General features: G+C 42.2%; 1 protein-coding gene across 1 annotated transcript; it reads left to right on the top strand.

Moving 5' to 3' along the window:
- Positions 1-27,618: 27,618 nt before the first annotated feature.
- LOC126481943 (facilitated trehalose transporter Tret1-like) lies at positions 27,619-93,656 on the top strand. The gene is made up of 5 exons (XM_050105902.1): positions 27,619-27,664; positions 52,571-52,950; positions 64,534-64,752; positions 74,032-74,307; positions 93,318-93,656. The coding sequence occupies exons 1-5, from the start codon at positions 27,619-27,621 to the stop codon at positions 93,654-93,656; spliced, it is 1,260 nt and encodes a 419-aa protein (XP_049961859.1).
- The last annotated feature ends 50,523 nt before the right edge of the window (positions 93,657-144,179 follow it).

Below are 144,179 nucleotides of genomic sequence, written 5' to 3'. Positions count from 1 at the left end.
GATTTGCAGATGTTAGTTATACAGGTAGCCGGATGTTTTCTCCTCGCGAATACGATTTGTGAGTACGACTACAGTATTCTTTCCCCTGTGCAGATACTACTCCGTGACTGTCTTGGGTTCCGCTGGTCTACTGATATACCTTCAGAGTCGTCGACGGCGTGCAGTGTGAAACCACGATTTCTTCGGCGAAGAGGTCGCTTCTTATCGGTAAATAACCTGCAATGGAACTACTGACGTCTATGGAACTGGAACGGCCAGTTAAGCCACGAAGCGCTATTTGTATGCTGATTTGCACAATGATATGAAATGCGCTCTATTTGCTCGATGTCAATGTTGAAGTACAACATACAGTAGTTGCCATTAAGCTGGCGGCCTGTGTAGTAGGCCGCTCGCATTGCTATCGGTCACCCTCCGCCTGGCGATTAGGCTGCCCCGTGTAACCTGCATTGCTAGAGGGAAGGCTATCCCGCAGTGGAGTTGCGACTCGCTGTCACAGTACTATTGTGTTCGAAAAATATGATGGAAAAAAAAAAAAAAAAAAAAAAAGAAATCGAAAGAAAATAGGTCTCTGCATGTTACATTACTTTCTGAAGGTACTGCATGTGTGCCAGACACTCGTTGATAGCTGAACTCTTTTACTTTCAATTTCGCTTTTTTAAGTAAACAATCATGTTAATCTTTGAAGAGAGACGCAAAATTATCATGAGGACCGTTAGGAATTGGTTTGCGGCAGTACACACTCCATTGTGCACCGTTTATCAACCCTTTACCCCCACACCGCACTTGTTGTCAGTCAATTGGAATGAAATTAAATAAAACGAAGCAGCAGCTATTGTAATAGACATTTTATGATAAAACCACATGCCGTCAATGGAAAGAAATTACTCCTGATGACCTCAGAAAGTATCTACGCACATTATTCCATAACTTAATAGTTTGTGCGTTAGGTAGTGTATCCTGCAAGTGATTTCTTTCAGGATTTGCTGGCCAGCAATTTCCTGTGTAAAGCTGTAAGGTTATGCAACACAGAGGCCACTTTTACTGTTTTATAGCATATTCCTCGTTACGTGCAATCTGTTCGTCAGACACTCATAATTTGTATCTTCATAAGTTCAGCATATATTAGATAAAAACTGAAAAGTCTTTTCGCAGCCGTCCGGAGTGGCCGAGCGGTTCTAAGCGCTACAGTCTGGAACCGCGCGACCGCTACGGTCGCAGGTTCGAATCCTGCCTCGGGCATGGATGTGTGTGATGTCCTTAGGTTAGTTATGTTTAAGTAGTTCTAAGTTCTAGGGGACTGATGACCTCAGAAGTTAAGTCCCATAGTGCTCAGAGCCATTTGAACCTTTTTTTTTTCGCATCACTCGTCATTCTTTACGGAAACTGACGCATTAGGTTCGAAAGTAATAAGAAAATATTGTCACTAATAAAGATGTAGCAAAACAGCTCCTCATTCGAATCTCGTAACAGGTAAGTGGGCTTCGAGCGTTCAGTTTACCTTCTTCCAACAGTCTTCCTAATGAAGAGTGATGAAATACTTCTTCATCGGTAATATTTCCAAGAACCCAGACTTCGATCAGCGTGACCATGTCATTTGCATCGGCAACAGCCAGCACTATCAACGAGATGTACCCTTGATAATTTATGCTTCGAGGTGTTGCTTTCTTACAACACGTCTCACTCGACCAGGTACGTTTGTCGTCAATAGATACGATACAGTTGGGCAGATTACACAATCCAGGCAGCCATCTGCTATTACATTCTAGGCAGTTAAAAAGAATACCACGGAAAACACATAGCTGGACGGTCCGACAGGAAATGTATACCACTACCTTCAAAAATGCGAGTCCAATGTGTTACCCGCTGAGTAACCTCACTTGGTAAGTGCGGTATCGTAGCCCATGAATACCACAAAGGGCGCAGTCATTCGAGACTCCGAGGTTAGCAGTAGAGCTTACCCTGTTGTCCGGACTGGTCTCTAACTAATGTTTATTGTGAACAGCTGAAGTGTAACTTGTATCAGCATTTCCCAAAGTCTTCTATTTGAACGTCAACGAGGAGTCAGTGTATAAAAGTTGAGTATAGTAATAATTCTGTTCTCAGTGACTGTGTTCTCTCGATTCTTTGGCTTTCTGCCTCAGAACCCACGCACTAACTTGAGGGAACATTGTACCTTTGCAAACCACCTACACCGATAGTTAACGTATTTTTGTGACAAGCAGGTAGTGTTAGCAATTATGTATACCGCCTGGCCACAAAGGTAAAGCATCTAGCAGGAGAAGAGGAAACCAAATTAAACTTCAGGGTTTGACAAAGTATGTACTATAATTTCACAATCTACAAAATCGAGTCATATTTTGCGAAAAGCTTCGCAGTATGACGTTGCACCCTCTCTGGCCTGGGTTCATGAGCTGATTTGGTTTGGAGGGGTGTCATACAGTTGTTGTATATACTCCTGAGGCAAGCTCACCCACTTGTAACTCGTAGTAGTAGGGTAACAGGGAACCACCACAGTCGACATTGTTGCCAGATTTATTCAAGATGGTGGATCCAAGCTATTGGCAATATCGCACTGATGTCATGGTGCGTAGTTCAAATTTTGGCGGGAAAATAGACTAATTGGGTTGCCTCCACTAACATATCCCCTCTCCCCTACCTCTCCCCCACATCTGCCAACCTCGACATTGGCAGGAAAAGTACTCAGTCTATGTGGACTGCGGGATATGGTGGAGAGTCTTTATTTTCAATTCGTTGTGTCATATTGTTCATTTAAACAATTTGAGTTGTCATTGATTGAGCACTAGACAGTAGCTCCACAAGTGTTTTCACCTCGATATCTGTAATCCAACTGACCTAGTTCACAACACCACCAGCAGATGGCGTTGTTGGCCCTGCCCCTCTCCTCCCTTCATCTCACTTTCCCTCCCCTCCCAAAACGTTATCTAAGATGGCAGTCTAGGGAAAAATGGCGGGAAACTGGCTGCCTGCACTGAGTTTCTCAAGGGGACTGACGTAATTATTTACTGTGTACTGTGTGTGGAATGGATGAGATGTCTGTGCTGGAGAAGGAGTTTAATGGGTAAATTAGCTGTAATCATGCAGCTGAGGACTGTGTCCATATCCACCTGTACGATGCTTCAGAAGCAATGACATTTGGTGCTTGTATGAAGAACACGAATACACTTTATCAAATAATGCAGATACAGCAGGATGGGATAAGTTACAGTTCGCATGTCATATTGATAAATGTGTGTGCTGTAACTGTGTATCATTCGATAACAGTCCAGTCAATATCCCGAAGCACACGCAAAACGTTCACACACTCTGATGTAAGTGCTCACGGCAGCGACACACGGCGGCCATGCTCTAAGCGCTTCCTGTCGCTCTAGAAATACCCAAAGCGTTCCTCCTTTTTATCCCTGCCGTGTCGTTGAACATGAACTGTTTCAGGAGTTATTAAATCAAATGTGTAAGCAATGTGCAGAATATTATCACATACATATCTTGAAGGTGTCACAGGAACTAAATGTACCACTGCAAAAAAAAAAAAAAAAAAAAAAAAAAAAAAAAAAAAAAAAAGAGAGAGAGAGAGAGAGAGAGAGAGAGAGAGAGAGAGAGGTCCGCGGATGACGGCAGAATATTTAAACAATTTGCGATATAATTACACGTTTTCTTCTGAGGAATACCACCTCCACACTTGAACATTAACTCTAAAAAAAATGATCATGACACACTTGTGAAACCTCCTTGAGACACTTGATGAGCTTTTGTATGAAGTACCATATTCTTCCATTGTCTTTCATCACGAGCTGCTTCAGGAGTTATTAAATCCAATTGAATATGTCTCTAAATATACTTTCAAAAAGATCATTGCACCATGGTTTGCTTTACTTTTGCTGTGCGGGGTCCCACGCCCCACAGAAAGGATGTGTTATGACTCTCTGACGTCGTGGAACTTCCTGTGAATGAAACATTCTGATTGGCTGGTAAATTCAGTGAGAACGAAACTGCTGCTGCCTGTGTGGGAGCACTGTCCATTTTCTGCAGATTGAAAGATTACGATACTTTCAGTGACAAACTATTTTCTACAGATCGAAAAACATACAGCAGTCATATCGCACTGACAGTTAAACCCTGCAAAAGTGGTCTACACATTATGAAGTACGGAAACTACCGCCAAAGACACTTCCTCAGTTACACTGCTCCGCTACTGTCGAGGCAAACTTGAATTTTTTCGGCGTGAAACCGATCTACAGCCAGGCTGTAGCACCACAAACAATTGTGCCATAATACCACACCGATTTAGTTAACACACTTCGTATCCTGCACGATACAAAATCATCACTTTTTCGCCCCGCATATAGCTATCGACCACCACCGTCTCATACATATACTGCGAAGACAGACAGATCGCCAAAAACGTAAGCATATGCACAGTATAGTGTATAGTTGCAGCACTACATATTTCCCACGAGGTTGGTCCGTCATCCATCAAAGCCAACGGTCATGAGGCATACGCTGACGTAATGGGCGATAAGAGCACCCTCCACGGACAGGGGCCACTCTTCCAGTTCCCGTAACTGCTCGTACTGTCTTTTCTACTACCTCGTGCTGCAGGAAAAAGCTTCGCTTGGCGCCGGCCTTACACATTGTACACAGTTGGCGGAGCTATTTGTTCCATTTCCACTTAGTGGTCAGAACACGATCCTGTCGCATTAACCCAGCTCACCTTGTTTCTCCACTGGTTGCAGAAGGTGATAGATATAGCGCTCTGCGACTTCTACTCTGTTCCAACTTAAACTGGGACGATCACACTGACAAAGCTACAAGGAGGATGGGGCAGAGACTGAGGAACAGTTACAAAATGCATCGGGACAGTGTAAACCCACGTTGGAGTTCTGCTGTGTCGGGTCCTTAGCGGACAGGTTCGAAGAAGGTGACTCATCTCGAGGTATGAGAGTGTTACAAATGTGCTTTACTAGTGTCTGTAACCATTGAAAGACATCCACAGGACGCAACGCAGGTATGTGGTTGAATGGAGAGACTTGATTCCAAATCATAGACAGCATATCTACTGGAAAACCTAACACTATAGATCTGAAAAACCATTGTATTGGTCATAGTATGTTGTACATTTCTTACGACCTCAATCTAGCGTTGCATTTTTTAAGGTAATTCGTCAGATAGCACACGATCTACTGTGTGCGATCATTCTCAGTCAGCCATATCCTCCCTCACCTATAACCCAGTGGATAAATTGCAGAACCTCTGACATGGCATCGACATATATTGCATCACAAATACTGTTTGTTAGCGTGAGAAATATCTAGCGGAGTTGCTAATATCGGCTTATACCACGTTCCTGAGCCGAATCACTTTCTAAAATTCGATGGGAATGGTGATTTTATTGTGAGCTTACACTGCCAACAACGGGCACCCACGCGTTTGTTAATACACACCCCAGCGATCATTGTCTATATTCACTGTCACGGTATTTGTGTGGGAACTCCCTTCAATCGAAAGAAATACCATAACTCGAGTTATAAAGGCTGTATAGTTTTTACCGTGGATATCGTTAGCAATACTTGTGTGTGCCTGTAGAACCAAGACCGCTTTTTATGCACGGTGGCAGTAACATAGGCGTTGCGATCGTATTTTTTAATAGCTCGTCGCTTATAAGAGGATTACATCTCTCTCCCTAAGACAAACTGGTACCACTCGCAAGGAAAACAAATGAACCATGTCCATCCATCACGGAAAAAATGGTTCAAATGGCTCTGAGCACTATGGGACGTAACTGCTGTGGTCATCAGTCCCCTACAACTTAGAACTACTTAAACCTAACTAACCTAAGGACATCACACACATCCATGCCCGAGGCAGGATTCGAACCTGCGACCGTAGCGGTCACGTGGTTCCGGACTGTAGCGCCTTTAACCGCACGGCCACTCGGGCCGGCAAAGCATTCCATCACGGATTTTCACTCAATATCGTTTTGTTTCACCAGTATTCAGTTATTGGCGAAGTATTAAACTTAGTAGGGGATGTGTGATAGATTCGCTGTGATCAACAGACTTATAAAATATGTGTTGGTATGTAAAATCACTATGGCCATTGTTCTGACATGTGCAAAGAAAGTGGCTTTGTCTTGTCACACGGAAGATATGAATTTGACGAGGAAAACTGATTTCATTGCATCGATAGTTGTAAGGGAGATGAAAGACTTTTTTTACATGTAAAAGTATGTCCAGTCATATGAATGGTACAATTTTGATATTTCCATAGCAACAGTCGTCAGAAGAGGTTATTTCCGATACTTCGCTCATTGTCGAATGTCATCAGATTGAAGCTGCAATCGTAATATTTAATCGTAAGTACAGTGATAAATATGTGGCTAGTTTCCTAGGATGATTCTGCCTGGCGTGCGGGAGCGCGTGGCGGAGGTAGCCTGTGGCCGGAACGATTGACATTCGACACTTATTGCAGGAGCCCCCCGAACTGGAGAGAATGCATCATGAGCTAACCATGTCACTCTCTAGGCGGGTGAATAGCGAATTAATATTCAGTATGTGCTGGGCAGCCTTCGTGATCGCGTGTGGTGCTAGTTTTGTCTTTGGAAATTTGAGAAGATTGAATATGGGCGAGTGTTTGCGCTGGGCAATTATGCTCTCGCATGTAAACTGACTGGTTGATTACTTGTGATGCCATCCTACGCATTTCCCTATTTTTTTCTTTTTTTGCTGAGAGATCGTCGGTTGTCATGTGTGTGTTGTCCGCATCTAGAATGTGAAAAACACTGGAAGAAACAATACTGACTGGGTATGCCAGCTGCTATCACAGCCGACCAACAGGCTACGGCAGGCAAGCAGACAAGCTCGTACACTAACGCAAAAACAAACAGCTAACACTATCCTACACTGTGAATCCGATATACGAGCTATCGGGCACTAACTGCTGAGGCCTTCTGTTACAGGTATGCTGATGCTGGTCAGGAAGCCATGCCGGTATCCTGCTGCAGCCGGAGAGTAACAATCCTTCACAACGTCAAAGATATCTGCCTGCATGATACTCACTACTAACAAAAGTTACGCTTGCATGACCTGCCGCAGGCAGCAAGAAATCCGCTACTGCTCTTACAGCCCGACTCAACTATTGCAAAGGCTTTTTCCTCTTGGCTCTTGCCTTCGCACTTTTTTTATTCTGCCTTTCAAACAACTACCCATCTTTCAATTTTCTACCCAATCTAACTCCAGGCGAGCGCGTATTAATGGTTAATCATTTTCACACGTTCGCAAACATCGCAGTACCCACATCCTGCCAGACCTCACTTAGTGGAATCTAGCCAATATGCAGAGATGGCAGTAGCCCTTTGTGTTGGGCATCATGCTGGTGTGAGCTTGGAGGCGCTCCAAATTATATAAAAAAATTGAGAGCGTTTGGAGCATTGCGGTCGGAGCCCTCCAACCAGCTCGTTATTTTGATGGTCTAACACAACAGTTGGACATAATTTGGTATGATATCCCACAGGAGGACATCCAACAATTCTATCATTCAGTACCAAGACAAATAATTGCTTGCGTAAGAGGCAAAGGCAGACCAACGTGTTATTGACTTGCTCAATTTCTGAAGCTCAGCTCTTTAATAAATCATTCAATTTTTCAGAAACTGTAACCATCTATTTGTCTGTACATGTACGTCGCATCTATCGTTTTCTGTGCCATCCAGACCATTTATTTGTGGCTCGTAGTCATCTCTCTATCTTCTTGTCTTTGAGAGTGTATATAGATATACGGACTGATTTGAATACAGTGTCTTCTTGGGTGAAGAAACACCCTGAAGAACGTCGCTTGCAACAGGGACCGAAACGTCGGTAGTTTTATATACACTATTTGATCAAAAGTATTCGGAGACCCCCAAAACATACGTTTTTCATATTACGTCCATTGTGCTGCCACCTACTACCAGGTACTGCATATCAATGACCTCAGCAGTCATTATAAATCGTGAGAGAACAGAATGGGGTGCTCCACGGAACTCACGGACTTCGAATGTGATCAGGTGATTGGAAGATTTCCACACCCATAGACATCCCTACGTCCACTATTTCCGATGTGATAGTGAAATAGAAACGTGAAGGGACACGTACAGCATAAAAGCGTACATTCAGACCTCTTCTGTTGACTGACACCGCCGACAGTTGAAAAGGGTCGTAATGTGCAAGGGCCAGACATCTATCCAAACTGTCACACAGGAATTCCAAACTGTATCAGGAGCCACTGCAAGTACTATGACAGACGGGAAGTGAGAAAACTTGGATTTCAGAGTCGAGCGGCTGCTCATAAGCCACACATCACACCGGTAAATGCCAAACGACGCCTCGTTTGTGTAAGGAGTGTAAACATTGGACGATTGAACAGTGAAAAACGTTGTGAGGAGTGATGAATCACGGTACACAATGTCGCGATCCGATGGCAGGGTGTGGCTACGGCGAATGCCCAGCGAACGTCATCTGACAGCGTGTATAGTGCCAACAGCACTCCTTGTTGTTTTGCGTAGCCTACGTAGATGTTTTAAGCACCTTCTTGCTTCCCACTGTTGGAGAGCAACTCGGGGATGGCGATTGCATATTTCAACACGATCGAGCACCTGTTCATAATGCACGGCCTATGGTCGAGTGGTTACACGACAATAACGTCCCTGTAATGGACTGGCCTGCACAGAGTCCTGACCCGAATCCATGGAACACCTGTGGGATGTTTTGGAGCGCCGACGTCGTGCCTGGCCTCAACGACCTACTTCGATACCCCTCCTCAGTGCAGCACCCCGTGAAGAATGGGCTGCCATTCCCCAAGAGACCTTCAGCACCTGGCTGAACGTATGCCTGCGAGAGTGGAAGCTGTCATCAAGGGTGGACCAACACAATATTGAATTCCAACATTACCGATGGTGGGCGCCACGAACTTACAAGTCATTTTCAGCTAGGTATCCGGATGCTTTTGATCACATAGCGTATACTGAAAATGCGGTCACAAACTCAGAAAAATTTTGCTGAATGTGACAATGGCCGAGGAACACTACTTTTTTACTTATATCGTTATGTTTCAAACCAATATGTCCAGCGCTTCTTCCACCACATCATCCGTATACAGACCAAGGAAACTTTAACAGACGCCCTCTTCCTGATCCAGAAACCTGTGATGGTATCAAGTCATCGTATCTACTACAGTCCTCGCCCCCAAATCAATTCTTGGCTCAAGCCACAAATAACTCTCTCAGCCCCCTGACACTTTCTCATTCCCTTCTCTTGCAGTCTGCACTTATCCATCACATATACTCCATTCCCCACCATCTCTCACCGACCTAGAGATTAAATCCATGTCTGTTGTCCTATTGCCCTTCAACGCTCTGTGCTCCGTCCTATCATAATATCACCACAGCACTAATTGAGGCCTGCGAGAAGCAGCATCGACTCCTTCGTCAAAGCACCTGCCTCACCATTGACAACTCTTTTTTTATAGTAAATCATCGAATTTAATTTTTCATTGCGTTTTAATGATTTTATTTTAACCTCTGTAAGTCTTCGTATTAACGTAATTTCGTCGGAGAGCAGCAATGTGGATGCAGCCCCCCCGTGCTAGTGTACGTTTTCTTTTGCCAATAACAGAGCAGTTGCACCCAGTATTCTACTTTGCGCTGTTTCTGACGTGCTGTTCTAATGTATACAAAATTTTGTAACGTCGAACTAAGAGCTGATTTCTATTTTGTGATTTTGATGCATTTCAAAATCGTAGGTCGTGTAAAACTAGGTAATCATCTGAATAATGTTGTGCGTCGTATTATTATTGCCCACACCCTCACTTATTTAGCTGCTGTTTCAAAGTCGTGTCGCTGAACACCATGCTATCAAATGGATGGTTGCGATTACGAAATGTTACTCATTACAGATGATGATATCAGGAAGGCAGCACTTTGTGAATACACGGCGTTTGATAAGCTTCTGAAGGTCACGCCTTGTATGATGAATGGTTTAAACTGCTATCAAGTCTCTCCAGAAGATTGTCCGTTACAAGTAACGTGACGTGAGCTATATCAATAAAGGCTGACGCATGTGTGGATCCAAAGTGCAATGAGAGCATTTCCGGCCAAAGGTCCTCCTGGGGATTTGTTGTTTGGTAAGATATTTTCCGTATGACTTGACGTTTACGGCGCTGCATGAGACATCAGACAAAGATTGCTACCATGATTCTGTTGATGCGACGATTGTCACCGGAGCTAAATAGTCTATCGAGAAGGCAAGAAGGGCATTTCTGTTTAGCAAAAGAAAAAGACGATAACACCTTACTTGAAGCACGAAACGAGTTCACTTAATCTGAAACTCGACAGATGTGGTCAGATTCGACACAAACCATAAATCGCGATCCACATAAATGCGTATTAAGCAAGACAATAAAAGACAGCACACCCTCAAATTGGTTTAATGGTAGCATTCAAAAACAGATCTTGTTACGAACTCGTTTGAAACGGTATGTCCATGAAATCCAGAAGGTAATAGATACCGACGTGCACCTGGAGGCGTTCGATACAGTTACCCACTGTCGACTAAGGAACAAAATAACAAGCGTACCGATTATCAAACCAGCTTTATGAATGGATTGAAGAGTTCCTAGCAAATGGAACACGAGATGTTTTTCTTAACGGAGAGATATCCTCAGGCGTAAAACTCAATCAGGTCGTACCCCGAGCGAGATTTATAGGATCATTAATTTTCACAATCTATACTCGAAGAAGGAAAAAAACGACGCTTCACGACTGAATTATCCGAATGGAACGTAAATCAGTAGTTGTGAAGCACATGTGCTCTCAAATAACTGATTACACTTTCAGAAAAATTCAAGAGAAAGAGCACCACAAATTGAGAAAGTCAATAATGCGTTTGTCCACTTCTGGCCCTTGCGCAAGCACTTATTCGGTTTCACATTGGTTGATGGAGTTTATGGATGTCTCCCTGAGAGATATCGTCCCAAATTCTTTCCAACTGGGGTATTAGATCGTCAAAATCTCGAGCTGATTGGAATGCCCTGCCCACAATGCTCCCTGATCCATAAACCTTACTGGCCAAGGTAGGATTTAGCAGAATGTCTCTCCGCATTCGGGCTGGCGTTATCTTGCTGAAATGCAATCCCAGAATGGCTTGCCACGAACGACAACAAAACGGGACGAAGAATATCGTTGAAGTACCGCTGTGCTGTTAATGGTGCCCCGGATGACAATAAAAGGGGTCCTGCTATATAAAGAAATGGAGGCCATCACTATTGGTTATCAAGCCATATACGGAGCGACAGCCAGATTGATATCCTACTGCTGCCTGGGTGGTTTACAGCTTTTCATCGGGGGCCAGTTCGAACCGAGACTCATCACTGAAAGTTCTACTCCAGTAAGTGAGATTCCAGTCCGAAGACGTGTCTGATCAGACAATGGCGGGATTCCAACTAGATTGTCGTCAGTCACACGGCAGATATGATCTCCTGAGAGATATCGTGCCATTTCTATCGCCAAAATGCTGAGATGGTTGAAGGTCCCTACCCTTAATTCTCCAAACGTTCTCAATTGGCGAGAGATCAGGAGACCTTGCTGGTCAAGGTTGGGAAGCACGAAGACAAGCAGTGTAGAAACTCTCGCTATGTGCGGGTGGGCAATATCTTGCTAAAATGTAAGCCCAGTATGGCATGTCATGAAGGGCACCAAACAGGGTGTAGAATGTCGTCGACATACCGCTGAGCTCCAAGGGTGGTTCAAATGGCTCTGAGCACTATGGGACTTAACATCTGAGGTCATCAGTCGCATAGACTTAGAACTACTTAAACCTAACTAACCTAAGGACATCACACACATCCATACCCGAGGCAGAATTCGAACCTGCGAGCGTAGCAGCAGCGCGGTTCCGGACTGAAGCACCGAGAACTGCTCGGCCACAGTTCTAAGGGTGCCGGGGATGACAACTAAAGGGGTCCTGCTATGAGAAGAAATGGCTGGACGGTAGTGGGATACCTACCTGACTGTTGCCAGCCATACGGCCCGACAACCAGGAGTGATGGTCCGAGATGCCATTTCTTTGCGTAGCAGGATCCCTTTGTTTGTTCACGCGGCACCTCTACAGGAGAGCGGTACGTCTACGACGTCCTACGCCTCTTTTTGCAGGCCTTTATGGCAGCTATCCCGGTCTTACATTTCCGCAAGATAATGTCCGCCCGTGCACGGGGAGAGTTTCTACTGCTTGTCTTCGTGCTTAACACTCTTACCTTGGTCAGCAAGGTCAACGGATAGGTCCCCTATTGAGAACGTTTGGCGCATCATTGGCAGGGCCCTCCAACCACCTTTTGACGATCTATCTCGCTGATTAGCAGGATTTGGCATCCCAGGAGGACATCCAACGACTCTATCAATCAAGCCAAGCCGAATAACTGCTTGCACAAGGGCCAGAGGTTAACCAACTCGTTACTGACTTGCTGAATTTGTGAAGCTCTTTTTTTTTAATAAATTATACAGCTCTTCTGAAACTGTAATCGTTTGTTTGTATATCTACATTACATCGAAACCCATTCGGGTAATTTCTTGGTTGTGCTTCTTCTTTTTATCTTACAGTGTATATCTCACGAAGCTACCACGACGGAAAAGTTAGCGAAATTCGAGCGAGTACAAAGGAGTAAAATCACCTTTTTTGTCGTGCATCATCTGAGAATTAAACAGAAAAAGAGGTGAAGGCGGAATGATTTGGTACACTTTATACCCTCCGTCTAAAGCATACAGTGGGTGCTAGAGCACAGATCAATAGGTAGGTGTAGCGCAACCCACTGGCTCACTAGATACACGGCTGAGCCAGAGGCGAAAGCAATCAGGGTGCCGTATCGAAAGCTGTCACAACTACAAGCCGACACCTCTCCTCTCCGTAAAGACCCAGTTCCACTAATGAAGAATTATTTTTATAAAAATGTTGTTTTTCAAGAACAATCACTTACACTACTGGCCATTACAGTTGCTACACCAAGAAGAAATGCAGATGATAAACGGGTACTCATTGGACAAATATATTATACTAGAACTCACATGTGATTACATTTTCACGCAATTTGTGTGCATAGATCATGAGAAATCAGTACCCAGAACAACCACCTCTGGCCGTAATAACGGTCTTGATACGCCTGGGCATTGAGTCAAACAGAGCTTGGATGACGTGTACAGGTACAGCTGCCCATGCAGCTTCAACAAGATACCATCAAGAGTAGTGACTGGCGTATTGTGACGAGCCAGTTGCTCGGCCACCATTGACCAGACGTTTTCAATTGGTGAGATATCTGGAGAATGTGCTGCCCAGGGCAGCAGTCGAACATTTTCTGTATCCAGAATGGCCCGTACAGGACCTGCAACATGCGGTCGTGCATTATACTACTGAAATGTAGGGCTTCGCAGGCATCGAATGAAGGGTAGAGCCACGGGTCGTAACACATCTGAAACGTAACGTCCACTGTTCAAAGTGCCGCCAATGCGAACAACAGGTGACCGAGACGTGTAACCAATGGCACCCCATACCATCACGCCGGGTGACGCGCCTGTATGGCGATGACGAATACACGCTTCCAATGTGCGTTCACCGCGATGTCGCCAGACACGGATGCGACCATCATTATGCTGTAAACAAAACCTGGATTCATCCGAAAAAATGACGTTTTTCCATTCGTGCACCCAGGTTCGTCTTTGAGTAAACCATCACAGGCGCTCCTGTCTGTGATGCAGCGTCAAGGGTAACCGCAGCCATGGGCTTCGAGCTGATAGTCCATGCTGCTGCAAACGTCGTTGAACTGTTCGTCCAGATAGTTGTTGTCTTGCAAACTTCCCCATCTGTTGACTCAGAGATCGAGACGTGGCTGCACGATCCGTTACAGCCATGCGGATAAGATGCCTGTCATCTCGACTGCTAGTGATACGTGGCTTTTGGGATCCAGCACGGTGTTTCGTATTACCCTCCTGAAGCGACCAATTCCATATCCTGCTAACAGTCATTGGATCTCGACCAACGCGAGCAGCAATGCCGCGATACGATAAACCACAATCGCGATAGGCTACAATCCGACCTTTATCAAAGTCGGAAACGTGATGGTACGCATTTGTCCTCCTTACACGAGACATCACAACAACGTTTCACCAGGCAACGCCGGTAAACTGCTGTTTGTGTATGAGAAATCGGTTGGAAACTGTCCCCATGTCAGCACGTTGTAGGTGTCGCCACTGGCGCCAACCTTGTGTGAGTGCTCTGAAAAGCTAATCATTTCCATATCACAGCATCTTCTTCCTGTAGGTTAAATTTCGCGTCTGTAGCACGTCATCTTCGTGATGTAGCGATTTTAATGGCCAGTAGTGTACATATTGTCCAAGGAGCCAATTATAACTATTTTTGTTTTGGAATAGGATATAAATTATAACCTGGATGAAGTACGGCAACGATGTGCTCAGAGGGTCTATTTACGGTGACCAGCTTTCTTCCTCTCCACTTCAGCATCCGATTTTTTTCCGACTGTTGAGAATATGTTCTAGAATTTCCACCTGTTGTGACTCCTGTCAATATGGATGAGCCATAGATTTATTTACAGATCCTGTCTCCTGTAAGGACCTTCTGGTTTACCACATCGTACCAAAGAGAATATGCATTCGATCTTAAAATACGGCTACTGATATTTTGCCGTATATTTGTCCAGTTTTGATCTTTATATTTCATCTTAATTGTATTCCTTGAGTGACCTTTCGTAAGCGAACGATCTGTCCGACATTTATTGGAGCACCTCCGTCATTATGGTTAGGCAGTAAACAGGTTTCGTGATACGCTAATCTAATTAATGTTCAATAATTTGAGATCACTATTGTGAAACATCGCCGTATATTGCGATTGGGTTTCTTTTTAACACCCAGTCCTTCATTCAATGGAGGTAACGTTGCAGTTTGAATCGAAACATTGTACTAATTGCCACTCCAAACATACCAGCACGGAAGCGACAATTTTTCTCACTCGATAGCATTGGGGATTAGTAGCACCGCAGCGAATACAGCCTACAGTTGAGCCGTGGTAAAAATTGCTGTTTTGAAGAGCACGCCGCAGTGCGTAGTGTGAAGCAGTCGCCCTCCGTTTCTGACGGTGGCGCCGCTGTGGCAATCGCACCTTTGGTGTCTTCCTCTCTTGGGAAAGGAGAAAGGTTGCCTGTTCACGTGCATTTAAGGGTCGCTATGAGCTCGCCAGTTGGTCAGTCTGAGGAGTCTAGGCCAGTCAGCATTGGCGGTTGGATCGATCGGCTGGTCGGTCGCGCACTGAGACAAGTAGTAGCTCTGAGCACAATGGGACTTAACATCTGAGGTCATCAGTCACCTAGACTTAGAACTACTTAAACCCAAGGACATCACACACATCCATGCGTGAGGCAGGATTCGAACCTGCGACCGTAGCAGTCGCGCGGTTCCGGACTGAATCGCCTAGAACAGCTCGGCCACCGCGATCAGCGCACTGAGACACAAGATGACTTGTCCGTCTTGAGCGTCGGCGCATGTGAGGTCGGCAGTAGCTGCCTTTAGGAACCTACGTCGAGTATATGGAAATTCCTGGCGTGATTCGCCACCTGAGTATGAAGGTCACACTCAACTCACGGGTAACGTGTCAATTAAATTGGAATCCTAAACTCAATATTATACTAGTTATGTTCAAAGACTATATTCGTCAACTGTTTTGCAGTCAGTAAGAGGCACGTGAATCCAGTGGGCCGCGGCGTATAGCGAGGGGTAGTGACTTCGCGGTCGACACGGGAGCTTCTGGGCCCCTTCAGTTACCATCTTGTGGAGCTTGGCTCGGTCCTTACTGGTGCAGGGATGTCGTTTTGCCAGTGCCCGTGTTTCCTCAGCATGGTTGGGTCCGAGCCAGTATTTCCGCCGTCATGTGTCTGGAAGTGAATGGGAGACGCGCCAGCAGGGCAGTCGCGACGGAGCAGCAGTCGCGGACCGGCCTGAGGGCAGTCGGTCGGTTGGTGCGGACCAGGAAAGACGGGAGACCGGCGCGCCTTCCTGCGTCCGTTGAAGCGGCTGGCAGCGGGCGGTTCGGGAGAGCGATTTGGGGGTGCTGCGCCAGGTCTTCTCGAGAAATCGCAGTTTATTAGAAGTTAAGTGATTGGTTATAGGTTGTGTGATTACTCTTGTTAAATTCTACTTGTTTTCTTGGTCAGTCTCTCGTCCTCAGTTTGCTCGTCTGTCTCTCGTCCGCCTTTGTTAGGCAGTTAGTGTCTGTCTGTCGTTCGGAGCTGTCTCTGTCATGTTTGTCGGATCTGGTGTGTTGACGAATTTATTGCTTGGAGTGGAACGGCCTAATTGCTGAAATATGTTGTGATCTTGAGAGGCGGTGTCTGTGTACTGAAGAGCATCTTTACTTGCTTGGCCAACCTTGTAGAATTTTATATAAGATTGCATTTTATGGGATTTTATTTAAATGATCATTTTAGTATATAAAGTTGCCACCTTTCCACCGTAAGACTTTTCTTAGAAGTTAAAATCAAGTTGCACCTTCGGTGGCAAAGTTAATTTTTTAATTTTAGTGTTTTATACCATTTCCATCCCTCCTACGGGATGCATAGTTTGTGTGCTTATGTGAATTGTTAAAACTTTTAGTTTAAAGTAATCTGGTGTGTTGCAGATTTGCACCAGTGTAGTCTTTCAGAGGTTGTTGTGAGCGGTCGTGACTACGGCCGTGTCAAAAGGGAGCGGCAAGGTTCTCAGCCCGAAAGCTCATACAGTCAAAAATTTGTTTCTTTCTGCCTCTGGATAAATTGTAACTTGATATGTAGAGGGTGCTTTATAATTTTAAATCTGTTTCGTTTCAAAAAGCTTTTAGGCACTATTAAAGTGAATAAAATGCCCATTTTTTAAAGGAATTTGCTTATGATTTCATCAGTTACTCCCTGGCAACTACTTTCACGCTCACATGGTGTGATTAAATGTGTTAATGTTCTTTATGAATAGCTAGTAAATAAATTAAATTTTTAAGAATATTCCTTGAAAATATAAATCACGGTTCATTACTGATCCTGGACTTTCTCTGGCCGCCATGACAACCTAACACTAACAGATGTTTACTGCATGCATCCATGCACAGTATCCATGGACAATAACAGAGGAAATTGTGCTTATTTGTTGTCTGCATTCTGTGCGTTATTCGTAATAGCAGAGAGCTTCGCCTAATCCACCTGGCTACCGTCGACTTGTGAAGACCCATAGTTCTTGCTATATAGCCATTTGAAAATCCCTCTTCATGGAGTGCTATTATAGCGCCCTTGTCTGCCTCAGCCAGATGGGCCATTTAGCGTTGACTGAATGATTCGTCGCGGTTAATATCTGCTGCGGAAACAGCGCTAGCAGGAAATAGACTGCCTCCTCCACGATGGCAGCCACAACGCAGTGGCCAAGTATGTGTAACACGGAAATCGATGGCAGAAACGAGAGATCGCAAGCCCGTACCCGTGTCATTACATAGTGGAGCAACTTAGAATCTGTAGTTTTTCTCAGAAGGCACTGGTCCGCTCTTGTCATGCCTTATCCTGATAAATATTACATGAAATGAAATGTTTACGTTTTGCATATACGGCAGGCCTAACGCAAGAAACATTTCTGAAATATCTGAGGCAACCTGAAGAACACTCCGTGAATTTTAGCTGTAGAAGATTACCTTATGAGAAGGAAAAGGTGTTTATCCTCACTCGCCGTGTTTCCAAGTGGTGCAGTTTACTCTGAGGCATATATAATTCTCGCGTGGCGTAAGAAGCGACTCGACTAACGAGGGGAACTCGCCAGGTGCCATACGCTGATTGTCCGGAAACTTTGCTCAGTGAAGGAGAGGACAAAATAAGCGAATATGCGTTTCGGCTTATCCGCAGACACTCGACCGTTTCCGAGAAAACGACGTTCAAAGTGATCAGCGTGCTGTTGCTATAGTGTAGATACCTTTTGCGCCCGAGAACGGGCTACCGTCGTTCCTTCTTAACCTTCATTCCCTAGTTCGTGACCATATTGGTTTTTTTATTATTATTTTTTCCTCTCTCTCTATCAGAATTATCTACGAATGTTTTTTCCAATTTATGTTGAAATAATGTTGTCGTTATTCATCAACTAACTTTCTGTGTAATTAATGAATTAAAAAAATAATAAACGAATGAGAAAATAATGTGAAATATTTTTGAACCTGCTTACAACCTGTTAGGTTGCAAGGACTTTCACAAATATTTCACATCATTTTCTCATTCGGTTTTTTTAACGTCTTTCATTACACAGTAAATTAATTGACGAATAACGACAACATTGTTTCAACATAAATTGGAATAAACATTCTTAGATAATTTAGAGAGTGAGGCGAGAAAGAAAAGGAACAGCCGGGTTTCGATTTCGCAGCGCAACGTTCTGAATTCGCTACGGTAGCCGCCAAGCCACCGCTTCAATTGAATCCTTACACGCTAAAAGGTATCTACACTACAGCAACAGCGCATTGAAAACTTTGACCGTCCTTTTCTCAGAAGAGGTCTAGTGTATCCAAATAAGCCGAGACACGTGTTCGCTTATTTTGTCCCCTCTTTCAATGAGCGAAGTTTCAGCAAGATCGGTCAATGACACTTGGCGGGTCTCCTCGTAAGCGGCGTGCGTTGCAATTCAGTAGACAGAACGCGTCCACTTTCCTCGACTACTCATTGACATGCTTGGAAACTTTCATTCTTGTAGTGGCAGTTTGCAGTAGGCTGGTTTTCCTGATAAAATCTACTAATGGACTTTGCTCCTAATTTACGTTACTGTGTAGTAGACCTACTGCAACGACTTGAACCGGAAATGTTTGCTTATTTGGATAGTCTGCTTCTTAGTTGCCATATTTCGCTATAATATTTTCCTTTGTTTCAAAACGGCAAGTTTAGTTGACCACTGCAACTTGGTAAGTTCAGTATCAATTTAATACTTTGGAACAGTTACGAGTGGTGTACGAGGAGTGTACTCTGTTGAATGAGGAATACATTAAACACGAAAGCTGCGTCCAGTAACAATAATTAACTTTCGGTTAAATGACAAAACACAAGTCGAAATACTGTCGATTCATCTCAGTACCAAGTAAAACTTAAACTGGAACGATCGCAAACATACTTTTGTGGGGAAGGCAAACGAAAGACTGCGTTTTGTTGGCCGCACACTAAGAATGCGCAACAGGTCTACTGAAAACACTGCCTACACCACGTTTGTCCGTCCACTGCTTTAGTATTCCTGCGCAGTATGGGATCCTTGACAGACGTGATTGATGGTGCATGCCAAAAACGTCCAAGGAACGGTAGCACGATTTGTAATGTCACGAAATGGGGGAGAGAGAGTCCCAGATTTGATAAGCGAGTTGGGGTGACATTCATGAAAACAAAAGAGTTTTTCGTCGCCGCGAGATCTAATCACGAAATTTCAATCACCAACATCGGTTCTGAATACCAAAACATTATTTCCTCGGGAACTTACACAGGAAGAAATGACCATAGTAATAATGTAATTCAGGGCTCGTAAGAAAAGATTTAAGTCGTTCTTATACCCGCAGCCTGTTAAAGAGTGGGACGGTAGAGAAATAGTCCGAAGGTGGTTCGATGAACCCTCTCCCAGGCACGTAAGTCTGGATTGCAAAGAAATCCAGTAGATCTAGTCGTGTAGATGCAACAACGAAATTAGGTTGTAATTGCGACATGTGAGTTGCATTTGATTTGAAAATCGAAATTGTTTGCTGTTTATTTATTTTTTATTCATAGCCGAGCGGTCCTAGGCGCTTCAGTCCGAAACCGCGGGACCGCATCGGTCGCAGGTTCGAATCCTGCCTCGGGCATGGATGTGTGGGCTGTCCTTAGTTAGGTCTACGTAGTTATAAGTTCTAGGGGACTGATGACCCCAGATGTTAAGTCCCATAGTGCTCAGAGTCATTTGAATCGTTTTAATTTTTTGTTCATTATTTTCAGCAATAGACAAACACCTAGGTGCGTTAAATTGATACTGGAATAAAGTGTCATGCATGGACCAATAACAATAAATTCTTAACTACTTGTTACGGTACTGCAATATCTGCCAGCGTCTTCAGAAGTGGATATCACATACTACGTTACTAGGGTGTTTATAAGCGGATATTGCAGACGACTTAAATTTGAATGTAGCTTCGTAAAAGTTCCCTGATCAAAAGATCTGTATTTCTGACGAATACAGTTTATCCTCACTAGACAGTATATATTATCATTTTACATGAGGTGAAAAGGGTTTCGCCGGGTGAGGTGTCCAAGCGGTTCTAGGCGCTTCAGTTACGAACCGCGCGGCTGCTTCAGTCGCAGGGTGGAATCCTACCTCGGGCATGGATGTGTGTGATGTCCTTACATTAGGTAGGTTTAAGTAGTTCTAGGTCTAGGTGACTGATGACCTAAGCAGTTTGGTCGCATAGTTCTCAGAGCCATTTTTTGACCTTTGGCGTACATTGTCTTTACTTAAAAGGCCGTATCTTTAGACTGAATTGACATAGAATCCACTTTTTTACACCACCAAGGGACCGTATACCGCAGGAAGTGCGATACATTACCGCTTATTATGTCCATCCGTACTCAAGGTAAGCGGGTTTTAAGGGTTGGGTAGACAGATGGACGGTCAAGAAAGTGAGACTTGTAGGGTTCCATTTTTACCGATTTACGTGACGAAATCCTAACAACGAAAATAGCTACGACAGTTACTGAAGATGAGGGCCGCATGCTGTGGACTGTGGCCGAGCGGTTCTAGGCGCTTCAGTCTGGAACCGCGCGACCGCTACTGTCGCAGGTTCGAATCCTGCCTCCGGCATGGATGTGTGTGATGTCCTTAGGTTAGTTAGGTTTAAGTAGTTCTAAGTTCTAGGGGACTGATGACCTCAGATGTTAAGTCCCATAGTGCTCAGAGCCATTTGAACCATTTGAGGTCCGCATAAATAATTCCCCCTACTCTTTATGCGAAATGTTCTAGTTGCAGTCGATACAGCAGCATATTAATCGTAGCTGCACTTTCGATCCAAATCACGTTTACAGGAATGCAAATAAACTCCAGTTGCCTATACACGTGGTGATTTAGATCCCAGTGTTAATGCCAACGTGTTTTAGAAGTGCGAGCATTCCAATTGCTAGCTAGCTTAAGAAATACTTCGGCTAATGAACGTTCTCTGGCTGCTGCGAGTCTAATGGAGAATTTGAAACGTTGTAGAATACGTATGGCGGTTATGTAGCTGTTTATGTCCTGGGGTGGTGCAGAATTATCCTACTAAATTTACTCGCTAATAACAGTATTTTGTTATTTCGATAAACGTCCTGAATTATTGTCACATAAGCGGTGGCATAAAGGTAGGAAGTTCATGTTTATGAGTCAAGAAAGCTCTATGGAATAGAAACTGCAGATCATTTTTGCCATTTTCATTGAGAAATTGCCGGCTTATTCATGTCTGGGGTAATAATAGAGGGTTGTCCGCCCTCGGTAGCTGAGTGGTCAGCGCGACGGAATGTCAGTCCTAAGTCCCTGGGTTCGATTCCCGGCTGAGTCGGAGATTATCTCCGCTTAGTGACTGGTTGTTGTGAAGTCCTAGCCATTATCATTTCATCCCCATCGACGCACTGGCGTCAAATCGAAAGACTTGTACACGGCGAACGGTCTACCCCAGGGGAGGCCCTAGCCACACGACATTTTTATAGAGGGCCGTTTGCCTAGGTTGTCTGCTAGCGTAGTGAAAGGTGTTTGCTACTGCAAGGGAGGTCTGGTTTGTTTTCGGTTCTAATCTCGAAGGAGGCAGATATACTATCAGTGAAGCAACTTTAAGAAATTCTCGCGCCCCCAATACGTTTTATTGCTACCTTTATTCTGTGCCGGCGGCCTGTGAATATCAATATGAAACTCTTGTCGAATTTCATACTTGTTAGTGCATACTTTTTCCGCTTCTGTCAATAATTAAATTGACTTAAGTGTGGCACTGAATGATTTTTAACTGAATTTCGTTATGAATTTTCACGCATTGCTAAATTTGCACACTTTCACGTTAGGTCAGCAACGGTAATCCGGTATGACTGGTCTGAACGTTGACACAGACTGTTTCGCAGCCGAATGCGCGTAATATTTTGCTAATTCGTAACGATCTGGTTTACTTGGTCTTACTAAAACAATTATGTTATCTCGATAAGCTAAAATTAACTTTTCTTCTATCATTTATATCTTATGTTTACGTGTTGTGTTTAACACACTAATCAGCATTAATATAGTCTTACTCACGATTGAAAACTGACAAAACACCTGCGCATAGTATGTTGGTAGCACTTCGTCAACGCGCCTGTTATGCTGTGTAGCAGACTTTAAAGCTGTGCGGATCAGCGTAAAGAAAAGGCGAGGGGTTTCACTCGTTTTGTCCACGACTGTACATGTGAACAGTTTCTAAGGATACTGCTAGGTTTGAAAAACGGATTACCTATGAAAATAAGTCCGAATATGCTCTGAATTAATTAAAATGCCCTCCCTTATACCATGAAACAAACTAATAACGGAATCTATTTGTATAAATTTTACAGCATAGTGCCTGGACAGAGAAAGCTTAATTCGCGCTACAATTTTCAATGGTCATAGCAAAAGGAAATTGAATTTACATGAATCTGAGTAATCGAAGCCAATATCTCACCAAGCAGGAAAGTGTGTAATGTAATTTGGCTTATATTATCGTCGACATGTGAACCCTGTACGTTACAATAGATCACAAATACAACGCTTCAAATATACACACTTTCTGCCGAATAAACAGCTTCGCATCTGCCTGTTGCGTCAACACCGACACTTACTTTTCACGCTGAAAAATCATGCACAGATCGACAAGTATACTACTCACAATAGTTGACGCAAGTTTTCATGTTAGCAGTAGTAAGACGTCGACTATGTTCGTGGTAGTATTGCAAAATACATAAAGACGAATAAAAGTGTCTGACGATGTAGCTGTTTCCACTTACTGAATCCATGCTGTTTTTCTTGGTAAGATAATTACTAATCTGTTAAATCCAGTTTACATTATTTTATGAGTTTGGAAAGTATTTCATTCTCCCGCTATTGTGTTTGTAAACATCATTATTGGAAAATAACTGAAATGAACCTGAAGAACAGTGGCTTCACTCTCGTGGAAGGAGAAAGTACGATAGATCATGCTTTAGCGAAGTAATTCTTTCATGAACTCCCATGTCATTTAAGCACTAGTTGCTCACAAAGCAGGAAAAATATTTGTGCAACGGAAGCGTCATTGTAGCGTCACAGGCCTTTTTTCTAATTTATTTACAGCACTTAGTTTGAAATTTATTGAATTACAGTATAACTGCGTCTTCGCGTTTTCAGAAACAGTGAGAGTGTTCATCTGGAACAGTAATTTCATTTACACCTGCAATCAAAGCTAAAACCGTGTGTTATCTGTTATGCTCCCACGTTACATGTTTCTTCAGACTGCAGTGGTCTCATAAAACGGAACACCGGAAGGAAATGATGACTGCATGAAGGAACACTCTCGAGAGCAGGACATTGATACCACTCGTGGATGTTGACGACATGTATACAAAAAACTAGTCATTCAGAATCTCGGTAAAATAGCGATCTAACTGACTCATATATCGCATATATTTTTTTTGTCTGCAGGTTTCTAATGGTACACTACCGAAAAAATTAGTACACCGTTTCTGAGGTTTCCAAATCAGTCAAGATACATTGTTGCAACAGTGCATATGGAGAACATGGAAAATTACATTTACAGATCAGTAGCACAAGGGGTTCTGATGTAGCAGGTATCGGTCCATGGTGAAACCCCCACAGTAGTATGCGGTGTAGCCTCCATGGGCGGGAATGCAGGCGCTGATTCTGATACCCAGTCGATCGTACAGATAGCAAATACTATCATGGGATACGCCATGCCACGCTTACTCGACCCTTTCCTCTAGCTCTGCAGGAATAGTTGGTTGACGAGTTGCACGAGTCACTTCTCATCCCATCACATCCCACACGTGCTCGACTGGAGACAAGTCCAGCGACTGTGCTGGCCAGAGAGTTGCTGCACGTCTTGAAGAGCATGTTGAGTTTCACGACAGTGTGTGGGCGAACATTATCCTGTTGGAAAAACACACCACCGTTCTGTTACAAGATCGGCAAAAGAGCCGGCCGTTGTGGCCGAGTGGTTCTAGGGGCTTCAGTCCGGAACCGCGCTGCTGCTACGGTCGCAGGTTCGAATCCTGCCTCGGACATGGATGTGTGTGATGTCCTTAGGTTAGTCAGGTTTAAGTAGATCTAAGTTCTAGGGGACTGAGACCTCAGATGTTAAGTACCATAGTGCTCAGAGCTATTTGATTGGCAAAAGAACGGATCTAACAACATTATGCACGTACTGAGCTCTGGTTAGCGTTCCTTCCAGAAACACCAAAGGTGAACGAGAGTCGTAGCTTATCGCACCCCATACCAGAAGTCCTGGGGTGAAGCCAGTGTGTCTTGGACGAAAGCACTCTACAAGAGAGCAGCTACCTTTCTACGTCGTACGCACAAACGACTATCACTTGCAAGCAGACAGAATCTGCTTTCATCGCTGAACATCACGGCCAACTGTTCTTTCTTCCAAGTGATCCTCTAACGACACCGGTCGAGCAGTGCATGTCGATGCTGTGACGAGTGGAAGACGGGGTAGAAGTGTGCGTGTCCGTAGTCCCACTACTAATATCCGGTTGACAACAGAACGTGTTGATATATCGTGGATCACAAGGTCTCTTACCTGCGCAGTTGCAACTGTACAGTCTCTCACTGCTGCCCTTACAATACGACGATCCTGGCACGCGTCTGTGCTGCGTGCACGTCCAGAAACTCGTCTACAGGTGAGAGAACGTTCACGTGACCAGCGTCGTTCCACAACTGAGGTAGCACGTCCAACCTGGGTGGCAATTCTTGTGAGGTAACGGGCGAGCTGTGGCCTCCCTGAAAATATTCCAAGTTCAGAGTTGGCGGCCACCGCTCGCGCCGCTCGGCAAGGCGCGGCTCCTTAGCAAGCGCGTGATGCCGCACAGCGGCCAGCGCGTGTTCCATCGAGCACGTGGCTGGGAATTCCTTCGTGACGCCGTGCGGCGGGAGGGCCAAAGATGGCGGACTTTGTGAAACCTTACTGGCAGACATTTCACAGTTCGTATAGAAATCTATAGTAGCCAGATGACTCATGATACCTCAAAAAGAAACGTTATTTTCACGACGATTCTGATGGTGTAATCAGATTTTCAGTATCTTTATTAGTTTAAAGTATCTGACGGTAAATTATACAAGTAACACCCAGCAACAAATTTCCAAAATATAAACGCTTCATCCGATTTTGTCGATCGACGTGTCTTTAGAAAGGTATTAGTGTAAACCTAATTGGCATGAATTACAGGTATGTAACTTGAATAGTACATGAGTTATTGCAGGTAAAAGTGGAAGATTACTATCGATCGCGTCGGGCCATAAGTACTCCACAATTACACGAAAAAACGGTAGCAGCATGCTTATAAATATATTTATTCATCTATGTCTTTGTTTATATCCGATAGATAGGGTGTTACAAAAAGGTACGGCCAAACTTTCAGAAAACATTCCTCACACACAAAGAAAGAAAATATGCTATGTGGACATGTGTCCGGAAACGCTTACTTTCCATGTTAGAGCTCATTTTATTACTTCTCTTCAAATCACGTTAATCATGGAATGGAAACACGCAGCAACAGAACGTACCAGCGTGACTTCAAACACTTTGTTACAGGAAATGTTCAAAATGTCCTCCGTTAGCGAGGATACATGCATCCACCCTCCGTCGCATGGAATCCCTGATGCGCTGATGCAGCCCTGGAGAATGGCGTATTGTATCACAGACGTCCACAATACGAGCACGAAGAGTCTCTACATTTGGTACCGGGGTTGCGTAGACAAGAGCTTTCAAATGTCCCCATAAATGAAAGTCAAGGGGGTTGAGGTCAGGAGAGCGTGGAGGCCATGGAATTGGTCCTCCTCTACCAATCCATCGGTCACCGAATCTGTTGTTGAGAATCGTACGAACACTTCGACTGAAATGTGCAGGAGCTCCATCGTGCGTGAGCCACATGTTGTGTCGTACTTGTAAAGGCACATGTTCTAGCAGCACAGGTAGAGTATTCCGTATGAAATCATGGCGGTGAATCGAGGAAGTACAGTACATACTGACGAAACTAAAATGAGCTCTAACATGGAAATTAAGCGTTTCCGGATACATGTCCACATAACATCTTTTCTTTATTTGTGTGTGAGGAATGTTTCCTGAAAGTTTGGCCGTACCTTTTTGTAACACCCTGTATACTGTTCTTGAAGAAATTAGTTATTTAAAGTCATTAAGATAGTACCTGCAGATTTTGTTTAATTGAAATTTTTAGTTTATAAATTTATGTTACTTTCATAATCCGCAATTTCCGAATGATAGAAACCTTCGAGCATCCGATTCATGTGCGTATTCTTCTCGTATACTGTCGACTCAGCAGTGTTTGACCTGTGATGCGGCAACTACGTACCCTAGCCCCTAGACAACGAAACCAGCCAAAACTTTTAATATTTCAACGTTGAGTCGGAGGGTACGTAGTTGAGGGCCACCTCATTTCATGAATTTTCTATTTGAAAGCCCGCATTCTCCTAAAGTACCATTCTGCCACTCGGGAGGCCACAATTTGACACCTTTTAAACTCGCTCAGATGGCTATAGAAAGCACGAGCGCGTCTCCATGGCGTGGCTACCTGATAGCTTCACAAGTTTACACCACACTGAGCCTTTTGGCTGTGAGCATTCCCTATTAAAGGATAAAAACAGTTGGCACTCTGTAAGCTATGCGACTACGCCATCTCTTGTCGAACCACGTTGAAACCATTATCAATACATCTACTATCCCCAGGTGGCATACGCCGTCGTCGGATCGAAAGCGACATTGTCTTTCCAGGTTCACTATTCTTTTCCGCTAGTGTGTTTTTCTTCATACTGGATTTTGTGGAGTTTTCATATATTTTATTTTCTGAGTGGAAATTATTGTGGCTGTGGACAGTAGATAATAACTAGTAGCAATTGTACAAAATGAATGTAAATTTGTGCCTCAGTATCTGAACCGCAATCGGTGTATCGTCTGAAGGTCGTTACTGAACGTCAAGTTGCGGACGCTACGCCAAATTCTTCTTGATGACGGTAACAGAGGCATCTGTTCTGCTCGCAGTTCTTTCCGCACTCTGTAGGAATTATACTAATTTGGATTGGTAGTTACCATCGCAACAATAAAAGCGTCGAGGTCACATACCTGAATCTGATAGTCACCAGCTGCCATTGGAAACGATAGCAGTAGCAATCACCTTATCACGCAATCAGTACATTCGGGGGCCACTACAGATTACTGCTGATCGGCCGAGTAGGGTCCGTGCCACAAGTGGGAATCGAGAGAGCAGACCTCAGCTGTTAGCGTAGCGTTCCGCAGCCTTCGACAAGTGAGGCTACACCGCAGCCATGAAGAAGGGCAGCAGGCGGATGCAGTACCTGGCCACCTTGTCGGGTAAGTAGCCTGCCGGCTACTTTTTCACTTGGCAGAAGCCCAAACTTGTTGCCTCTAATTTGGAGAGTGTTATGGAGCCGAGTTGATATTCGTGGAAATCCGCTCCCACTTCACTTACAGCACTCACGTAATGTTCGTGCACCATGAGAAATTCACATTTTGTATCCACTTCAGCCTTTCTGGGAGAGAAACAGGATGTCAAAAATGCTTTGCTATCATTCTCCATTGACTCAGCTCATAGAGTTATCGTTTAGCCGTGGGTTCCATAAATCACTGCAGGCGATGGTCTGTACGTGATGTCTCATGCCTGAAGTTTCAGCTTCGCACTGATTGCTGTGGAGCCAGTATTTACAGTACATTGTTGACATCTGATAAACTTTCTGAATTAAAACTAGGTAGTTTATCCGTCAACGAATCAGTCACAAAAGAATGTTGACATACCATTTTAATGCAAAGAGATAAACAATTAAAAATTTTATTAATTTACACACATAATAGTATTACCAGGCATGAAACTCCTTGGCAGATTAAAACTGTATGCCCGACCGAGACTCTAACTCGGGAGCTTTGCCTTTCGCGGGAAAGTGCTTTACCACTTTTTTCCTTGAACAGATCTGTTACAGTCTTTGATGATTATGAACTCCTCTAAGTTGTACAACCCACAGTACAACCATAGAGTAGAAAGATCTCTGGAGCGAGGGACGAATGTAAAATGGAACCTTTTGAAAGAAGGTAGAACCTAAAAAAGCCTAGAACTGCACAACTTGTAGCGAATTAAGTTTTAAAATATTACCTAAATTAAAAAATGACAATTCACTCCAGCTAGATTCGAACGCCTGTTCTTTATCTTCGTAAACCGTGAGCCTATCCACTTTTTTTTAATCACTTTTTTTTGCACACAGGAAACACACCGAAATATACACTCAAATGGCAGTGCATTCCTTCAAAAAACGAAAATATTCTTTTTTCCAAAGCATATACTGAAGGCAATCAATTAAAATAAAACAAAAGAAGTCATCTCGAAAAAACAAAAGGGTGTAATCAGAATAACGTATATGAAGGAATGGGGCGTTAATTTTAACATGCCCACACATTTTTCCTCCGTCACTTATACATCGTGGAACATCTAAATCCATAGAAGTGCCCACAAAAATAAAAAGGGGGGAATGACAACTAGTTCAACGCCTTGTCGATGAAAAACAAGATGAACATTTTAGAAAAAAAATCACTATAACGGTGCATCCTCAGCCACGTCCTATGGGCGGTGGCCACGTATTGGGAAAAGGCACGCGGATCTGCGTCTCATCCACTCATCATCACGTAGTGGACGTAATGTTCAACAAGCCATATGATGGTATTGTTCTTCGATCGGGAGAAGAAGGTTAAATCGGGATGCACGAGAATCTCCCCCGAGATAACCGCCTCCGACGTCCTGAGGAGAAAAACCAATTGTCGGCAAAGCCACCTCCAATGGACCTGAGTGCAGGAAATCAACCGATGAGATAATGTATCAGTTTCATGGCAACGATTGCAGCGATCCGTTACACTGAGGCCACACGAAAAAGTCGCTCGTTGGTAGGTACAATATCATGAACAACTTGGTACCACGAGGACGCCACTTTCATCAGGAAAATCGGGGGGCTGATGTTAGACCAATCTTCCAATTCGTTTCTGGCGACGGGGCTTCCACAGAGGGAATACTGTGTGGAATTGTCCAGCGGCTTAACAGCACTTTTAGGGAGAGATTCGCTTGGGACAGGATATTTACTCCTAAATAACTGACCTCCAAAAAAAATTCCTTAACGTGCCGTAGTTTATAACAAATCCTATCAATATCTATTAGAGGTGTTAAACTCGCCGGTCGGATACAGTCATAAAGGCGAGCTATAAGTGATTGAGGAGCGCGTTGACATGTTAAAACGGTGCGACGGATGAATAAGGCAGAAGCCTTAACGAGAATGTCAGGGAGGCCCAAACCTCCCAGCAGATGAGAGCGCGCCATGACCCCATAATGCACGCGAAATACAGAGTAGCGCCAGGTAAACCTGCCACTTAAACTTTGCAACTTGCGGTACATCATCGCAGGAAGTGGAAAGATTTGTGCAATAAAACAAGCCTTACTTAACACATACGTTTCCATGGCCCGAACCAGGGAGCGACTCTCGTGTTCAATGATTGCACCCTGAATCTTGTCTGTAACAGGCTTTTCAGTTTATTGTAGCCATCTTTAGCGGACAACTGTCAATTATAATACCCAATGATCGATATCGGGTGACCTTCAAACCCCATGGAATTTCAACAGCGTCAAATCCTCGCAAACAGAGTAAACGACATTTGTGGTCATTGACCCGCGCTCCCGTAAGACGGAAAAAGGCATCCAAAACTTCCTTCAAGAGTGGTATATCATCATGGGTACGGAGAAGAACCATAACGTCATCAGCATATGCACGAACGGTAAATCTTTCTCCCAGCAGCAACCAGCCACCCAAACGAGCAGCTATTGTTCGCAATAAGGCTTCCAGAAACAGCACGTAGAACGATAAGGATAATGGACTCCCCTGAAGGACGCCCTGACACGCCGCGATGGGCCATTTACGTCAATGGGCGCCCGAATACCAGTGATTAGAGAGCTAAACAGTCGTCGTGCAGCATCGTTAAAACCAAGTCGTCAGTACTCGCATAAGGAATCCATGATTAACGCGGTCACACGCTCGGTGAAAATCAATGAAAAGCAAAGCGCTTGGCACCGGAATGGTGGAAGCAACCGAAATTAAGTCACGACATTCAGCAACGGGTGTCAGAAGAGTACGACCCGGAAGACAACTTTGATGGCTCGCGATGATGGTAGTCAACAATACCTATAGTCGGCTATTGACCGCTGGCGCTACTATTTTATGATCATAGTTGAAGAGGGTTATCGGACGGACCTGATCCACACGCAAACGACCCTCCTTTTTGGGGACCAGGACAATTTTAGCAACCTTAAAGCTGGGCGGGAGAAGGCCTCCGTGGAACACTTCATTCACCATGGAAGTTATCGTATCTCCTAGTAGGGGCCAAAATCGAATATAAAATTCTTTGGGAAGGCCATTGGGGCCAGGCGATTTGTGGGAGAACGTGCACAATATAAAGTATATCACTGCGATGGAATACAGAGAAAAACTCTTCCTGGAAAGCTGGTGTAACAACACGATCAAGGAGGGAGGTGAAATCAACAGACGGTGGACCTTCTGAATCCACTTCAGCATAAAGCTCGGAATAGTACTGGTAAAGTTCACGCATGATATCAGATTGTGAGGACCACTCACGCCCATCTGGAGTACGAATGGTAGAAAGACACGTCCTTTGCGATCGCTTGTGAAGCCGGAGAAGATGACAGAGAGAGGTCAACTCATCCTGTAAGATTGAACGAGGCTGGGAACGCAGTCGGACACCATCCACTTGCCTACGTTTGAGTCGGAGGTTTTGCCTTCACACAGTGGACGTCGACGACCCTCAAGGGGGCATCACGAGCATTATCGTAAAGATCGCGAAGGACTGCATAATACACTCCTGGAAATTGAAATAAGAACACCGTGAATTCATTGTCCCAGGAAGGGGAAACTTTATTGACACATTCCTGGGGTCAGATACATCACATGATCACACTGACAGAACCACAGGCACATAGTTACAGGCAACAGAGCATGCACAATGTCGGCACTAGTACAGTGTATATCCACCTTTCGCAGCAATGCAGGCTGCTATTCTCCCATGGAGACGATAGTAGAGATGCTGGATGTAGTCCTGTGGAATGGCGTGCCATGCCATTTCCACCTGGCGCCTCAGTTGGACCAGTGTTCGTGCTGGACGTGCAGACCGCGTGAGACGACGCTTCATCCAGTCCCAAACATGCTCAATGGGGGACAGATCCGGAGATCTTGCTGGCCAGGGTAGTTGACTTACACCTTCTAGAGCACGTTGGGTGGCACGGGATACATGCGGACGTGCATTGTCCTGTTGGAACAGCAAGTTCCCTTGCCGGTCTAGGAATGGTAGAACGATGGGTTCGATGACGGTTTGGATGTACCGTGCACTATTCAGTGTCCCCTCGACGATCACCAGTGGTGTACGGCCAGTGTAGGAGATCGCTCCCCACACCATGATGCCGGGTGTTGGCCCTGTGTGCCTCGGTCGTATGCAGTCCTGATTGTGGCGCTCACCTGCACGGCGCCAAACACGCATACGACCATCATTGGCACCAAGGCAGAAGCGACTTTCATCGCTGAAGACGACACGTCTCCATTCGTCCCTCCATTCACGCCTGTCGCGACACCACTGGAGGCGGGCTGCACGATGTTGGGGCGTGAGCGGAAGACGGCCTAACGGTGTGCGGGACCGAAGCCCAGCTTCATAGAGACGGTTGCGAATGGTCCTCGCCGATACCCCAGGAGCAACAGTGTCCCTAATTTGCTGGGAAGTGGCGGTGCGGTCCCCTACGGCACTGCGTGGGATCCTACGGTCTTGGCGTGCATCCGTGCGTCGCTGCGGTCCGGTCCCAGGTCGACGGGCACGTGCACCTTCCGCCGACCACTGGCGACAACATCGATGTACTGTGGAGACCTCACGCCCCACGTGTTGAGCAATTCGGCGGTACGTCCACCCGGCCTTCCGCATGCCCACTATACGCCCTCGCTCAAAGTCCGTCAACTGCACATACGGTTCACGTCCACGCTGTCGCGGCATGCTACCAGTGTTAAAGACTGCGATGGAGCTCCGTATGCCACGGCAAACTGGCTGACACTGACGGCGGCGGTGCACAAATGCTGCGCAGCTAGTGCCATTCGACGGCCAACACCGCGGTTCCTGGTGTGTCCGCTGTGCCGTGCGTGTGATCATTGCTTGTACAGCCCTCTCGCAATGTCCGGAGCAAGTATGGTGGGTCTGACACACCGGTGTCAATGTGTTCTTTTTTCCATTTCCAGGAGTGTAAAATTCCCTAGTGCGCCTTATTTCAGCCGCTCTTTCAGCGCTAAAATGCTTGAGTGTATTTCGAATCCGTGGTATAGCAAAGGTAACCCACCATTATAGAAGTGAGGAATAACGCTCCTGGGATTGGGTTGTCCACCGCCATACGTCTACGATGATACCTTCCAGAGAGGGGTCTGTGAGATGTAGAGTGTTTAGCTTCCATAAAGGGATCGAAAGATGGACCCGCTGCGGGACGTGGTTAAAAGTCATTCAAATAGCACAGTAATCAGTGAAACTGGCAGGAATTACATCAATCGATAAAAGCTGACTACATATGCGGGCAGATAAATAAAAGCGATGCAATCGGCTACTTCAAGTAGCTGTAAAAAACATACACGGCACCAATGTAGGATATTTGCAAACCCAAGCATCCTGGAGATGCAAGGACGTCACCATATTATTAATTTCACGATAAAATGTATAATTGGGGGTCTGAGCTACACGGCGTAAGACTCAGTTAAAATCGTCCACTAACGAAACCTTGCGCGGGTTCCTTCGGAGTAAATAAACAACTTCTTCCCTATAAAACCGCGCACGATCGGATGAACGACCGGATCCAGACGAAGCGTAAAGAAAAATTAAGGTGAGGTCATAAAAACCACAGCCTACACCGCGACCATCATCTAGCGTTTCGAAGTCCGTCAGCGGGATTCCATCTCGATAAAGCAAAGCCATACCGGCAGAATTTTCAGGCGCGTCATTGAAAAACATAGAATATCCAGGAAGACAAAGCACATCAAATAATACCTCTTGTAAACACACGATATCAGCTTGGGAATCGTAAATAAACTGGCGTAACGCAGCAAGCCGTAATTGGGAACGTATCCTATAAACATTGAGGGTTAGAAATGTATACTCCTGCATCCGTTAACACATGTAAGGTCAATAAAACAACACTAAGGAAAAAGCACTATCACGTCTGTCTCAACGTCCGGAGGCGGGGCAAAGAAGGTATAATTCTAATCCTCCCCACGGGACGCCGAGGAATACTCGTTTTTCTTTTTACGATGCGCCGTGGCACGTACAGGTTGAAAACGCTGTTTCACACCACTCCGTGAAAACATACACTCTTGATGTGGATGGGTTGGGGGCACTTCAAGTTCGGATTTTATAGAGGAGCCATCGCCACTGCACTTATCGGAAATCCGGGAGCACAACTCAGAACGACCAACAGCAACACCACATACAGGTAATGCAGTGCCGGTGTCGGGTGGCATCTCCTGAACATCTACATCTACATCTACATCTACATGATTACTCTGCAATTCACATTTAAGTGCTTGGCAGAGGGTTCATCGAACCACAATCATACTATCTCTCTACCATTCCACTCCCGAACAGCGAGCGGGAAGAACGAACACGTGAACCTTTCTGTTTGAGCTCTGATTTCTCTTCTTTTATTTTGATGATCATTCCTACCTATGTAGGTTGGGCTCAACAAAATATTTTCGCATTCGGAAGACTGAAATTTCGTAAATAGATCTAGCCGCGACGAAAACCGTCTTTGCTTTAATGACTTCCATCCCAACTCGTGTATCATATCTGCCACACTCTCTCCCCTATTGCGTGATAATACAAAACGAGCTGCCCCTCTTTTGCATCCTTTCGATGTCCTCCGCCAATCCCACCTGGTAAGGATCCCACACCTTGCAGCAATATTCTAACAGAGGACGAACGAGTGTAGTTTAAGCTGTCTCTTTAGCGGACTTGTTGCATCTTCTAAGTGTCCTGCCAATGAAACGCAAACTTTGGCTCACCTTCCCCACAATATTATCTATCTACATCTACATCTACATCCATACTCCGTAAGCCACCTGATGGTGTGTGGCGGAGGGTACCCTGAGTACCTCTATCGGTTCTCCCTTCTATTCCAGTCTCGTATTGTTCTTGGAAAGAAGGATTGTCGGTATGCTTCTGTAAGGGCTCTAATCTCTCTGGTTTTATCCTCATGGTCTCTTCGCGAGATATACGTAGGAGGGAGCAATATACTGCTTGACTCTTCGGTGAAGGTATGTTCTCGAAACTTTAACAAAAGCCAGTACCGAGCTACTGAGCGTCTCTCCTGCAGAGTCTTCCACTGGAGTTTATCTATCATTTCCGTAACGCTTTCGTGATTACTAAATTATCCTGTAACGAAGCGCGCTGCTCTCCGTTGGATCTTCTCTATATCTTCTATCAACCCTATCTGGTACGGATCCCACACAGCTGAGCAGTATTCAAGCAGTGGGCGAACAAGCGTACTGTAACCTACTTCCTTTGTTTTCGGATTGCATTTCCTTAGTATTCTTCCAATGAATCTCAGTCTGGCATCTGCTTTACAACGATCAACTTTATATGATCAGTCCATTTTAAATCACTCCTAATGCGTACTCCCAGATAATTTATGGAATTAACTGCTTCCAGTTGCTGACCTGCTATTTTGTAGCTAAATGATAAGGGATCTATCTTTCTATGTATTCGCAGCACATTACACTTGTCTACATCGAGATTGAATTGCCATTCCCTGCACCACGCGTCAATTCGCTGCAGATCCTCCTGCATTTCAGTACAATTTTCCATTGTTACAACCTCTCGATACACCACAGCATCATCCGCAAAAAGCCTGTGAACTTCCGATGTCATCCACAAGGTCATTTATGTATATTGTGAATAGCAACGGTCCTATGACACTCCCCTGCGGCAAACCTGAAATCACTCTTACTTCGGAAGACTTCTCTCCATTGAGAATGACATGCTGCGTTCTGTTATCTAGGAACTCTTCAATCCAATCACACAATTGATCTGATAGTCAAGAAACACGGCATCTACCTGTGAACCCGTGTCTATGGCCCTCTGAATCTCGTGGGCGAATAGCGCGAGCTGGGTTTCACACGACCGTCTTTTTCGAAACCCATGCTGATTCCTACAGAGTAGATTTCTAGTCTCCAGAAAAGTCATTATACTCGAACGTAATACGTGTTCCAAAATTTTACAACTGATCGACGTTAGAGATATAGGTCTATAGTTATGCACATCTATTCGACGTCCCTTCTTGAAAACGGGGATGACCTGTACCCTTTTCCAATCCTTTGGAACGCTACGCTCTTCTAGAGACCTACGGTACACCGCTGCAAGAAGGGGGGCAAGTTCCTTCACGTACTCTGTGTAAAATCGAACTGGTATCCCATCAGGTCCAGCGGCCTTTCCTCTTTTGAGCGATTTTAATTATTTCTCTATCCCTCTGTCGTCTATTTCGATATCTACCATTTTGTCATCTGTGCGACAATCTAGAGAAGGAACCACAGTGCAGTCTTCCTCTGTGAAACAGCTTTGGAAAAAGGCATTTAGTATTTCGGCCTTTAGTCTGTCATCCTCTGTTTCAGTACCATTTTAGTCTCAGAATGTCTGGACATTTTGTTTTGATCCACCTACCGCTTTGACATAAGACCCAAATTTCTTAGGATTTTCTGCCAAGTCAGTACATAGAACTTTACTTTCGAATTCATTGAACGCCTCTCGCATAGCCCTCCTCACACTACATTTTGCTTCGCGTAATTTTTGTTTGTCTGCAAGGCTTTGGCTATGTTTATGTTTGCTGTGAGGTTCCCTTTGCTTCCGTAGCAGTTTTCTAACTTGGTTGTTGTACCACGGTGGATCTTTTCCATCTCTTACGATCTTGCTTGGCACATACTCATTTAACGCATATTGTACGATGGTTTTGAACTTTTCCCACTGATCCTCAACACTATCTGCACGTGAGACAAAATTTTTGTGTTGAGCCGTCAGGTCTTTCCAACTGAAGTTGTTCGTAATTTTAACACTCGGGTACTTAGTTGAATTGACAGCCTTCAGAATTGTACTATTTATCGAGTAATCGAATTCCAACGGATTTCTTTTGGAACTCATGTGGATCACCTCACACTTTTCGTTATTTAGCGTCAACTGCCACCTGCCATACCATACAGCAATCTTTTCTAAATCGCTTTGCAACTGATACTGGTCTTCGGATGACCTTACTAGACGGTAAATTACAGCATCATCTGCGAACGACATAAGAGAACTGCTCGGATTGTCACTCAAGTCATTTATATAGATCAGGAACAGCAGAGGTCCCAGGACGCTTCCTTGGGGAACACCTGATATCACTTCAATTTTACTCGATGATTTGCCGTCTATTACTACGAACTGCGACCTTCCTGACAGGAAATCACGAATCCAGTCGCACAACTGAGACGATACCCCATATGCCCGATTAGAAGTCGCTTGTGAGGAATGGTGTCAAAAGCTTTCCGGAAATCTAGAAATACGGAATCAACTTGAGATCCCCTATCGATAGCGGCCATTACTTCTTGCGAATAAAGAGCTAGCTGCGTTGCACAAGAACGATGTTTTCTGATACCATGCTGATTACGTATCAATAGATCGTTCCCTTCGAGGTGATTCATAATGTTTGAATACAATATATGCTCCAAAACCCTACTGCAAACCGACGTCAATGATATAGGTCTGTAGTTCAATGGATTACTCCTACTACCCTTCTTAAACACTGGTGCGACCTGCGCAATTTTCCAATCTTTAGGTACAGACCTACCGGTGAGCGAGCAGTTGTATATGATTGCTAAGTAGGGAGCTATTGTATCAGCGTAATCTGAAAGGAACCTAATCGGTATACAATCTGGACCTGAAGACTTGCCCGTATCAAGCGATTTGAGTTGCTTCGCAGCCCCTAAGGTATCTACTTCTAAGAAACTCATGCTAGCAGCTGTTCGTGTTTCAAATTATGGAATATTCCATTCGTCTTCCCTGGTGAAGGAATTTCGGAAAACTGCGTTCAATAACTCCGCTTTAGCGGCACAGTCGTCGGTAACAGTATCATCGGCACTGCGCAGCGAAGGTATTGACTGCGTCTTGCCGCTTGTGTACTTTACATACGACCAGAATTTCTTCGGATTTTCTCCCAAATTTCGAGACAATGTTTCGTTGTGGAACCTATTAAAGGCATCTCTCATTGAAGTCCGTGCCAAATTTCGCGCGTCTGTAAATTTTAGCCAATCTTCGGGATTTCGCGTTCTTCTGAACTTCGCATGCTTTTTCCGTTGCCTCTGCAACAGCGTTCGGACCTGTTTTGTGTACCATGGGGGATCAGTTCCATCTCTTACCAATTTATGAGGTATGAATCTCTCAATTGCTGTTGCTACTATATCTTTGAATTTGAGCCACATCTCATCTACATTTGCATAGTCAGTTCGGAAGGAATGGAGATTGTCTCTTAGGAAGGCTTCTAGTGACACTTTATCCGCTTTTTTAAATAAAATTATTTTGCGTTTGTTTCTGGTGGATTTGGAAGAAACGGGATTGAGCCTAGCTACAACGACCTTGTGATCACTAATCCCTGTATCAGTCATGATGCTCTCTATTGGCTCTGGATTGTTTGTGGCTAAGAGGTCAAGTGTGTTTTCGCAACCATTTACAATTCATGTGGGTTTGTGGACTAACTGCTCGAAATAATTTTCGGAGAAAGCATTTAGGACAATCTCGGAAGATGTTTTCTGCCTACCACCTGTTTTGAACAAGTATTTTTGCCAACATATCGAGGGAAGGTTGAAGTCCCCACCAACTATAACCGTATGAGTTGGGTATTTATTTGTTACGAGACTCAAATTTTCTCTGAACTGTTCAGCAACTATATCATCGGAGTCTGGGGGTCGGTAGAAGGAGCCAATTATTAACTTAGTTCGGCCTGTTAAGTATAACCTCCAACCATACCAATTCACACGGAGTATCTACTTCGACTTCACTACAAGATAAACCACTACTGACAGACACAAACACTCCACCACCAATTCTGCCTAATCTATCTTTCCTGAACACCGTCTGAGACTTCGTAAAAATTTCTGCAGAACTTATTTCAGGCTTTAGCCAGCTTTCTGTATCTATAACGATTTCAGCCTTCTGTGCTTTCTATTAGCGCTTGAAGCTCAGGTGCTTTCCCAGCACAACTATAACAATTTACAACTACAATTCCGACTGTTCCTTGATCCAAGCACGTCCTGTATTTGCCATGCATCCTTTGAGATTGCAGCCCACCCCATCAGGAAGAGAATCCGTAGAATCCGAATCCGTAGAATCCTGTTGCTCTACCGTCTCAGCGTGGAGGAGAGGTGGTATTGCACTAGAACACTGTAAAGATTGGCCAGCGGGAACAACGGAACTCACAGGAAACATCACGTCGACGGGTGAAGTGGGGGACGCAGATTCAACGCACATTTCAACATCAACAAAAGCAGCTACATCCTCTCTGGTAATACTGGAATCACAATGAACGTCAGTAGACAACTCATTACCGCCAGAAGGTGCACTCGCTGTCAACGCCGTGTCAGAAGAACGAGACTGGAGTTGGACGTCCTCGAAATCTGTACCATCCTCAGTCCGCCGGCGTTTGACTTCGCTGCGGGAGCCGTCGTCCCCTCATAGAGGCCGCACTGGTACGCGTCGGTAACGGTGGAAGTTCGCGAGGAGTAGGGGGTAATGCTGCCCCTACATCGCTTAAAATTGGAGACAGCTGACTGCGATGTCTGCTAACATTAAAGGAAGACGCTTTTGATAAGACGGCATCAGAATAGTAGGACGGCGCGGACAATCAGATCTGAGATGTCTGCTTTCGTTACAGAGAAAACATGTTCCTTCTTGTCCTGCATACGTAACATGGATTCGGTAACCACAAACAGTTAAGTGGGAAGGAATATTCTTTTTAACACACATGTCCACAGTCCGGATACCATCTATAACACTGGAAGCGATGCTGTGCTGACCAGCGTTCCCATCGGATATGCCGTATTAGTCCAAACGGAAGCAACGTTGTTTTAAGAAATGAATCGTCCACTTCAGGAGGAAGGTTTTAAATTCTAACCGGAGTATACTCGAGTGCAGCATTTTCAAGGAGTATTTGACTAACGGAACCATCGCGATGTGTAAACAACACTTGAGAACCAACCCGGGACAGAAGTCGTTCTACTTGAACGGGATCATAAAACTTCACAAAGAATGCATACAAATCAGAATCAAAGTAAGCTGTATCTACCTGATCAGGTGTAACACGGATAACATCAGCCAACCAATGGTGAATTTCTAAGGAGCCAGGTTGAACTCGACGCGTACTCTTAACTGAAAGGAACAGTAGCTCGACGAGGAACAGATTTAGGAGACTCGACAGACACCATGGCGCGGGCAGAAAGCACCGCCGCCAAGAGGAAAACGACAACAAACTCGTCTACGCAACTACGATGTGACTCCGGCCGATACACCAAGACTGAGTAGCTTCGACACAAGCGGCGCTGCGGCACAGGCGGAAGTTAACGACAACCTGCTCGCTCGACGCGCAAGGAGACACTACCACTGAGCTACCCAAGCACGACTCACGACCCGTTAAAGACACCGTACATTCCGTTCAACTGCTCTTCCAGGTGCTTTGCTGTCTCTGACAGAATTACAGTATGGTCGACAAACCTCAAAGTTTTTATTTCTTCTCCGTGGATTTTAATTCCTACTCCAAATTTTTCTTTTATTTTCTTTACTTCTTGCTCAGTCTACAGATTGAATAACATCGGGGATTGGCTACAACCCTGACTCATTCCTTTCTCAATCACTGCTTCCCTTTCGTGCCCCTCGACGCTTATAACTGCCATCTGGTTTTTGTACAAGTTGTAAATAGCCTTCGCTCTGTGTATTTGACCCCTGCCACCTTCAGAATTTGAAAGAGAGTATTCCAGTCAACATTGTCAAAAGCTTCATTCCCCTCCTATAAACCTTGCGGGCCCACACATGAATACGTATAGCAAGTAATATCAGGGTTGCTGTTCCCTGCAATCTACTGCGTTGTATATTAATGAAACCTAGAACTTTACTTCAGAGTCCCCCGTAAGGTTTACATTCCTCTCTTGTAGATTATAAACCTTGCGGGGGACTCAAGTAACGTAAGATTCATTATTATTCAATGTAGTAGATCGCAGGGAGCAGCAACCGCGAGTTACTTACTATAGGTACTCATGCGCCGAGTTAAATTTACCGAATCAAATAATTTGTGTTTACGCTCCCAATGCTAAAATTCCACTCCATGCTTCATCCATGTCTGATATAGGGTGCATCCTACAGCATTTCTTTCTCACATCGGTTGTATTAATGCAATAGTTTACCATTCCTAATTAATTGTATAGATACCCCTTATATAGTTTGCCCTTCGTATTCAAGACTGGGTACAGGGACACCTTTCAATACATCGCGAATAGCTTTGTACTGATAACAGTTGTTATTGTTACGTAGCAAGTGACAGGGTTTTCTGAAATGACTGCAGTTTGTACGGATATTCCCTTTAATGAAGTGACTGTTCAGGAAAAAAAAATTAAGTCGTATGATATTGTTGGCTGAGAGATTACACTGGATAGATTGAGCCACGTAACTGAAAAAGTTTTCTAACTCCTCCCAGAAAAATGAAAAGAATTATGAATTTACATCAATGCGTCAAAGTACGAAAAATGTACGTCATTTAACAAGTAGACAAAGAGGTGATGAGTTTATGACTAGATGATGGAGACGTGATTTAATTATTTTTGTTATAAGCATGATATGATGAGGACAAATGGTAACTGAGGATAAGGATTGGGATGCGGGAATTATTGGACAGATATACTATGGAAAAGGCTTTGGGGTGTGTTTATGGGAAGGTACAGATAGGTGGGATCCAGATGCGTAGGATGCCTGCTTGGTAAGTAAGAGTTGCTTTCTAGCCTTGATTTGGAATGGAATGAGTAGGAAAGTAAGGGTAATTTTCAATGAATGAGTTCATAAGTTCATAGTGTGAGAGAGTAGAAGCCTTTCAAGTTGCGCTCGCTGAGGACATGAGATGCTTCGAGATGGATGGAAGGTTGATAGAGCTACGGCAGAAGACCAAACTGTATTGCTCTCACGCAATTTGAAAATGGTAAAGTATGACACGGAGGAGGGTAGCTTAAACTAATGTTGATATACGGTCGAATACAAAGCGGGCTTTGTTGTGGGGGAAGGTAGTAGTTTCATTGAGGTGAGATATAGTCTGGAGTGCTAGAGAGATTTGGTGTAGGACGTGGGGATGATAGAAAAGATGAATGCATAGGAAAACATATCTTACTATATCTTCAGCTTCAGGAGAAGGACGGAGGCAGTGGGTGGGACAAATGGGTACAAGTTGTTTGATGTTCCAGTTACCGGAGAATGGTGGCGGTGTTTAGTTCAGCTGTTATAGGACAGGAGATTGTACAGGTTAGGATAATCTTTGCAGACACTATGGGGTTTTTCGGTGGGGATAGGTGGGTGGGGTTTGGCATTTGTTTGTGGGGAGATCACTGTACTGGAGGCACGCAAGGCAATGGAAGGATTTGGGTTGGGCTTTAGATGGTTCGACTTCATAGCATTGCGAGTAAATGATGGTAAAGTTTTTAATTTGGTGATCAGTGAGGGCACAGGAACATGTGTAAAGAAAGGCCGTATGGTGGGAGAATGGTTATTCTGATTTATAATTCGGCTTTGGAATTAATTTCCTGTGTGATTTCCTTGACCGTAATTTCGGGGTTGACACCACTGAGCACAGCGCTGAGAGTCGGCGGGTGGGATGAAGGATGTGTTTGTCTGGAGAGAGTAGAGGAAGTAGTCTGAAAGTGGATTGTGTAGCCTGTAAGGGGGAGTCTGGAAACAAGGGGTTTGTAGTGACATGATGCATATGTTTTCAGCAGACTTTTTTTTTTATTTGAGGATTTTTTGAATGCACAAGAGTGTTAGTTCATTTGTACTATTTTGAGTTCATGGTCTTCTTACTACGTGGGATTTTCGTGAGATTGTTAGATAGAACGTGGCTGCAGGTAGGTGTATACATAACCAGGAGCTTGTGATAGTGGCAATGTCTGTGCGATGGTGACGTATGTGGCTGGATATCATGGACTTCCTGGCACTGGTGCTGGAAATAGTGCCTGGTTGTGATGCTGGCAAAGGTTCTGGTGATGATCCTGGTGGTGCTGTCCGTGATGGAGCTGGAAATGGCCCCGGCGATAGAGCTGGCAACTGTGGGAGCGACGGCACTGGAGATGCTTGTGACGTACTGCAACAGTGCATAAAGTTTTGCTGCAATTTCTCAGATATTTCCGTCATCTGTTGTACACCCCGTGAGACGGACAGCTACGACCATATCAGAAAGATTGTGTTCTCTTGCTGCTGGGGCTTTATGCACAATGGACACGAAAAATCTCAAAGTGAGATTCGGCTATCAAGCTGGCTATGTATGGGACAGTGCCTTCTATTCCAGTCAAACGATGAGTGAATATAGTACTCACGGACGTTAATACCCAACTGACACAAGGCACAGTCATATTTCAATCGCGTGCTTTTACTGACAACATGACACACAGTCTCCAAAAACTGTGGCAAGTCGCCTCGAATGAATATCACAAGTTGATTGATAATTGATGTAAGTGATCTGAGCCTTGCGGGGAAGCCACGGGGTCTTAGGCGCCTTGTACGGTTCACGCGGCTCACCCCGTCGGAGGTCCGAGTCCTCCCTCGTTAGCGTAAGTTAGTTTAAGTTAGATTTAGTAGTAGGGACCGATGACTTCAGCAGTTTGGCCCCATAGGCACCTACCACAAGTGACCAGAAGCACATATCGATTTTCATAACTTCAAACTTGGCTATTGTGGCAACTGATAACATTATCAGTGTTGAAAAATACCACAACTGTGAACACACAAACTATAGGAACTTCAGCGCGCTAGTACTCCGTCGGCTGGTCCAATAACAGAACTGAATTCTTGCTGCTCAACCACTCCACGCAGTATTTTTCGAAGTATGCAGTTCATGGGAAACTTGACGCGTACTTAATGAAGAAACTTCTCCCACATCTCGTCAAATCCTACACTATCAACATTCTTCTTCTTTTTTTTTTCTTTTTTTTTTTTTTTTTTTTTTTCCTTGGACGAACCTAGTCTCTCATAAGCCCCCGTCCATAGCGAAAAATTTGTTTCAGTTAAAATGACATTTGAGGTGAACATTTTCTCTGTACATTTGCTTAACTTTCCTGGCAGCACACCTTTTGCAGTACATATTACATGCACGTCTGTAAATTCATGTAAAGAGTAAGGTTTCATCTTCGAGGATCACTCTTGAAGTGTTAACAACGGAAAGTTCCCCCACAAAACACATCACAGATGATTGTGCATCGTTAACCAAGGCACCCTACCATCGTCTATACGCCAGGTTTTTTTTTTTCTTCTTCTTCTTCTTCAAGTATTGGTTGAGACGAGTACTTGCTTCACGCGGATTGCCTATTTAAGAGGTAGCACCGTTTGCAGTAGTTATATCGAACCTTCCGTTCTTTGTGTAAAACTACCCAGGTAAGGATTCTCTGTATAATTTTGACACTTAGAAAACCCCGCATATTTTGCGCTATTGCTATCTGAAATGACTGAATTATAACTTCACTTCATCGCTAATTGTTGCGGCTACTGTGGTTTCTGTAGGTTGACAACAGCCGACGAAGTTCAGTTTATAGTTCTGCGCGAACAGTGGCGCTATTCCAAACAAATGGCATCAAGCACAGCTACACATAAATATTACAGTTGCTGAAAAAACTACAAATTATTCTGGCCAAACAGTCTGTAACACATATACTCAACTTTCATGTGATCGTTGTGCAAATAGTCCCAGCCTTAGCAAGCGACACATTCAGTGATAAAGTCAAAATCGGTGAAAACAACTGCCTCCTCTCTGTCCCCCCTCCCCCCGCCCCCGCCCCCTCCACCGTGGCGATGTCTTTCGTTGTCGCTGGGCTGCTGACTTCCAGCCGTCGTCCGCGTGAGTGGGCTTCCTTCGGCTAACAGGTCGATTGTGGTCGATAGGTAACCTGCTATGGAACTGGGGAACTCAATGGAAATCGAACTGCCACTTATGGCCTGGTTTGCGCAGTGATTTGAAGCTATACACTGCTTGTTCCACATGAATGCCGGCTTGCAACACACAGGACTTGGACAAAAATGTGGGAAGCCTGTAAGTTTAGTTTTTGTATTTGACCACGAGCGACACCTGTTCAGTGTCATGAATACGTCGCAAATGTCAGTCGTGGTCAGAACGGTGTTTCTTTTCTGTTGTTGTGAGTGTATTAGTAGGGGGTTGATTAATCTCGAAAGTGGGCAAGTTGTTGCTGCTGGTATGGTGGGTGCTTCCGTAACGAAGGTAGCCGCAGTGTTTGATGATGTTTCAAGAGGAAACGTATTGAAAACTTAAATGCAAAGTCGGAAAAAATCTTCACTAAGTCACAACGCCGATGAAAAAGTATGTGTTGAGTGATCGTGACAGAAAGTCATTGAAATAAGAAATAGGAAGATCACAGCTGGAAAAGTAATTGGAGAAATGAATATCGAACTCCAGAACCCCGTCAGCAACGAAACGACATGAGGGGGATCGTCATAAGCAGGGCATTGCAGGTCGAGTGGGATTTCCAAAAACACTCATCGGTGATGCAGACAGAAAAACGCTACAGAAAACAGTGGTGCCGAAGGAATATGAGCTCGACTATAGAGCAATAGAAGAATGTAATTTCATCGGATGAGTTTTTTTTCACACTGTTTCCAACTTCTGATCGACTTAACGCCCCAAGGGGGTTCGGCGATGATTTGAATAGCCATATCATGGTACTTCATAGGCTCCATGGTTACTACGCAAAGTGGCATTACTGCCTAGCATTTTCTGACCAATTTAGCTGATCAGACCTATCCCGTGGTGCTGTGCTTGTTCCTAAGAGAGGGCCCCCGTTCACACAGCTCGCATCGTCTAGGACTGGCTTAGTGAAAATGACGATGAATTTTCATATGTCTCCTATTCACAATAGTCACCAGATCTCAATGAAATTGAAATTTAGTGGTCTACTTTGGAAAGTGCATGTTGCAATCTAGCTCAACCGTCGTTTTCTGAACTTGCCATTATTTTGCAGGAAGAGTGGTGTAAGATTCCATTGAAAACCATACAGAACTTACATTTATCCATTCCGAGACGCCTGGAAGCTGATTTGAATGTCAATGGTTTTCCTACATCTTATTATGCACGGTAATTTTGTTGTGTGTTGGTGTTTCCATATTTTTGTGCACCCCTGTAGTTTATGTTATTCTAGCGACCTCGGCTGTAAGCCGCTCGAATTGCTAGCGGTCTCGTTCCGCCTGGTTAGTAGGCCACCCTTGCAACCTATACTGCTAGAGGGAAAGCTAGCTTGCAGTGGAGCTTCCATTCAACTCTCGCAGTCACCTCATTCCTTCGCCCCCTCCCTCAACCCTTTTCCTCCAAGAGAATGTAATGGAGCATCGTCTGCTTCTGCTCTTATTGCTGTGGGCAAATGAGATTCACCTCCATGCTGTCCTCAGAATGATCTGAAGTGAATTCTAGTCCGAGGCTCTGACGCCTTAGGCCGTGGGTGAGGCTGTCATTTCCTGCATAGTAATTTTTCAACACGGTTTTTGTGGCCTTCTTTAAACCTTTCCATTACATGTGTTGTCATATCATTGTCTTGGTTGTGGAAACTTCCCAATAAAATTTGTGCAAGAACTTTAATACATACGGTTTAGTGCTTCGAGAATGACTACGTGCGCTTTCGCTTTTACTGAGTGTAGACTCCTTTAAATATTGATAAAGCTGTAGATTCCAGAAGAGCAACAATTAGTGTTTTCTTTCGTTTAATATATATACTCCACTCTCGTCAGTGTTCTGCACATATACACTACTGGCCATTAAAATTGCTACACCAAGGAGAAATGCAGATGATAAACGGGTATTCATTGGACAAATATATTATACTAGAACTGACATGTGATTAGATTTTCACGCTATCTGGGTGCATAGATCCTGAGAAATCAGTACCCAGAACAACCACATCTTGCCGTAATAACGGCCTTTATACGCTTGGGCATTGGCCAGGCCAGCAGTCGAACATTTTCTGTATCCAGAAAGGCCCGTACACGACCTGGAACATGCGATCGTGCATTATCCTGCTGAAATGTAGGGTTTCGCAGGGATCGAATGAAAGGTAGAGCCACGGGTCGCAACACATCTGAAATGTAACGTCCACTGTTCAAAGTGCCGTCGATGCCAATAAGAGGTGACCGAGACGTGTAACCAATGGCACCCCACACCATCACGCTAGGTGATTCGCCAGTATGGCGATGACGAATACACGCTTCCAATGTGCGTTCACCGCGATGTCACCAAACACGGATGCGACCATCATGATGCTGTAGACAGAACCTGGATTCATCCGAAAAAAATGACGTTTTGCCATTCGTGCACCCAGGTTCGTCGTTGAGTACACCATCGCGGGCGCTCCTGTCTCTGTTGCAGCGTCAAGGGTAACCGCAGCCATGGTCCCCGAACTGATAGTCCATACTGCTGCAAACGTCGTCAAACTGTTCGTGCAGATGGTTGTTGTCTTGCAAACGTCCTCATCTGTTGACTCAGGGATCGAGACGTGGCTGCACGATCCGTTACAGCCATGCGGATAAGATGTCTGTCATCTCGACTGCTAGTGATACGACGCCGTTGGATCTCGACCAACACGAGCAGCAATGTCGCGATACGATAAACCGCAATCGCGATAGGCTACAATCCGGAATTTATCGAAGTCGGAAACGTGATGGTACGCATTTCTCCTCCTTACACGAGGCATCACAATAACTTTTCACCAGGCAACATCGGTCAACTGCTGTTTGTGTATGAGACATCGGTTGGGAACTTTCCTCGTGTCATCACGTTGTAGGTGTCACCACCGGCGCCAACCTTGTGTGAATGCTCTGAAAAGCTAATCATTTGCATATCACAGCATCTTCTTCCTGTCGTTTAAATTTTGCGTCTGTAGCACGTCATCTTCGTGGTGTAGCAATTTTAATGGCCAGTAGTGTACATTTGAAGGCAGTGAGACCTTCCTCAACTGTGATGTTTACTGTATAGACAAGGATTGAAACATTTAATAACAACTGTCGTCTCTACTGACTGAACTGCAGCTGTTTCATGTTCTTATAGGTTTTTATCGCGCGACTCTTTGATAAGGACAGTATGCATCACTTGCCATAATTTCCATGAAGAATTCAGCTGGCCCATCATGGAGTTGTGTTCGTCAGCATTGGCAATGATAAAAACACACAGTGATGGCCACCTGTTTAATACTCGTAATGTGTTGGTCCTCTTCTGTACGCAATACAACGGATATTATGCGCAAAATGGATTCGTCGTGTCATTCGTAGATTTCCGGAGGTATGTGGCATCAGATGTCTATCCGAGGTCACGCAGTTCCCGTAAATTACGGTACGGTGGTTTGTGGACGTGGAGCTGGCATCCAATGGCGTCCCTGATGTATTCCATCAGGCTCAGATCAGGCGAATTTGGTGGCCAGGGTTTCAAACTGAGTTCGCTATCATGCTCCTCAAACCACCATAGGCCGATTCTGGCCTTATTATATGGACAGTTCTCCTGCTGGAAGATGCCATTGTCGTCATGGGAAACAGCAAACATGAATGGATGGAGGTTATGTGCAGTAATGTTCACATACTATACATAGTGCATTCAGTTGGCACCACAGATTCCAAGGAAGGCTAAGTAAGTACCCCAACCCGCCTGCGACCGCGGTGCTGTGCATCTTTCGGGCAGACGTTCGCCTGGATGTGACATGGAATGTCATTCATCTTAGTGGGCCATAAGACTCTGCCCTTTGTCAGACACACTACCGTTAGCAAAAATCCCCCTTGTGGTCCGTATTGACGCTGGAATGATTTCTTATTCGTCTATTTTCTGCTCATATACTTACCTTACCGTGTCACATATTCGCAACGCCACCATATGGCATTTAATCTCGCAGTGGGCAGTGGTAATAATATTTTGGCTCATCAGCGTGTTGGTCTGCACTGCTTGACAACTACTAAGAAATAGTAACGCTGTCGGATAGGAATAATCACAGGCGATAATGGAGACATGAAACGTGATGCATAGGTAATACAAGTGGAGTAGCATATTTATGATGAAAAATGGTAAAGATTTCATAATACGAGGAAGTAGGATGATACACATACGAGGGGCGTTCAAAAAATAATGCAACACATTTTTTTCTGAAAGGATTTGGTTTTATTCGGGATTCACAAGCTGCGACATTGTCGCGAATAAACAATGACCCGTATATAGAATAAATTTGCTTTACTTTACGTCTATGATCACAAACTTTTCGTCAACAGATTATTGGTTTCGGTCTATAATGACCGTCTTCAGATCTGTTTTATAAAAACAATGTCCTAATGTACTGCATTTAACATTTGACGATGCCGCTATGGCTGCAGTACATTGGGACATTGTTTTTATAAAACAGATCTGAAGATGATCCTTATAGACCGAAACCGGTAATCTGTTGGAGAAAGGTTTGAGACCATAGACGTAAAGGAAATTTATCCGGGATTGCACTGCAACGTATTATTCCCCACTTTTGGCTACAAAACCGTATATTTCAACATTATCTCCGTTAAGTGCGACGCCCTTACGCCGCCTTACTCGGAGGGCCGATATGACTGCGTAGTACCACTCTGACGGTCAAGGTCAGAGCCAACGTCGTGAAGCATCAGTGACCTCCCCATCATTGGTTCCCGCGGAGTGGATCTTTCATTGGGCGAAATATATGGAAGTCGGAAGGTGCGAGATCCCTACTGTAGGGTAATGAAATGCCTTGTGGCTAGGGCCTCCCGTTGGGTAGACCATTCACCTGGTGCAAGTCTTTCGAGTTGACGCCACTTCGGTGACTTGCGTATCGATGGGCATGAAATAATGGTGGTAAGGACAACACAACACTCAGTCCCTGAGCGGAGAAAATCTCCGACCCAGCAGGGAATCGAAACGAGGCCGTTAGGTACGACATTCCGTCGTGCTGACCATTCAGCTACGTGGGGCTGACACTGTAGCGTGAATGAGGAAGAACCGTCCAATGAAGTTTTGTGAGCACCTACCGGGTGCAAAAACTTGTTTGAGGCCTTGTCATGGGGAAGGAGAAGTTTGTTTGCATTTTTGTGATGATGAGCACGCTGAAAGTTGATCGTTGCATCGAATAGAATAACTCCTTCGGAGTCCCATAAAACGGTCGCCATGGATTTGCCGACTGAGCGTGCGGCTTCCATCTTTCTCTTCGAGGAAAGGCGGTGTGGCACCACTCTGTGGATTGCCGTTTTGGTTCCGCTTCGAAATAATGAGCCCAAGTTTAATAGCCTGTGACGTTATTCGACAAAAACTGTCACGATCAGCCTCCTAACATTCAAAAACTTCTACACAGATGCTACTTCGTTGCTCTTCATGGTCTTCTGATAGGCGGCGGGGAACCCAGCGGGAACACACTTTGAGTACCGCAACAGGTGGACGAGGGTGTCAGCAGTACTGGCTGGCTCTGAGCACTATGGGACTTAACATCTATGGTCATCAGTCCCCTAGAACATACAACTACTTAAACCTAACTAACCTAAGGACATCACACAACACCCAGTCATCACGAGGCAGAGAAAATCCCTGACCCCGCCGGGAATCGAACCCGGGAACCCGGGCGCGGGAAGCGAGAACGCTACCGCACGACCACGAGCTGCGGACTCAGCAGTACTAACGGAGACGTCCAGTTGAGCAGCGAGGTGTTTGACTGTGATCCGTCGATCTCTTCTAATGAGAGCGTCGGCACGTTCCAATATTGCACAAGTCACAGCTGCGTGCGAACGGCCGGCATTCAGGAGATCGGACAGGTTTGCGCGCGACCTTGTTGCGATGATGACCGCCTCAGCCAATGGCTCACCGTGCTTTCGTTCACCGCCAGGTCTCCATAGACATTCTGCAAGCGTCTATGAATAGCCATAATTCTCTGGTTTCCCGCCAAAAGAAATAACAGCTGTCTGCTTGGAACGCACTTCCCTTACAGACGCCATTTTGAAGGCTACATATAGCGCCACCACCTCTCGGAACTTCATGAAACTATATGGGCTGAAACGGGAATATTTCACTACGTTCTACAAAAAATTCTGCATTTTTTCAACCGAAATTGACTGAGGAAAAAAATGTGCTGCATTATTTATTGGAAACCCCTAGTACACAACGTCCATGTTTGACACCGGTCAGACTCCCAATATAACGGTCGATATCGGACTCTTAGTAAGAAATATGCCCCTCGCTGGGAGGAGTGCATATTTAGCACCTGTCATTTATTCTGGCTACCAAACTGTTGAGGAGGCTTTGGGGGATATTGACCCACTCCACTCTCAAGGCCGTTTTCAGTTCTTGCGCAGCTCGGAGGGGTGGTTTCGTTGTGAAGCACATCTGCCATAAGCATAGCAGGTATGCTCTGTAGGCTTCAGGTCCGAGGACTAGGCAGGTCATTCGATGCGTTCAGTATCTTTACTTTCCAGAGGGCCCGACACCTCAGTGCTCCTGTGTGGACGGGCGTTGCTGTCCATAAACGGAAAGCCGAGAAATATCGCATCGCTAATGAGATGGTCATGATCCAGAATAATCTCCCTGCAATACCGCTGTGCTGTAACGGTACTCGGCGCAATCGTATTCAGCTGTGTTTGGCTATTGCGTATAATGCCCGTCTACATCATAGTGCCTAGGCCATACCGATGATGCTCGTGAAACACCTGTGGTATGTAAAGTGTTCCCTTCTCTCTCCACACTAACTGGTGACCAGAATCACTTGGCGCAGTCAAGCTGAATTCGTCGGAGAACATTTCTAGACCACTGTTGCTGAACCCGACCAACATGGTTCCTAATCGAACGAACTCTTTCGCGACGATGGCATGGTTGAAGCGCAGTGCATATAACAAGCTTCCAGCATGCAAACTAGTCTGATTTAATCGCCGCGAAATGGCGTGTATCGTTGGCGGTTGCAATGACTGCAGCGATCTGCCTGATAGTGAGATCAATATTCGTTTTCGCCACTAGGGCTACGTGTCGATTCTCTTGAAGTGTGGTGGTCCGTCCACGATCATCGTCTTGCTTTCGTATAGCTTTCTAATCTTCAGTGGCCTATTATAGTCGAGAGATGACACTTTTGGACACACCCATTTCTGTTGCCACAGTAGGGACACTTCGATCGGCTTAGTTGTCCAACTGTTCATCCACGATCGTAAGCATTCAAATGATGTCTTGCACACATGTTGTCGTACCACACAGAATGTAGCATTATTCGGTTCCACGCCAATCTTCGTCAAACACTGTACTACATGAACTGTCGAATGCATACAGAGCGTTCGTGAGCAACAATTTCGGAACAAATTTTGCTGTTACATGTTTCATTCCCTAAGCATCCGGAAAAATTGCTTGGCATGAGCCAAAGAATATGCCGACATCATCAACAACCGCTCTGATGGTGATTTGGCGCTTTTCCACAACCAGTTTCTGTACTTCCTCCACATGTCGTCACTAATTGATGTGCTAGCGCGTCCAGGGTGGTCAGAGTCTTCAACGTCTTCTCCACCCTCTTTGAAACTTTAATACCACTCGTAAACCCTTACTCATAGTAGATTCGCAAAAAGCGAGTGTCAACATTTCGAATGCGGAATGCGATGCTGAACCTTATTCAATGTTACAGCAAAATTCAGGACAAATAATTGTAGTTTTTCGAATGCCGAAATCGCCGAACACTAGAAAACATACATAACCTTACCGAGTGTCAGCAGTAAGCTGAATATTCAAAACGACTGAAAATGGAAACGTAAATCAGAGAAACGTTTACCAACAAGATAAAAAAAATGGATGTATAAAATCGGCGAAATTTTAAAAAAATTCAGATACTTCTTGATCGCACTTCGGATGGTCAGGAGATGACGTGTGGGCGCTGGCTCTGCCCGCAGAGACGCTGGTGTACGCCAGCGCAGGCACCGTGATGGGCTGGGCGTCGCCGATGACGCAGCGCCTGGAGAATGACGGCTACGTCAACGCGGACGAGGTGTCGTGGCTGGCGTCGGTGAACAACCTAGCTATCATCGCGGGCAGTCTGGCAGTGTCGCTGATGGTGGACTCTCCGCTGGGCCGCAAGTGGTCCCTGATGGCGGCGGGCGTGCCGCTGGCCGTGCAGTGGCTCATGCTGGGCCTGAGTTCCAACCCCGGCGTGCTCATCGCGGCGCGCTTCGTCGCCGGCCTGGGCGTGGGCGTCGCCACCTCCGTGGGCCCCATGTACCTCGCGGAGGTCGCAGAACCGGCCGTGCGCGGACTCTTCACTACGCTGCTGCAGGTAACGTAATCCCATCCCAGCAGCAACAATTCACGCAAGTTCGTCTACATACAGAACTACTGCACACTGAGGTGACAGAGGTCGTGCCGGCCGGAGTGGCCGAGCGGTTCTAGGCGCTACAGACTGGCACCGCGCGACCGTTACGGTCGTAGGTTCGAATCCTGCCTCGGGCATGGATGTCTGCGATGTCATTAGGTTAGTGAAGTTTAAGTAGTTCTAAGTTCTGGGGGACTGATGACCTCAGAAGTTAAGTCCCATAGTGCTCAGAACCGTTTGAACGATTTCTGACAGAGGTCGTGGCACACCTGATAATGACAGGTCAGGCCTCCTTTTGCCCGGCGTAGTGCAGCAAGTCGACGTGGCAAGGACTCAACAAGTCGTTGGAAGTCCCCTGCAGAAATATTATGGTGAAAGTGTTCCAGTACCGCATCTTGTGCACGAGCTGACATCTCGATTATGTCCCGTAAGTGTTCGATGAGATTCATGTCGGGCGACCTGGGTGGCTAGATCATTCACTCGAATTGTTCAGAATGTTCTTCAAACCAATCGCGAACAACAGTGGTCCAGGGCAATGGTGTTTTGTTGTTTGGGAACATGAAGTCCCTGAATGGTTGCAAAAGGTCTCCAATTAACCCAACATAACCATTTCCAGTCGATGAGGGGTTCAGCTGGACAAAAGGACCCAGTTAGTAGCATGTGAACGCATCCTAAATCATTATGGAGCCATCACCAGATTCCATGGTACCTTGTTGACAACCTGAGCCCATGGTTACATGGTATCTGTGCAACACAGGAACCTTACCATTCACTCATACAAACCGAAACTGAGGCTCATCTGACCAGCTCATGGTTTTCAGTCGTCTAGGGTCCAATCGATATGGTCATGACCCAAGAGAGGCGCTGTAGGCGATGTCGTGCTGTTGGCAACAGCACTCGCGTCTGTCATCTGTTGCCACAGTCCATTAACGCCATATTTCGCCACACTGCCCTAATGGATACTTTCGTCGGACGCCCCCTTGATTTAGCGGTTATTTCACGCGGTGCTGCGTGTCTGTTAGCACTCACAACTCTACGCAAACGCCGCTGTTCTCGTTAGGTGAATGTCGTCGGTCGCTGCGTTGTCCGTGGTGACAGGCAATGCCTCACCCTTGACTCTGTGGCTCTCGGAATATTGAATACCTAAAGATTTCGGAAGTGGAATGTCCCGTGTGTCTGCCTCCAACTACCATTCCACATTCAAAGTTTGTTGCTTTCCATCATGCGGCCATTTCAAGAATTCAAGTACCCGCGGCCAAAGAAAATTACAATCACGAACAACAAACAGTTGTGCTCAGAAGTGTTCCAAGGGTCGGCCTGGGGAGGAAATTCTAACCACAGCGTAGGTGATACAGATAGCCAAACGCAACACTAAACAATCGGGTTGCAGCACAATGTACGGACAGCTGACGAACCAACCAACCGCCTAATCAATTCCCTTCCACCCTACCAATAGCAAAACAACCAAAGATATCAGTGAAGACGAGGATCGCAGCAGGATTATGTCATAATAATTGGCGTATAAACACAGTTAAGGCACTTAGCACTTAGCAGTTCTCGCAACTAGTGCTGCAGAACTCCGACCGCGCGTGCACGCTCTCAGCGGCCCCGGCCTGATCACACGCCACAGACACATCCTCGCTGCTTCGTCGCAACCGACCAACTGCCCGCACACACCATGACACAGAAATATAACTGCCACACCAAAGAAGTTACAGCAGTACTGATATCGATAAACACTGCTGCTGCCACTGACGGAGGAAAGTGAGCAACTCGTTCAGATAGTAACTGAGGGAGGAATAAGACGCCACTCGATGGTGACAAAATGCCCAAAAGGAAAAACGGCATTAAGGCGAGCCGACCATGGCTCAGCTTCGTCTGTGAGATTTGCTTAAGAGCCCCTATTACATCAGGATTTTCAGTTTCCACACTCTCATATTGTCACAGTTAATCTTTCCAGGTAAATGGAAGATTGATTCGTCACTGAATATTTGCTTGGAGGCCAAATGTTCATCTTAAAGTGTTTCTTGCATAGTGGTGCAACATTGCAGGTGCTGTCCGGCCAGCCAGTTTTAATTGCTACACCTGCTGCAGACGGTACGGTATGAAATGTAAGTACCGACGGAATACGTTCATTGCACTTTGCTGCGATGTTCCAAATTTGCGGCTTGTACAGCAAATTGACTTTCTTGAACTGCGTATGAAACTTTCCCTCACTCTCTGCACGGTTGTATCTGGCACACTTGGCCGACCGGTACTTTTCTGTTTATAGAGACAACCAGCGTCCCTAAATTGTGAATTGTGGACACCAACGTACAGTATTTTGCAAGTAACGAATCTGGAACACAGCAGCATTATCACAGCGAGATATTAGGGAGGTACTGCATGCTGTACGGTCACCGCTAACGTTGGTTACAGAAGACCATATAAGCGCTCTGTCAGATTATTGATAACCGTATTACCTGCAAATGTATAGTCTAAATATGTCCTGAACTGAAATGGCCTCACATATACAAAGTTCATCTAATTAACTTTTATAATAATGCGATCTGTCTAAATTATTAAGAAAGAAAGTTTTTTGTGTACCTAACTTGTCTTAATAAACATACGAATTTACATGAGAAATGTGTAAACAATTGTGCTTATAGCTCAAATGTATCCATTGGGCATGCTGCACCCATTTTCTTAGCATAGCTCACAAATGGAAGACGTAAAGTAATCACACTTTATACAAAATGACGAACTTCAGTTCCATTAGCACTGACTTGAACTGACTTATCTTCTGTTCTGAGAAAGCATTCATAGAAAGACGGAGAGTATTGCTCACCGCGTTTACTGAGTAATGTACTGTTGATCGTAAAAAGCAATTCAGGATAATCGCTATCTTTTCTGATGGCAAATTGCACTTTACGTTAAAAATTGTTTAGTACAGATTGCAAAGAACAACTCGGCCTAAAGCCATCATAAATGGAAAGAAATTATTGCAAAGAAATTCGAATGACTTTGAAAATATTTTATTAGGAAAGAGATGCAATTGCTCCAAAAATTTGGTTAAGTCGTCATGCCACGTACAACATTTGTGTACACAAGGCTACATCACGTGAAATACTGGAAAGAAAGAAAATCTGTTTAGCTCGAAAAATGTTTAAAGAAGCACATTGAATGGGGATGTGATGGGTTTTAAATGTCCTACGATTAGAATGGATTAATGGAAAACCTCTTTTCTACGGTGCATCGAACATCATCGACTTCAAAAAGCCAAAAGTGTAAAATTTCTGCACCAAAAAGACTCGCTGTAAAGTTCTGAAAACACCGCGAAAGTCGCCACTTCGAAGCCCTGCAACAGGAACTAGAAAATAGGCACGTATTAACGGTACAATGTCGATTTCATTTGTACTCGAATTTCATCCAATCATATAGTATCTCTCCACACCGTGTCCTCTCCTCCCCCCTCCCCCAACCACCGCCCGACGCGACATCACCGACCGATTGTACAAAACTGACAATATAGTATTGTGGAATCACGCCGTCCTCCGTTCGAAATGAGGCGCTCGAATACATTAGCTCGCATTATCGGAAACTCAGAGAGTGTCTTCCGACCGCCTCACTGACCGTGTCACAGTCAGTTACGCTTACAGAAACCGACAGCTCGATAGTCGATATACACTCCTGGAAATGGAAAAAAGAACACATTGACACCGGTGTGTCAGACCCACCATACTTGCTCCGGACACTGCGAGAGGGCTGTACAAGCAATGATCACACGCACGGCACAGCGGACACACCAGGAACCGCGGTGTTGGCCGTCGAATGGCGCTAGCTGCGCAGCATTTGTGCACCGCCGCCGTCAGTGTCAGCCAGTTTGCAGTGGCATACGGAGCTCCATCGCAGTCTTTAACACTGGTAGCATGCCGCGACAGCGTGGACGTGAACCGTATGTGCAGTTGACGGACTTTGAGCGAGGGCGTATAGAGGGCATGCGGGAGGCCGGGTGGACGTACCGCCGAATTGCTCAACACGTGGGGCGTGAGGTCTCCACAGTACATCGATGTTGTCGCCAGTGGTCGGCGGAAGGTGCACGTGCCCGTCGACCTGGGACCGGAGCGCAGCGACGCACGGATGCACGCCAAGACCGTAGGATCCTACGCAGTGCCGTAGGGGACCGCACCGCCACTTCCCAGTAAATTAGGGACACTGTTGCTCCTGGGGTATCGGCGAGGACCATTCGCAACCGTCTCCATGAAGCTGGGCTACGGTCCCGCACACCGTTAGGCCGTCTTCCGCTCACGCCCAAACATCGTGCAGCCCGCCTCCAGTGGTGTCGCGACAGGCGTGAATGGAGGGACGAATGGAGACGTGTCGTCTTCAGCGATGAGAGTCGCTTCTGCCTTGGTGCCACCCAACGTGCTCTAGAAGGTGTAAGTCAACTACCCTGGCCAGCAAGATCTCCGGATCTGTCCCCCATTGAGCATGTTTGGGACTGGATGAAGCGTCGTTTCACGCGGTCTGCACGTCCAGCACGAACGCTGGTCCAACTGAGGCGCCAGGTGGAAATGGCATGGCAAGCCGTTCCACAGGACTACATCCAGCATCTCTACGATCGTCTCCATGGGAGAATAGCAGCCTGCATTGCTGCGAAAGGTGGATATACACTGTACTAGTGCCGACGTTGTGCATGCTCTGTTGCCTGTGACTATGTGCCTGTGGTTCTGTCAGTGTGATCATGTGATGTATCTGACCCCAGGAATGTGTCAATAAAGTTTCCCCTTCCTGGGACAATGAATTCACGGTGTTCTTATTTCAATTTCCAGGAGTGTATTTGCAGTATATCTGCAAGTTTTATACACGTGAAATCATTGAACAGAGAAAATTGTGAAGATGACAGACAACTTTCATCTTGTGTCGTCTGCGTATCACTTATGTGCTCTGACTTTTGGACCATGCCCACAGTTAAGGCAAAACAAAAACATGGCGTGACTATATTTTAATGTGCCGAGAGGAGAACTTTCATTGACTCCTGGGACAACTGGCAAAGACATAATGGTGGGTATTTAGACTGGTGAATAAGTCCGCAGCGTTTTTCCATAAGTATAGCAAACACAGTCATTAATAATATACTCTCCTTCAGTATTTACAACAGCCTGCCAACGCTGGGGTAACTTTTCGATTCCGCGACTGTAGAAATCATGTGGTTTTGCTTGAAGGTCGTTCGGTACTGAGCGGAACAGGTTAAAATCTGAGGGCGTAAGAGCAGATGAATAAGGTGGCTGCGGAATGACTTCCCAACCCAACTCCTATCTAATGTTTTTTTATCAGTGTAATAGAACGCCGCCGGGCTTGAAGAAACATAACTTTCCGCAGTCTTTCTGGTTGTTGTTCTTGGATTGCGTCTACAAGACTTCTCAGATTTAGGCAATAAATGTCAGCAGCGATGGTTTCACCTTCGGGAAGCAATTCGTATTACATCACACCATTGTTGTTCCACCAGATGTATAATACACTGAAGAGCCGAAGAATCTGGTACACTTGCCTAATGTCGGAGATTTGATGTTTTACTCGATGCCTGATATTTAAGGCCTGATATTCGTGAAATGGTCGTACTGGAAAATCCCCACTTCATTCCTACCTCGGAGATACTGTGTTCCAGCGCTGAAACTCACTTAAATCTTGATAACCTGCCATTTCAGCAACCGATCTGTCTTATAGAGGCGTTGCCGACCGCAGCGCCGTATTCTGCCTGCTTACATATCTCTGTATTTGAGTATACATGCCTATACCAGTTTCTTTAGCGCTTCAGTGTATTATCTTTTGTGGATGTGCGCAGGTCTCTCTACGGACAGTTGTTGCTTTGTTTGGGCTCATATGGTAACATAAGTAGACCATTTCTCGTCATCAGTAACGAAACACAATAGGAATGATCGGTAGTGTTCATGAGCCAAGTGATAAATAGCAAGTAGAGACGCACATATGGCCAACCATTGATTGTGATTTTGGCCTAGAGCATGCGGTACTCATATACCCGAGTTTTCAACCTTCTCCATTGCATTCAAATGTTCACGATGGTGGAATTATAATAGTTCATCACATTTGCCAATTTTCAAATACTCTGACGAGGATTAATACTTTTCAACGATATTCATCAGATCACGAAGGTCTTGCTGAACGTAGAAAGTCACGAACGTCCTTAGAACGAGAAAACCATTTTCTTACCGTGCTCTGTCGAATGGCATTATTATCCTACACGGCGCAAAAAGTTTCTGGCTGCCTCCAATGTTGTCACCCTTCCACTGAACTCAAACACAAGAAAATGTCGGACATGTTCCAACTTCTCCACTTAGCACTCCATTTTCTAGCATCCATAGCTCAACATACTATCTCCAAACGAGAAAATAACAGTCTGTAAATTCAAATGGCAACAGTGAGTTACAAAAAAAATTGACAATCGAGTAATAAACCAATAGCAGCCAGAATACTAACATAAAACTAACATAAAACACCAACCTAATATTTTAGTGGAGGACAAACACTTAAGGGGCCACTTAAGGGGAGTACGACAGGTCGTGTGGGTATAAAACGTCGATGTTTATTTTTTATGGAAAATTGTTGTTTGGAGTTTTCTATTTAATTTTGTGTGCGTATCGTTGATTTTGTATGACTATAAGTATTTTTAATTTATTTTAAAATAATTTACTGCACATTTAATTGCTACAGGTTCCCTGAGCATTTATTTAGTTACGACCAGATATTTCGACAACTGTTTCACCTATAAGGCAGTATTTTATGTTGATTTATAGTAAACATCGTGCTGTGTAGATTGGGTGCATTGGTTCCTGTGATATCACTATCTGTTTGTGGAATAACGCATGGTATCATCCAAGTTTTGTATGTCATATTACACCTATCGTTGTATATATTCGTACTTGTTGCTTATTGAGTTGTGTTTCTCTCTTTAATATGATTTCATCAAAGGCAATATTAAAGACGAGAAGAAATAAGGGAAATAGTTTCTACAGACCACGTCCTGTTTGAAGTTTATATCCAGAGAAAGAGGTCAGGGCACGCAACACTCAAGAAAATTTTTCACCACCAAGTGAACAGTAATGAAGTGTACTTTGAAACCAGAGCTACTGTACTAAAATAATGTTTAATCAAACGACCTGTCGTAATTTATGTGGTGGAGATATAATAATTTTTAAAAAGGTCTTGAAAATAAACGGTTTAGTTTTTAGTTTGGAACTCTCTTGTTCGAGTTGTGAGAGTAAGAAATAATTTTGGTTATCTGAAAAATCTAAAAACAATAATCATTTTGAGACGAATTTCAGGTATTTCTATGGGTTAAGATGCATCGGTAAAGGACTTAGGGCTGGAAAAACATTGTAAGCTCTTATGAATCGGTTATCCCTCCCTACTAATATTTCATGATATACAGATGTTTTAGGGAAAACAGTGAAAGTAATTTCAAAGAGTCAGTGAAGTCTGAAACAGTGGAAACAGCGCCGAACCCCACGATGCCTGGGCGTGGTTTCACCTTGGTTTCGCCATGTGTTGAAGACACTCACCACAGCACTCCTCGAACAATTCGTCCAGTTTCCGAAATGTAACGGGGCCATCACAATCTGTCCTCAGTCGAACTCAGATATATAACGCGCCTTTCCCATTCTACACACAGGTAGCAAGCTCACTGATACTACAGGCACTGCTCGTGGGACTGAATAGCAGGCATTCGTGCCAGGTGATGCTGCTTCGCCTGTACGGGTTTATATCGATAGTAGGTCAGCGGTCATAATTTTCTGTTTGACAAGCGTATCTGTTTCGACTGTAATTTCAATGAAAAGGCTAGACCCCCAACCCCAATAGAACTTCCGTCTATATATGAATTCGTTCCAAGCAACTTACATACTTTTCCGTCCTGAGACATTTCAAAGATGATATACACTTTACTGCCGAAACTTCAAGACAGAATGTGGCATATGAGGAAGTCCACATGACTGTAAAGTCATAAAATAACTCAAATCATAAAAAATTAGTTATTAATGTCACTACAATTTCATCGAAGTTCTCAATAAAAATTAAGGTTTCAATAGTTGTTAAATGGCTAACATACACCATGGGATTACAATATGATTCGAATGGTAATATTACATGCCACATTGCAACTGAGCTGATAGGATACATCATACTGAGAGACATTTGAAAAGAGAGGAAAGCATGCCTTTCAGTGTCTAGGATGAAATATCCTCGAAGACGAAGAGCAAAAGGATCTGCTCAACATCATTGTCAGGCAGTTAACATTGAAAGTAAGATAATTCTTGCAATGAGCGTTCTACATTATCAAAGCATACGAGAAAATCATGTGAAACGAAGCAACTTAATTTTTAAGAATGCAATATGTGTGAGCTTTCACAAGCGCAATTGTTGTGCGTGAGATAAGAAAATGTCAATTAAAGAGTCGAGATACACATTCGTCTACATCCACTTTTTCTAGCGTTTACAGTTGCCATATTAGGCTACGTTTACTGTATATGTTACTTTTCAGGCTTTGGATTTAGTTTTTTCCTGATATCAATTCACCATTGACAAGGCTGATAGTTAAGCCCAGACAGTGTTGAACAATTTCAGAGAAGAGCTCGTAACACATTTACCAGATACTTTGATCCACTAAGCTGGCATCAGCCGTAATGTATTAAATGAATGTATTGTTCTTATTTTGGACACTAAATGTAATGCACTATCTCTTAATATTTTGAGATAGTTTTGAGCACCAAATATAGGAAAACAGAACTATTAGTTTTCAATCTTCAACTTGCGGCCTGAACAGAATACCTTATCTTAGACCATATCAAACGCGATTAAACTAAAGATGACAGTGTCAATAGTTCAGGCTGCTAGCTAAGGTGGCTTTATGTGTTGTGAAACGTTCTGATTTGCTTATTGTGACATGCTGCAATCTTATCACGTTGACGGTCTGTCCGAAACATCAGACACCACATATAATTAAGGCGAGGACGACCAATGATCTCTTCAGTGAGGATGCAAACCAGGGTCGAACTCCTACGGAAATCGATGAAATGTCCCTAGTAATGAGGATTATGGTCAAGGGGCACTGCATTTGTCGTGTGTGGATAAGTCGAGAATTTGGGTCTCACGGGAGGCGTGCGAGGGCAGTCCGTGTAGTTGCGATGTTCACTGTGTTCGAATGGCTTAAGGGATAGCTACCCTTCGTAATAAAAAAAAAAACTGAGTAAATGGATCAACGATAAACTTGAGCAAGCGTCGTGGGAACTCTGCCACGAGCAAATACAATGACCAGTAACGAACAAAATGAGATTAACCACAAAAGAAAAAGTGGTCACAGCATCTGCCTATAAGCAGGACCAATCCCGGTCCAGCAAAAATTTTCTACTTTCCCTTTTGATACAAATCAGTGTCCACTCGCAGCTAATGTCTTTAATTCATTTGTGTCTTAATTCATAGTGCCTGCTGGTTTAAAATGGTGTCAAGTCTTTCAGAAATGTCCGAAAGAACAGGCACCACCGTAAATAGATATTGGAATGGTGTATAACATATTTATGGATCATATTGACTGCTTAATAATTATCTCCGTATAATAAATGTGACAATAATGACTAATTCAACGGATACAGCACAATTTTCTGAGTGTGTAATAAATATGGTTGGTACCTAGTCAATATTTGCGTAAGTGTAGCAAACGTTTTAGAGCTGTGTGTACGTTTATTTTCATTCCGAAACTGGTATCCCTCAAAATTAATTTTACCTCAAAAAATAATTTTCTTACGGTTAAAAATTATGACTAACTGTAGTTAAACAATGTCAACATAACTAACAGTAGAAACATTTGTAAAGGTATGGTTTTCTTATGAACAGACTGGGTGTGCAATGTTTTGAAAGTTTTTACTGTATAAGTGTTGCGGCACCTTACGCTACTTTCCTTTTTACTTTTATTTATGTTCCATATTCATTAATGAATTCATTGGTTAACGAATATTGAGTCATAATTTTTAATAAATATAAAATATTTTATTTTGAATTACTGTTTGCATGAATATCTGAGTATTCAGAATAAAACAGAATTTTGGTACAAAGATACGATACATCACATAGTAAACAAAATATTTTTTTTATTTCTGGAGATTCAACAGTATTAATGATGTGCATAATTTTTTCGTTTAAGAAAATTGCATTTCGCAGGTCTGAGTCAAGTTTCAATTTATTTTCATACCACTATCAATTACAAACAAAAAATATTTTTATTAAAAAATATTGTTCAGTATTTGTGTGGAGATGATATAGTGAGATTTAGAGGACCTACTTTAACCAATTTTTGCTATTGTCTGAATATTTTCGCCATTTCAATGTACAACTTCTTTATTTTGTGTTACTATCAAAGTTTCGGCCTTAAGCCATTATCAAGTACTATATCGAAAAAAAATTTGTACAAACACATAGACAGTGAGGATGACCAAATTTAACATCAGTATGTCATTCCAACGTCAGATTTAAAATTATCAAATAATACTGCTTACATGATGAGTACAATTAGAGTTTGGTAAGTGAAGTCATGGTCAATTTCTATTGCACTGTGTGTCCCAGCGTGTAGATAAATACAAAATCAACGAAATATACGGCAGATAACGAACGTGTTTTCCAGTCATAAAACAATTGAGTCACAGAATGAACATAAATACAATAGTTACATGTGTGGTGAACAAGGTCTGAAAACACATTGTGGAAGTTACTGGCTCACTGGTGGCCAAAGAAACAGTGTAGGTTGTAAGCCTATGTTGCGTAATCTACGATTACGGAAAGATTAAAGGAGCATTAAACCATACATGATTGGAAGAACTATGTTATCTATTAATAAATTTGTAAATACATGTTTGGAAGAACAGTATTATCTGTAAATACAAGGTGCTTATAGCATGAAGATATGAGTCCCCTAAATCATATACTGATTTAAATGAGAAACACCCATACATCAGTGCAGTGTAGAACAATTATCACCGTGACAGAACACAACCATCTGTCAAATCTTATTATAAAGCGGGTCTATGTGTCATAAAAATGGTCCAGAAAATTATGAAGGTTTGCCGTTAGTATTATTTCGATAATTTTTAATCTGACGTTGGAATGGTATATTGATGTTAAATGTTGGTCCTCCTCACGTTCTAGGAATTTGTACTAAAATTTTTGTCAGCGTTGTCCTTGATAATGGCTCAAGGCCGAAATCATGATAGTAATAAAGAAGTTGTTCAGTCAAAATGCGGAAATATCATTAAAACGTTATTACATGAATGCGGCCCAAAAATATGAAAAGTTTCTCATTTTCCAATAGGTTGCAACATTTTAAGCTATCCTGAAATGATAGTCTTTACTGTGAGGGAATTCTAGAAGCTGCTATCCAAACCTTACGATCTTACAGAAATTTAAATGATTCATGCTGCCCGCTCTATGAGACAGTGGACAGAGGGAAATGGTGTGTGAAGACCATCAAGGATATCAATGTAACTGCTTCACGGCTGGTTGCAGGTGGTGCAAAACATGGGCATCCTGTACATGTACGCCTTGGGGCCTTACGTCTCGTACGGGGGGATATCTGGTGCCTGCGTGGTGTTGCCGTTGCTGTTCATGATCACCTTCTGTTGGATGCCCGAAACCCCGTATCACCTTCTCTCCAGAGGTCGCCGCGAGGACGCCGTTAAGTCCCTTCTGAGGATCAGGGGCAAGACCGACCCCGATGGGATTCAGGTACGTCTCACTCAGATGTGACAGAATCTTTTCTTATTCTGAAAGGGATTACAGGAGCCAGTCATTGTTTATGTGATTAAAATACTTTTCAATGCCCCTTACCATTTCAGGTGTTTTGGCACACCCAATTACACAAAGTCCATACTTAGATTATTGCACACAAGAAATACACTGAAGTGACAAAGGTCATGGCATAGCGATATGCACGTATACAGATGGCGGTAGTGTCACATACGTAAGGTATAAATGGATAGTGCATTGGTGGAACTGTCATTTGTACTCAGGTGATTCGTGTGAAAAGGTGTCTGACGGGAATTGACAGCCTTTGAATGTGAAATGGTTGTTGTAGCTACATGCAAGGGACATTCCATTTCGGAAATCGTTAGGAAATTCAGTATTCCGAGATTCACAGTGTTAAGGGTGTGCCCAGAGTAAGAAATTTACGGCGTAACTTCTCACCACGGGCAACGCAGAGGCAGACAGCCTCCACTTAACGACCGAGAGTAGCGGCGTTTAGGTAGAGTTGTCAGTGCTAGCAGACAAGCAACACTGCTTGAAATAACCACAGAAATACGAGGAACGTATCCCTTTGACGGTATGGCGAAATCTGGCGTCAATGGGCTAGGGCAGCAGACGACCGATGGTAGTACCTTTGCTAAAAGGACTCGTGGGCTTGTGACCATATCGGTTGATATCGACTGGAAAATCTTGGCCTGGTCAAATATGTGCCAATTTCTGTTGGTAAGAGATGATGGTAGGATTCAAGTGTGGCGCAGACCCTGCACAGTCATGGATCCAAGTCGTCAACAAGGCACTGTGCAAACTAGTGATGGCTCCATAATGGTGTGGGCTGTCTTTATATGGAATGGGCTGGGTCCTCTGGTCAAATTGAAGTCATCATTGACTGAAAATTGTCATATTCGGTAAACTGGAGACCATGTTTCCAAGCAACGATGGAATTTTTATGGATGATAAGGCGCCTGTCACCTGGACACAAAACTTCGCGATTGGTCTGAGTTATATTCTGGAAAATTCGAGCGAATGATTTGGCGCCCATGAATCCCAACGTAAATTTATTGGACGTAATCTAGAAGGCAGTTGGTGCACAAAATGCGGCACCGACAACTTTCACAATTATGGGCGGCTATAGAGGTAACATGACTCAATATTTCTGCAAGGAACTTCCAAGGACTTGAGTTCACGACACGTCGTGTTGCTGTACCATGCCGGGAAAAAGGAGGTCCGACACGATATGGGAGGTATCCCATGACTTTTGTCACCTCAGTATAGTAGATCTAATATTTGTTTTTAACATTTGCTTTATCTTCATCCCTTCGTAAGTGTGACCACCGAAATATAAAAATAGTGCATAGTAAATACAGTTCGCAAATCTTTTACCCTTGAGGTTACAAACCAGTAGCATGTATCCGATAGAAAACGGAAGGCACAATCGATTTTGATTTACATTAGTGCCGTACGCAAATTTTATCGACAGACTGCTTTAGTTTTTAGTCATTGTTATGTCTATGGTACTCGATTACTTCACAGATTTACCTTAGACCACCTTAGCGTCCGTTGCTTCGCTCACGTAGACAGTATGGCCTGCGTAGATTCTAAACTTTTAAACTTTTCACACTAGTTAAGGTCATGGAAGTATGGTCTTTTATGCATGTACTTCTGACCAAAAAATCATTCTGGAGGCTAGTGTCGGAGGTCTTTGTTAATTCAGTCATATTTCCGTATACACTTTCATCTTTAGTCAAATTACCAAATATCAGTTTTCATAGATTTAAATTTAAAAATGTTTTAATATAAGGAAATATTTTCATAAAAACTTTCATCGTCTATTTCGCCCTCTTAAGGACTGATTTTAAAAACAACAAACCCTGAAACAGGTTTCTTTATTGTTACCCGTGAAGCCAAATACAAATTTTTGGAGATTTTTTTTCATAAGTGCTTTCGTTATAAAATATTTTCATAAAAATTTTCATCCCCTATGTTACCCGCTTAGGTGATGAATTTACAAAAATACTGAATCACATATTTTTTATTTCTTACCGTAAAGTCAAATATCAGTTTTCACAGACGTAGCTTTTAAAAAATTCTTAGTTGTACCTAAATAATGATTTATTTTTCAAACAATCTTTCATCCACTATTTTTACCGTCTTAGTAGCTAAATTTCCAAAAATGCTGAAGCATATTTTTTAGAGATTCTCGTAAACGACTGTCCATAGCTGTTAAATAATTTTAAAAAAGGTATATTTGTGCTATCAGTTGTACAATTGTATGTTTATTCTCTACGAGATTCGACTATTACGACTATCTTCCCAGCAGTCTGCCTGCTTAGCTAAATGATAACATGTTTGCCTACCATGCAGCGGGCGCGGGTTCAAAAATGGTGCAAATGGCTCTGAGCAATATTGGACTTTACTTCTGAGGTCATCAGTCCCCTAGAACTACTCAAACCTAACTAACCTAAGGACATCACACACATCCATGCCCGAGGCAGGATTCGAACCTGCGACCGTAGTGGTCGCGCGGTTCCAGACTGTAGCACCTAGAACCGTTCGGCTGGCGGCGCGGGTTCGATTCCCGGCCAACTTGGGAATTTCCTTCGCTCGTGGAGTGGATGTTGTGTTGCCATCATCATCCTTTCATCATCATCACCAACGTACAAGTCGCTTAATGGGAATTGAATGAAAGAAGACTTGACCCGGCTCCCGAACTTCCCCAGTTGGGGCCTCCCAGCCAGCAATACCCCATGATCATTTCATTTCATGCTCACAGGACGAAAACAGTGTACATCAGTGGATCAAACATACATTTTCCTCATATTTGACCCAACGAAATTTAGAACATTCATAATATTCATAAAAGTTTAACACAGGCATATAAAAGCGCTGTGCCTTGGCAGAATTACAGGAGTGTACACTTGGTGTTAACACCACACATGACTGTTGAACATTAAGTACGCCGTTCTGCCACGGTTTCCCCCACTTATGAAAAACACTGTAGGGAAGAGCGGGACAAGTTTGCCCACTCTCTTTTCTTGATTTTTTCAGCTTGTACCTTAAATTTTTCCATTGATCTTTTTAGTGTGGAAACGTCGGTATGTTATTTCAGCGTTTTTACAACTAACTAATCAAGGCTTCTCACTGTTTGTTTATTCATAAAACCAACCCCATCCATGCGGCAATTTGGTCCAGCATTTGGAGCAAGTTGGCTCATATGAGTTTATCATTTAAATTATTATGACACTGGTTATTTCATCGAAAATATATCGACTACAAGTCTCACAGTTTATGTTAATACAAATTCCTGGAGCTTTATGACAAAAACTACGGCCATAAATTGTAATTTCATCGTTACAATAACAGGTTTACAGAAAAGTATGTCGAAAAAATTTTTATCGTCAATCTACGAATTACTAACCGATAGGATATTCACGGTTAAAACATTAAAAAAAAAGATTCGTTTCATATAACGTAACACATGTGTCCACCGCTTACAATTTGTGCATTGCCCATTCATCACCTGGATTGCAGTGAGAAATTGGTCTGAGTCACCTAAACACAGGGTACCCTTATCTTCTCATTTCGAAGAACCATCTATTTTTTTCTGCGCTTTTATTTGAAGAGTTTCATAGTGTGATTTACCTTCAACACGACCACTTTTTTTTTAAGAAAATAGGTTTTTACCCAGAAAATGTACATGTCCCTTCAAAGTGTTTGCCTTTTGCTCTATGTAGGTTTGTTGTTTATTTTGTAACGCAGCATTCACTGGACTGTCCGTCAATATTGCTGAAGTTCTTTTCCATTTGTTTGCTGGTGTTTTTTATGCTATTTTTCTTCAGGCATAAGGAAGTAAGGGTGGTCAAGTGACACGACGTTTAACTTAACAGGTGTTGTTACTGATAGCATAGGCCTACCACTGCTTACTTGAGCACTTGAATGGCGAAGTTCAGCATTTATTCCGCAATCTTCAGGTCTGCATGTTAGGAATGAACTCAGGAAGTAACTATCGGTAAAATGTTTACTGCTTAACGGGGACATGCTTGTCGCTTTAATCAAATGGTTCAAATGGCTCTGAGCACTATGGGACTCAACTGCTGAGGTCATCAGTCCCCTAGAACTTAGAACTACTTAAACCTAACTAACCTAAGGACATCAGACACATCCATGCCCGAGGCAGAATTCGAACCTGCGACCGTAGCGGTCGCGCGGTTCCAGACTGTAGCGCCTAGAACCGCTCGGCCAATGTATCTCTGGGCGTAATTGTGTTTGGTGTCCGCCCCCGGTAGCTGAGTGGGTGCCAGCACGGTAGCTCAGCAGCCGGCACGGTAGCTCAGCGTGTTCGGTCAGAGGGTTTAGCTACCCTCTGTAATAAAAAACTGAGTGAACGGATCAACGAACAACCTGAACGGAACGAGTGTCATCGCACGCCCGCCACGAACGAAAGTCAACGAACAGTATGGAACACAACGACAAAAAAAAAAAGAAGCGTGTTCGGTCAGAGGGTTAGCTGCCCTCTGTAGTAAAGAAACTGAGTTAATCGATCAACAACGAACTTAAACGGGTGTCTTACGACGTCCGCCCCGAGCAGATGCAACGAACGAAAGCGAACAAAAATGAGATTAAAAAACAAGAAAAGAAAAAAGTTGTCAGCACGACAGAATGTAAGTCCTCAGGGCCCGGGTTCGATTCCCGGCTGGGTCGGAGATTTTCTCCGCTCAGGGTGTGGGTGTTGTGTTACCCTAATCATCATCATTTCATCCCCATCGACGAGCAAGTCACCGAAGTGGCGTCAAATAGAAAGACTTGCACCCGGCGAACGGTTTACCTGTCGGAAGGCCCTAGTCACACGACGACATTGTGTTTGATACAGCAGTTTCGTCAATGCCTTGGAGGATAAGATCCAGACTTTGGTTACACTGGGCCTACTAAAATTAATAAGTGTGCTTACTTACAAAAATACAGATGGTAGGTTGGCCCGGTGGGCCGACGTGTTCCTGTGCAGTGCCTGTTATTCAACGCAAGGTTCCTTTGGACATGGATGCGTGCAGGCACTGTGGCGATCCCAGCCGTTATGAAATACATTAAATGTATTCGCAGTTGCGAATATGGACAATCATCAGCTGTAGAACGGAATCACGACAGTGAAAATTTGTACCAGACTGGTGCTCGAACCCGGATTTCCTGCTTATCTCGAGCGGTCGCCTTAGAATTAGGCTGTCCGTATGCGACCCACGGTCAAACTGAAATTTGCGTATGTCGTCAACCATGCGTCCACAACCTGTACTCGTACATCCGTTGTGTATATTTCCATACAGGTGAGACATTTTACTAAAATGTCGCTTGCATGGTGTCGGCAGATAAATATGATGTAGTAGTGCCTGTGTTACTCCGCAGCCGGCCGCGGTGGTCTAGCGGTTCTAGGCGCTCAGTCCGGAACCGCGCGACTGCTACGGTCGCAGGTTCGAATCCTGCCTCGGGCATGGATGTGTGTGATGTCCTTAGGTTAGTTAGGTTTAAGTAGTTCTAAGTTCTAGGGGACTGATGACCACAGATGTTAAGTCCCATAGTGCTCAGAGCCATTTGAACCATTTGTTACTCCGCGTTACAACGAAATGTTTCTTCAGACATGTATGCATGTACATGCATGAGCACAAGTTGAAGACATATAGAACTTTGGGTCGGCCCTGTGTCGTGCACGGACAGCCAAATGTTAAGGCGATCGCTGCCGATATGTGGGTTAGAGCCCTGGTCCGGCACAAATTGTCATTGTTGTCATTCCATTCTTCAGCTGATGCTTTCCATATTCGCAATTGCGAATACATTTAATGTATTTCATAAGGTCTGAAGTCGCCACAGTGCCTGTTCCTTTGGACATACATGCATGTCCAAAGGAACTTTGTTTCGAAATTCAGAATAACACAGGCACTGCAATATCGTAGTTATCAGCCGACATCGGGCAAGCGACTTTCAAGTAAAATGTCTCACCTGTACGGGAGTATACATAATGAATGTACGAGTACAGGCTGTAGACGCATTGTTGACCACATGAGGAAGATTTTTTTATGAATTTTCTCATTTTGAGAAGACAGTAGGAGAGGACTGTTTTCCTTCATAAGGAACTTCTAAAGCCAAGATAGCATAAACATTTCTCTATTTAAAATAACTATTTTCTACAGACTTTACTGTCATCTTTTGGTTCTGAACGTGTTCATTTTAAATTGTACGTCACGCCATATGAGCGGTGTATATACGAACATGGCCATTTCAGTAAGATGCTTTACGTTTTTAAATATTTTAGTTATGACAAACCATTTATATTGTGCTGTTTTTATACACAGGACAACTTGGTGCGAGGTCCAACTTAAAATGGACACGTTTTATTAAAAAGAAAGATGTTTTAAGACCTGAAGATGACAGGAAAGTCAGTCGAAACCTGTAGTTTTAAATAAAGAAATGTTTACGTGATCTTGGGTTTAGAACGGTTTTAGCATTCAGAAATATTAAACTCCCTTTCTTTTCAAGGGGGTATTTCACTGAATTAATCGCTGTATGGGCACGTAAAAAAATATTTATTATTTTCCTCACACTACAACATATTCAAGACTTCGTGTGCATCCCTTGGATGCGTTCACTTCCTCGCTCGAGAAACTAACTTCATTGATGCGTTTGTGGAAAAACGAAGATATTGCTGCCACCAACTTCTTGTGTCGGTGGCGTTTTCGGAAGGAACTTCAGCGGAACGAAACCGACTGGCCTTTGTGCTCCCACGCGCGATGTGCCACTGTCTCCCTTACATCTGTCGATGACTCACCATCCAAGGTTACATGCTGTGTTCTTCCTACTAAGATAGTTATGACACAAGTTAAAGAGAATATATTTGAAATACACTGATGAGCCAAAACAGCGCACCAACTTAATCGCCTGCTTGTCCGGCTTTGAAATGGAATATATATAACTGATTCTGCGAATCAGGAATCCAAGAGTTGGTAGGTTTGTGGAGCTGTGTGGCTTAGATGTCTACACACAGGTCATGTAATTCGTGTGAACAACGGGTCGCTGATTTGCTTACACGGTGATGGCGACCCTGCTGGGTGCCATAGGATTACATCAGGCGAATTTGGTCGCCGAGACACCAACGTGAGTTCACTGTTATGCTCCTCAAGCCACCGTAGCACGATACTGGTTCCGAGGCACGGACAATAATACAGCTGAAAGATGACAAGTATGAACAGATGCAGGTGCTTTTTGTAGCTGTCAGCGTGTCTTCGATTACTACCACAGGTCCCACGCAAGAGCAGGAGAATGTCTCCCGCCAGCCTTCGTCCGTGGCGCGCTGCACTTTTCGATCCGTCCTTCGTGGAGACCACCATCGACCTAGAGCAGCAAAAATGTGATTCACCCGAAGAGCCGATCGACGATGGTCTCGTGCCCACTGCATTCGTAATTGACGGCACCGGTGAGTCAACATGCGAACACGTAGGGGTGGTCTGCTGGGGAGCTCCATGTTCAACATGTACGATGAGTGGTGTGCTCACAAACACTTGTGCGTGCACCAGTATTGCGCTTTATCGGCAGAGATGCCACTTCCATCCTACTTTATAGAGCAGACAAGCCCCCAAACCCCACGTTCTGTGAAGAGTCGTGGACATCCAACCATTTAGCGCCTATTGATACTTTCAGTGTCCTTCTACCTCTTTCCGTACGTGCTCACGAGAGTAGCACGTGAACATTAGACCAGCTTCTCCGTTTTCGAGATATTCATTCACAGACCCTGACTAACACACTACTGGCCATTAAAATTACTACACAAAGAAGAAATGCAGTTGATAAACAGGTATTCATTGGACAAATATATTATACTACAACTAACATGTGATTACATTTTCACGCAATTTGGGTGCATAGATCCTGAGAAATCAGTACCCAGAACAACCATCTCTGGCCGTAATAACGGCCTTGATACGCCTGGGCATTGAGTCAAACAGAACTTGGATGGCGTGTACCGGTACAGCTGCCCATGCAGCTTCAACACGTTACCACAGTTTATCAAGGGTAGTGACTGGCGTATTGTGACGAGCCAGTTGCTCGGCCACCATTGACCAGACGTTATCAGTTGGTAAGAGATCTAGAGAATGTGCTGGCCAGGGCAGCAGTAGAACATTTTCTTTATTCAGAAAGGCCCGTACAGGACCTGCAACATGCGGTCGTGCATTATCCTGCTGAAATGTAGGGTTTCTCAGGGATCGAATGAAGGGTAGAGCCACGGGTCGTAACACATCTGAAATGTAGCGTCCACTGTTCAAAGTGCCGTCAATGCGACGAAGAGGTGCCCGAGACGTGTAACCAATGCACCCCATACCATCACGCCAGGTGATACGGCAGTATGGCGATGACGAATACACGCATCCATGTGTGTCCACCGCGATGTCGCCAAACACGGATGAGACCATCATGATGCTGTAAACAGAACCTGGATTCATCCGGAAAAATGACGTTTTGCCATTCGTGACCCAGGTTCGTCGTTGAGTTCACCATCGCAGTCGCTACTTTCTGTGATGCAGCGTCAAGGGTAACCGCAGCCATGGTCTCCGAGCTGATAGTCCATGCTGCTGCAAACGTCGTCGAACTGTTGCTGCAGATGGTTGTTGTCTTGCAAACGTCCCCATCTGTTGACAGGGATTGAGACGTGGCTGCACGATCCTTTACAGTCATGCGGATAAGATACCTGTCATCTCGACTGCTAGTGATACGAGCCCGCTGAGATCCAGACGGCGTCCCGTATTACCCTCCTGAACCCACTGAACCATATTCTGATAACAGTCATTGGATCTCGACCAACGCGAGCAGCAATGTCGCGATACGATAAACCGCAATCGCGATATGCTACAATTCGACGTTTATCAAAGTCGGAAACGTGATGGTACGCATTTCTCCTCCTTACACGAGGCATCACAACAACGTTTCACCAGGCAACGCCGGTCAACAGCTATTTGTGTGTGACAAATTGGTTGGAAACTTTCCTCATGTCAGCACGTTGTACGTTTCGCCACCGGTGCCAACCTTGTGTGAATGCTCTGAAAAGCTAATCATTTGCATATCACAGCATCTTCTTCCTTTCGTTTAAATTTCGCGTCTGTAGCACGTCATCTTCGTGGTGTAGCAATTTTAATGTCCAGTAGTGTAATTTGGCTTGTCAGTGTATGATTCGCAGCGACGCGGGAGAGAGTGGGGGAGCGGACAGTAACCGTTGTCTGCGCGTTGCAGGAGGAGCTGGAGTCGATGGAGCGCGCCGTATCGGAGCAGCTGCGTCAGCGCCGGAACCCCCTGGAGGAGCTGCGCGAACTACTGAGACGCGCGCGCCACCTGCGCGGGTTGCTCGTCGCCGGCGGGCTGTTCTTCTTCCAGATCGCCAGCGGTATGGTCAGCGTCTCCTCGTACGCCACCGCCATCTTCGACAGCGTCGACGCCGGCCTCGACCCCAACGTGTCGGTGATGCTGCTGGCCGTCGTGCAGATCGTCGTCAACCTGGCCGCCTCGCTCGTCGTCGACCGCCTGGGCCGCCGGCCGCTGCTCGTCGCCTCCTTCGCCGGCTGCGCCGCCTCCATGGCCGGCGTGGGCGCCTACTTCTACCTCCAGAACGCCACCGACACGGACGTCTCCACTCTCGGCTGGTTGCCGCTCACCGCCCTCATAGTTTATTACGTGAGTCTTTCTTTTTGAACCCCGCTAGCTTTGTCGTCTTCGTTTTCCTCTTCACCGTCGTTATCGACATCATCATCATCATCACTATGGTGGTGGTGGTGGTGGTGGTGGTGGTTAGTGTTTAACGTCCCGTCAACAACGAGGTCATTAGAGACGGAGCGCAAGCTCGGGTTAGGGAAGGATTGGGAAGGAAATCGGCCGTGCCCTTTCAAAGGAACCATCTCGGCATTCGCCTGAAACGATTTAGGGAAATCACGGAAAACCTAAATAAGGATGGTCGGAGACGGGATTGAACCGTCGTCCTCCTGAATGCGAGTCCAGTGTGCTAACCACTGCGCCACCTCGCTCGGTCATCACTATGATCCTGATGGCATAATTACAGGAGGGTGTCTGTTCTGTCGGACTCACTTCTATAATTTTATGAGTACCACGGTTGTTCGACGAAAATGTTTCAGTGCGGATGCACAACCAACGTCCGAACAGCAGGAATCAGAAATATGTGACTAGAGAGTGCGAGCGGGAAGTTGGGAATTTCGATTTGACGGACGGTGTATCCTGATGGCCGAGGCAACTATTCTGGAGAAGCGGAGCCGTCGGATTCGAGTACCGGTCCGGCACACACTTTCAACTCTCGCCGCTGCATTTCCGCAGTGCCGTATGCCGCTGTAAGTTATTATTTGAAATTACAATGAAATGAATACCTTTAGCTGCATACAGGCGTTGATATAAGTCAACGGGGACAGTTGAAAATGTGTGCCCCGACCGGGACTCGAACCCGGGATCTCCTGGTTACATGGCAGACGCTCTATTCATATTTCTTTTTCTTGTGTTTGGTCGTTGCGGACGTCACAGGACATCCGTTCAAGTTCGTTTGTTGATCCGTCCAATCAGTTTTTTTTATTACAGAGGCCAACCAGCTCTCTGACCGAACACGCTGAGCTACCGTGCCGGCTTTTCGTGTGACGTGAGAGAGATGATCGTATGGGTCCATCTCAGAGACCGAGGACAGAGGATAGTGCGACTGCAGGGACTTATCTATAGCACTCCTCCCGTCAGACCCACATTCGCAACTTATTGTCCTGCACTCTATCCATAATGCCCCGGCCCACCATACTCATTACTCGTGGTAAACCTCCGATTCCCGTGAGAGTTTGGGCACTGTTTGTGCATCCGCACAGAAGAAGATGGTCAAATGGCCGGTAAGCCTTAACTATATATATATATATATATATATATATATATATATATAGGGTGAGTCACCTAACGTTACCGCTGGATATATTTCGTAAACCACATCAAATACTGACGAACCGATTCCACAAACCGAACGTGAGGAGAGGGGCTAGTGTAATTGTTTAATACAAACCATACAAAAATGCACGGAAGTATGTTTTTTAACACAAACCTACGTTTTTTTAAATGGAACCACGTTAGTTTTGTTAGCACATCTGAACATATAAACAAATACGTAATCAGTGCCGTTTGTTGCATTGTAAAATGTTAGTTACATCCGGAGATATTGTAACCTAAAGTTGACGCTTGAAACCTCCGACGTTCAGTTGCGTGTTGTAACAAACACGGGCCACGGTCGGCGAGCAGCATCTGCAGGGACATGTTTACGATGACGACCATGGTTACGAGTGTGGCTGTAGTGCACTGTTGTGGTTTGGTCTAGCTGTCGCAGTGTCCGCATGTAGCGCTTGCTGATATTGTTATTCTGCATTCGTCTCCGCACGTAGACCAACTGTAGTACACCGTGTTACCAGACGTCTGTGATAGTGTAGTGTTGTAGGAACTGTGACCATGGCGTATACGAACTCTGAAAAGGCGGAGATGATACTCATCTATGGCGAGTGTCGACGAAATGCAGCTGAAGCTTGCAGGGTGTATGCAGAACGGTACCCGGACAGAGAGCATCCAACGTGCCGCACATTGTAAAACATCTACTGCCAACTGTATGCAACAGGTATGGTCGTAGCACGCAAACGGGTCCGTAACAGGCCCGTCACAGGAGAAGCGGGTGCAGTTGGTGTGTTAGCTGCTGTTGCCATGAACCCACACATGAGTACACGGGACATTGCGAAAGCCGGTGGACTGAATCAAAGTAGTGTCATGCGCATACTGCATCGTCACCGCTTTCACCCGTTTCATGTGTCGCTACATCAGCAATTACATGGTGATGACTTTAATTTTGAGTGCAATTCTGTCAATGGGCATTAACAGAGAATGCGTTGCAGTTCTACCTGTTTACCGATGAAGCGGGTTTCACAAACCACGCGGCAGTGAATCTACGGAACATGCATTGCTGGTCCGTGGACAATCCTCGCTGGCTCAGACAGGTAGAGCGACAGCGACCGTGGACTGTAAATGTATGGTGCGGAATCATTGGCGACCACCTCATTGGTCCTCACTTCATTGCAGGGGCCCAAACAGCTGCAACAACATCGCGTTTCTACAGAATGATCTGCCAACGTTGCTCGAAAATGTCCCACTGGAAACGCGTCGACGTATGTGGTATCAGCATTATGGTGCACCTGCACATTCCGCAATTAACACTAGGCTGACCCTTGACAGGATATTCGATGGGCGTTTCATAGGACGTGGAGGACACATAAATTGGCCAGCCCGTTCTCCTGATCTTACACCTCTGGACTTCTTTCTGTGGGGTACGTTAAAGGAGAATGTGTACCGTGATGTGCCTACAACCCCAGAGGATGTGAAACAACGTATTGTGGCAGCCTGCGGCGACATTATACCAGATGTACTGCGGCGTGTACGACATTCATTACGCCAGAGATTGCAATTGTGTGCAGCAAATGATGGCCACCACATTGAACATCTATTGGCCTGACAGTCGGGACACACTCTATTCCACTCCGTAATTGAAAACGGAAACCACGTGTGTACGTGTACCTCACCCCTCATGGTAATGTACATGTGCGTCAGTGAAAAAGACCAATAAAAAGGTGTTAGCATGTGGACGTAATGTGCTGTTCCAGTCTCTTCTGTACCTAAGGTCCATCACCGTTCCCTTTGGATCCCTACGTAATTCGGTGCTCTCCAATACACACGATCGAACAGCGGAGGAGTGGTACTCAAGCGTCATCTTTAGGTTACAATATCTCCGGATGTAATTAACATTTTACGATGCAACAAACGGCACTGATTACGTATTTGTTTATATGTTCAGATGTGCTAACAAAACTAACGGGGTTCCATTTTTAAAAAAAACGTAGGTTTGTGTTAGAAAACATACGTCCGTGCATTTTTTTATGGTTTGTATTAGCCAATTACACTAGCCCCTCTCCTCACGTTCGGTCTGGGGAATCGATTCGTCTGTATTTGATGTGGTTTATGAAATATATCCAGCGCTAATGTTAGGTGACTCACCCTGTATATATATATATATATATATATATATATATATATATATATATATATATAGTCATTTTTTCCTTCCTCTCTCTTTCCCCATGGAGTTTCCTTTCCATTTCTTTGACGCCAAAATATTCCTGAACATAATCATCGTTACGGTCATGATCTATGGAAACTCATCGTGGATTTTTCCAAGGAACGATTCTGGAAATAATCTAAAATGGTTTTAAGAAAACAACTGCAATCATAAATCAGGCTGGATGATGACTATCTGAATCCAGTTCATACAATCTCAAACCACGGAGCCACTTCGGTAATCTTCAAAACTTCAAAAGAAAACTCTACTTATGTCGTAATAAACGGTAGTTAAGCCCTCTTAAGTTGGTGTAAAAATTAGATTTTAACTTGCAGTTAACCAGCACGGAAGACGCTGACCTGAAGTAAGGTCTGTTTGGGTTCTGGAGATATGTATAAAGGTCAATCAAGTGAAAACCATAACCCACCACAACGGGACCTTGGAATGGTTCCCTTCAAAAGTAAACACCACACATGTTAAGACTTCAGTTGCATTGGCAGACAAGACGACTAATTCTTCTTTCGCACAACGCGGTCGGCCGCTGATGGATCTACAACCGCACACACTCTTGCGCTTCCTCTTCTGACTGAGACCGACATCTACGCTTGTCTTTCCTCAGGTCACGAAAGACTTGAAGATCACACGGTGGAAGGTTCTGGCTGTATGGTGGACGGTGCAGTGTTACCGAACCAAATCGCTTAAGCACAGCCTTCGTCCGATTGGAGTGGGCGTTGTAGTGCAACGGGATGACTCCGCCCGACAGCATGCCTGGGTGTTTTAACTTATGGCGCGTCGCAGTTTCTGTGAAGTGTCTTCGTAGCGTTGCGCACTGATTGTTGTTCACCGCTAGAGGAATTCAACAAACAGAGCTCCATCGCAGTCGGAGGAGGTCACCACGACCTTGCCAGAACCTCTATGAATAGCTTTGCTTTTCTTTGTCGGGAGAGATGTGGGATGTTTCCACTGTTAGCTTTACAGTTTGCCCTCGGACTGTCGGAATGCTGTCGAACGGATTCATCCTGTTCTACGATAACGCCCGCCCTCCTACTGCCAATCGGACGAAGGCTACGCTTCAGCGATTTGGTTGGGAAACATTGCAACGTCCTCCATACAGTCCGGGCCTTTCACCGTGTCATCTTCACACCTTTGGAGACCTGAAGAAAGACATGCGTAGACGTCGCTTTCAGTCGGACGAGGAAGTAAAGCATGCGTATGGTTCTGGATTCGTCAGCGCCCGACTGCGTTCTACAGAACAGGAACTGACTCTCAATGGGAGTGATTATTCTTAATCGGAACCATTCCATGGTTTCGTTGTGACATGTGTTCGGTTTTCATTTGACTACCCCTCATAGTTGCTAAGCAGTAGTATCTTAAAAGATAGGTTAAAGCAGGCATGGGCAACCTTTGGTGACCCACGGCTTGAGGTGGTTGTTCGCCTCATCACATGACCCAACAACAACACTCCTAGCGCGTGAAGTCAAAAGTACAGGTCGGTGACGCTAAAGTTTATGGGTTAACGCTCTGATATGAATGCCTCTCATTTCCAAAAAAGAGATGCCAACAAATTATGCCTCAAAACACTCGTTTTTGAGAACACGTTAATTGCAGTTAACTCCATCTTCAGATGTTTACATTCAGTTACTCGTCGTGAACATTGTTCAAATAGTTCTGAGCACTATGGGACTTAACTTCTGAGGTCATCAGTCCCCTAGAACTTAGAACTACTTAAACCTAACTAACCTAAGGACATCACACACATCAATGCCCGAGGCAGGATTCGAACCTGAGACCGTAGAGGTCGCGCGGTTCCAGACTGAAGCGCCTAGAACCGCTAGGCCACTCCGGCTGGCATGAACATTGTACTTTTACTTAAGACGTTTTGCAACAGCCGTCTTAAAAAATTCCGTCGCAGAATTCTGCAACGCCCTTAGCACAGAAACAAGGTCTATGTCACTTAAATAAATGCTAGCAATTTAAGATAGGATGCCAGGCATCTTGAAACACCACTGAAAAATAAAAGCCTATAAAAACAACTGGTTGCACTAATTCATTATAAATTACTTTCAGTTTCAACAGTTGCAGTTTTCTAATACGTCCATAATGAACTAGAATTATTTATCAATGTAAATATGGAAATATCCGAAAATATGTTTGAGCCGTGTGCGGCTCGCGTTTGATGCCGTTCATAGCTTGACATCTTGTAATAGCGATAGTGGAGTTTATGTTTTTTACTGTGTTCGCTGGCATCACTACGTTTGCTCGCCTTGTCTGTAGATGTGTGGCAGCAGCAGCCCTTATCGATAGCGCGTGCTCTGGTACCATCTTTGCAACTGCCTCTAGTATTTCCGGGTCGTGGTGTGTCGAAGAGAGGTTGGGACGGAGCAGCAGTGAGGTCCGGTCAGCCACTACTCTTCCGACCGCTGGCGACACACACATGCACTGTTCGACGGAAGGATGTGGTCGCGAGAGTGCACGACCACGTCAAGGACCCGATTCAGCGAGTTTTAGTGGAATGGATTGTGATATTCGAGTAGTGAAACTTTCACTTGTGTGTGTGTGTGTGTGTGTGTGTGTGTGTGTGTGTGTGTGTGTGTGTGTCTGCCCGTGGAAGTGACCTCATAGCAATAAGATGGCAGTCGACAATTATACTGGGAGCTTTCCCGTGCCTGACTTGAGTGCGGACGACGTTGGTTGGTCGTTCGGTCGGTCGTCGTAGCGGACGACGTACATTTGGTTCTCCGACCGCTTTTGGCTTCTCTGTGTTTGTGCTGACTTATAATTCGTCCGTGTTGTTTCACAGTGACTGCTTTAGTATTGTGAGTTGTTTTCCCTGATCCGTGTTATCTTGTGGTTTTGAATGAACAGTTATTTTAATGCTGTTTGCGTTCTGGATTTGGTGAGAGGTTGCGAGCGGACATCAGTTCGGTAGGGGCGCAGCAGTGAGCAGGTGTTGCGCGAGGGCAAGCCGGGGACGCTGGCGGCGTGCTGACACGGCCGGATCGAGGAGGGCTGGCTGCGAGAGTGACGACTTGGTTGCACACCGAACCCTGGACATTTGAGTGAAGATTAACTGCTAATGCAACCTCGACTAGCCTTTGGTCGGCGGGTTGTTGTCCCTAGGGTCGCTGAGCCTGGTTAGTCGGTCGGTCGGCACTTAAGCTGCCCCTAGTTGCCATACTGTTACGTGAGTACAACTCTTGGCTGCCTGTTTCACCGCTTACAGAGTTGTAGTCAGCTTCCTCAGGTCGATCCAGGGAGCACTGTCTGTGGATAACTCCGTCTTATTTGGACAAGTTGTCATAATTGTTTAAAATTTACCCTAATGTTTTAACGTGTTATTCCCTTCCCCACTTGTAATTCCGGCCTTCAGCTGTTAATTGTTTGTAACACTGTTTGTGGCCTTCAGCCGACAAATAATTTTCAATCCTGTTTTAGTGAGGCCTTCAGCCATCACGATAGCCTGTTACAAGTTATTAAGATTATTGGGTTTCAGTATTTTTAAAGTGTAATTGTCCACCTTATTGGTAATTCAGGCCATCAGCCGTTGTGTTTTTTTGAAATTGTTTCTGGCCTTCAGCCGACGAATAATTTTGAACCTTCTTAATTAGACCTTCAGCCGTTGATTGTGTGTAACATTGTTTGTGGCCTTCAGCCTTCTGTGAAACCAACGGTAACTGATTTGGCCCCGTCCACACCTTTCCTGCCTTCCCTAAGACCCACGTCTCAATGTTCCGGTTGGAATACAATGGTCTCTCTCTGCCTCTCTCCTATGAACGTTTTCCGCAGGCCGTTTTGAAACCAATCGTAGGTCGGAGCCAGCCCGCTGGCCGCCGGTTGCCCACCCATGGGTTAAAGGAAGGGAAACCCATATTTATAGCACTTTTAAATTTACAAGAAACCTGTAGTCAGTGTTCACTGCGATACACCGTTTGAACTTCTGAAGTATTCAGGCATAAAATGCAGTCAGTGAAACGCTGTCTATAATTTGTAGAGAACGCACACTGCAGTTATGGGGCGGAGGACGTAAGGAGTTGAAACTGGACAAAAGGTCTTTGTGTCATAATTTGACTAAATGAGGGATGTATTGATAGGACACATCCTGAGGCACCATGGAACAGTTAATCTGATAGTGAAAGGAACTCTAGGGTGATACAAACTGGTGACGGATAGCAAGATCCTAATTCATGTATGTTGCTCAGGAAAGTGTGGAAAGTTGCTTCAAACCAATCTTTGGACTGAAGGCCGCTACAATACAACATTTCAACTTTCCTCCTGGATTTCGTCACCAACGTGCCATTGGAGCGTTTCACATTCGGTGAACTTCAAAACTGGAATTCCTTCCCAGGGTCACCAGTCGCCGGCGTGACGAGTTTTGTAGGCACCAGTTTGTCAATCTCTGCATGTCGCACAATGTTGCTGACTTGAAGTTACAAGTGAATACATTAAAACGTGACCAAGTGGAACTCAACATCCTTAAATGTTTTAGTATGTGACTCTGTGCGTGTGAGTCAGCCGTAAAAAATTTAGTGTGGTCACTTTCCTGGAATTCCGCTTGTCGATGCTTGCTTAAATCTGTGGAAGACCGATTTCCTGCTCATCCAGTTTATTTTTAGTTATAAGGCTTCTGAGTGGTTTGATGCGGCCCACCACGCATTCCTGTGCCAGTATCTTCCTCTTAGAGTAGCACTTACACCCTCCGTCCTCAGTAGTTTGTTGGATGTATTCCAATCTCTGTCTTCCTCTACAGTTTGTTCCGCCTACAGCTCCCATGCTAAGTTATTCTCTGATGTAACACATGTCCTGTCATCCTGTTCCTTCTTCTTGTCAGTGTTCTCCACATGCTCCTTTCTTCCCCGTTTCTGTGGATGACCTCCTCATTCGTTACCTTTCCAGTCCACCTAATTTTCAATATCCTTCTGCTAAACTACACCTCAAACTCCTCGTTTCACTTTTTTCCGGTTTTCCCGCAGTCCGGAGTTGTTGGAAAATTTGGAAATTTGTGGTAAGTTCCTATCTGACCTAACTGCTGAGGTCATCGGTCCCTATTCTTACACACTACTTAATCTAACAAACTAACTTACGCTAAGGACAACACACACACCCATGCCCGGGGGAGGACTCGAACTTCCGGTGGGGGGAGCCGCGCGAACCGTGGCAAGGCGCTCCAGAATTCTTTACCATACGATGCTGTTGTCCAGATGTACATCATCCGAAATTTCTTCCTCTTAGGTGCTCCTATGTTTAATATTAGTACACTTCTCTTGGCCAGAAAAGTCTCCTTTGCCTGTATCAGTCTACTTCTTACGCCATCCCTGCTTTGCCCCTCATGTACAGTTTTGCTTTCAAGGTTACTCCGTCTACTTTATGATTCTCACTACTGATGTTGAGCTTATCACTAATATCATTTCTGTTATTCCTCGTTACTTTCGTCTTCCTCTCAGTCTATAAGGGGTGTTCAAAAAGAAACGAGCCGGAAGCATAATTACAGAAACCTGTATGTTAGAAGTATTGACCCTTGCTGTTGAGATACTTGTTCCATTGTGACACAAGGCGATAAATGGCTGTCTCATAAAATTCCTGGTGCTGCGATGTTAACCAGTTCCGCACGTACGGCTGGACGTCGTCGTTCGAGGTGAATCGTTTGCCTCTCAGAGCCTCTTTAAGGGGACTTTAGCTTTCACTGTCACTCGGCGGTCCTGGATGATGAGTGCATCCACCAGCTGGACGATATAATTGGAAATGCATGTGGTGCTCCAGACCGTGCATCATCGGCTAACGACACCCGTCCTTCCTTGAAGCGCTTGTGACACGCCTTGACCCCTGCAAGGGTCATGCAGTGTTCGCCGTACACTTGTGACATTCGTCAATGAATGTCCATTCCTCCTACTCCTTCCGCTGTCAGAAAACGAGCAACACCTCTTTGCTCTTCTTTTGACGCCTCCACGTCACTGTTTGCAATGCGACTGGCAGCATTGGACGATTGATGCATGCTGCTGCTAGCTCTGTATAGTCACGTGACGTGCACGCGTGCCCTCTAGCGACGGGCTGTGAACTTCCACGCTATGGTCGGAACCACACCTCGTTACACACGCCACAACAGTATCCTCCTATCACCAGTTTGCGCATTCCAGACTCCGGCTCGTTTCCTTTTGAACGGCCCTCATAATTCTGTACTCATTTGATTGTTCATTCCAAGATCCTGCAATCTTTCTCACTTTCACAGAGGATGACAGAGTTACTGGAGTCTTATCATAGATACCTTATCGATACCGTTTCATCCTTAATTTTGTCCCGCTCTTGAGCCTTTCTTTTATTTCAGTCATTGCACCTTCGATCTATAGATTGAACAATAGGGGTGAAAGACTGCATCCTTACTTCACATCATTCATAATCCAAGCACTGTGTTCTTGTTCTTCCATTATTATTTCCCATTGTTTCTTGTACTTATTGTAGATTACTCGTCATTCGCTATAGTTTACTCATGTTTTTCTGAAAATTTCGAGCCTCTTATACCATTTCACATTCTCGAACTCTTTTTCTGGATCGGAAAATCATATCAGGCCGGTGTGGCCGAGCGGTTCTAGGCGCTACAGTCTGGAACCGCGCGACCGCTACGGTCGCAGGTTCGAATCCTGCCTCGGGCATGGATGTGTGTGGTTCTACGGGCACTGATGACCTCAGAAGTTAAGTCCCATAGTGCTCAGAGCCATTTGAACCTCTTGATTTTTGTTAATTCCCGCCTCTATTTTCAAGCACAAAGTCAGAACTGAATGTCTGGTGCTTTAACCTTTCCGAGATATTCATACACTTCCTCTACATCTTCATGTTATGTTTCTGACGGTATGTATCCCTAAACTGCTGTTGTTGCCGTTGATTTTCTGTCGACTTTGATGAGAATCTTATCATAGAATCGTTCACGGTTAGTCACTCTCTACCATAACTTACTATTCATAATGAATTCTACTCCCGTTACACCGTATTCAGCTGCTGATGATATTCTTCTATATTCGCCTGACTCGATATCTTTATCTTCCATTTCACTCTCAGACCGCCAATATATGAGGCTTTGTATTTCCCTTTTCAGATTTCCCAGCTTGCCCACCACATCAGACTTCCGGACTCCACGTCACGAGTCATAGTATGTTAGCCTTTCATTGGTCACCTCCCTCTTAGCAGCCCCGTTTCTGAGATCCGAATGGGGGACTCATGCGTAGTCGCTGGCTAATGGAAAGACCATCAAGACACCTAGTCAATTGCAGGTTATATATCCTCTGGATACACAATGAGTGAATTAATTCAGTGGGTTCCATTGCCTTCCCCTGCCATCATTGCTGATTCTTCGGACTGTTTTTTAGCATCTTCCCACCCTAAGAGTAGCAGGTTCTCCTGAAGCTCTGTCCATTCCTCCGTCCTCTTTGACAATTTCGCTGGCACAACGAGGGTGACTTCTTATAATAGAAGCTTCGATAGCCATGCTGATAAATTTTATTCATGGGATCGAACCTGTGACCCAGAACTCTTCGATTGCTAATCAATGACAGTACGCTCAGCTCTATCAATATACGAGGGTGAATCAAATTAAAACCTTAAATTTGTAAAAATAAATCGAAATTTCGCGCCTTTATCCTGTAAGTTGGTAAGCATGCTGCAAACAGCGTGCAGAATGACCTGTAGGTGGCAGCATAGTGCAGATGCACACATACCATCGCAGTATCAGTATAAAGATGGCCCACAGGTGTGAAACCTATTGAAATTCATCGACAAATGAAGGTTCAGTGCGGTGATGCATGTTTGTCACAACAGCAATTCTACGAATGGAGTAGGAAGTTCGCAAATGTTGTGACTTCAGTGGAAGATGCTCCTCGTCCAGGTCAGGCACAACGAGTTGTGACTCCACAGAACATTGCAGCAGTTGAAGCCACAGTGACTGAAAACCGCCGACTGACGCTGAATGACATTGCAGCATGTTTGCAGATTAGTTATGACTCAGCAGACCACACTGTGCATGATGTGCTCCAATTTCACAAAGTGTCTGCAGGATGGGCGCCACGGCAGCTAACTCCTGAAATGAGAGAACGACGTGTTGATGCTTGTGAAGAACTTCTTCGGCGCTTTCAACGAGAAGGTGATGATTTCCTTGTAAGAATCGTTACTGGGGACAAAACCTGGGTTCACTTCCACCAACCGAAACGAATAGAGTGAGTAAGGAATGGCACCATTCCTCATCATCAAAGCCAAAGGAGTTTCGACCAGAACTATCAGCAGGGAAGGTTATGCTGACTCTCTTTAGGGACGAAAAAGGCGTCATTTTGGAGCATTACATGGCTAGGGACCACTGTCACCAGTGCATCATACACAGATTTCCTAAAAAATCATCTGCGACCTGCAATCAAATCGAAGCGACATGGATCACTGTCATCAGGTGTCCTTTTGCAATGTTTAAGGTTTTCATTTGACTCAACCTCGTATTACAAGTGTGTATATACGTGGTCTAATAGGTATAAGTGCAGATATTTTCAGATATTGTCACATGTGGTACCTCAACGTGTACTCATATTAGTGTGTTGGTTGTTTCTCAGCTGTGTCTCACAGTCTTTGCACAAAGACGTCATATAGTTTACTGCCTGATGTTTTATGCATGGTCTTAACTGCACCACTAAGTGGATTACGTCTGTCAGTACAGACTAACCGACTTGCTTCCACGTGTCCATACTTTCACACTTGACCTGCTGCCCAGGGTAAAATACGCATTAATGGCTTGCTCCTGCCATGTGTACTTGGATATACTAACCGACCTAGAAACATGCTACTCCTAATAGCTATAATGAATTAAATACTGATGTATCGTTGTTCAGCACACTGTTCCCAGTCACCAATAAAAATATCTGGATTTACACCCGTTACATCCTGTGTATACAGGGTGACTCTCTTAAGAGTCGTCACGTGCATTTTCTCTGGTGTTTCACCAGATATTTGAAATTTGCAAAATGAAATTTTCACTCTGCAACGGATTGTGCGCTAGTATGAAACTTCCTGGCAGATTAAAACTGTGTGCTGGACCACTACTCGAACTCGGGAACTTTGCCTTTCGTGGGCAAGTGCTCTATCGACTGAGCTACCCAAGCACGACTCACGCCCCGTCCTCAAAGCTTTAATTCCACCAGTACCTCGTCTCCTACCTTCCAAACTTCGCAGAAACTCTCCTGCATACCTTGCAGAACTAGCACTCCTGGGAGGTCCCGAGTTCGAGTCTCAGTCTGGCACACACTTTTAATCTGCCAGGAAGTTTCATTTGAAATTTGGTTTGTGCATTGCGTTGCTGGTCTCAGCCCAGACGAATAGTGGTCATCGTGTCTCTAATTCGACGCCCAGTGTCGACGAAAAGCGTCGATTTGTTTCCAGATAGAAACAAAATGATTTTTGAAACGGACTTTTACATGCCCATTCGATAGAGCACTACCAAATCAGTCTAGTGCGATATTCGTTTCCTCAAAATGTATTAACAGGTACAGTAAAAAGCGAGGAATAACCAGTGGTCCAGCAGTGACAGCACTGCTCTGCACACGCTGTCTGGTACCGCCATGCATGCAGCGCTACTGCGTCACTAGTGTATTGCTGTTTGTTCGTCGTGTTTTACTGTTACTGTTAATAAATATTGGTAAAATGAATATCGCTCTAGAGTAACCTGGGAGCACTCTATCGAATGGACACGTAAGATTCCTCTTCAAAAATCATTTTGTTTGTAATGGGAAACAAATCGACGGATGGCGTCGGCACTGGAAGTCGCGTGAAAGGCGCGAAAAGCACTATTTTTTTGTTTGAGTCCAGGTACACAATGCAGAAACGAAATTGCAGAATCTGCTGAAACACCAGAGAAAAGGCGCCGGACGGCTTTATGAAAGATACGCTGCATGCAAGGTGAACTAGAACTCCGCCGACAAACTTTCGGAGGTGATACTAAGAACGAAAAAAAGAAAAAAAATATCTAGTAAAGACGCGTTCTGAAATGCATACGTTAAGAATTGCGAGCACTACTTCAACTTTGATATTATGAGACACATCTCTTCTACTAAAAGCTCTTTGCTTTCCATATTTTGGGTGCAGGTAGTATGGACCAAAACAACACAGAAATGCCCAGTAAACATAGGCTTTAAAATGTATGTCTTAAGAGCTATGGACACTTGTTCAGAAGAAAAGATTTCTTTCAGAGTTGCGAAGACGAACAAGTGCTCATATTTGTTAAGGCATGTACTTTAGAACCCGTCTTCTAAACAATTTTTTCTTATTTTGGTCCATACTACCGCTTCTCCAAACATGGAAAGCAAAGAAATTTCAGAAGAGACGTGTCTCACAGAATCGAAGGTGAACAAGTGCCCATAGCTCTTAAGGGTAGTTGGAACGCCCTATGGTTGGTTCAAATGGCTCTGAGCACTATGGGACTCAACTGCTGAGGTCATTAGTCCCCTAGAACTTAGAACTAGTTAAACCTAACTAACCTAAGGACATCACAAACATCCAAGCCCGAGGCAGGATTCGAACCTGCGACCGTAGCGGTCTTGCGGTTCCAGACTGCAGCGCCTTTAACCGCACGGCCACTTCGGCCGGCGGAACGCCCTATGGCTCAAATGGTTCAAATGGCTCTGAGCACTATGGGACTTATCTATGGTCATCAGTCCCCTAGAACTTAGAACTACTTATACCGAACTAACCTAAGGACATCACACAACACCCAGTCATCACGAGGCAGAGAAAATCCCTGACCCCGCCGGGAATCGAACCCGGGAACCCGGGCGTTAGGAACGCCCTATCTCGACAATGTTAAATTTCGTGACTTGGCTTTCCTGTGTTTCAGGAGCCCCTGTAGCCATTGACATGAAACTTGTGCAGGACATTAAACTGTATGTTCTGAGTCTACTGAACTACAATAATTACATTTCAGCCACTGTTTTCGGAAATACAATTTTATTAATTACATGGTTAAAATTTTGTGTGCTTTTTTTGTACGTTATCCTAAATAATTTTCATTATACATAACATTATGTTCTTATTTTACTTCTGCAGACTCAGAATATGTATGTTACTAGTACCTGAAAATTTGAATACTCTACTAGAAGTGGTTTCTGAGAGTTAGGGAAAAATGCAACAGAAAATGTATATTTTCAGGAATGGTTTCTAAAGTTTCAAAAGACTGTAACTCACTTAATATACGCTTAATTTTTTATTCTAGGTCACTCAGAAGCATGCTGCACCATACTGTATATCATCCTCTTGATCTTTTCCAAGTTTTTTCTTTTCTTCTCCAACTGCGCTGCATACTCCGCTTTATCAATGCGGACCTTGTCCATCCGTTCAAGTTCTCTAATGCAGTTTGCCCCAGGATTAATTCCCATATGCTTAGCACTTTCACACTACCAATGTTGCCATCATTAAAAGTAATAACAGCATCACTGACCCCCCCCCCCTTTTAGTATCTTCATTCCAACAAAAACATTTTTTGGTAGGCAAGTCCATATAAGATTACTGAACGACTCATTGAGATTTTGAGTCTGACCATGTAGACACTTTTCAGTAATTCAGGATTTGCCAGGTCTCTGTAAATAGGTTTTATGATATGCATGAACTGTATGAGTACTGGGCATTTCGGTAACTGCACCATGAATCAGGTCCAGATGGGCAAAGGTAGTGTACTGGTTTTTCATCAGTTGACAGTCTGTGGAAGAAGGTAGCCCATACTGTCTGCTTAATTTTCAACATATCCTCAGTATTATTTCTAATGGCCATCCCATAATAATGCTGTAGTTCATCAATCATTTTGTCTGTCAGCCAGCCTCTTATGGTTTTACAATCAGAAAGTTTCTTGTCTCTCAAAGTTTGTTTCAACTTCCTCAACATGGTGCCCATCCTCTTCTGGACATGACCAATAGAAACACGTAATTTAATCTTTATAACACAGAAATCTACAGCCTTCTATATAAAAAATTACCGACTTTATTAGATCTTTAAGTAACGCACGTAAAAATTTTAACATTTTCATATGGTGTAGCTTATATTTAAAAAATAAAATAAAATACTTCCCATGTGAGTTTATAAGATATATATTATTTATTATTTTCGATTATTCCCTTTTGAGAGAGCGATTGAACTTGAGTAGTCATGATTTCTTATTCTTTCTTCGTTCTAACCAAGTTGTCTTCATACGTTCACTGTGTTCTCTCTTGCGTTCTTCAGACCATCTTTTTCCCGTTCTGTTCTCCGTATGTTCTTGTTTAAGTGTGTGTTTCTGTATGATGTTTCTAAACTGTTCTCTATTGTTTACGTCGTCTTGTGTGATCCCCAGTTCTTTAATGTCTTCTTCTGCTTCAGTGATCCACTTTGTCTTGTTTTTGCTCTTGTTTACTATCACGAATATTTGTCTTATGATCCTGATTTTATTCATCCTGCTAACATGTCCATAAAATTTCATCCTTCTCTTTCTAATGGTGTCTGTTATTGTTTCTATGTCTTTGTAAATCTCTCTAGTTGGCCTCTTCATCCAAATTCCTTCCCGAAACACTGGTCCATATATTTTCCTCAGAATTTTTCTTTCCTGCTTTTCAGCCTCTCTGATCTTAGTATGACCGTGAATCACTGTAGTTTCTGCAGCATAAAGTACTTCTGGCAGGACTACTGTGTTGTAATGCCATAGTTTCGCATTGACAGAAATAGATTTCTAATTATAGTGATTCCAAGTGAGCTTATATGCTTTTTGTAATCTGGAGATTCTATCTTTATTGGTTACTGAGTTCAGTCTTGATGGTTGGATTATCTCTCCCAGATAAGTGGGCAATTTGTTCCACTTTCCCGTACTGAGTAGTAATGGGGAGATTATCTATAGATTTGTTTTCAATATACTGTGTTTTCTCGTAGGAGATGGGGCCCCTCCACGCCCGCACCAACGTGGTGACCAAACCAAAAGTTCTACTGTCACCTCCGTCAACATGTTAGTTATCTAGTAAGTGGATCACAGGATGCTGGGCTGCGATGTTACCCGTGCGTCTGGGTAAGACTACGCATTAACGCGGTCCATCGGGTGATAGATAGTGGACGAAACGCGAGTGAGGGTACCGATTTGAAGATCAGAGGGAAAAAGTGCCAAGGCTCGTGCCGTGGGAAATAAAACCTCTGCGACAGTGGGGTGGGTAGTAAGAGCAGTGGTGGCTTACTAGCTGCGATAGTTCATGAAAGGTTGTATTTATTAGTATGGGTATCATGCATCATTACCGTGGCAAGCGATGGCGATGTATCCCAGTTTCTGCAGCCGCTACATTCCTGGCACAATCAAGATCGCTATACAGTAGTTGGAGATCGGCCATAGATCGTCTCATTGTGTGGGGGATGTGTGGAGCTTGTCTGCATGCAGTGTACGGTACGGCTACCCTGCGTGGTGCCAGTTATTCGGCAGTGTATTCCAGCTGGATATCCAGTAATGGCGTCTGATCAACAGGGGCTCACCTGTACCGTTGTGTTTGCGTGTGCTTGGCCAAAGATGTTAGGTCCTTACAACTATGTCTTTTGGTCTTTTATGTTTCCATCTATGGTTGTGGTCGTAGTTTCCCAGATTCAGAATAAACGGGTTCTGCGAATGTCTGGAGTTTCTGTATAGTCTTGTGGTGAGTTTGTGGATTACCTCCGTGAGAGTCTCAAGTCGGTATTCCCGGTGAAGGTCCGCGATGTGTGTGTATCGTGGAGCATTGATTATGATTTTGAGTACTTTGTTTTGTATGAGCTGCAGACGGCGCAGGCGTGTAGGCGCAGCGTATCCCCAGACAGGAGCTGCGTACGTCATCAGGGGTCGGATAAGTGTCATGTACATGGACCTCGACACCCTTCTGTTCAGTGTGCTACGCCTGTTGAGCATAGGGTAGAGCTGTTTGAGCCTCGCGCTAGCTCGGTTGGTCATGTGTTGTATGTGGTCCCCCCAGAGTAATTTCCGGTCCAGCCAGACACCGAGGTATTTGAGTTTCTCACGGAAACGTATTGGGCGTGCATGTAGAGTTATTGATCTGCAGTATCGGTGCTTGCGCAGTTGCTTCGGTCTTCTAGTGAACAGAACGGCTTCGCACTTGTCGACGTTTACTCTAACACGCCATTTCTCCAACCAAGGCTCAGCCACTCTGAGTGCAGTCTGTAGGCGTGACGCAATGTTTGATGGTTTCCAATCTTGCGCGAGGATGGCTGTGTCATCCGCGTAGATTGCCATCGTTGTGTTGTGTGTGGTTGGGAAATCGTTTATGTAGAGGTTAAACAGTAGGGGCCCTAGGATGCTTCCCTTGGGTACTCCCGCGTGTATACCGTGTCGTTTTGTTTGTTTTCCCTGCACGTCAGTGTTGAAACTCCTGTCTGTGAGGTATGAGTGTTTTAGACGCACCAGCCCGTCGGGGAATCCCGCGTTGCAGAGTTTGTGAATGAGGCCGTTGTGCCGTATACGGTCGAAAGCCTTTTCGATGTCCAGGAACACCGCCCCTGTATCTTTGTTTATGTTGAAGCCTTGTGTTATATGTTCAACGACCCGTAAGAGTTGTTGTGTTGTGTTGTGGAGTGGTGATTCATGAAGCCGAATTGTTCCGGTCTGAGGATGTCTTTTGTTATGCAGTGCCTAGTGATGCGTTTGAGAATCACCTTCTCTACAATCTTACTGAGCGAGCTCAGAAGGCTGATGGGTCGGTAATTTTGTGGGAGGCTGTGGTCTTTCCCCGACTTCCTGAACATCAGGACCTTGGCCGTCTTCCAAAAGGTGGGGAAGTGTTGGTGTTTTAGTATGGCATTCGTTATGTGTGTTAGGTACTCAGTTGCTTTATCCGTGAACTCCTGGAGGACACGGTTTTGAATGCCATCATGACCAGGGGCTTTACTAGCAGCGGAATGCATTATGCCCAGGAAACTGGCTGTGCTAGCATGTCGAATGTCGTCGCCCGACGGTTGGGCTAGAATGCGTATAACCTCTTGAGATTTGTATACCATTTTATTCGGAAAATTGTAAATTTTATAATGAGATAAAAATCCGAACATGTGAAAAAAGGTTTTTTTTCCTTTCTAACTCCCCTTAAGGGATGCATTTTGGAGCTCATGTTTACTAGACTTTTTTTGTTCTTTTGGTCCACACTATCACTCTGAAAGCATGTCGGTGTAGTTCTGGTTCACCCTGTATATGGGTGATACAGTATTTTTGTCATCCTATGGGGATTCAGCACAACAAAACTCAGAAGAATAATCCACCTGTATTGTTGTATTATCATACGTAGATGTCTAGTACGTGATGTTTTTTAAATTCCACCTGATTATGGCGGCGAGGTTTGACTCGTGTAGTAGATGTTGATGTGACTGGAGCCTGAAGTCAGGATGCGTGTGTTCGGTGCAGGTGTTCTACTCGTTCGGGGCTGGCCCGCTGCCGTGGATGACGCTGGGCGAGGTGTTCGCGCCCGAGGTGAAGGGCGTCGCCATCTCGCTGGTGGGTGTCTTCGTGGGGCTCTTGGTGTTCCTGTTCGTGAAGGTGTTCCCCCTGGCGGCCGCCGCGCTGGGCGACCACGTCGTCTTCTGGGCGGAGGCCGCGTTCGCCGCCTTGGGGGCCGTCTTTGTCTTGGTCGTCGTGCCCGAAACCAAGGGCAAGTCGCTGCTGCAAATCACGCAGGAGATGGACCACAGCTCTTCCCAGCATCCGCCCGCGGCGAGCGACACCTCGAGCACAGATCTGAAATGAAGTTACCTCCATGTACATGTACTCTCGGCACGCCACTGTCCAACGCCTGCTGGAGGGTACTTCACAGCAGTATTAGCGTTTTCCGGTCTTGTTCCTTTCGTGTATTGTGAGATGGGAAAACGATTGTCTGTATACCTCTATAGGCGCTCTACTCTTTCTTATACGAGGTGCGCCCCGAAAGTAATAAGAACTTAGTGTAAATACAGAAAAACTATTTACTGAAAAAAGCTACAGATTTCAAACTATCTTCCTACATAGTTTCCGCCATTTTTGTCGCCCGTGTGGTAAGGTAGCACTTTTTGTATGCCTTCCTCTTAGGCCGTCGCCGCCTGTGTTGTCTACCAGTTGTTAACATGGTCTCTTTGATCTCGTTTTGACCTCAAAGGAGCGTTTATAGCTGCAAAAAGGAGATGGAGATCGCCAGGAGCTCGGTCACGGCTTGTTGGTCAGACTTGCTTCAGCCAAAGTCCTGCTGGGGTTTTCGCGTCTTCTTCAAAGGTCAGAAGTTGTTATTGATCAAAACCCCCAATATCGTCTGTGAGCTTTACGTGGCGCTCACACTATACTGCAAAACGCTGTTTCATTATCATCTCACAGGAAAATTTGCACTGATTGTTTCACCTCGCCGCAAAAAATGCACCACTACAATGCCGTGTCTATCCCAAAAGACTTTGCACCCGACTTTTCGATGTGTTAAGATGTTTTTGTATTCAGTTTTTACTGGTGACGCACTGTGTCTTCATTCAGATAACTGCAGTCTCAATATATCTTAAGAAGGTGGTGAGCCATAGCTCGTAAATATTTGAAGAACGTCATTATTTGCCACCAAGGGCTGCTGGTAAAATTTGTGTATTCAAGTTTCACGCCACGGATCATCAGCAGTTTCGAAAACATTTACAACATCACACTAAACGACGTAAAATCAGTGGTGTCAAACAATAAATTCGTCGTGTCGTTTCGATTGGGGGTTTCATAAGCCACCATATCTTCACACACGGTCACCATCTTGCTTGGAAAATCATCACCACCATTGCTGTAACGTATCAATATGTCAAATACATTGTCCACAACAGTTTTTTATATGGCTCTCCAAGAGGTTTTGGCATCCAACGAGCATAATTTTCGAAAATTTGGTTTTTAGAAGATGTGTTCTTGAAATTTGTGCGATGTTCTTAGAAACATTGTATACTTTAATTTGGGGTTTTCTTTCACGAGTTCCTCAACTGCACGAACCCTTCATTAACCAAACATGGACGCCAACTTCCTTCGTCCTTCACATCCTTCATCATTTCTTTCAATGACCTGTCAGACTCATCTCATTATCATCGCATTTTCATCGTGAACTTCGCAAATCTGTCGATGTATGTCGACTGGTTTGCATTCTTGTATTCATAAAATCAATTACAGGTGTAATCTCACACTTGGAAGGATTTTCAATCAACCTCACCATTCTACACAAGAATTATGCAATATAAACAATATACAGACAACTCGAAATTGTCATCTCCTTATCCTTGACTCAAAGTAACTACTGCGCTTGCACTGAACTATGATTCTAGCGCTGCCGCCGAAAGAATTACAAACTGAATTTACTTTCTCGACTTAGGGGAAGGGCAGCCGTACCGGACATGGTAAGGATCGCTTCAGCAACGAGACATACTGGTGATGGGGTTATATCTATTCTGAAGCGCCATGACCGGCCTCATTTAAACTCTTCTTAGGAGAATTAATGTAGAGGTGGAACGTCTGCATGGATCGGGTGTGGGGTGTCACATTAGTGTGTTTCCTTTTAATTTTATCAGGAGGTGGGACTATACTAGGCACGGCCTTTTACTCAGCTGGAAAGAGAAGGGAAAATTGTCTGGTCTAATAGCAAGGGGAGTCAATATCACGTGTGGTGAAATACCAGTTGCCACAAGTGACAGAACAGTAGTTTTTCAAGCTAGGGAGGGCAGAAACAAAAGATTTTCAGAGACAGGTTGAAAATAACATTCACTTTGATAAAACAGACAGCCAGAAAACAAATTTTAATGCACACAATTCAGCAAACAGCCCCTGATTGAAACTGGAGATATTCAAAAATTGACAGAAAAATTAGGTTCATCCAGCTGTAATTCATCCAGTACACAAAATCAGTTATCCTTATCGCATCAAAATGCTAGGGGACTGAGGGGTAAGCTAAATGAGTTGCACCGGCCGTGGTGGCCGAGCGGTTCTAGGCGCTACATTCTGGAACCGCGCGACTGCTACGATCGCAGGTTCGAATCCTGCCTCGGGCATGGATGTGTGTGATGTCCCTAGGTTAGTTAGGTTTAAGTAGTTCTAAGTTCTAGGGGACTGATGACCTCAGAAGTTAAGTCCCATAGTGCTCAGAGCCATTTGAACCAATAAATGAGTTGCTTATTTGTGCTGAAGAATTAAAGTTGAGCAAACCTGCTGATATAATATCCCTCTCTGAACAGGTATAGATATGCTAAATGTTACAAGATTCAGGTTAACATCTTAAATGTGGAGACAGGAGAAGTTGCCACATTTGTCAGAAATTGTTTTAGTTTCAAGAATATTGATATTAATAAATTTTGCTCTGAGCAGCGCTTAGAAGCTTATGGAACAGAATCAGTATTTAATAATAAATCCTTTGTAATGGTAAGTATATGCACAACACATTGACGAAACTTTAACCTCTTCATAAAAAAATCTGGAGGCTCTCTTGTCCCATCTCACAGTAGAAAACAAGAAAATAGTATTTACCTATGATTTCAACGTGGATTTATGGAACAAATCTGTCAGTGGACAATTGTTGCAATCAGTTACTCTGTCATTCAATTTTATTCCTATTGTGAACTTTGTAACTAGGATATACAGGGTGGTCCATTGATCGTGACTGGGCCAAATATCTCACGAAATAAGCGTCAAACGAAAAAACTACAAAGAACGAAATTTGTCTAGCTTGAAGGGGCAAACCAGATGGCGCTATGGTTGGCCCGCTAGATGGCGCTGCCATTGGTCAAACGGATATCAACTGCGTTTTTTTAAATAGGAACCCCCATTTTTATTTCTTATCCGTGTAGTGCATAAAGAAATATGAATGTTTTAGTTGGACCACTTTCTTCGCTTTGTGACAGATGGAGTTGTAATAGTCACAAACATATGGCTTACAATTTTAAACGAACAGTTGCTAACAGGTATGTTTTTTAAATTAAAATACAGAACGTAGGTAGGTTTGAACATTTTATTTCGGTTGTTCCAATGTGATACATGTACCTTTGTGAACTTATCATTTCTGAGAACGCATGCTGTTACAGCGTGATTACCTGTAAATACCACATTAATGCAATTAATGCTCAAAATTATGTCCGTCAACCGCAATGCATTTGGCAATACGTGTAACGACATTCCTCTCAACGGCGAGTAGTTCGCCTTCCGTAATGCCCGCACATGCATTGACAATGCACTGACGCATGTTGTCAGGCGAGGCGTTGTCGGTGGATCACGACAGCAAATATCCTTCAACTTTCCCCACAGAAAGAATTCCAAGGACGTCAGATCGGTGAACGTGCGGGCCATGGTATGGTGCTTCGACGGCCAATCCATCTGTCATGAAACATGCTATTCAATACCGCTTCAACCGCACGCGAGCTATGTGCCGGACATCCAACATGTTGGAAGTACGTCGCCATTCTGTCATGCAGTGAAACGTCTTGTAGTAACATCGGTAGAACATTACGTAGGATATCAACATACATTGCACCATTTAGATTGCCATCGATAAAAGGGGGACCAATTATCCAACCTCCCATAATGCCGCACCATACATTAACCCGCCAAGGTCGCTGATGTTCCACTTGTCGCAGCCATCGTGGATTTTCCGTTGCCCAACAGTGCATATTATGCCGGTTTACGTTACCGCTGTTGGTGAATGACGCTTCGTCGCTAAATGGAACGCGTGCAAAAAATGTGTCATCGTCCCGCAATTTCTCTTGTGCCCAGTGGCAGAACTGTACACGACGTTCAAAGTCTTCGCCATGCAATTCCTGGTGCATAGAAATATGGTACGGGTACAGTCGATGTAGCATTCTCAACACCGACGTTCTTGAGATTCCTGATTCTCGAGCAATTTGTCTGCTATTGATGTGCGGATTAGCCGCGACAGCAGCTAAAACACCTACTTGGGCATCATCATTTGTTGCAGGTCGTGGTTGACGTTTCACATGTGGCTGAACACTTCCTGTTTCCTGAAATAACGTAACTATCCGGCGAACGGCCCGGACACTTGGATGATGTCGTCCAGGATACCGAGCAGTATACATATCACACGCCCGTTGGGCATTTTGGTTACTACAATAGCCATACATCAACACGATATCGACCTTTTCCGCAATTGGAAAACGGTCCATTTTAACACGGGTAACGTATCACGAAGCAAATACGGTCCGCACTGGCGGAATGTTACGTGATACCACGTACTTATATGTTTGCGATTATTACAGTGCCATCTATCACAAAGCGAAAAAAGTGGTCCAGCTAAAACATTCATATTTCTTTAGGTACTACACGAATATGTAATAAAAATGTGGGTTCCTATTTTTAAAAAACGCAGTTGATATCCGTTTGACCTACGGCAGCGCCAACTAGCGGGCCAGCCATAGCGCCATCTGGTTTGCCCCTTCAAGCTAGACGAGTTTCGTTCTTTGTAGTTGTTTCGTTTGATGCTTATTTCGTGAGATATTTGGCCCGGTCACTATCAATGGACCACCCTGTATACATGCTCTGACTCTCCTATTGATACTATCTTTGTAGACAAATTTAGACAAAAAAAGCCATATCACAAACCCAATAGCAAATGGCCTAACTGATTATGACATGCAGCATCTTATATTCAATGTTGAAATTTGTTAGGATAAAAAATTTATTAAATCTGAGCAAGGAAGCGTAATAAATCAGTAAAAAACTGAGAATTTTAGGAGATTGCTCAAACACATGAACTGGTTAGATGATTACAACACTTCTGACTCAAATGGAAAATAGAAGGCATTAATTAATAATGTTACTTCCTTATTTGAAAATCCTTTTCCCCTAAAGGGAACTCAAATCAAACTTAAGTCTAAAAATAAACCATAGGGTACACAAAGAATAAATATATCATGGGCAAAATGGAAACTGCATTTACTATCTAGAAACAGCTCTGATGTTAGCATTGTAATGCATTGCAAGGGATATTGCAAAATATTGAAGCAGTTAATCCAGAAATCTAAGCAATTTTATTGTGAAAGAAGGTGATTACATGAGGTAACAAAATAAAAGCTGTATGGGATATAATGGAAACAGAGACAGATGGGATCAGAAAGGAAGACGAACAGATAGTTCTAAAATAAATGAGACATTGGTAACAAGTGCATGTAATATTGCAAACTTTTTAAACAAGTATTTTGTTTCTGTTACTGATAGCTTGGGGTTATTAGGTTCAGTAAACAGTGGATGGAATGTCTGAGACCAGTCTTTACAAATAACTTCAATAAAATGGAAATTACACTAGCAACTCCCAAAGAAGTAGCAGCCATTATAAAATCCTTAAAATCGAAATATTCTATTAGTTATGATAACATATCAATGAAGTTAATCAAGAGTGCTCATGTCAGTTGAGTTTTATCTTGCCAATCACTTATCAGAGAAACATTTCCAGACTGGCTAAAATATACTTAAGTCCCAGGTCTTTACAAGAAGGGGAATAAAGAGTTACTGTCAAAACATCAATCAATTTCATTTTTGTTGGCTTTTCACAAAATATTTGAAAAGGTTTTGTTTAAACGTCTTCTTAAGCATCTGACTGCAAATAATATAACGTCCAAGTCATAGTTTGGGTTCCTTAAGGCTATTTATACATACAGTGAGAATGTGCTTAATTCATTAGATAAATTAGAGGCCACTGGCATATTCTGTTACCTATCAAAAGCCTTTGACTGTGTGAATCACAGCAATCTCTTATGTAAATTAGAATATTATGGTGTCACTGGCAGTACAACAAAATGGCTTGAGTCTTATGAAACTAATGGGAAACAGAGGGTGTCATTATGAAATACCTGTAGAGTAAGCAATCAGTCTTCATCTGACTTGGAGTTACTTACACGTGGTGTTCCTCAACGTTCTATCTTTTATCTGCAACTTTTTCTTGCGTACATTAATGACGTCTCATGTGTTACATTGCCAGATGCTAAGTTTGATTTGTTTGCAATTGATACAGACGTTGCCCTAAATAGCAACTCAAGTACAAATTTAGAAATGGCTGCTAATAAAAATTTTATTGGCATCAATAAATGGCTTAAACCTAATTCACTGTCATCAGAATTTCAAATGACCCTCTATACATAGTTCAGAACGCATAAGAGATTTCCTTCCAGCATGAGTATAACATATGAGGACATTCAGATCGAAGAGGTTGAAAGTGTTAAGTTTCTGGTATTACAAGTTGATAAGAAATTCAATTGGGAAGGACATAACACTGAACTGCTGAAGTGCCTAAAGAAGTCTGTATTTGTTATGCAAATGATGTCAGATGTAGGATATATAAATATATATAAAACTTATGTAGTTTGCTTACTTTTACTCTATTATGTCTTATGGGTTCACATCCCAGGATAACTTGTCAAACTGAACAATAGCTTTAACAGTGAAAAAGCTTGTAATAAGTCTCATGTGCGGCGTATATCTTAATAACATCATGTAGAATACGTTCAAGGAACTGGGTACTCTAACCACTGCCTCGCAGTATACTTATTCCTTAAAGAAATTTGGTACAAATAATATGTCTGTGTTTCCAACGAATAGTTCAACACTTATTATCAATACGAGGAATAAGAAAATTTACATAAAGACCTAAAATCACTTACCTTGATCCAAAAAGGGGCCCAGTATTCATGAACACACATTTTCAATAAATTGCCTGGAACCATTAAAAACCAAGTTTCAGATAAACCACAGTTTAGCAAAGTTTTAAAGACTTTTTGATAGAGAACTCCTTCTACTCTATAGATGAATATCGTAACAGGAACTGTTACACCAACTTAAGTAAAAACGTCTGTTAGATTTCAATTTTAGGTATTTTGTGTATGATAAATTTATTAATAGTGGATAACTATATTTCATTCTGACAATGTATTAACTGTGTAAATATTAGCAGTTCCAGTTTATTGTAGTGTATTCACATATTTTGACAATGTCCTGACAAATGATCAGAGAAGTGAGTATTACATTCAAGTTTTCTATGTTTTTTATGTTATATTTTTTGACATTTTCCACACCGCGAGAATTATCTCATTTTCGGGGCTACGGAATGGAAAGCGAATGAGAACATAATGTCTGGCGAATTTTTTAGGTAAATTCAATCATTCTACAAACACAATATTACAGGACGTACAGTCTGACTATCCTTATACTTTTTCATTCTAGTTGGAGAAAAGGAAATCTCTCATACAATCAATAACCCAAAAAATACCTAAGTGATCATTATGTCCCATGAGGTAGGGCGTTGTAGCAGCATAGTTAAAAAGCGCCACATGAAATGACAATACAATTTACATATTGAGGGTAAAATATTGATTATGTATCATAACCGCATTGTTTTCTAGAAAAAAAGAGAAAAGGCAAACTTAAGCGATTCAAATAATTTTATGCACAGTTACTGGACAGTCATTTTCGCCTTCACTAGTAGCGGTAAAGTGTTCATTGATCCACCAGCACATCATGAGCACTTGTCCTCAGCTTTGTTGGAGACCTTGAGAAGCGGGTTGATTGGCGTCATGGTAGTGCGTACCCCAGAGATGCAGAATTGTAGGCCCCATAATCGGAAAACGAAGTGAAGCTTCTTATGCAATCATGCAATGGATAACGTCTCATTAAGTCTGAAATTAACAGGGATAGGCTAACCTTTAAAAGTTCTTAAGCATGCATCCAACACACAGGTCAACCATCACAAGACAGAATATTTCAGTTAAGGGAGGCATCTAACTATCAAATGAAAATATACGGCTATAGAAGATGCTATGTGTTTCCCTTACCGAGCATTCTGGTGTGAAAACCGTCAAGAAGATAGCAATGAATGCGAAGGTAGGGAACAGTTATGTTTAATTCCGATCTTGGTAACGATTTTAGGATCGCGTAATGAATGTCGCCAATGGTCAACGGAAGATGATATCAGAAAGTGCTACTGAAAAGTGAACTCGGAAGAACAATCACAATTCATTGATGTAAAGTGCATCCTGCAGCCAAACAACTAAGTGCTGTTGTCAGCTACCGAAACGACTAGCTCCACAAAGTTAACAAATACCGCGATCCCTGAACTATTCCATGAGAAAGCATTACTGGCCGAATCTCACCAATTAAAATTCGAGTATTCAGCTGCATGTGCACCGTCTGTGAGTCCCACCTCTACGTGTGCGGCCCCGCGAGGATGCCAGCAAGATCGTCGTTCGTGGAGACAGAAGGTAGAGTGTGTCTAAACAGAAAATCTAACCTCTCTCTCTCTCAAGTTTTGGAAAAGTTCCAAGTCATCCACCAATGATGGCAATGATTCCGAGCACCATCCAGTCTTAAGCCAAGATTTGTTGAGATTTCACTCACCTTCTCAATGAAATTTCGACTTTGACAGAGCGCCACCAAAAGTGACACTTTTTGTTTATTTTGTGGACGGGGGTGCAGGCAGAAGCTAACCATCTTTCTAGCCACATTCCAGAGCAGCCGTTGAGACGCTGTGTTTTGCAGATCCCACGGAAAAATTCAACCCTCGATCTCTTTAAGTAAAGGAGACATTCCTGCATATAAGCGTAGCACCATTGAAAGAGTGCTTTCTAGCTGCCCAGTGCATCACCTCCTATGGCGTTAACATGGCCAGCCCCGATTCAGGGGAAGCACGAGGCTGGAGGCTGCATCGACCCTGAAGGCTACTTAAAGCTACACTTTAATGGCTGTGGCGAACGTCAAATGCTTGCGCCCTTCCGCCATCTCTCTCTGGTAAGTTGCTGTGCCAATTAAACGCAAAAATACAGTTTCTCACAAACAAAAGTTTACAGCTAATTCAATTCCAAGCTTGACCGAGCGCAACATGTGGAATTAAATATGCATTTTGCAACTAGTAATACTAATTAAGAAAATGACCTCTAAGTTATCCATTCATCATCTTAATAGACATGGGGAGTGCCATAAGAGCATTAAAATTTGAATAAAATAGTAGGGTGCCGCTACATGAATAGTTAAACCCTCTTGCAATACACGACCCTTGTTTAGAAATGTCAGCAGGTGAAGTTGTGCCAGGGTTAAGCAATGACCCAAGTTCAGCAACGACACTTTCTCTTACTATTTTGCTGGGATGTGGGAAACTTGATTTTATTTTAGTGGAAATTTTTTAAGCTGAAAACTGATACCAAACTACATCGTAATTATCGTCACTCGTGCTCAATGTCAAGCCTCATCCATTCATTCGACTATGCTGCTAATTTATTTGCCAACATAATTAGAAAAGCAAAGTAGTAGCGAGAAATTAACCTCATATAATCATTTTAGTAAACCATCTTTTAAACTCATTCATACCAATATAATTTACATAAAAGAAGTCTGATTGGAAGCAAAACTTCATCATTATTCACACTTTGAAGGATTGTTATCGTGGCCCCATTGACACACGTGAAAACTTTACGGTAAACTGAACTTATTCATACCATTTCTTTTACAGAGATAATTCATTCATATACTTCACCGACTATTCTAAATACATGAAACACTACATTGTGGCATGACCACATAAAACACAAACATCATATAATTAAAACATAAATATTTTAGCATGAAACAAACTTTCCATGAGCACAAAAAAGGAAAATTAAAAAAAGTCTGCTCATTATTTGAGTCAAATCGATATTCTTGGATGAGAACATATGACACGAAATAATAATATGAATCCTACAGAGTAATGTCAACACAGACACTAAGCACAACATTAAATTCACAGAATGAAACGAACCATGTAACAAAGGTTCTTATGTACTACGTTACAACCAAGTTCATAAATTCAGATCAACTATACATAACTACAAAACATGTCACTGGTAAACAAAAGAAGGAATATCAAAATAATGTGCTGTATGCAAACACTTATGTACCTGCGAGGTAGCAAATTGAAAATCATCGACTCTTTTACAAGCAGTTGTGTTATGGTGAGGCAGAAGAAAGTGCACATAGTTAAACCTGTAGCTAAACTCTCGTGTATGCTGTAATAAAAGTATATGATGTATAACTTATTTTGTATTGACAACTACTATTACACAAAGATTAATGTCCCTGTAAAATGCAGGCAGTGAAAACAAAACAATTATACGTAGAAAAACACTAGTTTTGGAGTAATATACCGTTCAAGACACGCTAATACTTATTGGCACAGGCACACTGAGAACTTTCAGTTGAGTTTTGCACACGATATAGCACTCGGCAAGAAGAAAAATGTGCGGAAATCACTATTCTGTTTCAGTGTTCAGGCAACGTGAATCAGAGGACAGGCGTGACAGGTTTTGTGGCAATTTGAGGACCTTTACTCCTTCGATTGTATGACCATGCAAGTTCATAAACCCAAACATGTCTATATTAGATTAGATTAGACTAATACTTCTTCCATAGATCATGAATACGTCACTTCGTAATGATGTGGAACATGTCAGGTTAATAAAAGATGTCTGTACAAGATATTACATTACTCAAAATATTGCATGACACTAATGTTTAATTTGTTTTTTTCCCTTAATTTATATCTAAAAATTCAGCCAATGAGTAGAAGGAGTTGTCATCTAGAAATTCTTTTAATTTATTTTTAAATGTTAGTTGGCTATCTGTCAGGCTTTTGATGCTGTTTGGTAGGTGACCAAAGACTTTTGTGGCAGTATAATTTACTCCTTTCTGTGACAAAGTCAGATTCAACCCTGCATAGTGAAGATCATCCTTTCTCCTGGTGTTATAGCTATGCACACTGCTATTACTTTTGAATTGGGTTGGATTATTAACAACAAATTTCATAAGTGAAAATATATACTGTGAGGTTACTGTGAGGATTCCTAGATCCTTAAATAGATGTCTGCAGGATGACCGTGGGTGGGCTCCAGCAATTATTACACGTTTTTAAGCAATGAATACTTTTCTACTTAACGATGAATTATCCCAGAATATGATGCCATACGAAAGCAGTGAATGAAAGTAGGCATAGTAAGCTAATTTACTGAGATTCTTACCACCAAAATTTGCAATAACCCTAATAGCATACGTAGCTGAACTCAGACGTTTCAGAAGACCATCAATGTGTTGCTTCCAGTTTAACCTCTCATCAATGGACACACCTAAAAATTTTGTAAATTCTACCTTAGCTACAGACTTCTGTTCAAAGTCTATATTTATTACTGGAGTTGTGCCATTTACTGTACGGAACTGTATATATTGTGTTTTATCAAAATTTAAAGAGAGTCCGTTTGCTGAGAACCACTTAATAATTTTGTGAAAAACATCATTTACAATTACATCACTTAGTTCTTGGATTTTGGATGTTATTACTATACTTGTATCATCAGCAAAAAGAACTAACTTTGCAACTTCATCAATGTGGAATGGTAAGTCATTAATGTATATCAAGAACAGTACATTAATGACTTACCATTCCACATTGATGAAGATGCAAAGTTAGTTCTTTTTGCTGATGATACAAGTATAGTAATAATGGATACAGTTCATGATGTGCCGTTTTGGCGGAGTCACAGTACAAGTATTAGGTGAGTTGTAATTTATTGGAATGTTCATTACTCACAGATATATGTTGCAAGGTTGTTACTAAAAAACAGTTTAAGTTTCATCATATAGCAAATTGTGAACTGGAGAAGTTCATTGCACTTGCTGTTTGCACCAAGTTTTACGGTTCAGTGCGCATCCCCATCTACACACACACACACACACACACAGAGAGAGAGAGAGAGACAGACAGACACACACACGCACACTGACCAGCCAGAATGTTATGACCACCGACCTAATATCGATATAAAGACGTCCAAGCGATAGTAGCGTCACCTGCGAGGAACGGAACGACTGTTAGTCAGGTACCCGCACAGTGGACATAGCATCTGTGACCATGCTGTCCATGTATAGAATGGGGATGCCGAGCGATCTATCTGAGTTTGAACAAGGGCAGATTATGATGGCCCGCAAGCTTGGCACAAGCATTTCAAAATGGTTCAAATGGCTCTGAGCTCTATGGGACTTAACAGCCGAGGTCATCAGTCCCCTAGAACTTAGAACTACTTAAACCTAACTAACCTAAGGACATCACACACATCCATGCCCGTGGCAGGATTCGAACCTGCGACCGTAGAGGTCGCGCGGTTCCAGAGTGAAGCGCCTAGAACCGCTCGGCCACCACTGCCAGCCACAAACATTTCTGAAGCTGCACGATTTATCGGGCATTCGAGGAGTGCTGTGTTGTGTGCCGTGGCGAAAGCAAGGTGAAACCTCTTCCAGACGTCGTGGTGTTTTGCGGCCACCTCTTATTACACATGTCAGACGTCGTAGGCTGGGTAGGCTGGTAAAACAAGGCAGGCGCCGAACTGCCGGTCTTTAATTCTGTGCAGAGTGCAAGTGTGTCTGAACACACATTGAACCGAACACTCCTAACGGTGGGCCTATTTCAAACAAAAATATGAAATTTTAACTGACTCATTTCTTCCTTTTTATATGACACTCAGTACGACCACGCTGCCCGAAGTAAAAAAAAACTTGAAGACAATCAAACTTTATACTGAAGGTGAAAAGTGGTACAGCTCTCCCGGACCTACCCTCCGCCATTACGCGCGAGACACAAAATCGTCCATCCTGTACTAGCTAAACTGCGCATTGTTAAGTTCGTCATTGTTACTGTATTGTATTATATTGTGTGAAAGTATGTTACTAATCATGCTACAAATATAATGTACTGCTGCTGAGTTAAAATAAAAGAAAGAAAACATACCATCGCAGGCTAGCACTAACTGCTCTAAGCAGCAAATCCCAGTAATGAATTATCTCTTACCACGAATGCCTTCATTCTGATTTCGTGTTTTTTTTGTCTTTTTTTTCATATATTTCTCTTGTTTCCTCTTTATCTCTTTCTAGATGTGTCAATTTCCGGTTTCCATTTATTTTATGTGCAAGCAGTAGTACTTTGAGCGATCGCTCGACGTTAAAAAAAGTTAGTCGGATGCAAACAATCACAATTACATACATTTCCATACAATAACATGAGTTACTTAATAATTGTGCGAGAGGGGTCGCTTGTTGCTTCCACCTCTGCCAACACAAATATTTTAGAATTTTGTTACCGCAATGAAGATTGGATCCCGGATTGGTGTTGGGAACGACGCAATAGAGGATATGGCCAGATTGAATTTTAGGAAATGTAATTTGCACGTCAAGATCTGGTAGTCGCTCTTTGCTGTATGACTGATTTCGAAAAAAAAAAAAACTCTGACTTCTTTTCTTCATGACTGCAGGTTCCTCACAAACATTAAGTGAGAGCGAATATTGCAAATTAGTAGTAAAACCACGCCAATGGTGAATCGATGCCACATCGAAGTGTTACGTCTTCCCTGCTAGAAGTGCTGAAAAATAAAATTCATAATACAATGTATAATTAAATGAACATGTGGACTGGTTAACTGATACTAAAACGGCACTTAAGTAAATCAGAATGACTTAGTATATTTTGAATTTACTTCAGCAACAGTCCACGACTTTTACATTTCAAAAGCTGAAGGCAGAAAGACAAGTGCGAGAGGCAGGCTTGTCCTAGTTGCTCTCAAAAAATTTGAGGGCTGTGCCTTCTTTTATCACACAGATAATACAAATATGAACATCGACTCTGTACTTGAAATCTTTATACAAATGTTTTACACAAAACATAGTTGTTTTAGAAAAGTGGTATTACCCTATCGCGTCTTCGAGTCACGTTGTCCCATTACGGTCTCTACTTTACAACTAGATTCAGTATCTCTTCATTAGTTAGTCGATCTACTCACATAATTTTTAGCATTCTCCTGGAACACTACATTTCAGAAATTTGTACTACTTATCGTCCCCATTTCATTTGAATATTAAGCTATACCGTCATCAAGAAGTACATTTTTCTATTCGAAATATAACATTTGACGTTCGCATTGCCATTTGTTAGAACTCGATAAGTATATCTGAAGGAGAATTTAACATAACATTTTACAATACTAAATCAGTCATGTTTTCCAGAAATTATAAACACAGTGTGCCAGTTCTCTTCCCTACTGCCACAACGTCGACCTTACATGATGGATTTCATCCACTCGTTATGATAGAAAATCACAGGGCTGTGTGTCGGCGGAAAACGCACGTCAACATAGAGCTATAGCCGTGATACACAGATTCGGTAGACAGCGTTAACGGTCATTTATCATTCCATTAGGCAGCTTAAGTTTCTAGTTAAACACAGTTTCTGTACACTTACGAAGTCTGCAAATTAATGTCTCACATAAACAACGGAAAAGTGGCCACTTCTGGAAATTGTTACTTTCTCTGTTACATTTTACAATTACCTACATACTACAATGTGCTTAACAGTCTTGTGAAAAAATATTCTGTCAGGCGTCTCTGAAGAACCTTCATTACACGATTACAACTGGGACTTACGTACATTGTTATCTGCATCTATGAAAGGAATATGAAAAGTCCAAATATTCAAATAACGTATAAAGAAGGTAAGAAATAATATATGACTTTCGCTGCCTGTTGAAATTGTAGGTATTCTCAATTCCGTTTCAGGCGTCTGAGAGCTAACACATGTCTGCATGTTAATCTGTGCACAACAATACAGACATCTGCTTTTTAACAACACTGTACAATGTTATAATGTCTCATCTTTGCTCCGCAAACACTCTAGGTATATGAGGGTCACGTGCAGTGAATGAAAGTATGCTAAATACGACACTTGTCTCTGTGGACCAAAAGAACTCGATAAACATCTTTATGCAAACTGACTTTCTTCATAAATTTTTGCCTGTACTTATTGACTTTTAGTTTTGCTGTCCTTATGGATACCAAGTAAATTTACCCACGAACTTTTGAGAAAGAAGTATACAAAAGATCCACATGCTATTTTGGAGGTGCACAACATTTTATCCGTCATATGTATCTCTGTCTTTCACTCGTCTGCCAGGCCACAATGTGCGTTGTTGCATAAGCTTTTTGCCTGCCTAGTAACACCACCTGCTCCTGTTCCCTCGCACGCTGTTAACCAAACTGACGCCTTCGCACCTCACTGCAAGGTGACTTAGCACATTTAACTCCACTGCTCGTCGCACACAGATAAACCTAGCCTTTGGCGGCAAATTAGTGACGTCACGCAAATAACAAACTTCCGGGGCTGTGTGGGCAGTAGCAGCTCAATTTCATTTGACTTGCAAATTATGTCTCCGATTGATACATTTTGCAAATAACATAATACAATGGTGTGCAAAATTAAAGCAACAAACGGAAATTTTGCAAGGTTGCGTTTATTTTGCCGCTAAACAGTAAGGTGATAGTAAAGTAGGAACAATATAAAGAATACAGAACGTAAGCAATTGCAAATCTGTTCTTCGGTTTTTTCCAACTTAACGGATTTGCACACACATTCCGACAACTGATTAATGTGCTGAGTATGGGGTGTTACCACCTCTTCCAGCAATAAAGGCCTGACAACGACGGAGTACGCTGTGTACAATGTCATTAATCTCATGTTGTGGCAATAACGCCCATTCTTCCTGCAGAGTTCCTCGCAGTCTGGGAGAGGGGATAGTGAATTCTGACGTGATGCAAGCCGTCTCCCTAATGCATCACACACATTCTCTAAGGGATTCAGACTGGGAGAGCGAGCAGGCCATGCTCTATGAAGTCGAGCATTATTGTCCATTAGTACGAAGTCTGGGCCCACAGCACCTCGCAGCTACCGCACATGAGGTATCGAGATCTCGTCGCGATACCTGACAGCAGTTAAACCTTGCCAATTCAATCGTACAATTTCATAAAGAACTCTTCGAGTGGTCAGCATAATCTCTTCCCACATTATAAGTGATCCTTCTCGATATCGATCTCTTTCGACAATGTTTTGGTCCCAAGATGGTGTTCCATGTATCCTCCAGATGCGAATTCGTCGAGACTCACTCTCCAGACCAGTTCGGGACTCATCTGTGAAATGGACATTGGCCCACTGTTCGTTCGCCCAGGTGGCATATTGGCGACACCACTCTAGACGTTCCCGCCTGTGAAGACGCGTCAGAGGCACACATACAGCAAGTGTCGACAACAAAGGCCACTCTGCCGAAGCCTTCTGTACTCAGTTTGCCCCGATACAACTCGTCCAGTCGATGCTGCGAGATCAGATCCCAGTAGCTGTGCAGTACTAAGGTGCCCCCTTGCAGGCAAACAACGATCTTCTCTTTCTGATGCCGCACACGGTCGGCCCTGTCCTGGTCTTTGGGATGTAGTTTCGTTCTCTACAAACCGTCACCATGTACGAGAAACAACAGAACGATTCACTTTAAGCCATCGGGCCACATCGGTTTTGCGACTGTTCAAATGGTTCAAATGGCTCTGAGCACTATGGGACTTAACTTCTGAGGTCATCAGTCCCCTACAGCTTAGAACTACTTAAACCTAACTAACCTAAGGACATCATACACATCCATGCCCGAGGCAGGATTCGAACCTGCGACCGCAGCGGTCGCGCGGTGACAGACTGTAGCGACTAGAACCGCTCGGCCACTCCGGCCGGCTTTTGCGACTGTCCTGCTTCCATTTCTCGTGCTACTTCCGACTGTAGTGTGTCAGGCGTCTTCTCTGTGCCACACTCCACCCTCTGTGACTGTGTAAACAGCGATTGGGGATGTCGGACTACCCTAAAAATGCTACCCCGTTTGATGGGTATCCTGACATCATGGCTGGTGTGATTTTCCGCTGACCGGAATGCCATCTTCCATGCAGAACACGATTGTACCGACATCTATTGACAGCTGGTTTGATTATATCGTGACTTAGACATAGGACGGGGAAATAGCGGTTTGTTGCTTTAATTTTGGACACCAATGTATTTCACCAAAAACAGAAGAAAATACTCAAGATATTCAATAATATTTATTGTTTGCACTATCTCGTGTAAACCAGTATTTAATCGTAGTAATTTCACTGCCAAAGTTTGAGGTTTCTGAGAAGTACTGCAGATGCAGTTCCCGGATGCAAGTACTTGGGTAACTTAGCGGCCTGTAACTTCGCGTTTGTTAGACATGCATGCTGCTCCTCAACAGCAATCGTCAATGTTTGCCCATATATCACAGTAAAATGTAAAATACAAAATGGAGCACCGATTTTTGCAAAAGAAAAACATTCAGAAGTCCAAGACATCTTCCTGATTACCCAGTGTTCCATCAATAAACTGTATACTTAACACAATTCTTCGCTACCCTCTCCCATACCTTATGAAATGATACTTAATTGATGCCACACGTCATTTGGAGCTCATGAAAAGCAGTGGATGCATGGTAGAAGAGTTTGGTAGTTATCCGAACGACGCTAACGTCGCTGCTCAATGATTTGATGATTCCACCCCGGTAACATTGGTAGAATGTGTCATTCAGTACCATGATCGACATTAAGTGAACGTGTTGTGAAAAAGAAAAAAAAGACTGAATTGGTGCAAATAAGTTGCCGGTGAGGACCAGAACTACGGCAAAACGTTATTTGATGTATAGAATCAAGTACAGATAGCGGAAAACTTACGCTCTTTTGTGGATCTAACGAATACAGAAGTGGTCTTATCAACATACGCCTGTCATTCGAAGCTTACTCTACATCCGATAATTTCATTTTCATGAATTATCAGGCCGAAACCTTTTACAAAGTATTCAACAAACTTCTTATTCCCTCACTGTTACAACAAACACCATCCATCTTTCTTTCTTTTCAGGGTGATAATGCTTCTATTGACAAAGGGAAATCCACGACGGACACATTTGACGATACGGAAACGAAATAAAGCGGCTAGCCTCATGACCTGATATCAACCCAACTAAATATTTCTGATATAGACTCACCGAACAAGAAACTACTCATCTCTAAAGAAATCACTACAAGCATCATTTAATACCGTGTAATTTCGACTCTGGGCTTGATAAACACCCAGATTCGGTTAGAAACGGAGTCCACAATGTTGTGCACGTACTTCGCGTCCTGGTTAAGCCACTCGCTGAGAATATGATGCCGCAGTTCAACGAAACTGGCGGGATACTGGTGTTGGCATTGACGTCTTACCTGATGTTCCAACATGTCCCACAAATTTTCTATGGGGTTCGAGTCCTGTGTTTTTACAGGCCAATCGAGATGTAATTGGGTAGGGGAATTTTTGCGAAAACTGGTCATATATTCTTCCATCCCTACTAACTTTGCTGTTGTTGTCTTTATTTGCCTGTGTAAGCAATAGCCTTTTGCGAGATGACCGACTCCAAATGTTCTTTGCATCCAGTTCCCGTCACAACTTTCTTTCACTAACAGGTTGGAGCGGACTTTCATTCACAGCCTGCAGAAATTCCTCTCAGGTTTCGAATCGATTCTGATTCACAAGCTGTGAAACTCATCAGCAGTGCTTCTCAGTCAGGATCTATACCCGTCCACAATTCCGAAGTCGCGCTTCTTGGCCATTTATGTTAAACCTCTGCTTATATACAAGCTGAACGTTCCACCGTGAAACATCAACAAATCCAGCAAAATTCACACACCGTATGTTTAGCAAAAGTGACAAAAATCAGATTTCAGAGTAATTGACGGCTCAACACAAAAGTTTTGTCTCAAGTACAGATAGTGTTGAGGATCAGTGGACAAAGTTCGAAACCATCGTACAATATGCGTTAGACGAGTATGTGCCAAGCAAGATTGTAAGAGATGGAAAAGAACCACCGTGGTACAACAACCGAGTGAGAAAACTGCTGCGGAAGCAAAGGGAACTTCACAGCAAACATAAACATAGCCAAAGCCTTACAGACAAACAAAAATTACGCAAAGCGAAATGTAGTGTGAGGAGGGCTGTGCGAGAGGCGTTCAATGAATTCGAAAGTAGTTCTATGTACTGACTTGGCAGAAAATCCTAAAAAATTTTGGTCTTATGTCAAAGCGGTAGGTGGATCAAAACAAAATGTCCAGACACTCTGAGACTAAAATGGTACTGAAACAGAGGATGATAGACTAAAGGCCGAAATACTAAATGTCTTTATCCAAAGCTGTTTCACAGAGGAAGACTGCACTGTAGTTCCTTCTCTAGATTGTCGCACAGATGACAAAATGGTAGATATCGAAATAGACGACAGAGGGATAGAGAAACAATTAAAATCGCTCAAAAGAGGAAAGGCCGCTGGACCTGATGGGATACCAGTTCGATTTTACACAGAGTACGCGAAGGAACTTGCCCCCCTTCTTGCAGCAGTGTACCGTAGGTCTCTAGAAGAGCGTAGCGTTCCAAAGGATTGGAAAAGGGCACAGGTCATCCCCGTTTTCAAGAAGGGACGTCGAGCAGATGTGCAGAACTATAGACCTATATCTCTAACGTCGATCAGTTGTACAATTTTGGAACACGTATTATTTCGAGTATAATGACTTTTCTGGAGACTAGAAATCTACTCTGTAGGAATAGCATGGGTTTCGAAAAAGACGGTCGTGTGAAACCCAGCTCGCGCTATTCGTCCGCGAGACTCAGAGGGCCATAGACACGGGTTTCCAGGTAGATGCCGTGTTTCTTGACTTCCGCAAGGCGTTCGATACAGTTCCCACAGTCGTTTAATGAACAAAGTAAGAACATATGGACTGTCAGACCAATTGTGTGACTGGATTCAAGTGTTCCTAGATAAAAGAACGCAGCATGTCATTCTCAATGGAGAGAAGTCTTCCGAAGTAAGAGTGATTTCAGGTGTGCCGCAGGGGAGTGTCGTAGGACCGTTGCTATTCACAATATACGTAAATGACCTTGTGGATATCATCGGAAGTTCACGGAGGCTTTTTGCGGATGATGCTGTAGTATATCGAGAGGTTGTAACAATGGAAAATTGTACTGAAATGCAGGAGGATCTGCAACGAATTGACGCATGGTGCAAGGAATGGCAATTGAATCTCAATGTAGACAAGTGTAATGTGCTGCGAATACATAGAAAGAAAGATCCTTTACCATTTAGCTACAATATAGCAGGTCAGCAACTGGAAGCAGTTAACTCCATAAATTATCTAGGAGAAGGCATTAGGAGTGATATAAAATGGAGTGATCATATAAAGCTTATCGTCGGTAAAGTAGATGCCAGACTGAGATTCATTGGAAGAATCCTAAGGAAATGCAATCCGAAAACAAAGGAAGTAGGTTACAGTACACTTGTCCGTCCACTGCTTGAATACTGCTCAGCAGTGTGGGATCCGTACCAGATAGGGTTGATAGAAGAGATGGATAAGATCCAACGGAGAGCAGCGCGCTTCGTTACAGGATCACTTAGTAATCGCGAAAGCGTTACGGATATGATAAACTCCAGTGAAAGACTCTGCAGGAGAGACGCTCAGTAGCTCGGTACGGGCTTCTGTTGAAGTTTCGAGAACATACCTTCACCGAGGTGTCAAGCAGTATATTGCTCCTTTCTACGTATATCTCGCGAGGATAAAATCAGACAGATTAGAGCCCACACAGAAGCATATCGACAATCTTTCTTTCCACGAACAATACGAGACTGGAATAGAAGGGAGAACGGATAGAGGTACTCAAAGTACCCTCCGCCACACACCGTTAGGTGTCTTGCGGAGTATGGATGTAGGTGCCATGCGCACGGTCAAACACGATTGCCCCTGTTTGCAATTTACCCATCTTTACTTACAATGTCCGTTTGAAATATAAATGTCTCACTGACCGCCACTACCTTATGCTGACTTAAAGGCATTGCGCTCGGGTTTGAGCACATGACTCGATCGCTGCGCCATCTGTAAAGGCTTAACGAACCATCTGTGGTCTCTCGTAACCACAAGCGGCGGAACGAAGACGAAGGACGGAAGATCAGTAGTGCGGCGACGTCAGCCAATAGGCCACTGACAAGGACCATGCCGCGCCAGGAGCGACCTCTGCGAGAAGTTCATACAAGCGCCGGTCCTGCCAGCGTTGGGGGCTCAGATCTGCTCAGACCGGCACTCACAGAACTGTGAGGCATGATCCGTATCAAGTGCTTACTTGGACTTTGTCTATAGCGAAGACTATTACTGTTCGCATGTCACTTGCGACACCTTTGTAAATACAAGTTAAGTATTGTCAATCTGCGTTATAAAAATAAAACTACTAATCTTATTTGGTTGAACTGTTGTATAGCATTCCGAGAACGCAGCATCCCTTTAGGCACCCTATAAGCGACGAGTAGGCAAGATCCAACAATCTGTGTGTGCTTACTGGGCTGACTAATTTCCTGTCCAGTGAACTTAACTAGACACTGGCTGGAAGTGGCTACAGAACTTACCTAGCTGTAGAACAGATGGAACTAAACATCCTCCGAAGCCTTCCTGAAAGGCAAAAAAGGAAAAAAGATATAAAGGGGGGAAAAAAGACAAATGAGATCGAATTCGATGAGACCTCGTATACTGACCTCTGACACAGTATTGATTCCTGCTACGCTTGATCAAGGTTTCATAGTCAAAAAGTTTTTAAGTCAGTCTCCGTTATGTGTATTGTGTATGACGATGTTGCCGGCCGTTGTAGCCAAGCGGTTCTAGGCACTTCAGTCCGGAACCGGGCGACTGTTACGGTCGCAGCTTCGAATCCTGCCTCGGGCATGGATGTGTGTGATGTCCTTAGGTTAGTTAGGTTTAAGTAGTTCTAAGTTCTAGGGGACTGGTGACTGTTAAATCCCACAGTGCTCAGAGCCATTTTTTTGTATGACGGTGTAAAAAGCGCAAGTTTGAGAGTCGTACATTTTATAGTACAAAGCCAAACACAAAACAATCAATAAAAAAGGAATCGACGCACCACAGAGTTATTATAAGTGGTCACAAATTGATATGCACGCAGGTATCGAAGGAATGTGGAAAATTGCAAATTTCGGCAGCCACTGGATGAATCTGTGACGCTACAACGCAATTTCATCTGGCAGCTGGCAAGCAGGAGACTTGTCTATACCAGAGCATAAAGTCTGTGCGAATTTCATTTTTTTTACGCAGTTGGACAGTAACTATGCCTCGCAGACAGGCGAGTGAACAATTCACGGAGATGTTAACACTTGTGAGAGGACGTGTAGTTGCGCTCAAAGAAGCCGGTTAGAGTGACTGGTGAACCGCTCGAGATTGCAGTAGGAGCGATGCGAGTACTCGACGAGGTTGGCAGGAACGGCTGAACCACAGTGTCAAGTAGGAAACGGCAACCCTAGAGCAGTAGTACCCAACCTTTCTTAAACCATTACCCCTGAGCGCAATTAGACATCACCTAGTAGCCCCTCCCTCTCCAGCCCCTGCCGCTGTTGCCCCCCCCCCCCCCCCCCCCCGCCGTCCCACCCGAACATTAGCACCAGCTTCACCACTTTTATTTTCAAAATGATGGAATGTGAATGACATTTAGTTTTTTTGTTTGAGTGTGTGTATATGTGTATGTAGATGTGTGTGTGTGTGTGTGTGTGTATGCGTGCGTGTGTGTGTGTGTGTGTGTGTGTGTGTTAGAATGAATGACGAAGGAAGTAGCGGTGCATTGCAAGTGCTACCCACAGCTCGTTCTCAGAGAAGGAAGCTAATTATCCACAGTGAGGGGAGACACTTGTTACAAAATATTCTTCCCCTGCATTACTTATCTCCATTGCCGCACTTGCTTGATCTGCACACTGCAGCTCCACTTAATATCAACTAAATTAAAATGTATGCACTGTACCTACTGTTCGTAAATCACTTTATTGTTGCACTCGTTACTTCTGAACTGGCAGAAATCGGAAGACTCCAGGCTGTTAATGCTTTGTGTGTGACCAGAGCTACGAGTAACAATAATAATAACAATAGTAATAATTACTTTAGTAGCCCTTGTGTAGTTACTGCTGTGGCGTGCTGTCAATTAACTCATTTATCTACACTCAATTAATTACAATCGCAGAATGTGGTGCCATACAACGTGGCACTACACAAAACTGGCGCTAATAGCATAGGCACATAGGTAACACGCACGACACAGATGTTTAAGTCCACGGTATTGGTTATAAGTTGAGAAAACCGTCCTGAAACACATGTGCTACAAAACGCCACTGTTTCCAGCGCATGTACCCCAACATCAATATGGGATATGATCACCATGCACACGTACACAGCCCGCACAACGGGTTGGCATGCTCTGGATCAGGTGGTCGGGTTTAGCCTCCCATTCATGCACCAGTGCCTGTCGGCGGTCCTGAAGCGTCGCAGGGGTTTGAAGACGTGCAGCGATACGTCGACCGAGAGCATTCCAGAAGTGCTCGATGGGGTTTAGGTCTGGAGAACAGGCAGGCCACTCCATTCGCCTGACATCTTCTGTTTCAAGGCACTCCTCCAAGATGACAGCTCGGTGAGACCGTGCGTTGTCATCTATCAGGAGGAAGGTGGGACCCACTGCACCCCTGAAAATGCGGACATACTGGTGCAAAATGACGACCCGATACACCTGACCTGTTACAGTTCCTCTTTCGAAGACTTGCAGGGATGTATGTGCACCAATCATATTCCCACCCCACGCCATCAAACCACAATCTCAATACAGGTCCCTTTCAAGGCCATTAAGGGGTTGGTATCTGGTTCCTGCTTGACGCCAGATGAAAACCCGGCGAGATTCACGGTTCAGGCTATACCTGGACTCGTCGGTGAACATAACCTGGGACCACTGTTCCAATGAGCCAATACTGTGTTCTCGACACCAGGCTTTACGGGCTCTCCTGTGACCAGGGGTCAGTGGAACGCACCTTGCAGGTCTCCGGGCGAATAAACCATGTCTGTTCAGTCGTCTGTAGACTGTGTGTCTGGAGACAACTGTTCCAGTGGCTGCGGTAAGGTCCCGACCAAGGCTACCTGCAGTACTCCGTGGCCGACTGCGCGCACTGATGGTGAGATATCGGTCTTCCTGTGGTGTTGTACACTGTGGAAGTCCCGTACTGTAGCGCCTGGACACTTTTCCTGTCTGCCATAATCTTGATATCACACTTTGTGGCACACGGAGGGCCCATGCTACGACGTGCTGTGTTTGACCAGCCTCCAGTCTCCCTAGTATTCTGCCCCTCTTAACGTCGTCAATATGTATTCTTTGAGCCATTTTCAACACACAGTCACCATTAGTACGTCTGAAAACGTCTGCACACTTACTCGCTGCACTGTACTCCGACATGCACCAACACACCTCTACGTTTGTGGACTGCTGCCAGCACCACCGTGCGACGACCGCAGGTCAAATGCACCGCATGGTCATAGCACGAGGTGATTTAAACCCGCAAACCGCCCACCAGAGCGTTATTTCACATGTATCAACATTATCCTTAATTTATGAGCATGAGTGTATTTCGAGGCGCACAATGAAGCAATTTCTGGACTGCTGCAAGTACTATCTACAGCTTGGAGTAGACATATCCTTGACATATTTAGCATTTGTTACGTATATGTCTCACTTTCATCATCATCATGTATGGAATAAAGCACAACATTCGCATGTAGTGAGTGGAATATGTGATGAACCTGTAAACTCCGCCGCGTTAATGCTACTAATTGACAAAAAGTAATTATTAATAACGTTTATAATCAGTATTAGAGTCTTACAAAACTGTGTTAATAGTAACGATCTTTTGGAAATAATTTACTTTCGTGACTGAAACATGATCGAGTCGTTTAGTTTTTACTCCTCAAAAGTTTTCATATTACCCCTCAGGGGATAATACCCCAATTTTGGGAACCACTGACCTAAAGAGACGACAGACCCAGAGGACCCAGAAATCTCAGAGAGGCAGTCAGAGTCCCGGACTTAGCGTTATCATCGATCCGATATGCATCCGATGCTTCAGGATCATTGCCAAGCGACTAACAGAAAGGAGACTGAGCTCACTGTACCCCTTGGACCGGCTGTCATTGAACTCTGTTCGTTTACAGTGATGTCGGACGCATTCGCTGAAATCTCATTGGCTGGAGTAGAATTGTGTTCAGCGACGGGTCCCGCTTCGGACTGAGCCCAGATGATCTGCGAAGACACGTCTGGAGACGCCCCGCATTGCGATGGAATACCAATCTGACTGTCGCCCACCGTACGGCCCGACAACCAGGAATTACAGTGTGAGATGCCATTTCTTTTCGTACAAAAGCACCATTACAGCATTGCGGTGCATCAACGATAACCTACGCTCCGTTTCGTTGCCCTTCATTGCAAGCCATCCTGTCCTTACATTTCAGGAAGCTAAAGTCCACACGCAAACGGTGAAAATTTCTACTGCTTTCCTTTGTGTTTGCCAAACCATATCTTGGCTAGCATGTTCGCCGGATCTCTCCACAATTGAGAACGGTTGAGCATTAAGTGCAGTATTCTCCAATCGACTCGGGATTTTGACTATCAGACACGCCAGTTGGAGGGAATTTGGCACGATATACCTCAGGAGGACGTCCAACAATTTCATAAGCTGATGTCAAGCCGAATTACTGCTAGCACAAGTGCCACAAGTGGACCACTGCGTTATTGACTTGCTCCATTTGTGAAACTCTTTCTCTTGAATAAATAATTAATTTTTTCTGGAATTGTAATCATTTGTTTGTCTGTGCAGTCTTTTTTTCCTTAGACCGTAGCCGGCCGCTGTGGTCGAGCAGTTCTAGGCGCTTCAGTCCGAACCACGCGGCTGCTACGGTCGCAGGTTCGAATCCTGCCTCGGGCATGGATGTGTGTGATGTCCTTAGGTTAGTTAGGTTTAAGTAGTTCTAAGTCTAGGCGACTGATGACCTCAGATGTTAACTGCCATAGTGCTTAGAGCCATTTGTACCTTAGAGCGTTTGATACAATGCCCAACCCGGTTACAAGGCAAGATCGGCTCCGAACGTCGCCTACACGTTAGCCTTTGCGTCGCTTTCTGGTAAATCCTGTATGTACTTTAGTTGGAGAAAATCTTTGTGCCCTTTAGCACTTTAGACTGATGTGTCAGTAGCATCCCTTCTCAAATATGTCCACAAACGCAAACTAAAAACTTGCAAAGTAACGTTAGTTTTAATATCTAATGCATAATTTACTATTTTTCTTGAATATTAATGTATTTTATTCGGCAATTTATCTTCACTGGGCAGAAACTTTTAATAATACTTCGCAGATCGAATGTTGTGTTTTATTTGTCTATCAGAACATCCGAGTTTTTATCTCTTTGTCTTTACTTTCGCCGGTATCAGCATTAGTACGAGAAGAAGACAGTTCTGATTGCTCTCATCAAGTAGCCACTATATGACCAGCCCAGGGCGATTCGGTGATGTTACAAACTTTCGGAGATGATGAAGAAGGGTAAATGTATCAATTCGAGATTAGGAATCCTAGTCTCGAAACAGAAGAGTCGATAGTTGTAGGTGAAAATCGTTCTGATACCTCTGACGGTGGAATACCTGTAGCCGGACCGTTGCTGCTGAGGCAGTGGGGTAGGCAACTTTCAGAGGTGCTAGTATGGACCGAAACAAGTGGAAAATGCATACCTTAAGAGCTATGAGCACTTGTTCATCTTCGCCACTGTGAAACACCACTGAACAGGAGGCCATAGCTCGTAAAATATGCATTTTAGAGCCCATATTAACTGGACACTGTCTTCATGTTTTGGTCGATACCATTACCCGTCAAAATATGGAAACGATAGGTCTTGCACAGTATCTAAGATGAAGAAGTGCTCATAGCTCTTAAGGTATTATCGTAGAGCCCACGTTTACTCGACTTTTTTCTTGTTTTCGACTATACTACGGCCTCTGATAGTTACCTGCCCTACAATTTCAGCAACAACGGTATCACTACAGGTGTTCCACTATCTGAGATATCAGAACAGTTTTCGCTTACTCTCGATTCGGTCGTTTCATACTGATACATTTACCCTTCTCCATCATTACGGAATCACGCTGTATAATGGAATGATGTACAACACTCAAGGACGTAGCGATACTATATGGACGGATTTCGGCATGATTCAGATTGAGGTAAATTAACGTGTACGCGTTTACTCAGTTTTATCTAGTAACCCGAATGTACTCATTCGTAGTTGTCTTTTTGTGTTGAAGACTATGGTTAATATCGTGGAGTTTCTCGAGATTCCGATGTAAGCAACTCCTAGAGACAGTAACTACAGGTTAACGGATGCAACATACTAATCCCGTAAATTGCTTTGTTTGTTAAAAAAAAGAACAGGAAATATTATTGTTGTTATTATTATTATTATTATTATTCTTTGTTATACGGGCGCTTCGTAATGCATCGACTGACCAGTTCATTTAATGTTCACGGGCATGCACGATGGAACAGCAGAACTCTCACGCACTTCTAGTTGTCAGTGGATAACCATTAATTATCTGGAATGTAACAGTTATAGTGCCAATGACATGTCTCGACACTGACCACCTCATCTGTATCAAAAATGGCAATTTTAGCGGATAGAAGATTTGAGCGGAGCGTCCCGATAGGTCAAGGAAGAGGAAGGAAATCTGTGGATACCTTTTCACACTAAACATATTTGCTTTCACCTTAATATACGAAAAGCAAACAAAACATAAATCACGATGGGCGGACTGGCCATGAACCCGTGTTCTCCCGAGTGCAAGTCAAGTTCTTTTTTAGCCACTGTACCACCTCGCTCGACAGATGAGACTGAATTGCAGAATATGTCTTGCAACGACTTTATTTAGTAGCTACTCAAAGGAAAACATCTGTGCCTGTGCTCCCAGTGGGGAAACAGCACTCGTGGTGACCATGCAGAGGACTTACAGAAATTGCGAGGGAGCTTTGAAAAGCACTTCGGAAATAGTTTTGGACTTTTTCCCATTTTGACTTATCTTTTGGTCACTCAAGCAACTCATTTCCCGTTCCGCCGATTTCCGGTAATGATAGCGTCGTCATTCATCTAGTGCAACATAGTTACATACACTCAGAGTTTCAATCGGTCCATCGGGATCGGGGCTGTAGAGTTTCCTCGTACGCCTTGGCTTCATCTTTCGTTAATATAGACTGGTCATTAGTAAAGGCCAGTCATTTTAGAGTGACTCTTATTCCTTTCTCTTTTCCAGTTTGGAGTCATTTGAAGTGTTTTTCGCATTCTCTGATTATTTTTTCCTGTACGTTGTTGAAGTGTGGCGAGCGGTGATAAGCCGTCTCCTTGTCGGACTCCAGTACGAATTTCGAATAAGTTTGAGATTTCCCCCAAGAATTTCACCTCACTGAGGTGATTTCAGATAAAGTTTCCTTAGATGGCTATGGTCTGTCTATTGACTCCTAATTCTTCTAGGATATTTATAAGAATTAAGAAAACAAAACCAAGAACGGAGTTTCCCGATTATAAATTATACAAGACAGGAATGTAGTCTTTCGCCCTTACTATTCATCTATACATCGTAGAAGTAATGACGGAAATGAAAGGTTCGAAAGAGGGATTGAAATTCAAAGCTAAAACTTATAAATGGTAAGATTCACTGACAACATTCCTATCCTCGGTGAAAGTAATGAAAAACTGCAGGACCTATTGAATGGACCGAACACATTAATGAGCACACACTATGGATTGAGAGAACACCAAGAATGACGAAAGTAATGAACGGTAGCAAAAGTGTGATTAACGATAAATTTAACAAAAAAATGAGTACCACGAAGTGAAGAGATCCTGGTAAGTTCAAAACATGATAGAAGAAGCTAGAAGAATATAAAAACCAGAATAGCACGTGCAAAGAGAGTGTACCTGGCCAGAAGACCTCTAATAGAATCAAACATCGGCCATAATTTGAGGAGGAATGTACGCCTAGAGCGTAGCATTAAATGGAAGTGAAACTTGGACTGCGGGAAAGTCAGAAAAGTAGAGGATCGGAACGTTTGAGAAGTAGTGCTATAACAGGATGTTCAAAATTAGGTGAACCGATAGGAAAAGAAATGAAGAAGTTCTCTGCAGAGTTGGTGAGTAGCGGAACACTTGCAAACCATTGACAAGAAGAAGGGACAAGATGATAAAACATGTGTTCAAGCATCGAAATAACTCCCAAGGTAGCCGAAGACAGAGTTTGGAATATGTACAACACGTAATTGAAGGCGCTGGGCGTAAGCGCCACTCTGAGAAGGTGGTACAGACGAGGACTTCGTGGCGGGTCACATCAGACTAGTGAGAAAATTGATGATCCAAAAAATAAAAACAAAAGCAAGATAATACTATTGTGACAAACTCTAAGCAAGTTGAGACTTCCATTTTCCCTATCTGAGCTGACTTTTAACCTTCCCAGAGTATCAGTCTCTTGTCGCTGAGTATTTTAATAACGCCACATGTTTGTGCGATATCTCAGATGATAGCCAGGAAGATTACACGCAACAGATTTGATTGCCACGTTCACTCGATAGGAATGCGACAGCTTTCAATCAGTAATCTTTGCAAAAACTGACATATGATCTTTTTTGAGAAAATTCGCTTTCAGTGATTTTACAACAAATTTCATGGTCCATCTAAACTGCATAGATTTCAAATTTTCAGTCTGATTTCGGTTCCATGGAAACACATTCTCACCTAATTAAGTCCGCTACAAGAGTAATCACTCAGTCTCTATCCGGAATATGCATGCCATGTCATGGAAAAATACATGGCTTGCATATTGCTCAGAGAAATTGAGTGAATACTCTTGTAGCTGAGATACTCAGGCCTAAAGATGATACCAGGGCACCAAATTCGGCCATAAAATTTGGGATATATTCACCCTAGACGTACAATAAAATCTGTTGCGAAGAATAAACTCTCTCCTTTATTACAAAATTGTATTTATTACAAAGTTGTGTGCATAAAATTTACCCCATTTTTGGCCCAGTCAACTGGTGCCACTAACCAATACACCACATCTGGGCAACATATGTTGTTTTGATGCGTACGTTTATCAGAAACAAAGGCACATGTGGCCATCATTCAGGCTTTCACAATCGTTATGCTACTCCGACTAGGTGTGCGTCTGAGAGGAAGAAGACGTGTTCGCAACGCAAAAGAACTAGTAGCAGAAATCAGTAGCTTCTAGTTCAGTTTTTTTTTTTTTTTTTAAAGAAAACTTACCTGGAAGCTGATTTCTACTACTATCGTACATTTTATTAATTTCTGTCTCACTGTTTTCAATAAAAATTAAAAGAAACTTGTTTTTTTAAAGGTGAACATAAGGGAAAAATATTTTCTGAAAAAAAGTGAATGGAAGAAAAAATCGTATATAAGAAAATAAGGAAAACGAATCCTTTTATTATATTTAAAACATATATACCGAAAAATTTTCTAATGTTTTCTTCTTGGGCGGTCATGGGATTTTTAAAAACAGGAAAACATTTCCTAGCGAGTCTCCTTCCCCTCGTTTCCGAGTTACAGGCCTCTGTTCCTGTGTACACGACACTACAGGAAGACTAATTTCTGCATTAACTGAAGTGCTTCATTTTTTTCAGGTCTTTTTATTAGGTACATTGGCGCAGATAGAAATCACGTTGTCAAATGACTAGCTCTCCCCACATATGACATACCTAAGATTTCGGCAGATCTAGGGCCACAGTCCTTCAGTCGACGTATTTGTGCAGAGTTCGACAGAAAACGCAGTTCGGCAGTTTGTGTACGTGGTTGGTATTCGAGAAACAAAGCTGATTCTAATTTACTCATTTTTATTACATTTATATGAAGAGACGAATTGGAAACAACATGTAAATGTCAGTGACAATACTGAAATTAGTATTAAAAAACAATAATTTACATTTGAAGTGAAGTATGTCCTCGTATTAAAGTCATTGGATCTTACATCAGAGCCATGTGTTATTCAGTAAAGAAATGACACATGAGTGAGACGTACATTCGTGTTCATGTGAGAGAGACAGAGTAAACAGGAAGCTGTGGTTTGATAAGGAGCAGATTGCTCCAGCTGCAACCATTGAGCTTTATCTCAAGTCAGTCAGCCACGAGGTTTCATACAGACAGGAGTTACACATGAGCACTCACCTGCAGGCAGTTTAAGACATCGATATTTGTTTTTTCCAATCGATTTTAAAAGCTTAAAATGCTTCATAAGCTATTACAAATTCTCAGTTCAAATTCTATGCTGTGCATCATATGTAATTACTATTATATTATACATTATATTACAGATATACTGTTATACATTACCATATAGCCCAGTGTGTTATTCTGAATTTTATCATTAAAAGTTCCACAAAATTTATTCGTTGTCTTCTGACTTGTAATAATATATTTTCTATAAGTCATGTTAATCACATAGATCAATAGTTCATTATGAAATTGTATGAAGCTAAGTGAGTATCTGCTTTAAGTGGCATAACTAGTTTAACATCGAGAAATGTGTTGTAAGCTTTCAGAAAATCATTTGGAGGATTAATATTCCATGATTTCTTTGGGAAAATTTCGTTTCTTCCATTTTTCACATATTTAATCTGTAACTGAATGTGATCAAATGATGAAGACTCGAGTAACTGATTATTTTTAAGATTATTCTGAAATGTAACAAATATGAAATATGGCATGTCAAATTCTGTAGAGTTATAGACATTTTTAATTTCTACTCAAAAATCTTATTACCACTTAATCCTGCAAATTCCATAGCTTGAAGTTCATAAAAAGTTGTTGGAATTTTCGGATTTTTAAGTATATTTTCTCGTTGCTCAAGTTCAAAATTCATTTAATATTCACAAATTGGTACACGAATCTCCATAGATTCTACAACAATTTTACCTTCTTTGGAAGAATAATTTTTATTTCAACTCCAGCTCAGTTGAAATCAGACCACCATAAAATAGGGTCGCCAGCACTTCAGCTCCAAGTAAAAATTACAGTCAATTCTCCTTCTCAAATAATTTCCTCATAATCTTTTAAAAAATCCGCCACTGTTCCAATTGGATAAAGTACTTCATTTTCCTTACTCTTGATTTTTCAATTATTAAGAATATCACCTTCCATACTTATCATTTTAGTAACAGATGAAATTAAATTCAATAAAACTGATGAAGAAATAAAGAGATGTTCAATTCTAGATAGAATATTATTTCTTTTCTTCATGGTAATAAAATCACACACTTTTCCACATAATTATCGATTAATTTGTATTGGATTTTCTATCATCTGTTGGACAATCTGTACCATCAACTCCACTAGTACTGAAGCTCATGTATAATTGTGCATGGTTATGATATAACCATCTATAACCAATATTTATATTAATTTCTTATGTCAGTTGGACACATTTCAATTATTTTTTCTTTTCTCATTTACAGGGAAGGAGTAAAAGTGATAACTCTCGATTTTGTTCACGATTTATTAAGGAAAAATATTTATTAAAGATTCGGAAATTTATAAAACAACTGTAACACAAACACCATTAAACTATATCAAACTACCATTTTCATCAGTTACAGTAATTTGTAATGCTGAGTAAGATCAAAAATTGGAATATTTAGTGGAAAATTTGGTTCATGAATTATTTTTCCACCAAATCCAACATTAGGCTTCAATGGAGAAACAATATTAGTTGCTCAATGAAAATAATCAATATGTTTTTCAAACTATCCTTCACCTAGATTAAAATTTATATTAATTGACTCGAATGGAAGAATTTTAGGAAAATCTTTACCAATGGTCTTTTTGCTTCCACTAAACCCAAGCATGCTCCCGATAATCTTTTATATCCATGTATAATATACATTGCTCTCAATAGTTACTCACTTTAAAGTTTTATCGGCTTTAATGTGAATATTTGGCTTCTTTGTATGAATAAATTTTTTCTGTTTTTTAACTATACTGATCATCACAATACAATTTTTTCTTTTTTGTTTAATATTTGGTGTTAAAAAATTGAATAAGAAGCAACAAGTGCCACACTACTATAGCTGTCCGACACATATACAGTTAATCCATTTTGAGATACGGTGATTTACCACTCAACTAGAAAAGATGACCCATCTATTTTTAAAAAAATTTATTTAATTAAATGACAACTGATTGGGAACCAAAAATTAGAATTCCTGAGGAGAAGTCAAAATATAAGCAAAATGTGCAAGTTTATGACCAATCGATTGTGGAAAATTGACATGAATGATTGACAACTGTACGTATAGGTGTAAAATTAATCATTTGTACATTTATTCTAAAAGCTTAGACCAACCACTACATCAACAATTTATAAAAAGATGTGAAGAAATTGAAGATAAGCATAATGAAAAAATGCTACTTTTATTGAAAATAATGATGAAATTATTCTATTAGATCAATGTCAAAATAATTCAGCTGTAGTTTTGCATGACTGCATTCTTAAAAATCAAGATGTAGTTATAAATGTCCTTGTAGTCTGGTCCCTTCAAACTAACCAACCAAAGCAATTAGTCAGAGATAATCTTAATTTTTGAAATATTTTCGGACAAGATGACACAAATTTAAATCATATTTACCGTGAGTTCATTGAAGATGATTTTGAATTTTTCGATTTTTAAAAAATGTGTGCTAAATATTGGAAAGATCAGTCTGGATTTCTTTATGGCAGACATGAGTAGAAAACCAAGTGAAGGTAAGTTCAGAAATAAGGGACAGCATTTCATAAACATTGAATAACAAGGTTAAACATAACATAAATGTTAAACAAGAAACAACCTAAATGTTAAATGACTAAATACAATTTGTTAATGTTTTTTCATTTATATTAATTTACAAAGTATGCCAGGAGGTTGTCAAAATTGCCACGAAATAGAAGAGTTAATGAATAATCAAGAAAGAAAAAACTAAGAACAGAATATGAAAATTATAAGTAAGAAGATCAACCAGTTATCGATACTATCGAACAACTAAAACAAGGAATCGAAGGTTTATTGACAATGTTCAGAAAGCTACTGATTCCCTATCGTTATTTTCATCCAGAACAATTTGGAGATTTACCACCAATAAGAAAACCACATGACTGGTCTGAAGATGATACTGGTAATATGACTATACATTAAATTGAATAGAAGATGTAGTGAATAAATATGAAAAGAAGAAGAAACATAGCTGCAACTCAGGGTACAGTTAAAAAATAGAGGAGAGGAATGTTAAATGATAAAGGACAATGATTATTTTAAAAGAATAAATTGTAAGTGAAAGCATGTTAAAGTATAACAATAATAGTGAAGATTCAACTTCTGGATTAAGACTCGTTGGTCAATTCAATTCTTTCTGGTTATATTTACTGTGGTTCTGGAACAAGATTAGAAGAAAGATTATCTGGAGGTAATAAAGGAATTAATCCAACAGGAGAAGCTTGTAAAAAACGCCTATTGAGATTTGGAAAATACATGAACCACATAAGGAACTTCAGTAAACTGCAAAAGATGGAAAGTATTCTCAAGATGCTCCACCTGGTGAAAAATGGTCTGCAACTGCAGTTAGAGGAATAATGTGTGAAAAGCGAAAATTAGGTATGGGCTTAACTTGGATGACAATGGTTGACAGTTATAAAATATTAATCCTTATAAATATTAATCTACATAAACCAATAACTTCAGCATTTATTACAAATTGCTGCCTAGTGGCAAGAATAAGCCAAAATTAATTAAAGTTAAAAATTGAACAAATAACCAGCATCAATCATTTTTAACTAATGCACAAGAAAAAAGAGAGATAAGAAAAGTGATGGGAATTTACTTATTACATTAGGTATTCCCATTGCAAAAGAGGTAATGAGTATCTGCTGAAAAAAAGATGCATCTAGAGTAACAAAACATGAAGATAGATTACTACCATTACTACAGGTACCATTATCATATTAGGCAACTACTGGTTCACTAGAACAACAAAAGAGATAATTTGACAATGGAGAAGAAAGCTGGTGCTAGCAAAAAATAATCGATTTCTATCCAAATCCATAAGGTAAGTTTGATATAGAAAACATGCTAAGGAATTAAAAAACAAATACTTTCTTGGTGAATTCATGATCCACAACATACCTACTAATTCAAATACTACTAAAAGCGGAATAGTTAATTTATATACATCTGATCATGTTGGTACTCATTATATTTGTTATTATGAATTGGGAAATAAGAAAATTTTTTGACTCACTTGGTGATAATATACCGAAAGTATTATTAAAGTATTTAGGAAATAATGATTATATTATACTGCTAAGGGAATACAGAATTCAAACAAATTTATTTGCAGTCAGTTATGTTTATTTGTTTTAAAACTGTTGTCAGAAAATTATAACTTTCATGATATTTTAAATTTAATATATGGAGATTCTTGAAAATAAATTACATCAGTTAAAAGTGTTATGAAAATTGGGAAAAATCTAAGAAAACATAAAATCAGAAATTCACCAAAAAGATAACGTTTAATTAAAGAAATTCATAAGGAATTATTTAGCAACTTTAAAGTAACCATAGGATATATTGATTTTAAAGATGGAACATTAGTAGTGTAAGTAGGCTGTTTAGGTTTTTTTATTGGTAACGTCATCTCTGTATAAAAATCACTGGCTGTGCTGTGTGCAGTCTGTGTCTAGTTTGCATTGTTGTCTGCCATTGTAGTGTTGGGCAGCGGCAGCTGGATGGGAACAGCGCGTAGTGTTGCGCAGTTGGAGGTGAGCCACCAGCAGTGGTGGATGTGGGGAGAGAGATGGCGGAGTTTTGTAATTTGTCATGAACTGCTACATATATTATGACTATTAAGGTAAATACATTGTTTGATCTCTATTAATATCTTTCATTTGCTAACTATCCCTATCAGTAGTTAGTGCCTTTAGTAGTTTGAATCTTTTAATTAGCTGGCAGTAGTGGCGCTCGCTGTATGGCAGTAGCTTGAGTAAAGAAGATTTTTGTGAGGTAAGTGATTTGTGAAAGGTATAGGTTAATGTTAGTCAGGGCCATTCTTTTGTAGGGATTTCTGAAAGTCAGATTGCGTTGCACTAACAATATTGTGTGTGTACATTCTTGCTTGTTAGTTGCACGATTATGGAACGACTATAAGGCTTACATACTTAGAACATTTACCAGTACTGCTAATGATATTTTAATGCAACATTTTGGTTTACTTGAAAATACATTCTGGATTTAAGGTACTTTCTGTGAGATACCAGATGAGACAGTGGTTAGTTTATGTGACAGCTACACGATTTTATCAAGACGCTACTAATGAGTGAATTTACAATGTTGCTTTTGTGGTGTTTCTGTTTCATATCTGCACAGTTTTTCTGTATTATTCTGGAAAGTAAAACATGTTTTAGTAGTAACTTTTGTGGTATAGCTACAATGAGACAGCCTTTTCCGTAGCACAACAATACGTTACAACACAGTAATTTCTTCATCACAACAATAAGCGTAATAACTAAGATATCTATACGCAAAGCATTTCACTTTTGTTTATCATGAGGTAAGTACATTGACTTCTGCAGAACTTAGCTTTCGGAGGACGATAAGTACGACACTTCCACAGAATTATCTTACAGCCAGACGCACATTTAGCGCTACAGGACACGCATTTGAGTGATTAAAATCTGTACTTAAAACATTTATCTTTAAAGATATTTGAAGTACAATGATACAAAGGTTTTCAGTGATACATTTCATTTCATTGCTGTAATCTGTAACACCTGAGGGTATAATTACATTAATCCTCAGGGGGGTACATGCTTACTTTGTGTACCATGTGTTTGGCAAGCACAAGGAGCCCTAGCTAATACGGTATTTGCTTATACAACTTTACACATCGGTACCATATTTCTCTAACACACAAATTACACAGCTATCTGATCATTTAACTGAGAGATAAACTTTTTTTTACATCAGTGACACATGTTTACACAATTACACAGTTGGATAACTTCACACATATGAAACTGTATTTTGTCGGTACTGTGTGAATTGTTCATATTTTTTCATAACCATTGTGTTACTATGAGAGCTTTGAATGATGTATTTGGTAAGGGAGCATGATTTTAAAGTATGTTTGAGGTAGATGACACTCTTGAAATGAGCAGAGAATTTTTTTTAGGTTTTGAAATTATTGGAGGAAGCTACGACGATTTTAAGAGTTGACTGAGGTGTTATGATGTTATTTTTACGACGACGATGTGTATTATGCTGTTGAGGTATGTTTATGATCAATAAGCCGATGTTATATGAGGAATTTGATTATGTTATGTATTTATTACGATGAAATATTGAAGTGTCGTCGCAAGATTGACGTGTCGACGAATATGTATATGTGTAATAAGGTAAGGAATAATGAGTAGTGGTTAGGGACTCTGATTTGTTGAGAAGGATGTTGGAAACCAAGAATCGTACTTTAAGAGTTATGAAATGTGTGTAAATGCGTGAATGTATCACAATGCCGACGAAAACTTTTTGGACACTGTTATATTTATAGGATTTTGTTTCTACACATTTGAACGCAAATTCTTGACCTGTGAAATATTTTTCTATGAGACTGTCACTGTAGCGGAAACTGCTGTCGTAAATATTTCAGTAAGAAAGGTAAGTGACCGTGACGTAATTCGTTGTGAGCGGCCAGGTGTGCCAGCCGCCTTGAAAAAAAGCCATTAGGTGGTAGAAAAAAAAGGGGAGGCCATTATCCTCGCTATCGACATTCCTTTGTAGAAAGCATCGTAAATACGACACCCTCAAACTTGAAAACATGATTACACTGTGGAGCTCTTAATTTATGATATTTACTAAAATGCCTAATGAAACGATGAGAAACATTTCATGGCTATTGTCTTGCTAATTGAGAGAGATGCCATATGGCTTGCCTTTATGTATTTATTTACTCATTTTGTTTAAAATCTAGTTTCTAGCTGCAGCATTGGTTAAAAAAAATTTATAGATGTACTAATATAAATATTTTCTGTCTACAGATCGAGTAAATAATAATTTTTTCAAAAAAAATGAGGGAGCACAAAAGACATTTACCTTCACAGGAACTGCATTCATAATTTTCTTTTCAAGTACTTGGTAACTTTTTGGTAGAATAACTTCTTGTGGTGCACCACTTTAATTACTTAGACATTAAGATGTGATTATACATTTCCCTTATCTGCATTGTTATCTTTAGTGTACTATTTTTTCTGCTTGAGCTATGTCATGTTTAGGTATTTCATTTTCTGCTGCTGTTTGCCAGGCATAGTGCTACCGAATTTTAATTTGTGTTACTCTGTTAAGCCAGTTTACTACTGATTTATTTTTCTTGTTTGCTGCTCATTGCCTTATATTAGTTGTAATTTATGCTGCTTGCTTTGACTTTTGTATTTTTTATCATTGCTGTTTGTGTTAATTGTTTTGTGCTGCTGCATTGCCTCGTTCCTTAGTTTAGCATCTGAGCTCAGTAGATTTAAGTTAGCTTAAAATGGGGTAGGCTATATAAGAGAACGAGTTGTGATGAATTGGAAGAAATGCATTGAGAAGCTATAAGAAACAGATTTGGCAAAAATGAGTATTTTGCACTGAGAAATAATTATTTTGAAAGAAATATGAATAGAATACAGAAAGCAGGTATAGATAGGACTTTTTGGGAATAACGATGAATGAAGGGAGATCTCCAAGAAGTAAAGAAAGTTTTGTTTGAAAAATACTGCAGTAAAACAAACCCTGTCCTTTCCTTTTGTATTAGTATGCTATGTGTTTGTGTACCCTTGTGTATTTCTTTTCTTCCTGTCTCTGTGTACTGTTTCATAGAAATTTTTTTCTGTTCTAGTACTAAGCTACATTCACTATGATGAGGAATACTGTTATCCTCAAATATAATTTGCATTTATACTATGTTATTTTCTTTGTAAAGATGTTTAGACATTATTTATCTGTTCTGTTTTGTTGCTCATGTGTGAAGTTGATGTTTCGAAAGTTACTCTGATCTTTTATGTATGTACTTATGTCATAATTCCTGTAACACTGATGTATATGTTAGTTCGATTCTTTTGTAAAGCCTGTACTACAAATGTTATCTGTATTGTTATGTTCTTTAATGATGTATTTTGTACCTTTGTTATTGTATTCTCATGTTATAAAATTGTAATTGACACCAGTTCATCAAATTAAGCAACTTGTAAGTTACATTTCACTGCACACATTTCTGTTGGTCATATTATATGCACAGTATGTGAGCAGTTGGGACTGTTAGTGTTTGCACGTGTGTTAATAATTCAGCAAGGGACTGGATAACACCATTGCTGGTTCTAAGGACAATTCCAAAAACTTTGTGAGTGCACAAGTGGTGGTTATGGACTTGCTATATTATCTGCAAGACTCTTCAATGGTGATTGTGCACCTGCACAGTCACAACAGGTGGCTGCTGGCCATCTCCACAAGGACTACAGTGGGTCTACATCTTTGATGATCCATCAATACCATTATTTCTACAAGGACTGCAGTGGGTCTGCACCTCTGGTGACCCACCAATACCGTAATCTCTACCAGGACTACAGTGGGTCTACTCTGTGATGACCTACCTACCAATATTCTTCAAAATGTCGAATGACTCTGCTGTGGGTTTGCTCTGTTGTGGCCCATTACCTGCCAGCATGTCAAGAGTCAGCACTGTCTTTCCGTTGGAAGGACAACACTCCTTCTTCAAGACTGCATGGAAATCCACTACTTCCGTGTGCATTTTCTTTTACTGTTCAGACGTTGAGAAAAACACTGTTATTTTACTGTGATGAATTATCAGGACTGTCTTTATGGACTGTGATAAAATTTTAGCTTTTGACCAACATTGTACCAATAAGTGTGTGCATTTGATTTTTTGTTATTGTAATTATAAAAAATTATTTCAAATCTGTATTGGCCACTGCCCAAAACCATTTGTAAAATTTTTTGTGGGGAGCATGGGGGCTATGTAAGTAGGCTGTTTAGGTTTTTTTATTGGTAATGCCACCTCTGTATAAAAATCACTGGCTGTGCTGTGTGCAGTCTGTGTCTAGTTTGCATTGTTGTCTGCCATTGTAGTGTTGGGCAGCGGCAGCTGGATGGGAACGGCACGTAGCGTTGCGCAGTTGGAGGTGAGCCGCCAGCAGTGGTGGATGTGGGGAGAGAGATGGCGGAGTTTTGTAATTTGTCATGAATTGCTACATATATTATGACTATTAAGGTAAATACATTGTTTGTTCTCTATTAATATCTTTCATTTGCTAACTATCCCTATCAGTAGTTAGTGCCTTTAGTAGTTTGAATCTTTTATTTAGCTGGCAGTAGTGGCGCTCGCTGTATGGCAGTAGCTTGAGTAAAGAAGATTTTTGTGAGGTAAGTGACTTGTGAAAGGTATAGGTTAATGTTAGTCAGGACCATTCTTTTGTAGGGATTTCTGAAAGTCAGATTGCGTTCCGCTAAAAATATTGTGTGTCAGGTTCAGTCTTGTATAAATAGTTCAAAGGGGACGTTTCAGTAGGAGTAAAAGATTTACGATCCAGTTTCAAAACAATATTTTGATAAGTGTTAACCCATCTTCTTACAAAACCTGATTACACAAGTATATTAACACACCTCAGTAACTATGTCACTACAACACATTTAAATGAAAAGTTTTAATATCTTAATAAAACTAATCTAACTAATTACTTTTAAAAAATGGAAGAAAAAAAGCTTTTTCAGATTACGTCATAGAATCAGATTTCATGTGGTACATAAGTCAATTACATAATCTTCAGAAAAGAATTTGTGACAAACATAAACCGAAATTTCGTTTTGTTAGGGGTGATCATATATTAAAATATACATTTAAATACAATTTATAAATGAAAAGAATTATTTTTTGGGACCGATATACATTGTGATTTCTCACCCACTGATTTTAAAATAGAGATAAAAAGATGTAATGTTGATGAATTCGAAACTTTATATCCATCAAAGTTCAACAATCCATTACTTGAAATAAAAATGAAAGATATTTATATCTAAACCAGTCACTTAAAACTGTTCCTATTTCAGGTGAATTACTCACATAAGATGTACTTATGTTGGACTCAAATGATGATGACAAAATCGAAGAATAAGTTAAAGCTTATTAAAATTTTATCTACAGATATGAAGCATAGTGCCTCAAAGTCACTCGAATAGAACAACCACATCTACTGTTTCAAGTGTGAAAAATTTACTGAAAAACGTAATCCTCACAGAGTAACAACTAAAAATGGAAGATAAAGAACTGAAGGAATTTGTAGAATTTGTAAAACAAAAAAGAGTAAATTCATTAAAATATTTTTAGATAAATAGGTGACCAAACTGGTCACACATTCAAATACTGGTCATATACATGAAGTAATTATTAATGATTTACATAAACAGATAAGAAAAAATTAAGAAAATGACACTGTCTCACATAGAAATAAAGGACATAAATATTTACTAACTGTAATTGGTGACTTTTCGAAATTCTGCTTGGGTTATTCCAGTTAAAGATAAAACAGATAAGCATGTAATAGATGCTTTTTAAAAATTTATAAAAATAGATCTTAAAAAATTCTAAAGAATTTTGTAAGAAAAACTTTAAAGAACTGATGAAAAAATATAATCATTATTCAACTTTTACTGAAAAGCATCTGTTACTGAAAGATTTAACAGATCATTAAAATAAGAGATGAGGGAAAACTTAGATTTACTTGGAAATTATAAATGGACTAAACTGATTTGAAAACTAGTTGACAACTAAAATAATACAAAATATTCAACAATAAAAATGAAGCCAAAAGCTTACTGATAAGTGCACTGTTCAAAAATGGCTCTGAGCACTATGGTACTTAACATCTATGGTCGTCAGTCCCCTAGAACTTATAACTACGTAAACATAACTAACCTAAGGACAGCACACAACACCCAGTCATCACGAGGCAGAGAAAATCCCTGACCCTGTCGGGAATCGCACCCGGCACTGTCGTATTATCTTTGAATCGACCGCTGGATTTTCCGGTTTGTGGGGGAGCTTTGAGCTCAGCCAGACACAGCAGCAGTTAAGTCAGGGATGGAGTGAAAGTGAGCTGCGGACAGCCAATGCTCGCCGGCCACTGGCAATACACATGAACTGTCTGATGGAAGGAGATTGGCGCGGGACGACTATTGGTCGGTCGTTCAGTTGGTTCTCTCATCGGGCGACGTGTATTTTGTCTTTTTACATTTCTGGGCCTCGTCACTTGGTCATCTTTCCGGACGTGGATCGGATCCTTCCTTGTGCAGAGATGTAGTGGCCAATGGGCAAGAGTTACCCTCTGCATGTATGGGCACGAGCCAGAGTGCCTGGGTCGCCATCTCTCCGAGTTCCGAAAGGACATGGAGTTGAGTCACGCTGGAGCTGCAGTCAGCTTCGGACAGCCCAGAGTCGCCCGACCGTCGCCGACAAACGTAACTTGAGTGGGAACGACCTGCGATGGTCGTTAGGTCGGTCGTCTCATCAGACGAGAAGTACCTGGTCGCCGACCACTTGTGGAAACTCTCTGTGTGTCGAAATGATTCGTCCTTGTTGTTCCACAGTGATTGCTTTTACGATTTTTCGTGTTCTTGCGCAAGTGTGTTTACATCGAACTGTGTGTAGCTTCTGTTATTTCCACTGAGCACGTGAATGGTGTTTGCATACTGGAATAGGCAGTTGGTCGGCTGCAAACAGGGAAAATTGATTAAGTTGTTGATTGGTTCTTCAGCCGTCCCTAGGTCGTGTTGCAAATAGATTGTTTAGTGCTATGCTTGGCTGCCTGTCTCACCTAAAATGCAATTAGTGTTTCCTCCCCAGGCTGAGCCTGGGAACACATCTGAGCACCACTGTTTGTTGTTTGTGATTGTCATTTTATTTGGTCACAGGTATTGTGCCAGGCCTTCAGCCATGTATTAATATTGTCTGTTATATATTTAGTATATACCAACTTTAAGATTAGGCGTTCAGCTGTGTTTAATTTACAATTCATGTTGATCTGTATTTAGGCCTTCAGCTGTGTTTGTTTCGGAATCTGTGGCTTTTATACGTAAATTTATTTTAAATTTATGAAATGGCCTTCATCAGTGTGCTGTAGATTTTTATCTTAAGGTTGTCTTTAATTATTCTTGAGTAATTGTTTGGGCCTTCAGCCAACAAGACACTAAGTTTTCTTAAGATGTTTTTCTGTTGTAATGTGTAAAGGCTTATCTTTAAAGTCTCTCTTTTATTATGTAAAGAAAATTTCTTTAATTGGTTCAAATGGTTCAAATAGCTCTGAGCACTATGCGACTTAACATCTGAGGTCATCAGTCGCCTAGAACTTAGAACTAGTTAAACCTAACTAACATAAGGACATCACACACATTCATGCCCGAGGCAGGATTCGAACCTGCGACCGTAGCGGTCACGCGGATCCAGACTGAAGCGCCTTTAACCGCACGGCCACACCGGCCGGCTCTTTAATTGGACTTTCAGCCAAAGAATTAACTTGAATTTTCCTTAATATGACCCTTAACCAGAATTTGTAAATGCTTGGCTTTTAAAGAATTTCCTTTGATGATCTGAAATACTATTTCGGCCTTTAGCAGATAAGATTTTGTAATTTTTTTTAAAAATTAAGGCCTTCAGCCATTACTCAAAATCCTGGTGTTTTAAAAAAAATCATTTAAACTTATTCTGCAGAAGTTACTTGTTCCCTCAACCATGAATTTATCTTTGTTGTTTTAAAGAGAAAACAGTGCATTGGTTTAAGGAATAAAGTTGTGTGTGTTTTTGTATAACTAACAGTAATTGACCTTGGCCCCTATCCACAACTTGATCCGCTCTGTACTGTGAAACCCGATCACAATTCACATCTTAAAAGACAAGCAACTTGATTACAATAAAACCACAGATTATTTTTTTCATCACTAATCATAAACAAATGTTTTTTATATTTTAGATTGTTGTTCATAAGGTCTATGATCGACTCCATTAATTATAAAACTTACTCTAGTGAGTAATCATGTGTTCAAAAAGGCTTAAATGTTGTTACAACACACATAAAATATTGAAACATCCCGTGAGTAAAGTGAAGACACCTTAAAATTTATGTATCAGCCTAGGTATGGTGTAAGAAATTCCTTTGGTAGTTATAGAACAAGTATGTATAAATGGAGCAAAAACTACATAAAATGGTTCTTTATAGGAGCAGTTAAAAATATTAGAAGTAACAGAAAAAACTTTTTATTTATGGCAGAAATGTACTGATAACAATAATCCTAATTCTTTTAATTTGAAATGAAATGCGATCGCATTAAAATGAAATATATGATCATCAGTGTCCAAAAGATCTAGATAGAAAATGATATATGTTAAGTCATGCATTTTTTCCAACTATGAACAATGATCGAGTAGAAATACATATGGATAAATATGTGCTGTGGTAGTTGGAGACTGACAGAAATACACCAAAACATCAAACAAATCTATTTGAAGTTTTAGTTCACAAAATTCGACACTCATAACGTTTATATCATTCAGATGTTTTTGGTGCAATAATGTATCTGTACTATATTATTTCACAAATAGAATTATTTCACAGTGACATTGATGGTATACAAAGTTTGGTAGAAAAACAACAAAATCGACTATACCAAAATGTACACCAGTTATTCTACCATTCAATATAAAAGAATTAGTCAAGCCATTAAGTGAAATTAATAAATTCCTTCAGTTATCACTTGCAATTAAAAGTTTATATATTTATAAGTTGTCATTTTGGGTAGGAAGTGATATGAATGCACAATTAATAATCAATTGATTAACATTCTCACCACCAGATTTACAAGAAATAAATGGAGTGTATCAATGACTGAATAGTGACGTTATTTTATTTGTTGAGGACATGATGTATACAGTTAATTTACAGACATTAGAATCAAACCCCAAACATCCAAAGTCAATAACTAGTATGGGATTATGTAAAAAAAAATTTTAATGATGTGTTAAATACTTGTTATAGTAGAACATTTTTACTCTTTAATGAATTTTTCTATGTGGATTTAGATGAATGTGATCTTAGATATAATTTATGAGGGATTATAAGTAGATAATTTCCATGTTTAGTTATGGGATTCACATATGTTAATAGACTATTGTATTTCTAAAAGGATGATGGTCTTCAAGAATATAATGATTTCACAAAAACTTGTACCCCTGGTTTGTCTTCATTTCGTATGCATTTTAATAAATCATCATAATTAGGTCCTGAACTAATAATTATATTGAAACATAAATTACAAATGTTTGAAACTTTATAACGATCTAAGAAATATTTTTATAGACATAGAAGCTCTCAACCAATGCCTAAAGCTGTCTTCAAACTACATGGAATCCAAATTATGTAAATATTGTAACACTGTGAAGTCAATTGACAATTTTACTTCACAAAAATACATAAAAGGTAGTTATAGAACGATGTGTAGACAATTCATACATGAATATTACGTAAAATTTTTCAATGAAAAACGAATTTCTTGTGTGTGGGGAAAATTACTTCTAAATATTATTATAAAAATCATTAAAACTAATTCCTAGTGAAGAACATTCGAAAATATTATTTTCCATGAATAATGATGAAATATGAGAAACTGCTACATCTACAGAGAAATGTAAAGTTTGCCAGGAAATTAAAGATTCAAATTGATTTTACAGAAATCCTTCACATAAAGAAAATGTGTTTTAGAATATATGAAGACTAACTAAAGTTTATCATTCCAATCTTAATTTTTAATTAGCTATTAAATAAGAATTACTCCCAGTCAATTTAGAAATCTTAGATTTTTACTAATGTAATAAATTTTGTTTTTGATAAATAGAAGACTGAAATCGAAAACTCCATGGTTGTTCAAATTCATGATAACTATAAAAGAAGAAATTTATAAGTTTAAAAGTATCTGATCTAATTATATTTATTAAGAGACATCAAGGAGATATTCCTTGGAAACAGTTATCTTGTTTTGATAAAATTTTCGAAACTAAAGAAGATAAACCATTGAAAAACTCAAAATATCCACAGGTGTGCTGCCAGTCTATAGTGTCCAATGGGCACAATATTTCGGCGATCATACATGTCGCCATCATCAGGTGAACTGACGGACTGAGCTCCTGTGAACGCGCCGGCATGGAGATCCATACGCTATGCTTGCTCAGAGGGAACTGGCTTTGATCGCGGCGGCGGCCGATTTAAATCGCCGAAATATTGTGCCCGTTGGACACTATAGACCGGCAGCACACCCGTGGATATTTTGATTATCAAATACGCCGGGAGAAACTCAAGAATCACATTGAAAAACTGTTTATTTTTCTAGCAACATCTTCCAAACAAAAAATAGAAACACATTTAATGATTATTTAATTGATGAAGCAGTTTGCAATGGGGTACAAACTAAAAATTTTGAAAATAATATAGACTCAGTCGAACCTAACGTTTTTTATTGTGGTAAAACTGAAGATTATGAAAATTGCAAAAGATAATCTAAAAATACATCACAGATTGAAAGTCACTTTAAAACTCTTTTGCGAGTACCAAATGCAATCAAGTAAAAATGTTATGGAATTTAAGTTACAGACAGTAAACTAAAGGATTAAAAATTAAAGAGACTAAATTCGTTAATTTATGAATGGTGCACAATATATTTTATCAAGAATGGGTAATTTTCAAGCACTTGGATCAAGATGGACATTAAATAGAATTATTGGTTTAAGATTAGGAATTAACAAAGCAGTTCCATTATGAGGATGATCTTACATTGAATTACCAGATAAAATAAAAATAAAGAAGCACATAGTAATGTAAAAAATAATGATTAAAAATGTATTTTGTGGTGTATAAAATCTGCATTATATCCTGTAGATAAAAATGTGGGAAGAGCTAGTAAATATAATAATGTTGGTAATCATCTTGATCAGAAACTTGAAAATTTTGAGTTTCCAGTAGTGATTATTTCAGGGATGTAAGTAATTCACACCATTGTTACATAAATAATTTATCTATACTTGTTTTGAGTCAAATTAATAAACATGAAACAGCAATGATTTATTTGTGATTTTTGTTCACTGCATTTCATTAGTAATGAAAAATTAGATAATCACAAATCAAACTGTTTAGCTAAATACCATTAAAAGTAGAAATACCAGTAAAACGTTCATATGTACATTTTAAAAATTATCAATATACAAAAAATTCCATTTGTTATTGATGCTGATTTTGAAAGTTTGCTATTGAAGATGGATATCTGTCAAACAAATCCAGAAAATTCAAATACACTGAAATATCAAAGGTATGACCCAAGTGGATTCTCTTATCCTATCAATTACACCAATGGACATTATCAAATTCCTGTTGTATACAGAGTACTAAATCATCAGAAAAATTTATCAAAAGTATAGAACAAGAAGTTTAAGACATTGGAAGAATTTTTCTGAAATTGAAGAAATGAAAATGCCTGAAGAACAATCAAGAAATGTAAGATAAAAAATTGGTACAGTGTGTGTCATTACTCACACAACAATAAAAAGGTTCATCATGATCCTTTAATTGGAAAATATATAATATCATCATGTAACAATTGTAATCTAAAACTGACACATCCAAGTTTTATACCAATTTATTTACATAATCTCCCAGGATATGATTCATATCTGTTTGTAAAAGAACTTGGTTATGATAAAAAAGACGAATTTATATCTTGTAAAAGAAATTTCCCTATTATGTGTGGCACCCTTTAGTGATGATTGAAAAATAAATTTTGATATGTAGAAATCAACTGAATTGTTGTTAATTATAAGATGCAGTCAGGTAAAAAAGATAAGTTTAGAGATTGCCACTAACATAGAGATAATTAATAATTCAAGATTTGGTCTAACCTGCTTTTATACTGTGGAGTGGACTGACAGCACACATCATTTGTTGGCCATATGCCATGCATTATGCACAAATGTGCTGCATGGAAATTGCGTATACAGATTGGCTTAAGAGATCTCAGGGACACAGGAGTGGCTGTTACAAATTCAAACATCAATTATGTTCGGCAGCAGCCAGCAAACGATATTTCCGCAGTCTTGCTGTTCTCCTAGCTGAAACAGAAAAATTGGCAGGCAAGGTTAATGTTGTTGCAATGATACATTTGTAAACAATAATATTTATACTGAGGATACTTTCACACATATACATACTTTACACACCTTTACAATATCTTGCAAGTACAACTGCTGGTTACGAAATCATTCAAGAGAGCAATCAATAAGCGAGAGTGATCAACAATAGTGGAGATATCAATACAGAACAGGCCTCAGGAGAGGTAGGAATATCAAGAAAGAGGGAGACAGACGCTGCTTGTGTTTATATACAAGTAGTCAACTGAAAGCAAATTTTACTGTCACTTTTCCTCAGTCCCTTCCTGTTCTAGAAGCCTCTTGCATGGAAAAATGGCCAAGAGACTTTGTCACATTCCTTTCCAATGCAGCTGATCGCATAAAATTTGACTGTTGGCGCCGCTTGCGCTGTATCTGATGCATTATTTACCAATTAAAACATACAATTGCTGCCTTTCACAAATTTTAAAATCTGTATGCTCTCCCACATTTAAGAATCAAGTAAAATTTTACACTAAAAAAGAATTTAAAGACAATACACGGAATTAATACAAAAGTACAGCATTTGCTATGTAAGTTTACACAAATTACTTTGGTTTTGGAGCTTAAATTTAATTACACATAAAAATAAACATTTCAAAGAGACAGATTTGATACCTAATAATGAAGATGAGGTTTATTGACATATTTGAATTTACGCTTCTTCACTTGTTAAACATTCATCAAATTTGAAGAGAGATTGCATAAAATCTTGGAATCAATTTGAAAAGACATGATTACCAGGAAAAGATGAATTTTACAGTAAACTAAATGAATGTGAAATAAGTGATGGAGTTTATAACTGTGCAAAAATAGTTTGGTAAACTTTTAATTTAAAAATCTTGATGAATTCATTATCTATATCTTAAAACTGATGTTTTTTATTGGCTGATGTGTTTGAAAATTCTAGAAAACCTTATGCAAGAGTGTACGGTTTAGATCCATCTTGGTATTTTACAGCACCTGGTTTATCATGGGATGCAATGTTAAAAATGTCTAAACAACCAATAGGATTGTTACATGATTACGATGTGCTTCTTTTGATTGAAAAAGGAATTACAAGTGGTACATCACAGAGTTGTAAAGGAAATGTCAAAGCAAAGTATAAATATATGAAATAGTACTATCTGAAGTGTTTAGATGCAAGCTATTTGTATGGTTACTCTATAATTCATTATTTACCATATGGCGTACTTGAATGGGATAAACCAGATGCATTACCATACAGACATTATGCATTGTAAAAAACATCTAAAATATTTCTGTATAAATGGAAGCATTTCTGAAAAAGCTCAACAACATTAGCAATACTAATTTTTTAAAAAACATATTACTGATTGTGAATATTTACTTACCAGATTCAGAGAAAAAATATGTTTTGAACTCAAGAATTTAAAATTATTTTACTTAATAGGTTTTAAAAATAATTAAAAATTAGGATCTTCAATTTATTGAAGAAGAGAATCTTAAATTGAGATCTAAAGGAATGAAGAAGTTGAAAAAAATGATTAAGAATTTCCTGATTTGGAATTTACTCTGTGAATCTTTTTAACAATTTAATTTTTTCCGAATTAAATTTTGTAATCTTTAATTGGACAACACCAAGGAGTGTAGTCAGTGCACAGATAAAAACTTATTACAGAATTTCATAAGGATATACATGAAAAAGATTGCTTTCGAAATATTTCTAAAGAATGTGTTAATAGATACCTGAAAATTAAAGCTACATGTGATTGTGGTAGAACTGTACATAAAAGTACACTAGAGAAACACGAAAAATCAACGATTCATAAAATTCATTGTCTGATAAGGCTGAAAGAATTAGGAAAATTTTGGGTCATGAATAAAACATATGAAAACTGTTTTTATTTTCTTTCATTCACCATTTCTATAAAAAAATAATTTTTTGTAATAAGTAACTGTAATAAGAAAAATAATTATTCCTCTTAATTTTTTATGTATTTTATAATAATATGAATGATTTTTTAATTAAAATAAGTGAGTTCGATTTAAAACTTGGACGAAAGTAGAATAATTCAGTAGGATCTAGGTAAATTTTTAAAGGAAACGAGTGAGCAAGTGAAATGGGTGAAAGAGTTGTCTTTAAAAATTGATCCAGAACCTGCTGAATTATTGTACTGGTACTACTTCTACAAGGCAAATATTGAAA

This window comes from Schistocerca serialis, chromosome 5 (genome assembly GCF_023864345.2).
Source record: "Schistocerca serialis cubense isolate TAMUIC-IGC-003099 chromosome 5, iqSchSeri2.2, whole genome shotgun sequence".
Taxonomy (NCBI): Eukaryota; Metazoa; Arthropoda; class Insecta; order Orthoptera; family Acrididae; genus Schistocerca; species Schistocerca serialis.
The sequence above is the reverse complement of the archived record's forward strand: the minus strand, read 5'-3'. Positions and strand labels throughout refer to the sequence as shown.

Excerpts from the sequence above, each read along its gene's own strand:
- LOC126481943 (XM_050105902.1), top strand. The coding sequence starts at position 27,619 with ATGAAGAAGGGCAGCAGGCGGATGCAGTACCTGGCCACCTTGTCGG. Across the intron at positions 27,665-52,570 it reads GTACCTGGCCACCTTGTCGG|AGACGCTGGTGTACGCCAGC; the intron begins GTAAGTAGCCTG and ends CTCTGCCCGCAG. Across the intron at positions 52,951-64,533 it reads TCTTCACTACGCTGCTGCAG|GTGGTGCAAAACATGGGCAT; the intron begins GTAACGTAATCC and ends GGCTGGTTGCAG.